This window comes from Barbus barbus, assembly GCF_936440315.1.
Source record: "Barbus barbus genome assembly, chromosome: 4".
NCBI lineage: Eukaryota > Metazoa > Chordata > Actinopteri > Cypriniformes > Cyprinidae > Barbus > Barbus barbus.
Window position 1 is genome coordinate 39,327,993 of NC_136732.1, and position 137,537 is coordinate 39,465,529.

At 39.4% G+C, this 137,537-nt stretch overlaps 2 protein-coding genes and 1 pseudogene across 3 annotated transcripts; all 3 read right to left on the reverse strand.

Moving 5' to 3' along the window:
• Nucleotides 1–14,209: 14,209 nt before the first annotated feature.
• On the reverse strand, nucleotides 14,210–40,923 carry LOC306863150 (uncharacterized protein). Its single transcript, XM_079406362.1, has 5 exons — nucleotides 40,669–40,923; nucleotides 24,992–25,664; nucleotides 24,642–24,735; nucleotides 19,520–19,734; nucleotides 14,210–19,266 (listed from the first exon to the last, which is right to left on the reverse strand). The coding sequence occupies exons 2-5, from the start codon at nucleotides 25,560–25,562 to the stop codon at nucleotides 15,320–15,322; spliced, it is 4,827 nt and encodes a 1,608-aa protein (XP_079262488.1). The 5' UTR covers nucleotides 25,563–25,664; nucleotides 40,669–40,923; the 3' UTR covers nucleotides 14,210–15,319.
• Nucleotides 40,924–56,517: 15,594 nt separating this feature from the next.
• Nucleotides 56,518–94,140, reverse strand: LOC306863379 (mucolipin-1-like). The gene is made up of 13 exons (XM_079406684.1): nucleotides 93,955–94,140; nucleotides 69,473–69,723; nucleotides 68,704–68,871; nucleotides 66,676–66,832; nucleotides 65,120–65,201; nucleotides 64,222–64,318; nucleotides 63,663–63,762; nucleotides 63,480–63,586; nucleotides 62,345–62,494; nucleotides 62,148–62,249; nucleotides 61,520–61,642; nucleotides 61,223–61,429; nucleotides 56,518–58,552 (listed from the first exon to the last, which is right to left on the reverse strand). Exons 1-13 carry the CDS (start codon nucleotides 93,995–93,997, stop codon nucleotides 58,421–58,423), a joined length of 1,719 nt encoding a protein of 572 aa, XP_079262810.1. The 5' UTR covers nucleotides 93,998–94,140; the 3' UTR covers nucleotides 56,518–58,420.
• A 13,307-nt stretch (nucleotides 94,141–107,447) lies between these two features.
• Nucleotides 107,448–117,433, reverse strand: LOC306863154 (interferon-induced very large GTPase 1-like; annotated as a pseudogene). Its single transcript, XR_013785811.1, has 4 exons — nucleotides 117,057–117,433; nucleotides 115,558–115,669; nucleotides 114,381–114,469; nucleotides 107,448–111,976 (listed from the first exon to the last, which is right to left on the reverse strand). The product of XR_013785811.1 is annotated as an interferon-induced very large GTPase 1-like (transcript).
• Nucleotides 117,434–137,537: the final 20,104 nt, after the last annotated feature.

Here is a 137,537-nt window from a genome sequence, read left to right on the forward strand (position 1 = left end):
AAGCAGGTGCGATGAACTGCGTCCTGTTGCGCTGCTTTGCTCGGTCATAGAGATCAAATCCATGGGGCCATTTCTGCGAACAAGCGTGTCGTGAACTCTGATAAAGCAGAGTAGGCAAGGCTAATTAGTTTTATTTGTCGCCCAGTTTAGGCTGGATCGCATTCATGTAGCATAATGCATAAAGGGAAAGTGTTTTTCTTGCGTCTGGGACAGATATGCATCCCCGGTACACTGAAGTCCAAAATCAGACACTAAAATGCATCTCCGGACGGTCAAATCCAAATCGACTGAACGATCCCGGTCCGGTTCACTGCTCAAGAGAGGTTCATCAGGAGCGTCCTGCCGCCGTCATTCTGTGATCAGACTAAAGCACGCGCAGTACCGTCACCCGCTGATCTGAGGAGCGTCTCGCTGCAGCCCACAAGATCCAGGCGGTGTGGTTGGATCCAGATCCAACTCCTCCCACCTTACATATACCTAAACCTACCCATCTCCACCCCCTGATCCATAAACCCACCCCTAAACCCACCTATCTCCACCCCCTGATCCCTAAACCCACCCCATCTCCACCCCTAAACCTACCAATCTCCACCCCCTAGATGTGGATCCAACCACGCCCCCTGGATCTTGTGGACTGCAGTGAGCCCTACTTGGGGGATCTGGAGGCCCGGTGGCACGCGCCCTGGCTCTCGACCAGCCGCCTGCGCGCAAAGGAGCGCGGTCATGTGATGGACGTTTGTGTCCGCCGTTGAACACTGCGCTTTCGTTTTCACTATAATCGTCTTAAAACACGAGTTGAGCTTATGAAAAGTGAAATTCACATTGATGCTCTAGGAATATAAATCCCCGATAATTAATTAAATAGCAACAGTTAAACAGAACTTAAATCGCATTGCAATTACCCTGAAATCACACGTACATCACGGAGAGGTCTATTTTTTATTTTTTATTTTTTATTACTATCAGCAAGAACAACTTACATGTATATAACAAAGGGGCTGTATTTACATATTTATACAAAAAATTTAAAGCGTTTACAAACTTTCACCGTTTTAATTTCCTTTTGTTTCATAGAAAATTGTATTGTAGCTGTCAATATAATGCTCCATTTCGGAGAGGTCTATTTGACTTCTGCATTTGCATCTGCAATTATCTTACGCTATTTGGTTAATTATCCCGGCAAACACATATGTCCCCTTAACGTTAGCTAATGGTAACATGGGGAGTCACGTGACGTGCTCATGAGCCTAGTCAGTAGCCCCTCACTGCAGATCAAAGATCCAGGGGGCGGGGTAAGATCCACATCTATATCATTCATATATATGAAGATTCATTATTTTCGCACCTGAATTAAACGTTGTCAAAAGTTATCATTATGCACTTTTAAAAAATGTCTTGAAACAGATTTCTTCATTAGGGCCTTTCCTTGATTTTTTTATTGTTGCATTTTTGTTTTAACACACTGGTTATTGTAGGCTATTTTGTTATACTTTATATCTGTTATGTTTGTATTTTGTTCTTTTCTGTGAAATATTTTGACAATCAAAGAAGGATCTTTCATTTCTTTCCAGTTTAATAATATTTAGCAATGTTAATCAAATATATATTTGAAATGGCTAGAAATAGGTACATATAAATTAGCTCTGTCCAACGGTTGGTCAAACCCCTCGATTTATCTAAAAACAGCCCATGGCTCTAAAGACTTCATATAAAAGCTCAATGTTATGTCAGATATCTCATCTGAATTTAAAATCATTGCAATCAATACTCAGTAGTTGGCAATAATAAGTAACAATTCCTATCAAACAACATCAAACACAAAAATAGTTGTAAACAATGATATCATAACACTCTAAATGCTCTGTTTGGACATTTATTGGGAGTTTTTTTTTTTTTTTTAATCTATTTATTTTTTAAATCCAGTGTTTGTTTTCAGTTCTGATTTCAGTTAGATTTTCTTTTCATGAAAACTCACTTCATATTAGCAACACATTCAATGGCACTCTCCTCTAAAACAGTGAATATACAGTTATAGGTATGACACTGTCTGCAAATGCATTAAACCCATAGAATATGATGCAGTGATGTTATCACAAATATGATAAAGTCATTATAGAGTTATATTTGGTCTCCATATCTTAAGTTGATTATTTAGGGAATAGTGTATCTGACCCTAGTTCTGGCTTAAATCAGAAGATCATATACTTTTTTGTTTGTTTGTTTGTTTAGATAAATCGCTCAGAGGGGTTTGACCAAACAATTAGACAAACTATTTTTTTATTTTTTTATAAATCATCCAAGCACCCGATTCCTAGCCATTTCTAATATACGTTTGATATGACTAAATATTATTAAATTGTAGAGAAATTTAATATTAAACAGTTAATTAATCAAATTAATTAATGAAAATAATTAATGTCTAGCGCAAGAGCATGTGCGCGTGCACAGGACAAAGTTTGAGCGCGCACACGCACACTTGAGCGAGAGGAGAGACAAGTTTTAAGTGCGTGCACTCTCTCTGCGCGAGAGCAGCATATATCCGAGAGCGCGCGTCCGGTTTTGTGCGAGAGCAAAGGAAATCCGGGAGCGAGCGGGGAGGTTCGCGCTCGCGCATTATATTAATCTACTTTCGCGCTACAAAAATGCGCTCTCGACATTTGGCAGTAAAATAACGCTTTAGTATATTTGGTGGTGCTTTACCTGATGGAGTTGTCTCCGTCGGCTTCTCTGATTAAGAAGAAATCCACCGACCGCGAGCGATACGATGGACAAGATGGCGAACACTGACTACGTTTACATTGACATCAGTAATCTAATTATTTACCTTATTCTGAATAAAACAATATTATGATTAAGGTTTTTACATGAGTTGCTTTTAGAATAATCCTTTCATGTTCCCGTTTTACATGTTAAAGTACATAGATTGATTATTGGCATGCGTCATTACGTCATCACACGACGCAATCCGACGTCCCTCCAGAATTTCACTTATAAACATAGGCTGTGTCCAAATTCAGGGTCTGCATCCTTCGGAGTACTCATTTGAAGGATGTTACGTCACAGCGCCGCGACGAAGGCTGTCCAAATTCGTAGGATCCTTCAAATGCGGCCCACAAATACGTCCTCCTTTTCCCCGAATTGGAAGGATGGGTGTGGTGGATCCTTTCCCGTCCTACCTATCCCATAATTCTTTTCGGCAGAGCGTAATGGCGGACGAAGCGAGCGGTAGCGGAGTGGGAGAGGAGTTTCTCTGACAAAACAAGCTAAAGTTTATGCTTCGGCTCAATGAATTTGTAGGAGAAATTAGTAGAATACTTAAAAACAAATAAAAATAGGCTATAATGGCTTACCTGGATGTGACTGTCTTGTAGTCTGATATAAAAAACTCTCCGACAACGAGCAAAGAAAGTATTTAATTTATTTAATTGCTTTATTTCTTCCAAAAGAATTAAAATGAGGAGAATAACTCTTTGTTTGTCCATTTTCCCGCTTCTTGCTTGGCGCTGTCACGGTTGCTAGGCGACAGGATATGAGCAACGGGTAAGGGAGGGAACTGAAAGAAGGGTAGGCTGTCCAAATTCACAAACACCGACTTCCGGGTTTTGCGGACGTCGGAGGATCCCTCCTCCTTCAACCGGGTAGGAAGGATCCTAAGGAGGATGCAGACCCTGAATTTGGACACAGCCATAGTTCGTCTTCGTGATGATGCCATATACAGTTTTGGTGTTTCATTTTTAATATTATGAAAGCTTCAAGTGCAGTTAATTATTTGAACGTGCACACAGAAGACGACGGCGTTGAAGCTCTTTTATTTGCCGTTAAACGGTTGATCACTGCCGTGTGTGGATCCTGTCACAAAATGCAGCGAAAAGTCCTACACGACGGTAATAGTTTGATTAAGGCGTGTACATGTCTGTACTGCACTTCAATAATGCGACTAAAATAAGAATACTCCACAGGTCTTAATTCAATTTGTGTTTAATTCGATTATGACTTTAGCCAGATTAAGGTAATCAAAAATCTCTGTTTACATGGTAGACTCTTAATCAGATTATTGTCTTAATCGTATTAAAATCGGAGTATTGATGTCCATGTGAACGTAGTCACTGTTACACACTTTGAGGACATTCTAAGAACCGAGTTGATGGCGATGCGGAACGAGTTCACTTCTCATGTCAGTTGTTCAGTCGCTATGATCTAAACTGGATCTTCTTACAGGGGAGATGAGAGAACAAAAGAAAGTTGTCGCTGATCACATTAGACGGGCTCGAGCAACAGGTTGTGGACTTACAGGATCGCAATAGGTGCAGCAATCTGCGTCTGGTCGGATTGCCTGAAGGTTCGAAAAGGACGACCCTATGGGCTTTTTGAAAAGATCACTACCGAAGTGGCTCCCGTCTCTGGTGGGCAAAGAGATTGAAGTGTAGCGAGCGCATCGCGTGTACACAAGGCTCTCCTCAGATTGCGCTAAACCACGGGTTTTCATCTTTAATCTGCTGCGGTACACGGACAGGGAGCTCATTCTGCGGCCGCCAGACTTCTTGCCCCGGTGAAAACTTCCGACGGAGCAACGCTGTCTTTCTTTCCAGATTTTTCTCCGGTCACCGCAAAAAGAAGAAGTGCAGTTGCGCCAATTAGGAAGGAAATGAGAGAAGCTGGCATCCAGAATTTTCTTCTTTATCCTGCAACGCTGAAGGTCATTCTCAATCAAGGTGAACCTAAAATGCTACACTCCCCAGAAGAAGCAAGAGTTTTTCTCAGATCCCTTTCATCCACCAACTCTCAGTGAACTCCAGCTGGACATTTGCTGTCTAATCGGAGAAGAGATGCTCTAAATGATTAGGTGACTGTGTCTTTCACTGTTCACTTTAATGTTCACTTCTTAATTCATAGTTCATTGTATACTTAGCATACAGTATCGCTTACTGCTTATGATATTTTATTTGTTTTAGTTGTATTCTGTATCTCTCTTTTCTTTCTATCTTTATTTTTTTGTTTTTATTTTTATATTTTTATTTTTTTTTATATAAATTGTCAAGTCAGTATTATTTGTATAGCGCTTTTAACAATGCAAATTGTGTCAAAGCAGCTTTACATCGGCTTGATATAAAACTGGGTGGCTTTATATCAGCTTTACAGTATTTAGACGGGGAAATAGTGTGTCAAAATAGTGTCATTCTCCTCTGGCCAGAATCAGATTGTGCACAGGACTCATCTGGTTCCTGTGGTCTTGTCCTGATGGCCGTCTTGGAGACAGAGTCTTCACTGGGGATCAGTCTCTGGGGCTCATCTAGGTGTCCTAGTCAATATGTGACTATGGGGCCAAATGTTGGTGCTACAGTAATGTGCAGGTTTTTGTTGACGCCACGGACCATATTAAGGGGTGCTGGCAGATCAAGGTTTGTTCTTGGTTTGATCTGCCATAGTTCATGTGAATGTGTTTGTTTTTTTGAATGGTAACGGGGAGGGTGGGGGGTGGTTTAATGGTAGACTCAACTGGTTTTATTTCCAAACTTGTATTTTGTCTTATTATGCAGTAATTCTGTTTGACACCTATGACTGACCTTAATATTCTGAGTTGTAATATTAATGGCCTAAATGGCCCTCACAAACATACAGGTTTTCTGGATTTTTTATTATCTCTAGATGCGATGAAAGCTTTCGATCAGCTAGAATGGAACTATTTATGGGCGGTTCTACAGCATCTGGGTCTGGGATCGAGTTTCATAAATATGATAAAAGTTCTGTATGCCAATCCAGCAGCCACTGTTCTCACAGGTGCTGCTCGCTCTAACCCATTCTTTATACATTGAGGTACTCGTCAGGGTTGCCCGCTGTCTCCTCTGTTATATGCCCTATCCTTGGAACCCTTAGCTCAAGCAGTCCGACAATCTGAAACTATTTCTCCCATAAATATACGGAATACTCTTCATCATATTTCTTTGTTTGCTGATGATATCTTATCGTTTTTGGAGAAGCAGTCATATTCTATTCCTCATGTGTTGAATTTATTTGACCATTTTGGATCTCGCTCTGGGTTTAAAATGAATTGGAGTAAGTCATGTTTACTTCCCCTCAGTTCTAAAATTGATTCCATGTCCCTTCTATATCTATTCCATTGGTTCAAAACTTTAATTACTTGGGGATAGATGTTTTTCCTTCCCTGCAGGAAATCGTCTCAAAAAACTATAATGGTATTCTAGCCAAAGTATCCTCAGATTTTGAAAATGGGTCTCGTCTTCCTACTTCTCTTCAGGCCTGTATATCGGTGATTAAAATTAATGTTCTCCCACGAATCAATTTCTTTTCTTCCATGATTCCTCTCGCTCCACCGGTTGGCTACTGGAATAAACTAGATGCATGTGTTTCACGGTATATATGGGATGGGAAACGTCCTCGTATTAAACTGACTACCTTACAACGATATAGATTACATGGAGGTCTTTCCCTAATTTTAGACTGTATGCTCAAGCCTTTTCCCTCCGCCCTTTAGCAGTTTGGTTTGATCCTGGCGCTTCTATGTCTTGGAGAGCAATTGAGGAATCTATTGTTTATCCGTAGAAATTGAAGCATCTTGTTTTTTCGGGAGTTCCGCTTAGGCAGTGTAAATCTCGGTTTGGTCCCATCTCCTCTCCACATGGAGGGATGTTGAAAGACGTTCACATCTAGTTACAAAATGGCATAGGCATTCGCCTGTTTTCCACAATAATAACCTTTTGTCAGGCAGTACTCCATTTCATTAAAGTAAACACTCTGGGATTTATCTATGATGATAGTGGTTTAAAATCCTTCCAGAATCTTAAAACTCAATATAATCTGCCAGGCACCTCCTTCTTTCTGTATTTGCGCATTAGATCAGCCTGTAGGGTATATGGGGTGCCTTGGAAGTCTCTGCCTGTTCACCCTTTGCGCAAACGAATCCTTCCTTCTGAGGAATCCCCCTCCTCTGCTTCAGTCATCAATCTCTTTCTTCTTGAGCATTCATACAAACCTTTATCTATTACAACTGTTTGGGCTAAGGATCTTAATGAGGATGTGCATGCTTTATTTTCCGATCACGTATGGGGTAGGTTTAAATTGTCTTCTAAAACCCTAATCACCAAATGATTCATTGGAAATTGCTGCATAGGGTTTACTTGACTCCAATGAAACGTTTTTATATGAATCTGTCGTCTTCTCCGAAGTGTAATCTCTGCTCCAAAGGAGTTTTAGGCACGTTTTTGCATATTTTTTGGGAGTGCCCCTCTCTCTCACCTTTTTGGACTCTATCATATTTGTTGGGTACTGAGATATGTTTGACTCCGTGCCATTTTTTCATGAATGACTTTTGGGACTTCACCTTGTCCGTCCAACAAAGATCTTTACTGTTATCTGCTCTTACAGCAGCAACAAAATAGCTAGTCAACCGCTGGAATCCTCCTCACTCAATGGACAGAAGAACCTGGACGGTGTATTTGTTGGACATTATCTCGATGGTACTCTCTACTTCTCGTATACATGGATCTAAAGTGAGCGATTCATGGCATTCAGCTTTTAATGTTGTCTTCTTTTCTAAAATCTTTGTAAAAATTATTTTATTGTTATTTATCTATTAATATTAATTAATATGTGTTTATTATTATTATTTATTTTATTTATTTTTTAAGTCTACCAAGGGGTGGGATGGGTTGGGGTGGGTTTTAAATTTGTACAGCTGCTTTTTGTTTTGTACTACTGTTCCACAAAATAAAACTCAATGAACAGTTGTTAACAAAAGCTAATGTAACATGGGGAGAGTTGTAACAGCACCATTTCCTCCTATCAGGGATAAGCTAGGAGTCCTATGATAATTTCAATTATTTACCCACTTCCTTCCTGATCTTATATTAATTTTTTACCTCGGTACACTGGATCTGAGTATTCAGTAAACATAAATACTATTAAGGAGGTTTGTTCTAGTCTAATTTACACACACACACGCCCACACTCCTCGAACATCGAACAGAAAGTGAAACTTGAAACTTCCAGGCAGGTGTGTTGATGCAAGTTGGAGCTAAACTCTGCAGGACACCGGCCCTCCAGGATCAAGTTTGATGACCCCTGACTTATGGGTTCTAGTTGGAAAATGCGCCCCCTTGTGGATCATATTGACACTGTTGTAAGATTTTTTAAAAAAAAAGGAGGATTAATATACCCCTACCAGTAAATGTGACTTTTGTTTCTTTCACAGACACATTAATCACATCTTCAAAATACAGAAAACATAACACTTTAATCCCTAAAATTTATGATTAATTCCCTGCTGAAAAAATAAAAAAACAATAGACAACATCACAAAATTTGTAATGGTTTACTGGTTATAATGGGGCATTGGTTTCAATGGAAACTGTAATGGATCCTATAGGTTTCTACTGGTAAAGGTGGCTTGGTAAAACCACCAAAAATACAATATGTACCAAAACACACTACAGAAAACCATTTTTTAATGGTCTTGATGGTTAAAACTTGGTGGTTTGAAATGTTTGTAATCATATTTGTAGTGGAAACCATTACAATTTCTTTGATGGTTACTAGTGTTTTGTTAGTTTTTTTCCTACAGGGTTGCACGCATGAATTATATTTATTAACACATACAGTCATCATAAGCATTATTTGAAAAATGTCAAATGAAAAATCTGCAGCTCAAACTGAAACTCAAATGTAGCTATAATTCTAATAAGAATAACTAAGCATAAATGTTAATACATCTGTTTAAAACATTAAATAGGATATATATAAAATACATCAAACAAGACAGTGATTGGTTAACAGTTTCAGTGGTGCTTGGCGCGCGCGGGAAGGACACGGTAAAGGAGAACTGTGACGTACTGAAAGTAGGATTTTATTTCTTTCCCCAAATGGGGTATTTATGTCCATAGTAAAGTTCGTTCATACTGTAGCATTGTAAGCATCACACCAGCCAGCAACGAGACGTTCGAGAAAGGTAGGCTAATTATAGCTTAGCTGCGGCACAAACTACAGGCTAGAGTTAGTGTAAAGCTCTTATGATTGTTAAAATGTTTTGTTATAGGAAGTATCATACACAGCCTTGATAGTGAAGAGTCCAAGACGGGGAAAAACCCTAAAACCTTTAAGAATGATAGGCTAGTTATTACAGAACGAGTGGTTTCACTATGGCTACTTTTGAGTAGTATGTTTGATGAATGACTACTGTAAAGTTACTCGCTTGCTATCAGGACACAGATAGATGGAGCTGGAGGACAAAAAGAGAGCACAATACGAAAAGATGGCATGGAGGTGAGTGAAATACTATAATAATGTAGAGTACTCTTCCAAACGTTCAACCTTCATCAGTAATGCCAAACGTATCAAACATCAAATCTCATAAATTCCTGAAATATGTTTTTTTTTATAAATAAATACAATTTATATTTTAATATATATTTCTTGAAATAATGAAGTTTTATTCTGTCTTATAAAGTAATCAACTCCGCAGCTAATTACTTGACAATAAATTATGTATGTATAGGTGTACATTGTTCCTCTGACCTCCATTTTTAATCCTTAATTAAATGTTTAAAATACTACAATAAATATGTTAAGGAAATAAATCTTAAATATGTTGTTGTATCTAATTCATCTATCATCATTGCACTTATGATTTTAATAGAGAAAAAAGGAAACTACAACCATTTCCTATAATCAACATTTAACACACCATTACAACACGATAGGATCGTCTCCGGTAATTGTTTACATCTTCATTCATAAATAAATAAATCAAATAAATATTAAGAAGAAAAAAAAAAGAAGAAGTTTACCTCAGAAAACGGTTACCTCAGAAAGTACATTTAACTGGTGGCGACATAATATATTCCTAAATATAATATCAAATTGGTTTATCTTAAGAAACCAAATCCATGTCATTTTTTATGATGCATCATCTGTAGTTGGCGCTACTGCAACAGGTCTAGTCAATACCCAAAAGATTAAGCGTTTCTAAAAGTGAAGACAATATACATTAACAAAAAAGATCAAAAGCTAAGAAATTAGAAAACGAAAAACAGAAAGTGCGGTAGAAAATATAACAGAAATATTAATTATTTTAATACTAATAGTAATTCTTGTCAACAGGCACACACACCAACCCCTCCATCAGACACTGTATGTCTAACTCTGTATAAAAATACACCCTCCACAGCATTTCAAGAAAATCAGATTGATGGCATTGACAACAAAAAGCTCATTTACTAAAGCTTTAGTAGAGTAGAGAACATACTCTCCCTCGTACACTTCCAACCCTCCTTTTCCTCCTCGTGTCTTTTACACACCTCCTTTTTTTCTAGTTGCCATGACATCATCAGTAACCCAGGAAACCCATTGAAACAAGAAGGACCCAGGAAATGAGGTAATGATTCAGGAATGTCGGGAGCAAAAAGTTTCCCCCATAGCTGAAAGAGAATGGCAAACAGAGCAGTTCTGTCTGAAGCCATGCATGAGGTCAACAGTTTTTAGACAACAAAGCATTACCCTTAACCCAACAGAATGAATTATCTATATCTATCTATATTTATGCACCTATATCTATGTAAAAGTCTCTATTAACCTGATAATATATAATTGCCATTAAAACAGAGACAAACATAAAGTTAAGTCTGAATATGACCATTTGACAAATGCAGTCATATAGGTTATCCAGGACCAAAAAAGCTGTTTGGCAATAAGAACTTCAATAGGTTGTGAGGGTAACCTGTCGGGCCTTCAATCAATAGTTAAAACCAACATAATTGATTAGATTGAGAAAAGTGTCGATTTCCTACAAAATTGGAGCCAGACCTGGATGTAAGTATGGAGTTAGTCATGAGGAAATAACCAATAACCACTGTTAAATTACTGTGTTATGAGAGGCAATATTACTTACAATAGTTGCTCAAAACCATTTTCAAACCTATTCTTTGAGGCTCCCCAACACTAAACATTTTAAACGTTTTCCTCAACAAGCACACCCAATTCAACTAATCAGCACATTAGCAAAAACTGCAAGACTTGAAAGATAAGGTAGATGTCCAAAATGTATACTCTTGGGGAACAGGGTTGGAAAAAACTGACCTAAAACAATACCTAATTAGCTATTTGCCTGTTGTTAAACTAATGAACTAATAACCCACATCAGCTAAAATGTAATTTCAAATGTGTAGCAGATTCTTACATTTTGATGAAAGACTAAATCAACATTTTCTCTTTCACAGTTACCTACAATATGACCAAGAACAAAGTAAATGTATTTTTGGTATTGACAAAGTCGTCAGAATTCTACAGGAAGTCGTTAATAAAATAATATTAATCCATAAATATGTGTAGATTTTAAATGTTAAAATATGTTTGAGGAAGAGAAATTATAGGTAGGAGTTTATGCTACAAAGAAGCCCAAGCATCTTCAGGAAGGTGTTTTCGTAATAAAGACTCACAACGACTGCATTCTGAATGGATGAGTACACATGAAGCCCTATTAGAAGGCTTATGGGATACATTGGCAAAATGTAGATGTGGCTTTTGGATATTTTAGTGTTTCAATAATAGTTTGGGATAGAGGATTGATATTGTAATGTTAGTGCATATGCTGGGTTTAATGGTGCTCAGACACTCAGTGATGTGTCTCCAGTTCCACCACAGTCCAGTCGCCCTGTGGGGAACTGGCCTGGCTGCTGGGGGAGTAGCTACTGACAGAGGCCACTGTTGCTGTGGAGCAGTCGAAGTGGGACATGATATGTGGCCACAGGCTGCTCTCTAGGGGGCTGAGGATGCCCCCTCCCTGCCCAGGTAGGTACAGGAGCGGAGGACAGCCATTCTCCCCAGTCAGAATCATAGCCTGGTTAATCAGCTGCTGGACCATGTCCAGTTTTGTGTTCCAGTCCAGCTCCTGCGGAGGCAGTCGCCGAAGGTTTCCGTTGGCCATTCTAAGCGGTAGGTCTGTCGGGATGGAATGGCCTATCTGGTTGGGGGAACCTTGGTTGCCGGTGGATTGGATCTCTGCATCCTCCTCTTCCTCCTCGTTGGTTTCCATGGCCTCATAGATGGTGCACAGTCCAGATGAGGGTGACAGGAGACGTGGTTGCCCTTTCACCTGTGACTGCTGTTTGAGTCTCTGTTGCTGCTCTATCTCAAGCTGCCGCTGCTGGAGCTGTCGGCGGAGTCGGTGTTCCTGCTGCTGTTGTTGCAGCTGCAACTGCAGCAACTCTCGGCGTTGCATCTCCAGTGCCCTGTGCTGCTCCCACCGCTGCCTTTCTTCCTCCAGACACAGCCGTTGTAGCCGTTCCTGTTCCTGGCTTTGCCGAGTGTGCCGCAACTGCAACTGGTGCTGCTCTAGCCGTCGCAGCTGCACATTAGGCATCAATGGAGTCGGCGGGACCCTTGGAGGAGCATCAACATGCTGAACATTGATGCGAGGCAGTGGCTGCTGTAGATGCCTGTGGGTGTTCGGCAGGGGGGCAAGGTAGTTATTGTCATTCAGCTCTTGGGTTAGCCTTGGATAGTTAACATTCTCTTGTTGGCTCAGCGAAAGCTGGTGCTCGCCAGTCAGTATAGTGCTCCCGGGTTTCCCTGTGGACAGTCAAGAGCACTTGCAATATGTGTTTACTGGCAGAGGCATTCATTATGAAGAAGGGTGTGACCGAACAGGAACAGAGGAAAAGCACAGACAGAAAGAGGAACATGCAGACAATAAAAGAAAACTTAAACCAAAGAACAAATTAGACAAAACTCTTAATGAATTCAGGAATCGGGGTTTCCCACACATCTTTCCAGTAAAAAACAGATCAGGGTATATTTCAAAACTGGCAAACCGTTGCGTAAGGAATATTCTGGGTTTAACAGATGTTAATCTCTACCTACTGTCTGTGGTGTGCTGTTGATTATGAAAAATAAATAAATCTACTGGCATTTAAAAACAAAAATGTAAATTGGACAAGCAAGAGAAGCTGTGGACAGAGCTCATATTTAACTTTGAATATTCCTTTCAAGCAATATTCGGTCTACAATGTTAAAACTGAAAATGGCACCAGTGAGATTTACCAGAATAGTTCAGCACTTCTGACTGAAAATATTTTAAATGTGCAAAAAAAAAAAAAAATCAGCAAATCTTTTAGAGTTTGTGTGTAATTCGGGGCCCTACATGTATGTCATCCAATTAATGAGACTTCATATTTGAACCAATCCAAGAATGTGAGTGGGTTGGAGAGGGCCTGATTTGTGTAAGCAGTAACTGGGCTAAAAATATAATAAAAGCATGCAATTGACTTGTTTACTGTACAAATTAATTAAATGCATGTATAGACTACCTGGATAGTGTTTTTTTAAAAAGTAATTTGATAATATATATAAAAAGTCAAATATAGTAATAGAATAAATAAAACAATACAAATGTTATGGGAATGAAATAACGCTTGATTTCCATTAATAAAGGACATTTTTAAATGATACATAAATACATACCTCCAAAAAACTATTGTGAATGTAATTAAAATAAGGTATTTGTTAGAATTTGAAGAGAACAATAAATTGTTTTCTTAATGTATCTCATCTGCCACATACGGTTTTACATAACTGCATAGAGTTCAGACAAATGACCTGAAACAGATATGTTTCAAAGCAAGGACAAGGAGATAAACTGATAGACATTCTTCACATAAAGGATAAGTTGTACTTTGGCTAACCTCCACCTCCAGATATTTTTGATGTAAAATTACTATTTTTGATCGCAGGTGGGTGAAAAAAGGTAGGAAGTGAAAAGGAGATGAGATTCCATACTGAGAAGAGAGAGAGAGAGAGAGAAAAAAGAAGATTCCCTGACACACCCGCATAAAACCAAATTGACATTCAGGGAGGATTTGGAATTTTTGTGTTGCATTTGTGTTTATACTTTAATGTATATTGATGAAAACAGGCATTTATTGAAACCAATTAACCAATTCCTTGCAACCTTGTTGTGCTGGGCTTTCAGGGTGGGGTCCTGTTGTTGAGTTTAGAGGGCATGGCATGCTTTAGTAGAGGAGGATCATAGCCCATGAGCACTGGCTGTCATTTCATCAAAAATACATCTGGAATAAACACCATTTCAGCAGATATCCATTTCTTACACAAAATCAAATACCATAGGAACACTCAGATGAAATAGACCATCATGCTACTCAAAATAAAAAAAATAAAAATAAAAAAAACAGGTACAGACAGTATTGCAATGATGTTTAATGGAATTTTGGGAAAAACCTTTTAGTTATTGAGAATCAGTAATGTCCAAACATCCTTTGATCATGTCTGGATTCATAGCAAGATTATAACAATTTCTTAATTACTTTAACATGCACTTCCAATTCTTGTAGAAATGTCCCGGTACTCACAGTAAACTGACCTGCGAGCATCATTTTAAGATTTACAAATGCAGGAAAACACTTCAATTTCCATAAACAGAAATAGTTAGTTTGTTCCGAAGTACAACTGTTTAACAACTGTAAATGAAAGAATCCATGTCAATCTGAGCCCAGTACTTTAAAACACTTAATTTACGTGCCAATTAGAATCTCTTAACCGTCACAAAAATGTGCAGCAGTAGCTCAAAACTAATAAAAGACAACCAAAAATGAAGTATGACCTGCCATCTAACACTCATTCACCTCCCTATGTCAAACACTGTGAGCGTGAAAAGCTTCTGAAGAATATCTAACCAGTATTTAATGCTAAAACAGTTAGTGCTGGAACACATTTTAAAAGAGAAAGCTGAAATAAGTTTCAAAAGACAGTGAAGCTACTTTTACAGTGCAGGAAAACTGATGTGTGTACAAACATTAAGGTAAGACAGGGATCTTAACAAATCAAATAAAAAGAAGAAAAAAAAAGTATAAAAAAATTGACATTTGATTGGTAAAAACAGTAGGATAAATACAAAGGTAGTTGGAGTCCACAAAGTGTTTATTTTATTATTATTTTTTTTTTTTTGCATTTTTGTCCTTTCATTAAAGGACATCACCTTAACTTAGTCTAACATTGCAGGTTCAGGGGTGCCATGAAACGCAGTGTTATTTAAAAAGTACATTCTAATAGAAAATGAGAATAGCTACTGTACATAAAGAAGTTTAAGCCATACAATCATAACCATCACCGTGGTAATAGAAGAACAGAGAGCAGCTCAGACAAAGCTATAATCCCTCACCTAATGGCTCCCCTTTTCTTTCCCCCTTCTATCACATATTTCTATTCATTTCAACCCCACATTTGGAAGAAATGAAGGACACAGGGTAGGAGCGTGGGGTTTGGGGTGGACTAGGTGCATTCCAAAAGAGGGACTTTATACGTTACCTGCCAGAAAGTTATCAGTCTTATCACATATAGCAGAGTAGTATGGTGCCTGGCCGTCAGAATCGTCCCCATGCTGGGGTGAGAGGTGCATGGGGGACTCAGGATCCATTTCCATAGCGCCTGGGTCTGTCTTACTGCACAGCATATAGTGCTCGTCAAACCCAGCATCCCTCTCTGTGGGCTCGCTGATAGGCAGCAAATCCACTGGACAGCCCAACAAATCATCACTGTAGGCGGTAGCTGCTGGCAGGGTGAGCTCCTTGATGAAAGAGGGAACCTTGGCCTCTTCTGGAAGCTGCTCTTCATTTTCCAGGCTAAAGATGCCTGGACTCTTTCCACAGCTCTCAGCCATAGAGTGGGCATTGGAGATGGACGCGGAACAGTCGAAACCGAAGGAGGCCACAGAGTTGGCTGACTGAGGAGTCTCAACATCTTCCTCTCCAATGTGTTCAGGAGCCTCCTCATCTTCCTCCAGGGCAGCGAGGTTGTGAGGATCTGTGGCATTGTCATCAATCACAACATCAGGATCATTGATTTGCATCTCACCCTCTGTATCACTGGCCTCATCACCAGAGGTTGATGGTGATGATAGTACAGAGGCTGGTGCTGTAGCGGCATCACCCAGTACTTCATCGGCCAGCAGCGTTTCTGCCTCTTCCTCCTCCCCATCACCTCGCTCTAGGTGAATACCTAGGTCCTGCTCTATGTCTGTTTGCATGGCAGGGACTGGTGTCTGCTGCTTGTCTGATCGGGACTCTACTCCTGAGCTGCTGTCATAATCTCGAAGCTCTTCAGGTGTGCTGGTCTCACTGCTGCTATGAGCAGCCAGGGCTGCTCCACTGAGAGTGCTGGACTGGGACATTCCAATGGCAGGAGGAGCCAAGATACCTGACTCCACTGGGACTGAGCTCCCGGTCTCCTCTTGGAGGTCAGGTTGAGGTTCTGAGGCCTGAATCAGGGGTGGACTCGTGTCCAGAAAAGCCTCAGCTGGGTTTTTGGGGGGTGTATCTGTTTCAGCTGAGAATGTGGTGGTTGTGTCTGGATCGGCTGGGAATTTGGTGAGTGTGTCTAGATCTTGAACTCTTGAAGCTGACAGGTTTGATTCAGACAGGACGGAAGAAGGCTGGGCCCAGGGATCAGAGAATGGATTAGAATTACTCCATGCTGCTGTCAAAGGCATAGATGTTGCTGGAGCAGTGTGACCCATGCTGTTGAGATCTAGATGACTCTCCTCTCTGTAATCACTGTCATCTTCATCATCATCTTCATCTTCGTTACCATCCTTTCTACAAACCCCAAGTGCACTCTCATCCATGCCCCTGCGGACCATCTCTACATCTTTGTCTTCTTCCTCCAAGTCTTTATGTTGTTTGTAATGTTCATCATCATGCTGTAATGCTAGATCCATGTCTTCCTTCAGATGATCTTCTTCATCCTCTTCCTCATCTTCACTTCCAAATGACTGGATTCCAGGAGGCCCTGTGAATGGCTGTTCCCTGTCTGCCTCGGTCATGATGAAGTCACCTGTCTCTTTAGCACTGCAGCTGTCTTGAGCATTAGAAGGAGATGTCACTTCTGAGTCATGTTTAGTACTGCTGTACATGTCATCTGATTGCATCATACCCCAATCAGAGCTGGCAAAATCTTCCACCCCCTTTTTAAGGTCAACTTCTTTCTCGGTTTGGGGTACCGATTCCTTTATGCCAATTTCTTTTACCTCTTCCTCCTCCTCCTCCTCTTCCTCTTTCTCGTCCTCCTCCTCATCATCATTGTCTTCATTAATCTCTTCTTCAGCTTTCTCCACCGCCTCTTCTCGTTCTTGCAAGGGGGAGACAGGAACTGCATTTTTTATGTGATCCCCACCAGTGGAGCCCATCAGATCAAAGTCTTCGATCACATTCTCAGCCGCAGAGGGCATCTGTATGTCATCCTGATCCTTTTCATCATCCTGCTCACTTTCGTCATCGTGTTGTCTTTCCTCATCCTGCTCCTCATTCTCTATGGTCACAGTACTGGGGTACAGTGAAGAGCTCTGTGCCCATGGTTCAGCTGGACCCTGCAAGACCAGGAAGGGAGCTGGGCTTGGGAGCTCGACTGGCATGGATGGTGGGCCAGTGGGAGAGGATGGTGGGGACAGTACTATGGTTCCCAGGGGAGAAACAGCAGGCACTGGCTCCTCCAGACTGACCGAGTCTATTTCAGCAGCCAGCTGAGACATGACATTGTCATCTTTATAAGTGTCCATGATCTGGGAGACATCAAGGGGATAGACAAGCTCCACCTCATCAGAAGTAGGAGAAATAACAGGTGTAACGGTGTCTTCAGGTTCCTCTTCAAAAGCTGGAGAAATGACTGCTGAAGCATTTTCTACAGGTGCCTCATAAGAGATAGAGGGAATTACAGATGCAGTTGTTTCTTCAGGTATTTCATCAGAGGCAGGAGGAATGACAGGTGAAATGGATTCTTCAGGTGCCTCATAAGAGGTAGCGGGAATGACAGCTGTAGTTACATCTTCAGGTGTTTCTTCAAAAGCAGCAGAAATTACAGGTGAAACAGTTTCTTCTCGTGCCTCATAAGAGGTAGGAGGAATGACAGCTGTAGTTACATCTTCAGGTGTTTCTTCAAAAGCAGCAGAAATTACAGGTGAAACAGCTTCTTCTCGTAAGTCATAAGAGTTAGGAGGAATGACAGATGTAGTTTCGTCTTCAGGTGTTTCTTCAGAAGGAATGACAGGTGAAACAGTTTCTTCTCGTGCCTCATAAGAGGTAGGAGGAATGACAGATGTAGTTACGTCTTCAGGTGTTTCTTCAGAAGGAATGACAGGTGAAACAGTTTCTTCTCGTGCCTCATAAGAGGTAGGAGGAATGACAGCTGTAGATACATCTTCAGGTATTCCTTCAAAAGCAGCAGAACTTACAGTTGAAACAGTTTCTTCTCGTGCCTCATAAGAGTTAGGAGGAATGACAGATGTAGTTCCGTCTTCAGGTGTTTCTTCAGAAGGAATGACAGGTGAAACAGTTTCTTCTCGTGCCTCATAAGAGGTAGGAGGAATGACAGATGTAGTTACGTCTTCAGGTGTTTCTTCAGAAGGAATGACAGGTGAAACAGTTTCTTCTCGTGCCTCATAAGAGGTAGGAGGAATGACAGGTGTAGTTACTTCTTCAGGTGTTCCTTCAGAAGAAATTACTGATGAAACCGTTTCCTCTTTTACCTCATCAGAGGTCTGGGGAATGACAGACACAGTTGAGTCTTCAGGTGTTTCCTCAGTGACATGAGGAATGACAGGTGTTACTTTGTCTTCAGGTGCTTCCATATTGGTAGGAGCAGTGACATGTGAGGCCTTTACTTTAGTATCCTCAGAGGAAGCAGGAATTAGAGTTGTAAATGAGTCTTCTAATTTCACCTCAGAGGCAGCAGGATTGACCTGGGCAAACAAGTACTCAGGTGCCTCTTCAGTGGCAGCAGGAGCACAAGCTGTAGCTGAGTCTTCAGGTGCTCCCTCAGAGGTCACCACAGAAACAACAGCAGCAGCTACAGTAGTGGCTGCAACCACAGCGGGTACCACATCCTTTTTCTCAGCCTCTGTGGCTGCTGCGTCTACAGGCTGGGAGGCTTTTGGGCCACCCTTCAATGACATTGGAGTGCTACTGCCAACTGACTTCTTTGGGCTGCTTGTCTTAGTGCTGGGCTTGCTGCCTGTGGTCTTGGGGCTTCCGGTAACCTCCTTGGAAGGTGTTGCTTTGCTCTCCTTAGGTTTACTAGTCTTAGCGTCTGCCGCCTTGCCAGGGGTGGTGGTTTTTTTTGAGGCTGATTCTGCCTTGATAGTGGAAGCTGATTTAGGGGTGTCAGACTTGATGGTCTTGGTTGGTGCTGGCCTGGTAAGCGGAGAAGAAGTGGGCTTCTTGGCCACTGGAGTAGATGGCTGCTTACTGACATCTAAAGAAAAGAGAACATATAATTTCAACTCAGTGCCACAGCTTAAAATAGAAATGAATCTAAGCATTAATAAGCAACTAAAGACTAAAAATTGAATGTAAGTATTTCATGAAAATACAGCACTAAAATAGAAGATTTAAATATTTACCATATGTAAAATATCAGAATTCTCATATTACAAAACAATATTACTGTTACAATAGTTACAAGTGAACTACATGCATGCATTTATTGAATTCCATGAGGTGCCCACCTTTCTTGACAGGTGTTGTGGTCTTAGGAGTGGGAGTGCGGCCAGCAGAGGGCCCTGTGGTTTTAGCAGGAGAAGGTTTAGCAGTAGTAGATGGTGTCTTGGGTGTAGCAGTAGTTGGCCTGGATGCGGCTGCAGATGTCTTGCTGGCAGTTGTCGGTGTCCCAGGCTTAGAGGCAGCAGGGGAAGAACGGGCAGCAGAAGCAGAGCCAGCAGACCTACACATTGTAGATGTGACAAGAAATAGAGAAATCATAACAGAGGTGAGTCATTAGGGCATTTTTTAGGTGTGGCTGATCCTAGCTTGCACAACTCTGTGGTATGAGACTTCCGTTGAGCTTTTAAGTCCAGCTAGGACAAGGACCTTCTGCAATTAATAAGCAGAAGAATGCCAGAAGGGAAAAAAAAAAAAAATCACAGAAATGTTGTAATATTAGTTAAAACTCCACTGCCTACATTTCAGTCATTGGTGATGGATAATATATCCCATTTAAAGCAGTGACTCATGAGACAAAGCTTTGATTAGTCACAGCACAGAAGGCCTGAGGGACAGACAGGTAGCTCAAGAGCACAACATGGGGTTATGTTAATACTAGCAAAAACATTATTTGCAAGAAATCCTCTCCCCCCAGTTATCTACCCATAATGCCTCTGTTCTATCCTGGGGTGCCTGACTCAGTGGTAATACACATGATCTGCCCTGATGGGGTGTATTATCTGTCTACTCTGGTCTAGTATGAGCTTAGCTTAGCACACGGTAGTGACTCAGTACATGTCCAGGTCAAGTCTGAGTAAGCTAACCTAGATCCTGTGGGCCTGGCAGGAGCTTCTGATTTCTTCAGTCTACGCTCCACTGCATGTGTCTCTCCTGTTCTAAATAAAGAGCTGGAGAGCACGAGGCAGTGTGCGTATCAGTGCAGAAGACACAGTGAGCACCGTGTAGATCTTTCATTCTGTTGAGTAAAAATAACCATTCAAATCCCACTTGGGCAAATAGCATGGATCTTGCTAAAACACATGCTCCATAAGTTCCAGATTTCGTCTAGGCAAAGTTTATGCAAGATGGGTGGGGATGAGATTCTACAAAACTGCGGTGTCCTACATATAGAGTATCAGGTGAGAAAGCAAGCAACCACAAGAGAGAGCGAACGAGAGAGAGAGAGAGAGAGAGAGAGAGAGAGAGAGATCCAGCAGTGGAGGTTCTGGAACAAAGAGGACAAGTCTATAAACAGATAAAACTGACAGAGAAAACCACACATGAATTAATGCAGTGGTGTGTTGTAGCTCCTCGACCTAGTTTCACTTTACAAAAACACCTACTTAAGCACACAACCTGGATTAGGACATTAGTCTTTGAGCCAACTTGATAATTAAACCTGTGTACAGTTCATGAAGAAGCTGTCTGACTGAAGTCTTTGCACTTCTTTTTTTTAAACCACATCTCCAGATCAAAGGATTAGCACACAGAGATTAGCACAAGCATTGTTCTCCTGGAACACAAGAGAAGGAGAGCTAGAGAGTGTGAGAGAGAAAGAGAAACAAAAACCTCTTTGAATTAAGTCATACAGTGACCAGGTGCCATCAAGCTCCAAAAAAGGGCACAATAAAGAAACAATATGACTTGTGCACTATATTATTTAGGTATTTTATAGTACATTAATAGAAAACCGGTGGTACATTAATTGTCATTTCAAAAATGTAACAGCCTTTGTCAAATAACTTTTGCAGAATAAAGAAAGTGATATGGACTAAGTCATTAATTTTTGAGTGAACTATTCCTCTAATAGAAAAACAAAAACAAACAAATCATCAACAACAAGCCAAGCATTTTTCTGTCAGATCTGTGCCAGGGTTGGGGGCAAATATAATGCACATTAGAACCCAAAAATGCACTGAAGCTTAAAAGCAATCCAAGCACATTTAGACATGTGCATTTGCTTTAAGTGCTTCAAGCAAACGGCACGCCATTGAACCATTTTATAGATAGCTCTTTGATGTTTTGTGAGCAATGGAGAAGCCTGCGGCCTGATTGGCTAATAAACACTGTTTAACTTGCCGTTACATTTGTGAGTGGCAAAACTTCCCCTGAAGCCACAGCAGCAATGAGGAAGACGACCTCCTCCTGAGCCAGCGACTGGCAGACTATGGCTGATGAGATTTTAATAAGGCACTCTGGCCTGAAGGGAATCTTTAACCTCAATAACGAGGTTCATGTCCCTTCAGGATGAATCCTAATGCATTGGTAAAGCTGTAATTCAGCAGCGTTTGATGAAATAGCATCTACTTGCTGGCACTCACCTGCATGTAAATTTGCTGTGTTAGCTTAATATGGGCCAATAGCCATTCATGAAGATTTTGAATTATGTACTTTACCTCAACAAAAATTTTAATGTGCAGTGATTTCTTGGCTTGCAGTGGCAAATCTGGGTCAAATCAAATATGCAAGTTTTCAACTCTGTTTACTAATTGGACAATGCATGGATCTGCACCCATTTTTTGTTTTTTATATTGTGCCCTGTGGAAAAGACCAAAAATCATAAATACCTAGAGATGATTCCTATATTATAAACAAATTTAAATAGACAGTGTCATCTTTTGTGCTTTTATGAAATAAAGTCATATACGAATTTGGAATTACATGAACTGAAGTGAATGATCACAGTATAGAGAAATTTTCATTTTGGGAAACTATATATATTCTTTAAGACTTTCAAGAGTCATGAAAATAAACTATTCTACTAAAATAAAATAAAAAACAGGAACAGGCCACAGTCAGAGTGGATAGTGAAGACAAATGAGCATGTCCAAAGTACAGCCATGTCAAACTTGAGGAGCAGGACACTAGTGAACATACACAGCCTATAAAAATGCAGAAATCTGACAAGCGAGAAACACGTGAAGCACTGCAGCAAAATCAGAATTACTAAAGTGTTATAAACCATCAATCAAGTTGGCTGTTGGGAAACACACATGCTCCATTTGGATATTAGATGCAGTGGCTGCAATAAAACATCTCTCTGGAGGACTGAACTCTACCATGAACTAATGAAGGAGAGAAAACGGGACATTGAGATACAGAAAGCAATTCATTTATGAGAAATGACTCGGATGGTTTAGTGTTGGCTGCTGGGCGCACCCTTTACTGACCAACCCATAGTTCTTACATCAGTATGACATAATCATAGACAGGAAGAAGCTCATTCATTAAGGTTGCGCTAAGAATTCGATCAATCAAAATGATTCATATTTTTGGCCAGTTCTGTCATGCTAGCACCCAACGCAGGACTTGCATCTTGCACTGCTTTTATACTTTTTGCAATTCTGCAGATTTTATTTAAAGCTTTGGGTTGCAAACATGCACCATTAATGCCTAAGGCATGTTTTATTTATTTAAAATCCAGTAGGTTCAGTAGACACAGAATTCCCTGCAGTACAATGTCTACTGCTGAAGGCAGGATGCACATTATGGTTGGATGTGTATATGCACATTACACAAAGACTCTTCACACGCACACAAATGTGAAGAAAAAAAATGTGCCACACCCAAAACTGAGTCATATATCACTGCAGTGTGAAGCAAATGTTAAATTAATGCATTGATATTAATATTAAGATAACAGTTTTGCTATGCTGCTCAACTGTGCAAATCTTGACCAGAGTAGCATTAAATATTTGTCAGATCGAAGATGCCTACCGGGTCAAAATAACAACAAACACAAACTCCTGCACTAATTGGATGACAAGTGGCCTTTTCGCTGCCGTTTAGTGTTTGAGCTTTAAATCATAATGAGGCAGAAACAGAAAGCAAAGGCTCAGGGTGGATTCCGCAGATTATCTTTTCTAAACCCAGTGCTTGAATATACTGCAGTGTTAATAGTGTTGAATGTGTTTCTTTTTCAAGCAGTGTGTGATGTCGTCTGTGTGCGGGACATCAGCTTTCCTACTCTAAATACCATTAATCATGAAATAAACTTCTTGTTCAGCTGTATGAGGTGGGAGGAGAGATGCTGCATGTTATGGCAGAGCTCTGTTTGAATTTTTCTAACATGGATTAAATAACTTAGATCAAATTCTTTTTTTTTTTTTTCTTATGTTGTCTTTGCCAGGTTATTCTTAAAGTCTTTTTTATTGCTACTAACTAGGCAGCACTTAATTACAGAGCTTCTTGGAACAAGAGCCTAAAGATCTTTGATAGACCAACTTTTGTCCATTTTACTTCCTTTAGGAGCACTGGAAGAAACATACGGCATTTTAAAAAGAAGCTCAAGTAAAGAAGGTAATCAATGTCTGTCAAAATCTAAAGAGATCAGCAAAACTGTATGCACTGTAAAAAAATAAAAAGTTGAGCCAACTTAAAATTTTAAGGCAACTAGCTTCAGCAGATTTCTCAAAACTCAAAAATCTGCTGAAGCTGGTTGCCTTAAAATTTTAAGTACCTTTTTTTTTTTTTTTTTACAGTGTGGTTGTAGGACCAAATATCACATTAAAAATGTTGACAAACTCATACAAACATCTCCCCCACCCTCACATAACTTCATGAGTCTGAGCTCATTTACAGGCCTCAGGATGTCCCTCAACTTCTCTATAAACAAGTAACAAAAAACTTCACTGTTCATGGTTGACTGCAGACATCTCAAATCGGCTCTTGTGAGCTCTACGTTGTGAGTCTCAGCGTGACTCAGATTGTCTCCCTGCACGATAACCATCCTAACATCTCTCTGAATCTGTCCTGGATATCCAGAAATCTGCATTGTATCAGCATGTCGCTGTGTGAAAATAATGCAGAGGCTGTTGAGACTTGTGGAGACTTTCTAAACTCTCTCCCACTGGGAAGAGAGCTCCCTTCACTTTTTTTGTAATTAGGAATTTTAGGACTGTGCCAGTTCATTTCCCAGCAAATGAAACTCTTTCCCTTTCGGACTTAGAATTGATGCCTAATGCTTTAAGTATTTAGTAAATGAGGAGTAGTGATTGTCTCCGAGAGATGTGGACTGCAACGTGAGGGTGCAATGCCTGAATACTGGAAAAGAATGAGCTACTGAAATGGCCCACATTGCAGAATTCTAATTACTATACCCAGTCTGGGAGCTCAGTTTGTGACATTCCTAACCAATGAGATGCTCACCTGTTTGTCTTGGCGACCGGTGGCCTATCATGTTTGGGAGAGCCAGTGGTGCTGGTCTTAGTGGTGGACACAGTGGCGGGTCTTGGAGCTGGAGCTGTAGTGAAGGATGGTGGGAAGAGTGTTTGAGAGCATTAAAACAAGAAGACAAATACAGACAGTTCATTTGAAATTTTGATAATATGCTACTTCAGAATTTCTCTCATGGAAGTCTAAAGGAGTTGGAGACCCCTGTACTACATTGAACTAATACTGTAATGCAGTTCCCAACCACTCTTCTGAAGACATGCAAAAAGTGTTGGGGTGGGAACCACTGCTGTATTTAATAAGCTCAGATGATGCTTTTGTCTGACCTGTAGTTTTTGGTTTAGACTTCAGACCATTGGCTGGTGCAGCGGGGGCTTTCTTGATGGGCTGTGCTGCCCCTATTGTTTTCACGCCATTGGCTGGAGCACTGGCTGGTCTCACCGTCCCCACTGGCTTTTTCTCAGCCACCTTGGTTGGGGTCTTGGTTATGGGTGCAGAAGTAGTGCTAACTGTTTTTTTAGTGGCAGCAGTGGTTGAGGTTTTCTTCTCCAGGCCTGCTGTGGTGGTCTTTTTGGTGACGCCATTAGCTTGTGACTTCTGTGCCCGGTTTGTCAGGCGGCTTTGGCCAGTGGTGGGATGGGAGCTGGTTGTAGATGCCTTGGTTCCAGCGGTGGTTGTCTTTGTTTTGGCAGGAGCCTTCATCTTAGCTTTGGGATCCACAGGCTTGTCCTTTCCGGTCTTGTTGGTTGCCTCTGTTTGCTGCGGTTCACCTTCTGTTTGCGTTGCAGGCAAAGCCTGGTACTGGTCTTCGCCCACTGGCGCCACCTCGACCGCAGGATCTGCGTTTAATGCTTCCATTGGCTCCATTGCTGCCGTGTCAACACCATCCGGTTTCATCTTGTCTTAGTCCTGGAGGTCCGTCTCAGCAGAAGAGGAATCAGGAACCCAGGACTCAGTCCACTAGTTGGAGTCTACTGCTATCAGATGGTTATGGCCGATCTGAAAACAAGAGCAACAAGAGTTGTAGTCTGATCAGAGACCTCAGACAATAAATAAACAACAAGTCTTAACAAGAGAGAAGGCTGTACCCCCTCTCACTGGCAGACAGACCTAAGAGAACAATCAGATAAAGAAGCAGGTCTTAGAGAAACTGGCTAAAAAAGAGAGTAAGAATGAAGTAAAGAGTGTGTTGTGCCGAGGGAAAACAACAGCTGATTCAGAGCTCAGAGCTTGTGGATTTAATTCAACTGTAACCAAACAGAATTAAAGCCACACAAGAAGTAGTTGCCAGCTATTAGGAGTGATGGTTGGTGTAAGATTATAGTTGTCATTAATACAATTTTTACAGATTAAAGTTTTTCACTTGGCAAAACATCTATCATAAGATTATTTTGGTGCTGTTACATGTGGAAAAAATCTCTTGGTTTTCATAACCCTTTGGGGGAATTTCTAATTGCTAACTACTAGCAAAGCAGTAATGCCAGATGCATTACCCACAATGCCTTACTTGAAGCAGATGTTGTTTGCATGATTTAAGAGAAGCGGCTTCACAGCAAAGTTCATACAGTGGAAGAGGCCAACGAGGGGAAGTGGCTTGGCTCAAGGGAGCATGGGAAAAAAACAAAAAACAGAGTCAATCAACAAACAATGTAAAAAAAGCGCACTCATAAAGCGGACGTCAGTGTCACTGGACACCTCATCCACATTATATTCCAGAGCTGCAAAATCTCCCTGATTCTTTCTGAGGTCGACATTCATTCTTCCACCCCTCGGATTCTGCCCATTACAAAATCGCCTCAGTTAGTCCTCACACAGATGGTCCAGGCAGCTGAGCATCCCAAATTAGAGAAACTGGGGGGAGGGGGACAGAGAGAGTGATGGAAAAGAGAGAGAAAGCCCGGGACGAAAGAACCCATTCCATATATGCTGCCAGATATGAACAAAAAAGATATGAGAAGATATATTATCTTGGACAGAGATCTAGCTATCTATGGCCATCAGTTACTGATAGGAATTGTGCACTTGAGAACATTAACAATGACCACATTGACATGCAAACAACTGTTCCCATGGCAAATTAACAATAGTATTTGTGTCAAATGGGGGAACTCTGGACACTTAGGGTGTTTTCAGACCTGCTGATCATTTGCTCCATATCGAAACACTCCTCTTATGATCAGTGGGACCCCTGTGGAGAGGGTGAGTAACTTCAAGTACCTCGGTGTAAACATCTCAGAGAACCTGACTTGGACTACACACATCCAAACACAGGTTAAGAAAGCCAGGCAAAGACTGTACCATCTGCGACAGCTGAGGAAATTCAGGGTCTCACCAGCAATCCTGAAAACTTTCTATTCAGGGACCATAGAAAGTGTATTGACTCAGTGCATCTCAGTGTGGTATGGAAACAGCTCCAATCAGGACTGCAAAGCACTACAGAGAGTTGTGCGCTTAGCTGAGTGCACCTCAGGGTCTGCTCTCCCCTCTCTGCAGGACATCTACCTCAAACGCTGCAAAAATAGAGCTGTTAAAATCTTCAAGGACTCAAATCACCCTGATAACCATCTATTCACTTTGCTTCTATCTGGTAAGCGCTTCCGTAGCCTGATGGCAAAAACTGAGAGACTTAGGAGGAGCTTCTTCCCCCAGGCCATCAGGCTCCTAAACTCTAAATCTGTGTCATAACATCACTTGACTCCATGTAATATCACCATATCAATAAGTTATTCATAATTTTTTCTGCCTCATATGCTGCTATTTAAATACCCCGGACAACTTTGCACATTTCTGTTATATTACTATTTATGTCAACAACATACTGACCTGCACATTTATATTTATATTTTTTTCTCTTTTTATTTTTTCTACTTTTACTTTTTCTTAATATTTGTATACTTTATAATTGCACTGTCCTTGGAGCGGACCTGACCTACATTTCACTGCTGGTTATACTCTGTATAATTGTGTATGTGACAAATAAAAATCTTGAATCTTGAGTCTTTAATCTTGAAACAGGCACAAATTGTTACAATTTCTTCTTGGTTCAGTTTGGTTTTCAACCATGATAACTAATGTGCTCAGAATCAGATACTGCTTGATTTTTATGTCACACATTCCCATTATGAATTACGATAGAGATTGGTTCGTTGGTTTGGATTGCTTTTATTGAGTTTATCTTCAATCAGGCTGAGTTACCTCATACAGGTGACCTTGGACCATTTATTTTGATGTGGATTCAAGTGCAATTGCCACGTTTATGCCTAAATGAACCAAACTAAGGGAGAAAGTGTGCCAATATCTGAAACAGACAAGCCAGATGTGAAAAGTTATGGTACACAATACCTGCTTAGTTTTAAATTATGAAGTCACAAAAATGAACTCTACGGTCAGATTAAATAACGCATTAGTTAGTAATGAAGAATATCAAAGATTTTAGTCTTTTAGACAAACACAGCCACATGCAACATCACTTCCACTTCATAGACCTAAAGGGCTGTTTTCTCTTGTGAAAAACAACTCCTCTAGATCACATCTCTCTATTTTAATATTGCTTGTAACAGGTGCATCTCAGAAAATTAGAATATGGTGAAAAAGTAATTTTTTTTCTTGTAACATTTCAAAAAGTGAAACTTTCATATATTTTAGATTCATTACATGTAAAGTAAAAACATTCAAACAATTTTTGTTTTAATTTTGATGATTAGAGCTTACAGCTCATGAAAGTCAAAACAGTATCTCAAAATATTAGAATATTTACATTTGAGTTTCAATTAATGACCATCTCTACAGTATAAATTCTGGGTATCTCTTGTTCTTTGAAACCACAATAATGGGGAAGACTGCTGACTTGGCAATGATCCAGAAGACAAACATTGACGCCCTCCACAAAGAGGGTAAGTCACAGAGGATCATTACTGAAAGCTGTGGCTGTTTACAGAGTGCTGTATCAAAGCATATTAAATGCAAAGTTGACTGGAAGGAAGAAATTGGGTAGGAAAATGTGTACAAGCAACAGGGATGACCGCAAGCTTGAGAATACTGTCAAGCAAAGCTGATTCAAACACTTCACAAGGAGTGGACTGAAGCTGGAGTCAGTGCATCAAGAGTCTCCACGCTCAGACGCCTTCAGGAAAAGGGCTACCAAGCCACTTCTGAACCAGAGACAACGTCAGAAGCATCTTACCTGGGCTGTGGAGTAAAAGAACTGCACTGTTGCTCAGTGGTCCAAAGTCCTCTTTTCAGATAAAAGTACATTTTGCTTTTCATTTGGAAATCAAGGTCCCAGAGTCTGGAGGAAGAGTGGAAAGGCACAGAATCCAAGCTGCTTGAAGTCCAGTGTAAAGTTTCCGAAACCAGTGATGATTTGGGGTGCCGTGACGTCTGCTGGTGTTGGTCCACTGCGTTTTATCAAGTCCAAAGTCAATGTAGCCATCCATCATGAGATTTTAGAGCACTTTAGTCTCAGGTCCGGCAGGGATTGTAGGTGGGGGAGTGAATAACCAGCACTCTCTCCACCCTCAATACCACGACTGAGGTGAGACCCTTGAGCAAGGCACCGAACCTCCAACTGCTCCCCGGGCGCCGCAGCGTTGGCTGCCCACTGCTCCGGGTGTATGTTCACTACTGAGTGTACACTTGGATGGGTTAAATGCAGAGCACACATTTCACTGCTGGTTATACTCTGTATAATTGTGTATGTGACAAATAAAAAAAACAAACAAACAACTTTATGCTTCCATCTGCTGACAAGCTTTATTACTGACCATAATATTACTGTGCTTGATTGGCCAGCCAACATGCCTGACCTGAACCCCAAATGGAATTTAAGGGATATTTTCAAGAGAAAGATGAGAAACAGTCAGTCCAACAATCCAGACGAGCTGAAGGCTCAGCAGAGCCACAGGCTGATCGCTTCCATGCCACACCTCACTGATGCTGGAGTTTGTGCTAAAGGAGCCTCAACCAAGTATTGAGTGCATAAATGAACATACTTTAAAGAACTTGAACTTTTCTTTTTTTTTGATTCATCTTAGGAAATATTCTAATATTTTGAGATGCTGATTTTTGACTTTCATGAGCTGTAAGCTCTATCAAAAAAAAAAAAATATATATATATATATTTTGAAGTGTTTTACTTTACATGTAATGAATCTAAAATATATGAAAGTTTCACTTTTTGAAATGTTACAAGAAAAACTTTTTCACCATATTCTAATTTTCTGTAAATACAGGCTTTGTTGCATCTGCTCTACCCCTCCAGGCTTTTTTGTCTTGCTATTGATGCTGTTTAGAATGATAGATGAGAATCGGCCTGTGAGAATGTCAGGTGACGGAGATCTGAGGAGATTAGAGGGGTAAAACAGCCTTGTTCTGAGAGGAAAACACACACACCATCACACGGCCTTACGACCTTAATGATCCTGCTGAGGGATATAGACTGCTTCCTCTGCATGTAAACAACAGTCACACTGGGGGAGTCAGAGGCCTATGGTGTCCATCTAATTCTGGAGGGAGGATCTGACCTTTGCTGACTTCAGATGACCTCTATTCTACAGAGTGGCTGATGATGACAGGCATATGTGAAAAAAGCATATGCAAATTAAATAAAGTTTGAAGAAAATGGACAGGGGGAAATGCATTTACATGAATCTAAAAATATTTGAATTAGAAATATTTCTAGAGCCCTAGCTTTAATTTTTATGATATAAATTAACCTTATTTTATGTTAACTTAAATCATATTTCTTTTTATTATCCCTCATTAACTCTTTTTTTATTGAGAAACATACAGTTTCTGCAACCTCTGGATCACAAAATCAACCGTAGCTAATCAAGATAATTTAATATAATATGTCAGTATTCCCAGTTTGTGTTTGAAAACCACCCGTTTTGTTATATTTATAGCAATAGCGCATATTTGAATGTAGTGTTTGACAACAGTGAGCCCTTGAGTCAAAAAGATTTGAGAGCTACTGGTTTAGGAAACCTAATGGCCAAATCAAAAGTGCAACAAAATAATGGTGATATTCAGAATGTAACCTAATATTTTACACGTACAAATACATATAAATACATGTCTATAGCCTTAGCGAGCACAAGGTGGAGAAAACCAGAAATGGTAAGTGTAGAGGCTTTGTGACCTTACAAACATAAGACCTATAGTACATACAAACCTTCTTACTCACAAACCTTCTTACTGGCACGCCGTCACTCTCAGGGACGAACCTGCACACGCCTAATGCTTAATGCCTCATCCAATTATTGCAACCAATCCTGGTGCAGGAGCCTAATGTTCCTGAAGGGATGACTCTGCGAAGTGCTCATCCTCCAAAGACCCACATATGATGTAAACAAACACATTGAGACGCGTTGCATACCTTCTAGAAGCAGTATTTTTGGCAGGTCTCCAGGGACGGTGCATCAGAGTCTTTAAATTGTCCCGAAACAAAACCGCTGATCACCCCCATGCTATTGGGGTCATTATAGCGGCAAAATGCACGTTGGCCTCTTTCTCCGACGAGCAAGCACAACACGGCCTTGTGCATGCATAAATGCATATCTAAGTGCTGCATTGTGCCATAAAAAGTCCCCTGTGTGCAAAGCTTGCTTCTCACAGTCAGCTAACCACTGCACCACAGTAGGGGTGTGCGATATATATCGCCTGCGATAATATCGTAATTGTTGGAGCTAAACTCAGCAGGACAGTGGCCCTCCAGGACTGAAGTTGCCCATCCCTGGCATACGTGGTGATGAAGCGTGTTAAACAGTGCACGTGCGCATTTAGACTGCATGATTCAGTCTATTAAAATGCATTAAGAATGAACGCAAAATTCAAGATATGGGGGCAGAAAATGTATATATTTACGTTTCATGCCGTTTTTTTTGCAAAAATAAGCATGATTAAAAATGTGATATTGACAATAGTTCAATAAACAATAAGTTAATATTAAGAGACTTACGTTTTAGACACCTTATTGCCTGTTTTTACTCCATTTCACCGACAAAAAAATAATTCCAAACAGCTATAGCAACTGTTTTGCGTCTCTGAACAACATGACAGTGCTTCGTTCCTGAATGAATCAAAATGATTTGTTCAGTCGCAATAACTCACTTATTAACAGTGATTTTCTGCCACCAATTGGTGGTTATAATATCATATTTAAAATCTATTTTCATTTTTTAAATAATTATAAATATCAGTATTCAATGTTTTGTTTAAAATGTCAAAAAATTATGCATTTGTAACTGGTTAAAGCACTCCATGTCCCTCTGAGCTGCATTAAACAGTGTGTAAATACATCTAAATGCCACTTCAGATGCAACTTCTGCAAAGATTCATTTTGATGATACTGGTTTCATTTGTTTGGTAACAGCCTAAATGTGTATTATCTTAATTGACTGATTAAATGTAACAATTTGACTCAAAAGATGTACAATTTTAGAAAAAAAATGCTTTATTAAAGGTAAAAATCTATTTAAACTTAAATTAAAAGATTAATTAATCACTGATGTGAACTGACCGCACACAATATGAATATAAAAAAAGCAGCTGTCCATGGTAGTCAGATATCAGCACAATAACACACTCTGCAAAATATCGTCTAATTATCGTTATTGAAAAAATACTAAAAAATATTGAGATATCATTTTTTTCAATATCGCACACCCCTACGGCACAGCAGGTGCTACTAATAGGGTAATGCCATCTTAGCTTTATCCGGTCGGGGCCAAACCGACATGTCTATTAACTGGAGAACAAGAAAACAAACAAACTGCACAATCTCAGTGGCTCACTATAGGAAATCGTTTTTTCCCTCTAAATTGCAATCAATAGAGAGATTGTGCTGGGAGGAAGCACAAATTTGCACACCACAGAGATGCTGCATAAACCGCATGGCTTCTTCCGGGCCGTTTGCATGCTACCGTCGTTGGCCTCTGATTTGGCGTTTGGTCAGAGGACTGACTAATTAGCGTTAATTTGTCACAGTTTAAGATTTCACATATTAAGTCTGTCTGGCCAATCAATAATTGTGCCTCCGCAGAGATGATGCACACTCAAAAAATATGTATTCAGTATTTTTGTTTATACATGTCTGATTTGCATCACATTAATCTTTTATTACACATTAATCTGTAATCTAAATTCAAAAATTTTAATTCTAAACTCAGGCCTAAATACATTGAGCTACAAAAGCCTGAGGCGCATTGAAATGAAACATCTTTATGCACCCTTCCACAACCCCCTTTTGCTTGTACCCTCCGGAGGCTGCAGAAGTTTCCCTCCACCCCCGTCTCTCCCTCTAAAACAAGTGAACACTGGATCTATTCAGCGACGACCACCACCACAAAGAGAGGGCCACCGGGGCTCACAGTTTGCTGGTTAAGGAAGAAACACGCTGCTCTGCTGCTCTGCAGCTCTGCAGGGGAAAAGGTCAACGAGTTTGAGGCACCTGATTCCCAACCCTCAGAATAAAACAAGAATAAACCTCACCTCAGGTCCATAAACTAATAAAATCCATTATAAACCACATCAGTGAGGAACCGAATACAACTATAAATTGATTTGCAGGGCACATTAGTGGTGAATATCAAATGTATTTCAACGATAAAAGCTATTTAAATTGATAGCTTTGCTAACTCTCAGTTATTTAAGAGTCTTTTGTTTCCTTTTTCAAATGCTAGCACGTCTTTTTATCAAAAGGCTCATTTGAATCTTTACTAACAATCTTTCTCCATTAAAAAAAAAAAAGTATTTATTATGTAGCCTAGGCTTAATTTAAGAATGATTAAATGCTTTTACCTGTAGTGTCTTGCCTTAAAAAAGGCACTACTTGCCTTTGTTTGTAAGAATATCAGTAACAGTAACAATGCAGTCTACAGTACGAAAATGAATTACAAAAATGTACTTCAAACCCCCTATTCATCATATAATGCTAGCCTTCTCAACAGCATCGCAAGCAAAAGACTGACTGAAGGTGTGACTGGGGCCTGCGTCACAGAACCGCTTTCATGAGTCCATGAATAGCCCATTGGCCGCTGGTGTCCATAACACAAACACAATTACATAATAGCACTCAAGAGCGGACGGCGTCTTAGACACATCTGTGTGGAGATACTGGTCCACTCTCTATCTGCCGATCACATGACTCTCTGAACGGCCCATTATACAGAACACACCGAGATGAAGTCGACCGGCCCGAGGCGCATTGCAATGAAACAAGTCACCAAAGAAGGGATTGTTGGGGTGGCGGCCCTCGCAGAGGAGTGAAAAGAGGATAGACACACATGGAGGCAAATGACAGGACCGCTGTTGTCCAAGCTGACAAAAGCCACTTTAGTGCCCCCACTGTCGAGATTGCGATCATGGCCAGCTCATTCCCAAAACACCCTTGGCCAAAGGTCGGGAAGCCGCTCTGTCCAACTCACAAAAACAAACCGGCCCATTCTACAGAACAATCCGTAGAGGACACAAGCAGAGCGGGGAAAGGAAGGTAGTGACGTCAGGCTATAAAAAACCGCTCAGGGCGATGATGAAACAAATCCAGTGGTAAACTGAGAATACACTAGCTGTGATTGAAGAAGTTTATTTCTGCCCAAGGCACCAACAGCTTGTGTGGCAGATACCTGGGCATCGTCCAGGTGATGAAGAAGTAATCCTTGTACTGTAAGGAAGATTTACATAAGTTTTCTAGAACATATGCTACTCCAGGCCATGAGACACTCAACAACTGTCTGGGATGCAACAGACAAGAATGCTTAGGGGCCATTTGCACTGGATGCATACTTGTGGTGATGGAAAAATCTATTGAGCTTTCATGCAGAATGTTTGCCTTCCCCCAAGAAAATTTGCATTCGCTCACAAAAATTTTGCCTTCCCCAAAAAAACGTTGAGTTCTTTTGCTATACTTTTGCTTTCCCTCAAGAAACTTTGAGCTCTTTTGCAAAATGTTTGCCCTAAAAAGTTAAAATAAAATTTTGCATGTGCTTGCTAATCTTTTGACTTCCCCCAAGAAACTTTGTTCGCGCTCACAAAACTTTTGCACTCACTTCCAAAACATTTGCCTTCCCCCAATAAGACTTGAGTTTGCTCAGAAAATTTGTACCTTTCCCAAGAAACTTGTAATTGTATTCATTGCAAGGAACACAATACAAAATCAATATTTTTTATTTATTTTTGAATTTGTGCATAATTTGCCATATAGACACAAAATTAAAAGTGCAGTACTAAAAATCATTGACATGTCAATGTGATAAAGAAACATGCATGCATGACCAAATAAAGTAACAATCTTTCTGCCGTTTTTTGTCTGTAATGTATAACTATTGTATATCTAGTTTCATACATAATATCATTGTTTCCACGGCGTCTTAAAAAAGTCTTAAATTTAGTTAAAAAAAATTTAAATTTGGAGAAGGAAAGACCAGAATTGAGATATGGCTGAATGTGACGATTAAACTTCAAAAGGCTATGATTTCATTAAATAAACATGAGTGCTGAAAGTTCAAAGTCTGATGCTGCACTGCTTTGTGTTCTGTCTTTACCGGGAAAACCGCTATATTTCTGCCAAACGCAGCACCTGCTGGCAGAGAATGAATCAGTTAACAGAGCTTAAACTACGAGTGCCTTCTTTCACTGCACGATTCAGTCAATAGTTTATCAAAACATTATTTATGCATTTGTAACTCCAGGCTAGCATTCTATGTCCCTCTGAGCTGCATTAAACAGTGGCTAAATACATCTAAATGCCACTTCAGATGCATTGCAAAGATGCATTTTGTTGATACTGATTTCATCTTGGTAACAGCCCAAATGCAAGAATTTGACTCAAAAGATGATGCACACTTTTAGAAAAAATGGCTTAAAGGTAAAAATGCCCATAAGACTTACTGCTGTGAACTGACCACACAGAATATGAAGAATATCAAAAAAAAAAAAACCTTCAGGAGTCAGCTGTCCACGGTAATATTTAAGATACCAGCACAATAACACACTCAGCAAACTATCGTCTAATTATCGTTCTTGATATCCAGAAAATATCAAGATATTTTTTTGTCAATATCGCACACCCCTAATTTATGTTATTTAATTTATATAATAATTTGTTGATAATAATTGTTTAAATCAATATAATAATTCATACTTTTGACTTTTTCTTAAAAATGGTTTAAAGGCTGAAATGTAAAGTTTATCATTTTATAAAACTTTGTTTTTGTGAAAACTTGTATCTGAATTGTAAATTATGCTTTTTGCAGTCATTTTACAGGTTAATATGGTACTATAGACATTTCCCTACCCCACTCATATGGTATTCATTTTATTTGTGCAGGTCTTAAAAAGTCTTAAATTTGAACTTAAAAATCCTGCAGAAACCCTGAATATGGCAAATGTGTTTTTTTTTTTTATGCAAATTTTCCACAAAATTATGGAAATTACCATCACCACAAAATCTGAATTAAATTCACACTTTCTGTTTCATCTTGCTGCTGTTCATCTAGTGTAGGGGTGCCCAATCCTGATCTTGAAGATCTACCTATTTGCAGAGTTCAGTTCGGTTTGATCATGGCTAGATCTGAACTGCAGGAAGGTAGATCAGGATCGGGCACCCCTGGTCTAGTGGTTTGTGAACACAAAACAACACCATAATTTGCTTAAATGCAATAAAGCAGTGTCAGAGCAGGGTTGCACGACTGAAGGAACTGGTACTCAGTGAACAGCAGCAGGACACATCACAACCAGCGGCAGACCAACACGGTCCCCTGGGGACAGGGAGATTAACGCATGACAGAGCTCGTTAACTCGGGACAAAGCATGATGCTAATACTGTGCGATCCTCCGATGGACACCCGCAGAACGGGATGCACACAGGACACGGGCTAGATTCAGCATGCCATGCCACCTGGCCAAGAGAGTAAGAGGAGAAATGGTGAGACGAGATGAGATGAGACGGATATTGATCATCGAGAGAAAGTGCAGGGGGTCGCAGCACAGATGGGAGAGTAGAGCAGTGCATTAGCAGAACATGTGGGCACACTGAAAGTGGGAGGTTTTGGGCGTAAAGGGGCCTTTTAACTAATTTGTAATTCGAGGAGCTGCTTGATTCTGTTATCTACTGGGAGCACAAAAAAAGATAAAGAGCCAAATTACATAACCACTGATAAAAACCAGATGGTGGGGTTTGATCAATGACATCTGATAGTGTGTGTCTGTTTGTGACAGCATGGCCACACACGTCATCTGCAGCAGACAATAAACATGCCCTTCAGCGAACAGGAGGAAGTGACATACACACACATTCCACAGGAAATGACTGTACCTATAAGAGGATTATCCTTCTGCTCACAGCTGACCAGCACCTTCCAGATGGACTCTGAGCCTCTGTTCTGACTCAACAGAAAACTTCATAATGAACTTGGCGAAGAGCAAATCTACATGACGCCATTGAACTTATATACAACCAAATATTTGTATTAGACGGTTATGGTTGGGGATCTAGACTGGAAATCCAAAGGTTGTAGGTTCAAACTCCTGCAGAAGTGATTGTCCTTCCACTGCTGTGACTCTGAGCAAAAGTATTCAACCCCAGGATGCACAAAAGAGACAGTTTCTGTGCTGCTGTTCAGCTACTTTAGATGAAGAATCTGCTAAATAATAATGTCTCAGATAAAATGTATATTTCTCAGAGGTTGTTCTTTCAAAGTGTTAAGTGTCTGAAATTTCTCTCCAACAAATTTTGAAGCGAAATTATGAAGGCTATTTCTGGAGTACAGTAAGAATTGTAGAGGCAAAAAACATGGACAGTTTTGATAAATTGATCTTGAAATATGAGAATTCATGGCAAATGAATGAATGAATGAGCAAATCTGAGCAAAGCTTGAGACATTGAGATCCTTTGTGAAATGAGAGACAAGTGAGATTACTGTTATTTTCCTCTAAAATCTGCTATTTTAGTTTTTTAAGTCCCATTGACTTTGAAGGCAGGACCTAGGCCAAGTCCAAAATGATACAGAGACTTTGGACGGATAGTAAGCAACCATTGAAAACCACTCAGAACACTTCAGCATCTGCATAGCAACACAAGTTTTTCTTCAGGAAATGTAAGAATCTTGTTTTCTTTTACTTCCATTGGGAGTTTGGATGCATCTTAAGCTGCTGACAAACTGCAGATTTTATAACACCTTGAGGTTGATACTGAGAGAAAATTTGTCTCATGTCTTTGTAAAGTAGGTTGGTATTTTTCACTGCATGGAGGCCTGCGGCAGTAAGACACCTAGTTTTCAGGACAGATTATTTTAATATAGATTCAGACACTGCAGGGATTCTTACAGCATGTGAACTTTAACCTTTTTTAAAAACAGCAGGTCAATACATCCATCAGTAAACTGCAGTACCATTCACTGAGTGACATCTGCCAAGACTGGAACAAAGGATACTGAACCAAAATACACCAAGATAGGACTGCATGTCTGCTCTGATATAATGTTGCTCCAGACGGAGATTAACACGGCAAGAGTGCTACAACTGCACAGCAGACGTGTTTACAGAAAGCTGAAGTCTAACCACAAAACACTCCCCCAAAAAAGAACTCCGAAGCCCTTCAAATGACCACAGCTGCAACACAATATCCCATCCTAACTGAGCCAACTGTCCACTGCAACAACTGCTCAGCCCCCAGGGTGCTATCTTTACCAGAGAAGTGAGTGCTTCAATATGAGAGAATTATCAGAAAACGACAGATGACACAGGAAAACCACTGCAACTGCATCTGGGGACAACAACGTTCTCTGCACTTTTAAAAATGAAGGTTCCAAATGGGGGGGGGGGGGGGGGGGGTTGGGGGGGTATAGCAATACAACAGAAGAACCACTTTTCTCCTCAAACAAACTTTCATTAAAAATTTCTTAAAGAACCTTTTTTTTTCTTAGTGTAAAGAACATTTTAAAAATACAAAGAACCTTTTTTTTTCACTATACAGAACTTTTGTCCAACAAAATGTTTCCATGGATGATAAAAGTTCTTCATGGAACCCACAATGCCAGTATATCTAAATAAATAAATAGAAAGGTGTTACTTTTATGATCGTACAGTGAGCAAGCTAATATTGGTGGGCCAAATATTGCATAGTTATTGCACATTCTCTTATGTCTCTTCAGATAATCATAAACAAGAACTTGCTGTAATTTTTTCTCAAGCGAGTCCCACCCCCATTCCTCATACAGTCACTACCCATCATGCCATGACACATTTGTAATTGCTGGCAATGCCTCCCTCCAAGAGCCACATCCCTGTAGGCTGGAGTCAGACAGCTACAGCATTGTATCGGGATCATAATATGAGAGAACAATGACAGTCAAACAAAAATAGATCTGAAATTATTAAGAGATTTGTTCACTGTGACCTTTTGCAGTGACTCGCATATTACAACAGATTAAAATAGTCTGTTTTACTATATATATATATATATATATATAAAATATTTAATTTGTTCCATTATTATACACAATATACCAGGCAAAAGCAGAAGAGAGAGATCTGATGAAGCCTCACTGGAGCGGTGAGATGCCGACCACAGGGGGTTGAGGCATCCGTCTTAAACCTTTTGTTTGCCGCAAAGAGAGAAGGCAACTATTAAGCAAGACAATAGGATGAACTGACTTACAAAGCCAAGATTTAGCAGCAGGAGAAGCCAAACCAAGCCGCACCTGCTGCGAAACGCATCATTTTGACTCCAGTTGCACAGGGAGCAAAGCCAAGAAACCACCCTGTTGATTTTCATTGTCCCTAAACCACGAGAAGAAGAAAATACCAACATAAAACTAATCAAAATGACCCCACAGGCCCTTTGAATAGAGTTCACCCAGGATCCTCTCTAAACTCAAAGTACATTTCTAAAAAACCCAGTCAGATTAATCACCCGTGTTGCTTTTATATGGAGGAACATCAATACTATACAGTAGACAACTGAATGATATCGAGCTGTAAACTGGTCTGTATCTCTTAGAAATGGACAGGGTTTTGGACAGATAAACTGCACCAGAGGTGGGTCGTTTAATTAATTCCTAAATAATTAATCATTATGAGGTCTGATACACTGCCAGGTCTAAATCAGCCTTAATAACGCTTCTAATGCGGTAAGAAAAACAGATAGGCTACTCGTATATTTAAATTATATATATATATATACTTGAGTAGGGGGCCAACGATCCAGTACAATAGTCTCATATACCAGCTAATTCAGTCACTGTAATACAGTCTATTAGGACCGCGGCGGGGTTATATATTAGAGACCGAGCAATAGACCGGGTCAATATTGTAGGCTATGGATCGAAAGGGTGAATATATTATACGAACCTCGCGGGTGATTGAATGTGAAGCGGGCGGGTGATGTATTGAATGTGAAGCGGGCGGGTGATGTATTGAATGTGAAGCGGGCGGCGGGTGGAGGAGGCGCAGAACAAAAGACTCAAGCGAACAGACGAGCGGAAAGTTTCTCTGCCGGGAAACACACAAAACACACCATATGCAGAAAAACTGCATTATAATTTCTTGTCCTTCATCTGTCAGCGCAATATGTGTTTTCTGAACGAGTGGGTTTGCCGTCACCGCCCAGGCATCCTCCATTGAAACGGGCTCCAAGATGAACAAGCAACACGGAATAAAAGAGGCATGCCGCTTAACAAGCAGTAAAAACGATAAAATAACCAAACCGGTGTAGATTAGAGCCTATGAATCAAACCGGTGTGAAACCTGATCGCTTCAGTGGCGTTTTCTTCTGGTGATCTCTTTTATTCCGCCGGTACTTCTATTGTAATGACCGATGTGAACAAGAACTCATACATATTCATTTACATATTAATGCATGCAGTCCTGAATCACGCTGTTGAATGAAAAGCATTTCTTAAACTGACACTGGCGTTAATTATTTAGTTTAATTAGTTGTGACACGGTGAAAAGCGCTTTAATGAATCTCCGGTTGTTTCAGGGATCGGCACACAGTGAATCTTACCGAGTCTATATCCAGCAACGCCTAGTCGGTGCTCGCGTCTCCTCCCGGTTTTCTCCAAGCGGAACCACTGCGAGTCGAGAAAAACCGGCAACAAATGTTGAGAGAAAAACCAGTATTTCTGACGGAGGCCGTTTGTAGCTGACTGACTGTCTACCGGCGATAAAAGAGATGCGCGTCTGCTGGCAGCAGAGAATGAAACGGCGCTGGGCGATCCGCGCACGCACGCGCACACACTATGCGGACGCGAGAGGGAGTATTGAATAGGATGAGAAGCGCGAGCGCTTCGGTCTCTCCCGCCCGCGACCAATCAGCTTTCAGACTGAGATTTATGCAAACGAGGGATGATGTCATCGCACAGGCCACCCCGCGTCCTTTCTTTACGCGCCGTCCCTCTTTTCTGTCGCCTCGGACCCCGGTGCAGCCCCTGCCCCCATGAGCCCACCCACGCGAGCCTTCCCGCCGTTTCTTTTCACTTTCACTAAAGCCCTCAGGAGAGCAAGAGAAACAGGGGCAGACCTAACTAAAACTGCAACAGTTTACATGTTTCTTGACATAAAATAAATGTTTACAGAAACGATTAATATATTATATAAAAAAGGGGATTTAATTTAGTTGCCAGGCAACATTTAAAATTTTCTTTTAGTTTATAAAAAAATTATATGAAAACAAATACATATTGAATACATTTAAAATATTACTACATATATATATATATATATATATTACAGTTATAAAAACTATACCACTAAAATAGTAGACAAGTTAGGTTTTACTCCAGTCGATTACACTTTGACCAATTCAAAATTTGGCCCAAATTTATTCAAAATTATTTAAAAGACATAAGCTGAATAGAAAAAAACTGACCCCTGATGCATTTTGGCAGCATTTTCTCTGTTTAAAAGTTGACACACCTATTTACTTTGCTTTCATGAATCTGAATGATAATATCGTTTTATTATTTACACTTAGGATAATCTTTTTCTGCTCTTTGTGCACAGCATTTTTGATTTGCAGCTCACCAGTTGAGCACCACATGCCTATCAGATTTCAGACAGATTTATTTGGTCTACTGCTTAAAGACACCTGTGTGAGCACATTAAACTCTGCTCCTCTATAGTGGACGGTTGAATGCATGTTCATATTTACAAAATACATATTTTTCCTATTATCTGAATGTGGTTTGGTAGCGTTTGCTTTTAAGCCTGTTTTGCCAGACACTCTGGGGAAGCCTCTAGACTGCTGCTCCTCTCATACAAGTCTTTGTCTTCCTTTCTCTCTGGCGCTGTTGAGACGGTGGGACACAGGGTGGGCTTTCGGCATGTCTGTCTGCCTCTCTGTCTCGTGAGCGCTCTCCTTTTCTGACAAACAAAGCTCTTCTGGCAGAAGCCGATGCATTTCTGATAGGCAAAGCATGCAAAAAAAACTCCTGTTGTGTTTATTCTCTGCAGTTTTTACTGGGTCCTATGAGCACAGTCTTACAGACCTGTCAGTGTGAATTGCATCGGCAACAATATCATTGCAAAATTGAATAAAGATGTTATTAGCTCATGTTTTTTTGTTTAATTTCCAACCTCATCATTTGAATACAGTCATATGTCAATCTCAACAGGCTTCTGTACACACCCACATAGAAATATTACGGAATATTTATTGCGCAAACAGGTGCCAAAAACCAGGCTGGATTTATTGCATATCGATAGAACCTTCGCTTTGACTCAACCATGACATCATAGAGCTTTTGGAGGGGCGCGATGACCTCATGCTTAGCAACAGCAGAGTATCCAGACAAAATAAAGGGTGACATTTTAGAGAGTCCAGACCTCCGAGTGCTCAAACGCAAGTGTGTTGGCTGACGGACGTTTTGGCCTCCTTCAGGAGCGCACACAAAGGGAGGAAATATCCTGACCCTTGCAGTAAGGGACGGTGCCGAACTGGCAGGAAGGGGCGGGGCATTTTAGCTGCCACTCACTTCCTATGCTATTTATCTGATAGTTTTTTTCCCCCAATGCCAGCGATCAGCCCTGCAGCTGGGCAACACGGCTCGACAACACTGGCACTCGCACAGAAACACAAGCCTGAGCTAGAAACAGGACAGGAACAAACACTCCCTATAACAAAAACAGCCCAATTCAGAAACCTCAGAGCAGAAGCGAAGAAGTGAAATCCTATTTGTTTTCTACACAGATGGCGTACTACTAACTTTGACTACTAACTTTGGCATATAGATAGCGTATTAACACGCATATTTCCTTCTGAAGTCACAGTTAGTGTTTAATAGCCGAATCCTCATCAGAGTCACAGCAAATTAAAATCGTATTACTTTAAATCAATGACTAAATGCCTGTTCACACCAAGAATGATAACTATAACGATAATGTAACGGAATAGTCAACACAGAGGTAAGTAAAACAATCAGTGCTTTATTCAGGTGCTCAGTCACACAACCACGGTGATAGCTGCTCCAATCCAGGTGAGTTACACTTCGTGCAAATAGTGGTGATAGGTGATCGGTGAATCTGATAATGTCTCTCTTGTCTTGGCAGGTCTCTGGAGATCGGTGTGCCAGGACTACGGGAGGTAGCGGATAGCCACAACAGCCAAACAGGATCTGATGAAGGAGAGGGAACGGAGAAGGACAAGGCAGAAGGTAAGTAGCAGGTACGTAATGATAAGGGAGGTATACTCAGCACTAGGGCTTCGTAGGGCGTCGGTCCTTGTCGCAGGTACAAGATCGGACCCTGAGTGAACTGGTGAAGGTGCTTATATGTGGCTGGTGATGATGGTGACGATGATCAGGTGAGCATGATGATTAATGAGGACCAGGTGAAAGTGATCAGTGAAGGTGAGACTGGCCATTCTGTGACATTACCTCCCCCTCCCGGACGGCGCGTCCCGCGACGTAACAATAATACCGGGGAGGGGGGGTGGGCGTCCTGGAGGCTGGAGCCGAACAGGGAAGCCTCCAGGGCGGATCTGGAGCCTTGGGAGGCCATGGCGGATCAGGAGTCTTGGGAGACCATGGCGGATCGGGGTCCTTGGGCGGCCTTGGCGGATCGGGGTCCTTGGGCGGCCTTGGCGGATCGGGGTCCTTGGGCGGCCTTGGCGGATCGGGGTCCTTGGGCGGCCTTGGCGGATCGGGGTCCTTGGGCGGCCTTGGCGGATCGGGGTCCTTGGGCGGCCTTGGCGGATCGGGGTCCTTGGGCGGAGGAGTGGGCTCTGTGGGGCGCTCTGGAGGAGCGGGCGCTTGGGGGCGCTCTGGAGGAGCGGGGTCCTTGGGCGGAGGAGTGGGCTCTGTGGGGCGCTCTGGAGGAGCGGGCGCTTGGGGGCGCTCTGGAGGAGCGGGCGCTTGGGGGCGCTCTGGAGGAGCGGACTCTTGGGGGCGCTCTGGAGGAGCGGACTCTTGGGGGCGCTCTGGAGGAGCGGACTCTTGGGGGCGCTCTGGAGGAGCGGACTCTTGGGGGCGCTCTGGAGGCGCGGAGCTGGACGGAACCAGCGGAGACGAAGGAGAGCTGGACGAAGGAGAGCTGGACGGGACCAGTGTAGATACAGGAGGGCGCTCTTGCAGCGCGGACTCTTGAGGGCGCTCTTGCAACGCGGACTCTTGAGGGCGCTCTTGCAGCGCGGACTCTTGAGGGCGCTCTTGCAGCGCGGACTCTTGAGGGCGCTCTTGCAGCGCGGACTCTTGAGGGCGCTCTTGCAGCGCGGACTCTTGAGGGCGCTCTTGCAGCGCGGACTCTTGAGGGCGCTCTTGCAGCGCGGACTCTTGAGGGCGCTCTTGCAGCGCGGACTCTTGAGGGCGCTCTTGCAGCGCGGACTCTTGAGGGCGCTCTTGCAGCGCGGACATTAGAGGGCGCGCTTGCAGCGCGGACATTAGAGGGCGCGCTTGCAGCGCGGACATTGGATGGCGCACGGGAGGCGCGGAGCTGGACGGGACCTGCGGAGACGAAGGAGAGCTGGACGGGACCAGCGGGAACTCAGGTGGGCTGGACGGGACCAGCGGGAACTCAGGTGGGCTGGACGGGACCAGCGGGAACTCAGGTGGGCTGGACGGGACCAGCGGGAACTCAGGTGGGCTGGCGATACTGGTCGTTTGGAGTGGAAGATCTTGGGTCTGAGGTGATTGTGGTTTGGGTAAATGTGGGAAGCAACGAGGGAAGCAATTAGTACCCCATCTTAGGACCTCTCCCGAGGTCCAGGATAAAATGGGGTTATGTTTCACCAGCCAGGGTCGACCTAAAACAATATCGACGGTGGATTCTTCTAAAAGGAGCAAATGGATGGATTCGTGATGTAACAATCCAAGACGAAGTGACAGGGGACCTACACTATCTTTAACTAGACGGCGGGTGAGGGGCGTACCTGTTATGGCTTGGATTTGGTAAGAGGTCTCGGTCGCAACGGGAGTGAGGTTGAGCTGACGGCAGAGCCTTCCCGAGATGAAGTTCCCCGCTGAACCGGAGTCAAGGAGGACTGTGACAGGTATGAGGTGATTATCAAGGACAATATTAGCACAGGTAGATAAGGGATTCATCTTGTCGACTTGGGTTTGAACGCCACTCACCAGAAGTCTAGGTGGTCGAAGGGTGCAGGACTGGATATCATGCTCGGAGCTTCCACAGTATAGGCACAACCTATTGTTGATGCGACGTTGTCGTTCAGTAGGGGACAGATGGAAGGAGTCTGTCTGCATGGGTTCCGGTCGAGCCTCTGGCTGGCGAGGGGGAGGAGTGTCAACGGTAGATGTGGACTCCATGGAGACAGCCTTCATACGGTTGGAACATCGGATTGCGAGTTGAACGAATTTCTCTAGCCCATAAGTGTCGTCATAAGCGGCCAGCTGATACTTGAGACGAGAATTCAAACCTTGACGAAAGGCTGTGATGAGCGATGGTTCATTCCAGCCGCTCGCGGCTGCGAGGGTGCGAAACTTCAGGGAATACTGGCGAATATCCATGGTTCCCTGTCTAAGTTTGTATAACTGCTCACCAACCGTAGAATAACCCGGGGAGTTGCTGAAGACTTCTTTAAAGTGGGCGAGGAATTGAAGATATGACTGTGTAGCGGGTCCAGCCTGACTAAGGATCGTCTCAGCCCATCTCAGCGCCGGGCCCGTGAGGGAAGTGATTATAAAGGTTATTTTAGCTTGATCAGTTGAGAACATCTGCGGGTGTAAATCAATGGTTAATGAGCATTGAAGCAGGAAACCGTTGCACTCCTCCGGATCACCTGAGTAGGGCGCTGGTCGGGCCATGGGACTGGCGAACATTATAGGTGAAGAAGAGGTTGTTGCGGAAGTGACTGAGGTAGGTGCAGAGACCGGTCGTGAAGGTGAGGAAGGACGGATAAGTATCCTCTTGAGTGTGTCAACCAATTCCTGAAATGGGTCGCTCGTACTCATCCTTTAAGCCTTCTTGGTCCGATCTTCTGTAACGGAATAGTCAACACAGAGGTAAGTAAAACAATCAGTGCTTTATTCAGGTGCTCAGTCACACAACCACGGTGATAGCTGCTCCAATCCAGGTGAGTTACACCGTGCAAATAGTGGTGATAGGTGATCGGTGAATCTGATAATGTCTCTCTTGTCTTGGCAGGTCTCTGGAGATCGGTGTGCCAGGACTACGGGAGGTAGCGGATAGCCACAACAGCCAAACAGGATCTGATGAAGGAGAGGGAACGGAGAAGGACAAGGCAGAAGGTAAGTAGCAGGTACGTAATGATAAGGGAGGTATACTCAGCACTAGGGCTTCGTAGGGCGTCGGTCCTTGTCGCAGGTACAAGATCGGACCCTGAGTGAACTGGTGAAGGTGCTTATATGTGGCTGGTGATGATGGTGACGATGATCAGGTGAGCATGATGATTAATGAGGACCAGGTGAAAGTGATCAGTGAAGGTGAGACTGGCCATTCTGTGACAGATAACTACAACTAAAAAATTTAATTAGCCTAATTGTTCTAATTCTAAAGCGGCCTTTGACCATGAGGTGACAATTACCAGTATTTGACCACTTTAATGTTATTCTGTAAACATTAATTATGAATAATTATGACAGAAACAATTATTAGATATTTATTATGTATGTTGATTAGCCCAATGAGAAAGTTCTGTGCAACTATCATTAGGGGGTGAAATGCAACAATCATATTCAAATGTCGAAAATATTGTCCACTATCTTCAGAGATTGTCTACTGTCTTTGGCCCGGTTTCACAGACAGGGTTTAGACTAAACCAGGATTAGATCATAGTTCAATTAGGACATTAAAGTAACTTTTATAAACATTACTGGTGTGCATCTTGTGACAAAACAAAGGCACTGGTGTATTTTTAAATCAAGTTTCTTTCAGTTGAAACAGCTCAGACTTACATTTTAGTCTAGGATTAGACTTAAGCCTTGTATGTGAAACTGGCGGTATGACTATTAACAGACCGCAAGTTATTCATTTTCAATGTAGAGTATTACCAGAGCAGTGTGGAGTTACGACCATAATGTGTATGTGGAAATTTGGGATCTGATCTGAGATTTGAATGCAGTTAAATATTTGACGTCCTGCTGCTAGATGATATGTGATCATCTAGCCAGTTTTCATGTAGGGCCCCCTGAAGGCTAGGATCGGCACTGCATCCGTATGTGACCAGATGCAAGTACTCCAGAGTGCAATCTAGACGATTGGGGCGGGGCGATACGTGTCGCTCCACCCACCCCCAATTCCATTGGTTTATAACACGGCAAATCTGTAGACGCGAGCATGCGCATTCCTTTGTGTACGATTTTGTAATTGATTTGGCCATATTACAGAAATATTACGTGCTAACTCTCATCATTGAATCATAGGCCTATCTTAATTATTATCTGATTAGTAACCATGGTAATTTTAGTCAGATGAAGTCATTGTTTACAACTCTTAATGACAGCACCTCCGGGTTCTTAAGGCTGAATACCGCTTCATTCATATTTCCTTGAGGATCGGCAGGCCACGGATCAGCACTAAATTGGGATTTTATACGCAAATTACGATAATTTAGAATAATTTAGATGTATTTTAGAGATAGACAAACACGAACATAAGCGTTGCTCAATGCGTCACAAACTTGTAAGTGCTAATAAAATGTTTTCGTGGCAAACTCAATGTTTCCTTGTTTATATCTTAATAAAATATTTGAGCCTATATTGATTCTCTTACCATTTTTAAAGGTCCCTATATTATAGTAGGCTAAATAAGTGTCCATGTAACATCAGATATTAAAAATCCAATTATTTCTGTATCCACACCCTCTTTGTGTGCCTGTTCTAATCTGGGTTGAATTTAGATTCATTATTAACACTCGATCATTGTAGACATATAGACCTGCATAACTGTCGAATATTAAATCACTCAGAGATGTAAATCTGTGCAATATACGTGAGCACTTTTAATGACTAAAAGAGACAATCTCCATGATTAATATTTTTTATTTATTTATTAAAGATATAATAATTATAATAACTAGCCTACTAAAAATCTAAAATCAGTAGGTCTAATATAGTACAGTGATTCCTGGTTCTTTTTAAAGGATTGAGCCACAAAACCAGTCATTTAATTTGTGCATAGCCTATATATAAAAGTATAACATTTATTGCTTAAATACGCACTAAAACACATTAATAATATTTGATTCGATTTGATTGGTCAGATTTAATAACGGCTGTTTTAGTCAACAAAAACATTTAAAATAGACCTATATGCAAAATAATAATAAAATACTGTTAATTTTAAGGTTTATACAGGTGCATCTCAGAAAATTAGAATATTGTGAAAAAGTTCATTTTTTCTTGTAACTTATTTCGAAAAGTGAAACTTTCACATATTTTAGATTCATTACATGTAAAGTAAAACACTTCAAAAGTGTTTTTATTTTATTTTGATGATTAGAGCTTACAGCTCATGAAAGTCAAAAATCAGTATCTCAAAATATTTGAATATTTAAGATGAATCAAAAAAAGGATTTGCAAAACAGAAAAGTTCAAGTTGTTTAAAGTATGTTCATTTATGCACTCAATACTTGGTCGAGGCTCCTTTAGCACAAACTCCAGCATCAGTGAGGAAAATTTACTTTCATCTGAAAAGAGGACTTTGGACCACTGAGCAACAGTTCAGTTCTTTTTCTCCACAGTCCAGGTAAGACACTTCTGATGTTGTTTCTGGTTCAGAAGTGGCTTGGTAGCCCTTTTCCTGAAGACGTCTGAGCGTGGAGACTCTTGATGCACTGACTCCAGCTTCAGTCCACTCCTTGTGAAGCTCTCACAAGTGGGCGTCAATGTTCGTCTTCTGGATCATTGCCAAGTCAGCAGTCTTCTCCATTATTGTGGTTTCAAAGAACAAGAGATATCCAGAATTTATACTGTAGGGATGGTCATTAATTGAAACTCAAATGTAAATAATATTTTGAGATACTGATTTTTGACTTTCATAAGCTGTAAGCTCTAATCATCAAAATAAAAAAAATAAAAAAAACTTTAAGTGTTTTACTTTACATGTAATGAATCTAAAATATATGAAAGTATCACTTTTTGAAATGTTACAAGAAAAAATGAACTTTTTCACCATATTCTAATTTTCTGAGATGCACCTGTACATTAAGGTTTTCATTCCCATTATCCACACATATGTAACAGACATACCAAGTAAGTGCTGGTGCGTGTAAAACCTCACTCCCCTGATCTCAAAAAGAGGCGCTGTGGCGACTGACGCTAGAGGTCGTGGCCTTTACCCTCCTTGCTAGAGCGCCCACCTCCTGCGCCGGAGACCGCGGGTGGAGTAGAACTGGTTACATTTAAACCCCAGGTCATGCTGATGGGCTATTGGGTATTATTGTCTTATTTGTCACCACAGTTGTTCTTTAAAATAAAACTATTTGCGGGTTTGTCCTATGTTTTACTGAAATACAGTGAATGATCATCATTTCCTAAGTTTGTGCTTTTCCACCGATCCTAAAATAATGAATATGGGCAAAGAATAATATACAAATAGGCCTATACAAAATAGCAAAAAACACAATATATAACAGACAATTATGTATGTACAGTTATGCACATATAAGTTTACATACATAATTGTCTACATTATATAGTGTGTTTTTCTATTTTGTATATTATTCTTTTATTATCTGTGTCCTGTTGCTGTCTTTCTGTTTCTCTGTGGAGCTTCTGTCACTAAAACAGATTCCTCGTATGTGTAAACATGCCTGGCAATTAAGCTCATTCTGATTCTGATTACAAAACAGCTAAATCTCAAATAGTGGATCATTTTTATCAACATCGCCCAGCTAAAACTGCTCAATGACTACTTCGTGTAGCCTACTGTGAAAAGTGCAATAATATCTGACTTCATTTAACGTGCTATAGCACAGGTAGGACTATATCATGGCCACGAATTAAGAATTTGTTCCCCAGACTTAATTTGTGAGCTGCTCATATCGCACAGCTCTGTTCTACCCAATGTACTCGGAGATGCCGCCACCAAGCATTTGACAGGAACTTAATCTTAATTAGTCATAAAAAATAAAAAAAAACACATTTGCTAATTGACTCTAACTGAATTCGCTGTTGTTAGCACTTAATATTTAGCCAAACAGCTAGATCATTCTTAAAAACGTATATAAAATAATGCTTATGCACAAACGTCTACATCAATAACTCTGCTGTATTATAAACCAATGAAATTGGGGGTGGGCGGAGCGACACGTGTCGCCCCACCTTAATGTGTAGCCCCGCCCCATCGCCCAGGGTGCACTCTGGGGCTACTCACTCACCAGATGTGATGTTTTCTCATCAAAACTATGAGCGTGAGTTAAGTATTACCAGCATTTTTTCACTAAAGCATTATTTTTTAAACACTATCATTGTAAAATGGTGGTTGCGAATAATTTAGGCAGAAATAATCATTGTATAATTATTTAGTCATTTACTCAGCCTCAAGCCATCCAAGGTGTATATGACTTTCTTCTTTCAGATGAATACAATGAGCATCTCTAACATCCGCTAACTGTCGTATGCATTCATACGAGAGTGGCGTTCCAGCGGATGGCGTAGGCATAGCGTAAGCTCTGGTGAGAAGTGTTTATGTTTTGATGAAAGCCAAGAGGAGACTGGTTTTCCTTTGCTGTAAACAAAACTTGGTTCTTGCGAGACTAGCATGTTCTCACCAGAGCTTATGTTACACCTACATCATCTGCAGAAACGCCACTCTCTCATGAAAGCAGGACAGTTAGCGGAAGCTAGAGATTACTGTTTATGAAGTTTCAGATACGGACATTTTTCTTACACAAATGCATTGATTCGCTTCAGAAGGCCTTTATTAACCCCTGGAGCACTTTTATGATGGGCAAATGCACTCAACAGCCATCATAAAGCTTGGAAGAGCCAGCATATTTTTGTAATATAACTTCGTCAGAAAAAAAAGAGTCATTTACACAGGATGGCTTGAGGGTGAGTAAATAATGAGGTAACTTTCATTTTTTAGTGAACTATCCCTTTATTTGAAAATAGTTTTGTATTGTACCATATTTCAGTTACACCATTAGTAATGTTCATAAAAAGTACACACTTTGTCTGAGTTTTAAATACCTTGCACAATGATTATAAGCTGGTTGGTTTGGTCATGACTCAGAACTCTTTGTTGATGTTTTTTTCACATGCTTAAAGTGAAAAAGACTAGAAGATACTTCTTGTGTGTGTCACTTCTCATTATGATAATACTGAAAATATCTCAATGTATAACACAGGGAAAAGCCCTAACAGCATTGTATAGCCTACCGTCCTACAAGGAAGAGCGTCTGAGAGACTAAAATAATAATAAAAAAAAATGCAACGCACTGAGAAAAACCCCCAAAAACAAACAAAAAAACAGAAACACGCTAAAAAGCGAACACACAGATGGACTGGGAGCGTGTCGGTGTAATTACATTGTCTCAGTACATTAGCCTTTAGATAACATTAACTTGATTTATGAGAAAGTTTATGTAGCCTACTGTACAAACACAGGGAACTTTAAATGATCCTTCACTGTGCTCTCATGGTTACTTCTGCTTCCTGTCCAAGCGAGCAACAGCATTTGAGCAGTTTTAACTTGTGTACAAGTCTATTTATTATTTATTTATTTTTAAACGAAACATCAGCAGCAAAGGATATTTAAACAAATACAAATAGTATAATACAAAATGTATATTAATTAAATTTCTGAATAAAAAACACTGCCTAATATGATTTAAAGATATACATTAGACTATAAAACATTATTTATTGCAAAAAAATACCTATTGTTAATTCCTCACCTCATAAATGGTTGAATTTCATTAATTAATGTATGTCCCATATGAAACAACTAGAGATTCTGTGCAGTTATCTTTCATGGACTGGAATGATGTGTGACATTGAAAGACATTTATATCTGGCATTTTCTCTTGTAATCACTCTTGTGCTCACAGGCTCAACTGCTGGAAGTACACAAAAAAAAATTCAAAGTTATTAATGCACTTTAAATCATTTCACTTTGACTCATTTTAGGACCGAGGACAGTATGAATGCTGAGAAAACTGGGTTGGTTTTCACTTGCCTTTGTTAAGGTCCTTCACCTGCTTTTAAAAGCCTCTTCAACATCGCTCTACATGAGCACAGTAAAACGCCTGGAACAAACGGCGTATACATTAAATATTCAGGCCTCAGGTGACAGATTGACAGGCAACAGGCCACCTTTAATGCAGGACATGGAGGATCTGCGCTCTCTTCTCTCCCTTGGGCTCGAGTCTTCAGTCTATCAGTCCATCTGATGGTGGATTGTGCTTGCTGTGGTTCCATCCTGCACTGAATAATGCATGCGAGCGTTAAGAGAACCGGACGACACTTGTGTCCCACTGACACATCTGATTACACCACGCATCCACAGCATCTTAAGTGTCATTTCTCCCACCATGATCTTCTCAAATGCCAGATAATGACGTTCTTGTGTTTGTGTTGTGAAGGTTTGGTTTTGCCTTTTGATAATAAAAGTGTCTGTATTTGAAATGAAGATCTGTGTTCTTGGCGCTCGTGTTGTGATTGAAGCGCAGAGGCATTTGAATGGTTTGCCAGCTTTCATTTATCAATGTCATTTTTATTGTGTCTGTTTTCGTCAGTAGTCTGGCTCTTGATTCACAGCCCCTCCTCCATCTGTAGTCTCCTTTCTCTCTCCAGACGTTTAGTAAATGAAGCACAGCAGAGCCACATCTCATGATGTTCACTGCTCCATCTATTGGACCATCCGTGTCAGTGCACTCACTTAATGTACAAAGTAGATCAGTAAATCTCAACAAGGGGTATGGAAGCTTATCTCTGCCACAGTTGAAACATTAAAAAGGCAATCTCACAATTCTGACCTTTTTTTCAGAATTGCCTGTTTAAATCTTGGAATTTCACGTTTTTTCTCAGAATACGAAGAACAAATAGTCAGAACTATAAGATGAAAAATCTTAATTCTAAGGAATTCTAAGGGAAAAAACAACATCAGAAACGAAAACTCAGAGTAACGGGAAAAAAAGTTAGAATAAACTCTAAATAAATTTTCTAAATAAATTGCGGGGGGGGGGGGGGGGGGGTATCTACTGTTTGGGGATTCAAGATTCAAGAGTTTTATTTGTCACATACACAATTATACAGGGTATAACCAGCAGTGAAATGTAGGTCAGGTCCGCTCCAAGGACAGTGCAATTATAAAGTATACAAATATTAAGAAAAAGAAAAGTAGAAAAGAATAAAAGAATAAAATAAAATAAAAGATAAAAATATAAATATAAATGTGCAGGTCTGTATGCTGTTGACTTAGTAATATGAGGAATGTGCAAAAAGTTGTACAGGGTATTTAAATGGCTGCAATATGAGGTAGAAAAAAATATGAATAGCTTATTGATATAGTGATATTTACATGGAGTCAAGTGATGTTATGACACAGAGTTAGAGTTTAGGAGCCTGATGGCCTGGGGGAAGAAGCTCCTCCTAAGTCTCTCAGTTTTTGCCATCAGGCTACGGAAGCGTTTACCAGATGGAAGCAAAGTGAATAGTCGGTTAGCAGGGTGATTTGAGTCCTTGATGATTTTAACAGCTCTATTTTTGCAGCGTTTGAGGTAGATGTCCTGCAGAGAGGGGAGAGCAGACCCTGAGATGCGCTCAGCTAAGCGCACAACTCTCTGTAGTGCTTTGCAGTCCTGATTGGAGCTGTTTCCATACCACACTGAGATGCACTGAGTCAAAAATAATAATAATAATAATAAACTTTATTTTATAAAGCGCCTTTAAAAGCAGCTTCTCAAAAGTTCTGCGCAATACACTTTCTATGGTCCCTGAATAGAAAGTTTTCAGGATTGCTGGTGAGACCCTGAATTTCCTCAGCTGTCACAGATGGTACAGTCTTTGCCTGGCTTTCTTAACCTGTGATTGGATGTGTGTAGTCCAAGTCAGGTTCTCTGAGATGTTTACACCGAGGTACTTGAAGTTACTCACCCTCTCCACAGGGGTCCCACTGATCATAAGAGGAGTGTAGGGCTGGTGCTGTCTCTTCCTAAAGTCCATGATCAGTCATGCGTGTAGAGAGAGTAGAGCAGGGGACTCAGGACACAGCCCTGTGGGGCTCCTACACTCAGGTTGATGGAGTTTGAGGTGAACTGGCCAACTTTCACCACTTGAGGTCTGCCGGTGAGGACGTCTTGAATCCAGTCACAGAGTGAGGAGTTTAGGCCGAGGTCTGTGAGTATAGATGCCAGCTTGATGGGGACTATAGTGTTGAAAGCTGAGCTATAGTCAATGAATAGCAGCAGCCTTACATAATTCCCATTGTTGCTGTCCATGTGTGTGAGGGAAGAGTGGAGGACGTGAGCGATGGCATCGTCCGTAGATCTGTTTGGGCGAACTGAAGAGGGTCCAAAGTATCAGGGATAGAGGAGCAGATGTGGCTCTTTACAAGTCTCTCAAAAACCTTCATGACTATAGATGTGAGGGCAACAGGGCGATAGTCATTCAGGCAAGAGGGTTTATTGTTCTTAGGCACAGGGATAATGACAGATTTTTTTAAATGCGGTGGGAACCACGGAGGTAGCAAGGGATTAAAGATAGACGTGAACAAACCAGCGAGCTGATCGGCGCAGGACCTCAGAACACGGCCGGTTATCCCATCAGGTCTGGCTGCTTTCCTTAGCGCCCTCCGAACTTCATCCTCCGACACGGTGATTACAGGATCATCGCTGCTCTGCCTGCTGCTTCCTGACGCGCTGGACGGCAGAAACGCGCCGCCGCCGTTGCCATCGAAGCGGCCGTAGAAGATGTTTAACTCGTCGGCCAGCAACGGATCTGCTCTCAGCTCCGCGGAGGATTTGTTTCCGAAGTCACAGATGGTCCTCAGTCCCTGCCACATCCGTCGAGAGTCGTTGAGCTGGAAATGAGACTCAATTCTCTCTCTGTATCTGTGTTTAGCGGCTCTTACTGCGCGTCGGAGAGCATAGCACGATGCTTTGTACTCGCTCATATTCCTGGTCAGAAGAGCCTCATTGTAAGCGGCAGTGCGTGTGTTAACCGCGGCACAGATTGTTCTGTCCACCCACGGTTTCTGGTTGGAGAATGTCCTTATAGTTATTGTTTCTGTAGCTTGCTCGGTTAGCGTGTTTACAAAGCTTAATGCTACATCCGTGAACTCGCTGACGTCAGAAGAACTCGCCCGGAACATGTCCCAGTCGACGTCATCAAGAGCCGCCTGCAGCATAGTCTCTGAGTGGGAGGACCAGCGCGTCACTACTCTCTGCACCGGAGGATCCTGAACGAGCCTTTGTTTGTATTCCGGTGTGAGGAAAATGGCGGCATAGTCCGATTTGCCAAAAGCCGGTAGTGAGCCGGCTTTGTAGGCATTCTTGAACTGAGTGTAGCAATGATCCAGTGTGTTTGGTCCTCTAGTTGGACAGGATACATGTTGATGAAAGTTCGGCATGACCTGCTTGAGATTGGCTTTGTTAAAGTCTCCCGCGATGATAAAGGCAGCGTCAGGATGTTTGTTGATGTAGCCGCTGAGCACATCGTGAAGTTTAGACAAAGCCAAGCCGGTGTCTGCCTGTGGTGGAATGTACACAGCAGTAACAATGATCGATGAAAACTCCCGGGGCAGATAAAATGGGCGGCAGATAATGGAAAGATGTTCCAGATGAGGCGAGCAGGAACGCGACAGAATGGAGATATTCCTGGGATCACACCATTTCTTGTTAATCATGAAACACACTCCTCCACCCCTGGATTTACCGGCCTCTGCTGTTCTGTCCATCCGAAAAACAGAGTTATCACTCGGCATTACAGCAGTGTCCGGGATCAAGGACGAAAGCCACGTTTCTGACAAACAAAGGATGTTGCAGTCCCTAATGTCCCGTTGGAAACTAATCCTGGCTCTAAGACCGTCCATCTTATTCTCCAAGGATTGGACATTTGCGAGCAGAATGCTCAGGAGAGGAGGACTGTGAGCCCTTTTCCGGAGTCTATCTCGAATCCTAGCGCATTTCCTGCGGTGTTTCTTCATCCGTCGCCTCGGGGGGTTATTGTTCATCTACGTGTTCCGAAGAATCTCCAGAGGCCATGAAGGATTCCTGGATAAAGTGTCCTGGAACAGGTTAGTGTAGCGGTTTTTAATGCCCAAAAGTGTTTCTATGTTATATATTATATTATGTTGGTATAGGTTAATGCCGTATATTATCATTATATTGTTATATTTCAGGAAATTAAAAAAAATTGAAGAATAAAGGACTCTTGTTGACACATGGGCAGAACAAGCTTCAGTTATTCAGTCCACAAAACAAAAAGACAAAATGTTTGATGTTGACATTCACAGATGTATTTTATTTGTGACTTTAAGAGCTGATATTTGTGTTCAAATGTGTCTATATTTATGATCATAATGAAGAGCATTCATATGAACCATTTTAACGGAGAGTAACTCATACACAAAACCACAAACACACATTCAGAATAATCTCTCCAAACAAATTACCAACTTAAAAAAAGTGCAAAATTGTGCAATGTAAAAAACAAATATTCCCTTTGTTAAAAAAAAAAAGAATGCCACTAATGACAAACATACAAACCAAATGCATCTCAGCTTACAGTTAGACACAATAAATTAAAATATTAAAATAAAACGTCATTTCAAGTACTTTAAATCGCACATCTCATTAAAACATCCCCCAAATAACAGCGGTAAACTCAATGCATGTCATGAAACTATGCCAAAAAGGGATTCTGGGTAAGAAACAATTAACCACAAAAACAACAAATCTAATCAGATTCTCTCTTTCAGAGCACTAGATGAAATCACGCATTATGGATGTGATATTAAACTGCCACAAGCTGAAAGTCCATGACTAACATCATAAATATAATACACTGAGAGCTCATAAATAACACACAGTAATCAGACTGATGCATTGGAAACGTTCCCCTTCAGTCCTGCATTCAGCTGGTGTTCGGTCCCTCGTGTTTGTGGCTTCTAGTAATTAATCGAGCTAAGCATTACAGAAATTAGCTTGCCATCGACCAAAAACACAGAAAGCAATCAAAGCATCTCTGTGTCAGTCGAGTAACTCCCTGATGGACTGACCCGTGTGTCAATGCAGAGAAAAGCTCTCAAGATGCCCAAGGCTTCTCAAACATCAGTGTACGTGTGTGTGTGTGTGTGTGTGTGTGTGAGACGGCTTTGAAAGAAGTAAATGCACCAGGGACAGGTACGATACACCGTCCACATTAATATTAATGACTAAATAAACCTGCAAGCTATGCTTCCTGTTAAACACACACACACATTCGGTCGTGTGGCGAAACATCTCAAACAAAGCACTGACTAGAGAAGAAAGAGTGACATTATCATCCATATGACGCTCCTCTGCCAACAAAGCACTAATATCATAACATGCATATGAAACATAAGGAATGTAATATATACACAGTAAATGTATTAAAAAGATTCTCTAAAAATGACAAAAAAGCCTAAAATCATAAAATACACAGCTGCGAACGGAATAAAAATAATCAGGCGAATTAAAAAAAAAAACAGTCAAGAAAAAGTGCAGGTCACCTTTCCAAAAAAATAATTCATTAATCTCAAAAAGCAAAAATATCATAATTCTCCTAAAACAGGATTCAGCAAAATTAATACATTTCTTATAAATTTAATAAATTTGCTTTCAATTTTAGGGTGAAACCTGGACATTTTGTTGTGAGATTCAGCAAAGGACCTGCAATATGATTTTGGAAAAGTGTGTTTTCATTTGTTTTTGTGTGTTGTAACTCACTAAAATGTGCAGGTCATATTTCAACCATAATGGTCTTAAAAAGGCTTTGTTTTCTTTCAGCAAAATATCATTTCTTATTGTTCGCTTTCCATTTTAGGGTGAAATGTGACCTGGGCAGTTGGTCTTGAGATTCACCTGAAATATTATGTTGTTTATCTGTTTCGGTTTGTGTGTTATTTTGTGTGCTGTAACTCCTCCCTTTAGCTGGTCTATTGCATCAAGTCCTGATCACAGAAGCCGAGATGATCATAAATACGCAAAACATATTCAGCTCATTAATTATAACGCATTTAAAAGCTGCGTGCTGAGATGCTCTATTAGTGAAGCTACCACCTGTAAACAAACAAGCAAAGAAGTGTGTGTTCCCTCCTTTCCTGTGTGCAAGAGTAATGAGGTGTTACCCAGAATCCCCTTCACAAGCACAGTCTCTCTAGTTGAAACAGCAGAAGAGCGAGCATGTGGACGGCTCTGGGCTGTGGAAGTTTCCGGAGGTCGGCGTGTCGGTGCATTCGGCGATGAACCGGTGCAGTTCGGACACCTGCGGCACGTCCTGGGTTTGTTGCTAAACACAAAACACACATACAGAGAGAAAAACAATCAAAAACTGCGACATGTCTGTCAGGCGATTTTAAACTTTTAATTGTTTTAAGTATATTTGCTGTCTTAAAAAGCACATGGAAGCCATTTCCACCACAGAATAAAAATAAATTAAAACAGTAATTGCGATTTTTTTTTAATCTCTCACCATTAAAACTTCTCACAATTGCAAGATATAAACTATTCAGAGTTTACAATCTCGCAAATTACATTTTTTCCCGCCATGGAATAAAAAATTAAAAAGGGAATTGCAACATTGTCTCACAATTCAGACTTTTCTTCTCAGAAAGTTTGCATCTCGAAATTCTGACGAAAAAAAGTAATTCTGACTTTGTTTCTTGCAATTCAGAGAAAAAAAAGTTAAAACTGCAAAATATAGACAATTCCAAGTTTACATTTCGCAGTTTATATTTCAACTTTTTCTTAGAATTTTGTTTACATCTCACAATTTTGACTTGTTTGCTTAAAATTTTCGTTTATGTCTTATAATTCCAATTTTTAAATCTCACAATTCTGATGTTTTTCACTGAATCAAAGTTTTATGGAAGTTCTAAGCGGCCATACATTATTATAATTTTTTTTTCTTTCTTGTTTTCTCGTGATCACGGCATAACAAGTTTTTTTTCTCATTATCACAACTTAATTTTCTAGTGATTTCGACATTACTATTGCTAGTAATGAACACAACCTTGACAGGAACATTCTAAAATACTTAACCTGGCTTAATGTATTAATTGAGAGTGTTTTTAAAAGACAAAACTCAGAATATACACATTGTAATGTCACATAGTAATGTCAAGATCGCGATAAAATTAAATCGTGATAACGAGAAAACAACTTTTGTTATGTCGAGATCGCGATAAAATTAAATCGTGATAACGAGAAAACAAGTTTTGTTATGTCGAGATCGCGATAAAATTAAATCGTGATAATGAGAAAACAAGTTTTGTTATGTCGAGATCACGATAAAATTAAATCGTGATAACGAGAAAACAAGTTTTGTTATGTCGAGATCACGATAAAATTAAATCGTGATAACGAGAAAACAAGTTTTGTTATGTCGAGATCGCGATAAAATTAAGTCGTGATAACGAGAAAACAACTTTTGTTATGTCGAGATCGCGATAAAATTAAGTCGTGATAACGAGAAAACAACTTTTGTTATGTCGAGATCGCGATAAAATTAAGTCGTGATAACGAGAAAACAAGTTTTGTTATGTCGAGATCGCGATAAAATTAAGTCGTGATAATGAGAAAACAAGTTTTGTTATGTCGAGATCGCGATAAAATTAAGTCGTGATAACGAGAAAACAACTTTTGTAATGTCGAGATCGCGATAAAATTAAGTCGTGATAACGAGAAAACAACTTTTGTTATGTCGAGATCGCGATAAAATTAAATCGTGATAACGAGAAAACAAGTTTTATGTCATGTCGAGATCGCGATAAAATTAAATCGTGATAACGAGAAAACAAGTTTTGTTATGTCGAGATCGCGATAAAATTAAATCGTGATAACGAGAAAACAAGATTTGTTATGTCGAGATCGCGATAAAATTAAATCGTGATAACGAGAAAACAAGTTGTTATGTCGAGATCACGATAAAATTAAGTCGTGATAACGAGAAAACAAGTTTTGTTATGTCGAGATCGCGATAAAATTAAATCGTGATAACGAGAAAACAAGTTTTGTTATGTCGAGATCGCGATAAAATTAAATCGTGATAACGAGAAAACAAGTTTTGTTATGTCGAGATCGTGATAAAATTAAGTCGTGATAACGAGAAAACAAGTTTTGTTATGTCGAGATCACGATAAAATTAAGTCGTGATAACGAGAAAACAAGTTTTGTTATGTCGAGATCGCGATAAAATTAAATCGTGATAACGAGAAAACAAGTTTTGTTATGTCGAGATCGTGATAAAATTAAGTCGTGATAACGAGAAAACAAGTTTTGTTATGTCGAGATCGCGATAAAATTAAATCGTGATAACGAGAAAACAAGTTTTGTTATGTCGAGATCGCGATAAAATTAAATCGTGATAACGAGAAAACAAGTTTTGTTATGTCGAGATCGCGATAAAATTAAATCGTGATAACGAGAAAACAAGTTTTGTTATGTCGAGATCGCGATAAAATTAAATCGTGATAACGAGAAAACAAGTTTTGTTATGTCGAGATCGCGATAAAATTAAATCGTGATAACGAGAAAACAAGTTTTGTTATGTCGAGATCACGATAAAATTAAGTCGTGATAACGAGAAAACAACTTTTGTTATGTCGAGATCGCGATAAAACAAGGAAAAAAATAATAATGCATGGCTGCTTAAAACTTCTGTAGAGTTTACATCTTACAGTTAAATAAAAGATTGTGATTTTATCTCACAATTCAGAATTTTTTCCTTGCAATATTGAGATTATATCTTGTATATTCTAAGTCCTTCTCTAAGACCTGTGAGAAAAGTCAAAAGTTTAAGTTAATTTAATATTTACATTAATATATATATTTTTTTCAAATACATTTTTAAATGAACAAACTAAATGAAAATTACAAATACTTCCTAACATTTAACATTTATTTTATTTCCATCAATGTAAATGTTTTTCATTAGTTTAGTTTAGTTAGGTGGACTCACGGTGATGGTGTCGTAGGCTCCGGTGATGAGTGCGATGAAGAGCGACAGCACCATGTAGATGAAGAGCGAGATGAAGGTGTAGAGATAGAGCTGACTGAACACCCACACCAGCGTCCCGCTCTGCTCCAGCTCCGAGAACGTGGCAAACATGTCGTCTCCGTTAATGAGAGAAAACAGACACTCGGACACCGTAGAGAGAGAGCGGAACTGAGCGACAGAGATCAGAAGACATGGACATGTTAGTAAAGAAATATAGCATACTTTAGCGTGGTAAAATAATATTGAAATTTAACAAACCTTAGCGTGGTAGGGTCCCAGGACGATCCAGCCGCAGAAGCAGTAGCCCATGTAAATGGCAGCAACACAGCAGCAGAACCGGATCACGTTTGGAAACGCAGCTCTTAGCGTCACGATCAGAATCTGACGACAGGTCAGACAATTCACATCATCTGAACATTTGCCATGTTAATATCTTGGTAATATTTGCAATATTTCCAGAGATCCATAGTTATTAGGAAACAGAAAAGCAAAGAAAGAGGAAATGTGAATCTCACAAAGCCTGTCAAAAATGTCATGCTGTATTTCAAGACAAAATCAGGAAAAAACAACAATCAATGCTTGAAATTAAATAAACTTTAATTGAAATAAATTATTAAAATAATATATTTTATTTTAGCTAGTTGTCAAGGCAACATTTCTCATTTTTGTTTATTAACTTGATGTACTAAAATAACTAAAACTAAAATAAAAATGAATAAAACTGTATCGGCATATAAAAAAGCTAATAAATGACAAAAACAACAAAATTGCTATCACTTTCACTAAAATTAAAATGAAAACAAAAAACACAAATAAATAAATAATTCAAAACATTAATAAAAACTATAATCGTATCTATAATCGAGGAATAAACGTATAAACTCACATTGTATTTCTGAAAGAAGCTGAAGTATCGTATCACGCCGACCCACACCAGCAGGGTGGAGGTTCCCATCAAAATGCTGCAGACGTCATACGACGACAGGTTCTGCAGCACAAACACAAGCACCAATCGGCTCACAGCGTTCCTCAGACACAGCGGGATCTCTAGCACTCGAGGGTAAGCGTGTGTGTGTGTGTCACCTTGGTCTCGATGGCGATCTTGATGAAGGAGGCGATGATGGTGAGGATGTCGCTGATGATGAGCAGCAGATACCAGCCGTTGATGAACTCCAGACGGTCGCCCCAACTCACCGACCGGCCGAGAGACTGACGGAAATAACACACTAACTCCTGCCAACACAACCGATACATCAATTATAGACTGTGATACATTTGACATCACTATGATATATTTATTAATTAGATTAGATTTTATTTTTACCAAATTGTTTGTAAAACTGTGTTTAATGGTGTAATTAAGTTTTTTATAATCAACAAGCATGTCTAATCAATTTAATTTATAAAAACTTTTTTTTTTTAACAATAGGTTTTATTTGTTCGGAAATTTTGTGTTATGAATTTAAACTTTCTGGTAATCAAATGAAGGCATGAAACTAACAATTTAATTAATATTTTAGTCAATATTTTAATATTAAAACATGGAAGATAAATTGTGTGATTATTCATTAAAAATAAAATTTACATTGAGAGGTACGTTCTAGTGTAAAAAATTAAATTAAAAATAATATATATATATATATATATATATATATATATATATATATATATATATGTGTGTATTTATGTATGTATGTATGTATATATATATATATATATATATATATATATATATATATATATATATATATACAGTGCCCTCCAAAAGTATTGGAACAGTAAGGCCAATTCCTTTATTTTTGCTGTAGGCTGAAAACAAAGGGTTCAAACAAAGGGTGCTATTTTCTAAGTTGTGTATCATATCCAGATGAAAATACCTGTAAATAAAAGCTGAAATGTTAATCTCTCATCTCATATTCATCTTTTGATGTCAAACCCAAATGTTTTCAGCCTACAGCAAAAATAAAGGAATTGGCCTTACTGTTCCAATACTTTTGGAGGGCACTGTATATATATATATTTCTGTCACAATTTAAATTTAACCCAAACTTTTATTTTGACAGGTTGCTGTGAAGTTTCTGTGCGTATAGGACATGAGACATGAAATACTCTTGATTTTCAGAGCAGCTCTGGAGATGAAGTTGATGACAACAGGCTAAAGGTCACGTGACATGCAGAACATACTGGATTCATGTTTTGTGGTTTAAAAGGGCCCTACTTGCTGCAGGATGATTCCTCTGAGGATGGAGCGTCCGCACAACACCAGAGACAGACCGCAGACCACCGCCACCAACACATCGAATGCCACGCGCGCGTAACTGTCCGCTGGACACAGAAACAGAGACACGTTCAGCTTCAGCAGGATCACAGAGAGACAAATGAGCGCTCACCGTCGTCTCACCGTGTCCCGACACATTGGTGTCTCTGCACTCTGTAATGGACGCCTCGTTCAGCAAACTCAGCTTCACTTTACCACTGTGAGCCTTATTATCAAACAGGATCTGAAACACAGGTGCCTTAAATATGACAATCCTATTCCATAATATAACACCCTGTTCAAACGTTTCCTGCTCACCACTGCTACACACAGCTGTTCTCAACATTGACAATAATCAGAAATGTGTTTTTGAGCAGCAGATCAGCATATTAGACTGATTTCTGAAGGATCATGTGACACTGAAGGATGGAGCAACGATGCTGAATTTTCAGCTTTGATCACAAGAATAAGTGTCTTTTTACAATATAGTCAGATAGAAACAGTTATTTTAAAATATAATCATTTTTCAGTTATTACTTTATTTTTGAACAAATAAATGCAGATTTGTTGAGCAGAAGACAGACTTCTTTCAAAAAACATTAAAAATCATAAAGATGCCAAACTTTAGAATGATAATATAATTTGATGAACCGTTATTTGATTTAGTAAATTGAGTTTAGTGTGCTGTGAAATCTGCGCGTACGGTGATGGAGAAGGTGTAGCAGTCAGGAATCTCATTATTGATAATCGTCTGGATGTTTATCGCCTTCAGCTGAAACTGGATCGTCACATTAATCAACCTGAGGAGAGACAGAAAGACGCTCAGAGAGGAACTTGAGCAACGATTATGCAAAAAATGGCACATTTACACAGATCAGCGATCGGTGTGTGTGTATGTATGTGTGTGTGTGTGTGTGTGTTCTACTGAGCTACAGTTACTCCTGCAAAAAAACTGGCCCTGAAATTGAGCTAAACCACCTTTTTTGGAGATGATTCGTGACCCTGGAGCACAAAACCTTAAGTACCTTAAATCTAAAGTAGCACAGGGATATTTGTAGCAATAGCCAAAAATACACTGTATGGGTCAAAATTATCCATTTTTCTTTTATGCCAAAAATCATTAGGATATTACATAAAGATCGCGTTCCATGAAAATATTTTGTAAATTTCCTACCGTAAATATATGAAAACTTCATTTTTGAGTAGTGATATGCATTGCTATGAACTTCATTTGGACAACTTTAAAGGAGATTTTCTCAGTATTTTGATTTTTTTGCGAAAGTTGTATCTCAGCCAAATATTGTCCTATCCTAACAAACCATACATCAATGAAAAGCTTACTTCTTCAGTAAAATAAGATGAAATAAAGATGAAATAAATCTCATTTTCAAAAAAATTACCCTTATGACTGTTTTTGTGGTCCAGGGTCACATTTGAAGTTAAAAACAACTGATAAATCAGTAAATTATGTTCTATTTGTGTTGGTGTGTGATTATTGTGTTTCATATATACCCAATAAAAGTGTTTAGTATGCCCTCATAGATTTGTTATATTCTACACGTGACGTTATTAACGTGTGTGTGTGTGTGTGTGAATCTCACTTTTGAAAATTGAGGGTGATGTTCTTGTAGTGGTTTTGCGGTGGATTCTCGGGGTCTGGTGGTGGATTCACTCCGATACAGTCTAAACCAACACAAAAAAAACAGAAACAGAGAACAAAAGCACTCTGATTGAAAATGCCTCAATTATAATCACTGATGATTCAAACGGACAGCGGCTTTGTGTTGCCAGGCAACAGTGGAATCAGAACACAGATGCTGTAGAATTTAGAACTGTTTGAGTTTGTAGAACAGAAAGCATCTGCAGGAATCACTGCTAATGTTGAACACTATTCCAGCATATTTATTCTGCGCTCTCAGATAGATTGGTTTGATTATAGTAATTATAGATGATTATAAGGCAGCATCATGCGTATCCTTTGTAGAGAAGACAATCCCAGAATCCATTTAAAATGAAGTCAGTTTAATTTAACCAAGATGGTGCACAAGTCTAGAGAAATGGAAAAAGTTGGCATGAAATGGAAGTTGCAATCAAATTTACAACCATATTGTGGCATATTTCATAGTGAAATGACTGTTGAACATTTTCTCCATCGTTTAGTGAATGCATTGAAAAAAATAGCACTGTAAACAGGAATGGAGCACTGCAAAAAATACTCTTCTTACTTGGCACTTCTGTCTTGTTTTCCATTACAAATATCTCAAAAGATTTTTAAAAAGACATTTACTTGAGAAGCCAAATTACTTACATTTTTCAGAAAACATAGACTTTACATCTAATCAAAAATGTGTTTGTTTAAAACAATAAAATGTATTGGGAAGAAAAATATTATAAATAATAATAATAATAATAATAAACAAAATTATTATTTTGAAATAAAATCATTAAATAATTTAAAATGATTAAGAATGTAAAATATTTGATTCTTTATTTAAGCACATACATTGTTTTTTTCAGAAAACAAAACTTAATATTTTACAAATGATAATAAGTAAAATAATTATTATTTTAAATAATAAAAATAAAAGGAAAAAGAGATATTTTCCACTTTGATTAAGTTTCATATTTCATACTCCAATAGCAGATGCTTTTTCTTGCTTTAAGCATAAACTCACTTAATTTTTATAAATCTTTTCAGAAAATACTGAAATAAATCGTGATATAAGAATCATTTTTAGATGTTGGTGCTGGAAATCAACACAAAAATGCTGATCATGTTTTGCAGTGATACAGATCTGAATGCAATATTGCATTTTAATTTAAGACTGCAAGATTACAAAACACTAAATCAATAAAAGAATAACGCACAGATGAATCGCTCACAATATAAACAGTAACATGCATCAGGAAAACAAGTGGTGTCAATTCCGATTTCAAGCTGGCTTTAATAAATAAATCTATATTCCACCCAATAATGAAAAACATCAACTAAACTAGTTCAATATAATTGATAATGCCTCTCTTCTCTCTAATATTTGTGTGTCTTGCATATTTATGTGCTTGCTAACTTCAAACTAAAAAAGCGTAAGCAGCAGACAGAGTGACGTCTCTCTGTTTTAAAATCAGAGTTATATACAAAAATGGATTTTCTGCCCACCAGTGACGACATGAGGGTCGATGTCAAACGTGTCGTTAACCGGGTCGATGGTGCCCTTCCTGTAGTAGCGCTGGCACAGATAGAGGGCGCTGTCATTCAGAGTCAAACCTTGAACATACGCGTACCTGCCCACCGACGTCTGCGGCAGAGCCAGATACTGACAGACAGACAGAGAGAGAGAGAGACAGGTGAACTACTGCTAGCATACTGACTCTGCAGAACACACAGAGCTGGCGAGATTATTGGTAACACTTTATATTGATAGTCCACTTTAGACATTCTACTAACAGTGAGTAAATTTGCAACTACATGTCAACTAGCAGTCATTAGAGTATTAGTAGACTGTCAGCTTAATATCTTCTAACACTTTATTTTGATGGGTCCACAACATACTGAATATGAGATACTTTGCAAGTTTTCTACTAACCCTAAACCTACCCTATCAGTCTACTCTGAGAGTTAGTAGACATGTACTTGCGAATTAATGAGAATTAGTTGACATGTAGTTCCAAAGTTACTTATAGTTAGTAAGTCTAAAGTGGACTATCAAAATAAAGTGTGAGCAGAATATTTACTGACTGTAGTCCAGTACTGATTACAAAATACATGACGGAAAAATTGTAGTTTGAAATGTAATCTATTGGATTACACATATTAGGTAATGTATTCGGACTACTTTTTGATTACTTTTGACCCAACTCATAAGAAACCTATTCCATTCTTTACCAACATCATGAAGTGTATTAAACATTACATTACTCCAGCGTTTCCCAATCTGGGGTTCGTGAATGAACTGCAAGTGGTTAGCGAGTTTATGAAATCATACAAATGTCAAATGAAATTAACTCATTTTGAATTGAAAACAATTCAAATAAAACACCTGAATAGTAAAAATGTTAATATTTTTCATTTTAAGGGAAAAAAATAAGCATTTTTAATAATTTGCTGCTATTGTGTAAATAACATTTAATTACACAATCAATAAAAATACGTAATTTGATCATAAGCATTTTAATCTAATTACAAGTACATTTTTAGAATCTGATCACGTAATACAGATTACAAGTAATCAGTTACTACCCAGTACTGGATGTATTCTAGTATATATTCATAGCATGTGAATTTACTGTATGCATGAGTTCAGACGATCTGCATTTGATAAAATGTGCAATATAAAACAGAACAAACTGTCTGAGATACTATACTGCATACTGCTTGGTGAAATCTTTGTTTAAAACTGTAGGCAGTATTTACTGTACAGTATGCGGTAAGCCTTACGCTAACACTTGATTTGAGACAATAATCCTAAAATAAACAGATAAAGCCGCATAAATAATCACTTTCTTTATTGCTGCTCAGAGTTTTGACACGAATGTCAGCGTTTCAACAATCATCTGATGTGCTAATGTTGCTCACATCCTCGGTTTAGCAACAATTATTGAAACAACACTGACTGTAGCAATCAATATAATGTCTTTAGTGAGTTCAAATTATTTAATTTAATTATTTATTAGGCTACACTAGCTTTCAACAGTTAAGAGTGTTAATAGAGTTTAATATTTTTGAGAAAAGCCTCCTCTGCTCACCAAGGCTGCATTTATTTGATTAAAAAAATACTGTAAAAAAATTATGAAATATTATTACAATTTAATGTAATTGTTTTCTATGTGAACTTATATTAAAATGTAATTTATTCCTCTGATCAAAGCTGTATTTTCAGCATCATTGCTCCAGTCTTCAGTGTCACATGATCTTCAGAAATAAGTCTAATATACTGATTTGTTGCTCAAGAAACATTTCTGATTGTTATCAATGTTGAAAACAGTTGCTGCTTCATATATGTGTGGAAACTGTGATACATTTCATTTTTCAGGATTCTCTGATGAATAGAAAGTTCACAAGAGCAGCATTTATTTGAAATAGAAATCTTTTACAACATTATTAATGTCTTACTGTCACTTCTGACTGATTTAATGCATCCGTGAAGAATAAAAGTATAAATATATATATAAATCTGCGGGTCAGTACCTGCTCTATGGCATACTTAATGTGATCGTAGACATCTCTCTGCGTGTGGATACACAGCGGCTCCTCCGAATCATCCACATAGTCTCTGAGGAACAGATGCCTGAAGGAGTCTGTGTTCTCCTCCTTAAACGCCACCACCATCTGATTACTGAGACCAAACAGCACCAGCTGACACAGACAGAGACAGACAGAGCCATTAATACATGCAGAAGCTTAATCCATTCAAATATATTGAAAAATATGAATTATATGCATTTAAAGGTGTTTTTATTAGTGCTGTCAAATGATTAATCGCGATTAATCGCATCCAAAATAAACGTTTTTGTTTACATAACATATGTATGCGTATTTAGTTTATTTATTATGTATATATAAATACACACACATGCATTATATATTTATAAACAAAATTACATGTATATACATTTATGATTATATTTTATATTATATATAAATATATTTAATATAACATATTTTTCTTAAATATGCACATGCATGAGTTTGTATTTATATATACATAATAAATATACATAGTACACACTCATACATTATGTAAACAAAAACTGTATTTTGGATGTGATTAATCGCGATTAATCGTTTGACAGCACTAGTTTTTATATGTTACATGATGCTGCATGATTTCACAACAGTTAAACAGTAACAGAGTGTTAAAAATGACTCTGAAAGCAATCAAGTATTAATGAGTGGCTTATGTCACTTTGGATATGAGGAATAATGTATGGTGGTGTGGGTGGGTGTTTTTATGGACCTGTACAGTGACTATGATGATCTTGAGCAGCTGAAGGGCCAGTTTGAAGGGTTTGCGGCCTTTGGCGTGGTATTTATCACACGGGCTCATGAAGAAGTACTTCAGCTTCCTCCTCAGGGCCTCCTCCTCTTCCTCGGCCCGCAGCCGTGACCCCGGCTTGTTCACGTCCAGGGCGGGAGGGCTGCGATGACACCCGCCGTTCAGGTCGCCGGAGCCGTATCCCGTGACGGGGGCCAGCAGACGCTCCGTCTCTGAGGAGACACACACAGATGAACGAGGAGGATGAATTAGTGCACTGATTCTCAAAGTGTGGTACGCAGAGGAATCACTGAATTAAATATAAATTAATGTTAAGACACTTTTAAAAAGTTTGCAAGGTGGCTAAATGATGCCTGTGTTATTTATTTTTTGATTTTTTTGATCAAGTACTGCACATTTTTTAACTTTACATTTTTTTTTTTACTTTTTAAGTACAAAACAGTTTTTATTTAACTTTTAGATACAGTACATTTTAATTTATTCATTTAAGATTTAATTTACCTGTATGTAAGCACAGTGCAGTGTTAATGTTTAAACTGTATTTACAATGTTTAAAGTGACCTACAATAATAAATATCATTATTAGGAGTAAAAACTGCCTCGTTTTGAGCTGTAGCTGAATAATTAGGCCTACTGCGTTACTATATTTTAATGTTACTCATTATGGTGGTACTTGGAGAGCCAAATATCGTTTTTTTGTTGATTTTGATTGCTTTCATTGTCCTCATTTGTAACTTGCTTTGGTTAAAAGCGTCTGCTAAATAACTAAATATAAATGTAAATATTTTCTGAGGTGGCACTTGGTGTAAAAAGTTTGAGAAACACTGAATGAAGGTTTGAAATTGTGCAAATTACAATGGAAACCTTTATTTCTGCCTCATTAGCATAGCTACTATTATATAGTTTTATAAGCGGGGTTAAGTTGGTTTTGTTTTCGATATTCGTGACACATTCGGCGATAAACTCCAATAACTTCAAAACGACTTGCTCTAAAAAAATCTAAACGGTATGACCGCCAAAAGGACAAAACTGATCATGTTTCACAGCCTTCGTTTTCAGTATTTTCGCTCTATATAGTGAGCACTGCCCCGCACAAGCCGTCGCAATGTGCATTAAGCCGGGAGAGATCGTTCTGAGCGCAGTTTTCAGTAAGGGACCGTGGGGAAAGTACTAGTTTTCTTCGTTTTTTTTGCTATAGCTCAGTGGGTGGTGTTTTTGTAATAGCTTCTCAGTTAAAGGGCCTATAGACATGAGACCAGTGCCATTCAATAGAGGGGGGCAGTGGACATTTTTCACAACCTTCCATTTTACCCCTACTGGTAGAAAAGGGAATTGCATGTCCAAAATTAATAAACTTTTTATAATAACTTTCGTCAGCAGGAAGATAGAGACATGAGACCAGTGTCCATCAATAGAGGGGGGTAGTGGACATCTTTCACAACCTTCCATTTTACCCCTACTGGTAGAAAAGGGAATTGCATGTCTAAAATTAACGTTCTTTTTGTAATAACTTTCGTCATCAGGAAGATATAGACATGAGACCAGTGTCCATCAATAGAGGGGGGCAGTGGACATCTTTCACAACCTTCCATTTTACCCCTACTGGTAGAAAAGGGAATTGCATGTCCAAAATTAATAAACTTTTTGTAATAACTTTCGTCATCAGGAAGATAGAGACATGAGACTAATGTCAATCAATAGAGGGGGGCAGTGGACATCTTTCACAACCTTCCATTTTACCCCTACTGGTAGAAAAGGGAATTGCATGTCTAAAATTAACGTTCTTTTTGTAATAACTTTCGTCATCAGGAAGATATAGACATGAGACCAGTGTCCATCAATAGAGGGGGGCAGTGGACATCTTTCACAACCTTCCATTTTACCCCTACTGGTAGAAAAGGGAATTGCATGTCCAAAATTAATATTCTTTTTGTAATAACTTTCATCAGCAGAAAGATAGAGACATGAGACCAGTGTCCATCAATAGAGGGGGACAGTGGACATCTTTCACAACCTTCCATTTTACCCCTACTGGTAGAAAAGGGAATTGCATGTCCAAAATTAACTTTCTTTTTGTAATAACTTTCGTCATCAGGAAGATAGAAACATGAGACCAGTGTCAATCAATAGAGGGGGGCAGTGGACATCTTTCACAACCTTCCATTTTACCCCTACTGGTAGAAAAGGGAATTGCATGTCTAAAATTAACGGTCTTTTTGTAATAACTTTCGTCATCAGGAAGATAGAAACATGAGACTAATGTCAATCAATAGAGGGGGGCAGTGGACATTTTTCACAACCTTCGATTTTACCCCTACTGGTAGAAAAGGGAATTGCATGTCCAAAATTAACTTTCTTTTTGTAATAACTTTCGTCATCAGGAAGATAGAGACATGAGACCAGTGTCCATCAATAGAGGGGGACAGTGGACATTTTTCACAACCTTTCTTCTTACCCCTACTGGTAGAAAAGGGAATTGCATGTCCAAAATTAACTTTCTTTTTGTAATAACTTTCGTCATCAGGAAGATAGAGACATGAGACTAATGTCAATCAATAGAGGGGGGCAGTGGACATCTTTCACAACCTTCCATTTTACCCCTACTGGTAGAAAAGGGAATTGCATGTCCAAAATTAATAAACTTTTTATAATAACTTTCGTCAGCAGGAAGATAGAGACATGAGACCAGTGTCCATCAATAGAGGGGGGTAGTGGACATCTTTCACAACCTTCCATTTTACCCCTACTGGTAGAAAAGGGAATTGCATGTCCAAAATTAACTTTCTTTTTGTAATAACTTTCGTCATCAGGAAGATAGAGACATGAGACCTGTGTCCATCAATAGAGGGGGGTAGTGGACATCTTTCACAACCTTCCATTTTACCCCTACTGGTAGAAAAGGGAATTGCATGTCTAAAATTAACGTTCTTTTTGTAATAACTTTCGTCATCAGGAAGATATAGACATGAGACCAGTGTCCATCAATAGAGGGGGGCAGTGGACATCTTTCACAACCTTCCATTTTACCCCTACTGGTAGAAAAGGGAATTGCATGTCCAAAATTAATAAACTTTTTGTAATAACTTTCGTCATCAGGAAGATAGAGACATGAGACTAATGTCAATCAATAGAGGGGGGCAGTGGACATCTTTCACAACCTTCCATTTTACCCCTACTGGTAGAAAAGGGAATTGCATGTCTAAAATTAACGTTCTTTTTGTAATAACTTTCGTCATCAGGAAGATATAGACATGAGACCAGTGTCCATCAATAGAGGGGGGCAGTGGACATCTTTCACAACCTTCCATTTTACCCCTACTGGTAGAAAAGGGAATTGCATGTCCAAAATTAATATTCTTTTTGTAATAACTTTCATCAGCAGAAAGATAGAGACATGAGACCAGTGTCCATCAATAGAGGGGGACAGTGGACATCTTTCACAACCTTCCATTTTACCCCTACTGGTAGAAAAGGGAATTGCATGTCCAAAATTAACTTTCTTTTTGTAATAACTTTCGTCATCAGGAAGATAGAAACATGAGACCAGTGTCAATCAATAGAGGGGGGCAGTGGACATCTTTCACAACCTTCCATTTTACCCCTACTGGTAGAAAAGGGAATTGCATGTCTAAAATTAACGGTCTTTTTGTAATAACTTTCGTCATCAGGAAGATAGAAACATGAGACTAATGTCAATCAATAGAGGGGGGCAGTGGACATTTTTCACAACCTTCGATTTTACCCCTACTGGTAGAAAAGGGAATTGCATGTCCAAAATTAACTTTCTTTTTGTAATAACTTTCGTCATCAGGAAGATAGAGACATGAGACCAGTGTCCATCAATAGAGGGGGACAGTGGACATTTTTCACAACCTTTCTTCTTACCCCTACTGGTAGAAAAGGGAATTGCATGTCCAAAATTAACTTTCTTTTTGTAATAACTTTCGTCATCAGGAAGATAGAGACATGAGACTAATGTCAATCAATAGAGGGGGGCAGTGGACATCTTTCACAACCTTCCATTTTACCCCTACTGGTAGAAAAGGGAATTGCATGTCCAAAATTAATAAACTTTTTATAATAACTTTCGTCAGCAGGAAGATAGAGACATGAGACCAGTGTCCATCAATAGAGGGGGGTAGTGGACATCTTTCACAACCTTCCATTTTACCCCTACTGGTAGAAAAGGGAATTGCATGTCCAAAATTAACTTTCTTTTTGTAATAACTTTCGTCATCAGGAAGATAGAGACATGAGACCTGTGTCCATCAATAGAGGGGGGTAGTGGACATCTTTCACAACCTTCCATTTTACCCCTACTGGTAGAAAAGGGAATTGCATGTCCAAAATTAATATTCTTTTTGTAATAACTTTCATCAGCAGAAAGATAGAGACATGAGACCAGTGTCCATCAATAGAGGGGGACAGTGGACATCTTTCACAACCTTCCATTTTACCCCTACTGGTAGAAAAGGGAATTGCATGTCCAAAATTAATAAACTTTTTGTAATAACTTTCGTCATCAGGAAGATAGAGACATGAGACCAGTGTCCATCAATAGAGGGGGGTAGTGGACATCTTTCACAACCTTCCATTTTACCCCTACTGGTAGAAAAGGGAATTGCATGTCCAAAATTAACTTTCTTTTTGTAATAACTTTCGTCATCAGGAAGATAGAAACATGAGACTAATGTCAATCAATAGAGGGGGGCAGTGGACATCTTTCACAACCTTCCATTTTACCCCTACTGGTAGAAAAGGGAATTGCATGTCTAAAATTAACGTTCTTTTTGTAATAACTTTCGTCATCAGGAAGATATAGACATGAGACCAGTGTCCATCAATAGAGGGGGGCAGTGGACATCTTTCACAACCTTCCATTTTACCCCTACTGGTAGAAAAGGGAATTGCATGTCCAAAATTAATATTCTTTTTGTAATAACTTTCATCAGCAGAAAGATAGAGACATGAGACCAGTGTCCATCAATACAGGGGGACAGTGGACATCTTTCACAACCTTCCATTTTACCCCTACTGGTAGAAAAGGGAATTGCATGTCCAAAATTAACTTTCTTTTTGTAATAACTTTCGTCATCAGGAAGATAGAAACATGAGACTAATGTCAATCAATAGAGGGGGGCAGTGGACATCTTTCACAACCTTCCATTTTACCCCTACTGGTAGAAAAGGGAATTGCATGTCTAAAATTAACGGTCTTTTTGTAATAACTTTCGTCATCAGGAAGATAGAAACATGAGACTAATGTCAATCAATAGAGGGGGGCAGTGGACATTTTTCACAACCTTCCATTTTACCCCTACTGGTAGAAAAGGGAATTGCATGTCCAAAATTAATAAACTTTTTGTAATAACTTTCGTCATCAGGAAGATAGAGACATGAGACTAATGTCAATCAATAGAGGGGGGCAGTGGACATCTTTCACAACCTTCCATTTTACCCCTACTGGTAGAAAAGGGAATTGCATGTCCAAAATTAATATTCTTTTTGTAATAACTTTCATCAGCAGAAAGATAGAGACATGAGACCAGTGTCCATCAATAGAGGGGGACAGTGGACATCTTTCAAAACCTTCCATTTTACCCCTACTGGTAGAAAAGGGAATTACATTTCCAAAATTATCCTTCTTTTTGTAATAACTTTCGTCATCAGGAAGATAGAGACATGAGACCAGTGTCCATCAATAGAGGGGGGCAGTGGACATTTTTCACAACCTTCCATTTTACCACTACTGGTAGAAAAGGGAATTGCATGTCCAAAATTAACTTTCTTTTTGTAATAACTTTCGTCAATCATATGCTTGTTTACTCATAGGGACAAAAAAAATCCCAACCAAGTCAAAGTTGTAATACCGGTGTTGACATTTGGACCCCATGACTTAGGGAATACCAGTATAATACATAACACACACACACACACACACACACACAAAATGATTGTAATAATAATAATACTAATACAATAAATAAAAACATGAGTTGACTTGACCCGAGGGCACTTGAATAAAAATTATTTAAAAAGAAAACTTAAGGTAGGCCCTATTGTCAAAAACTGCCTCCCTCCAAATCATGTCATTTTTAACCCTGCCACACGTTAACCTTGTTGAATTACAGGATTGTTTTTTTTTTTCTGGTAAAGATTTAAGACCCTTCATGCTAGTAAGCAAATTTACCACAGAATATGGCAGCACAGCCCAGTACTCCACACTTCTTTAAAATATTTTAATACATTTCCTGTTAAGCTGCTTTGAAATAATATGTATTGTCAAAAGAGCTATGAAAATAGATGTGAATTAATCCACACAGAGCCGGGAGTGGTAACGTTTCTATTTAGAACCTAAGCATCCCAAGGAACACTTTTATGTTGAAATCGTTCTTTGTGTAACTGTCAAAACACCTCATTACTGATTTTCTGGCGCTCAGCAATCCAACTACACAGAGTGTCAACACACTCCCAACAGGTAAATGATTTTAAATTGAAGAATTAAATAATTTAAAAATTATATTTTTTGTTTTTTGATCACATTTACAGTTGGGCAAAAAAGTATTTAGTCAGCCACCAATTGTGCAAGTTCTCCCACTTAAAAAGATGAGAGAGGCCTGTAATTTTCATCATAGGTACACTTCAACTATGAGAGACAGAATGGGGGAAAATAATCCATGAAATCACATTGTATGATTTTTAATTAATTAATTTGTAAATTCCTCGGTAAAATAAGTATTTGGTCACCTACAAACAAGCAAGATTTCTGGCTCTCACAGACCTGTAACTTCTTCTTTAAGAGGCTCCTCTGTCCTCCACTCGTTACCTGTATTAATGGCACCTGTTTGAACTCGTTATCAGTATAAAAGACACCTGTCCACAACCTCAAACAGTCACACTCCAAACTCCACTATGGCCAAGACCAAAGAGCTGTCGAAGGACACCAGAAACAAAATTGTAGACCTGCACCAGGCTGGGAAGACTGAATCTGCAATAGGCAAGCAGCTTGGTGTGAAGAAATCAACTATGGGAGCAATTATTAGAAAATGGAAGACATACAAGAACACTGATAATCTCCCTCGATCTGGGGCTCCACGCAAGATCTCACCCCGTGGGGTCAAAATGATCACAAGAACGGTGAGCAAGAACTGCTTAAGCCAGTACATGTCCGGGCCCATCTGAAGTTTGCTAGAGAGCATTTGGATGATCCAGAAGAGGATTGGGAGAATGTCATATGGTCAGATGAAACCAAAATATAACTTTTTGGTAAAAACTCAACTCGTCGTGTTTGGAGGAGAAATAATGCTGAGTTGCATCCAAAGAACACCATACCTACTGTGAAGCATGGGGGTGGAAACATCATGCTTTGGGGCTGTTTTTCTGCAAAGGGACCAGGACGACTGATCCGTGTAAAGGAAAGAATGAATGGGGCCATGTATCGTGAGATTTTGAGTGAAAACCTCCTTCCATCAGCTAGGGCATTGAAGATGAAACGTGGCTGGGTCTTTCAGCATGACAATGATCCCAAACACACCGCCCGGGCAACGAAGGAACGGCTTCGTAAGAAGCATTTCAAGGTCCTGCAGTGGCCTAGCCAGTCTCCAGATCTCAACCCCATAGAAAATCTTTGGAGGGAGTTGAAAGTCCGTGTTGCCCAGCGACAGCCCCAAAACATCACTGCTCTAGAGGAGATCTGCATGGAGGAATGGGCCAAAATACCAGCAACAGTGTGTGAAAACCTTGTGAAGACTTGCAGAAAACGTTTGACCTCTGTCAATGCCAACAAAGGGTATATAACAAAGTATTGAGATTAACTTTTGTTATTGACCAAATACTTATTTTTCCACCATAATTTGCAAATAAATTCTTTAAAAATCAGACAATGTGATTTCCTGGATTCTTTCCCCCCATTCTGTCTCTCATAGTTGAAGTGTACCTTTGATGCAAATTACAGGCCTCTCATCTTTTTAAGTGGGAGAACTTGCACAATTGGTGGCTGACTAAATACTTTTTTGCCCAACTGTAAGTGTGAGTAGCTCTGACAAGCTGAGGATACTTCTCTCCTCTTCTCCATTAAGTAAGTAATAAATATACTGAATTTATATGTCACAGAATCACCAGCCATGCCAGCCACGTATACTTTTAATTAGCACCACCTGCAATCACTTAACTGCACTGCTTAGAAGGATATTCAGCTCATTCACTCAGCAGGTTTCGAGGTTGCAAGCTCCTCTGTGGCTCCTTACTTACCCACTGAATCCTGATCTTTATGTCCTGCACTTACCTGTTATTCTGACCTGCTGGTTTGCCTGCTGGATTTACCTGCTTGGACTTTTAAGTTTCGTTTAGACTATTCTGGAGGAGATACTGAATTAAGAGTTGTTGACTTCAGTTAAGTGAGCTTCCAGTGACTGTTAATGTTCTGGCTAATTCTGCCTATCACAATAAAAGAAACTCCAATTGCCTTGCACTCGACTTGTCCGTCTCATTTATATTGTGACACCATACTGTTATTCTTTTAAATAGACTAGAAAATTATGTTGGCATTACAGGAAGTGCACTGACATGGTTCAAATCCTACTTATCTGACTGCCATCAATTCGCGGCAGTAAATGAAGAGGTATCATACCAATCACAAGTGCATTATGGAGTACCTCAAGGCTCAGTACTAGGCCCCTTACTTTTCACGCTTTACATGTTACCCTTGGGAGATATCATTAGAAAAGACGGTGTTAGCTTTCACTGTTATGCTGATGATACTCAGCTCTATATTTCTTCGCGACCCGATGAAACTTACCCATTTGCAAAACTAACGGAATGTATAGTTGATATCAAAAACTGAATGACTAGCAATTTCTTACTGCTAAATTCAGAAAAAAAACAGAGGTGTTAATATTTAGACAAAAAACTTTTGCATGTAATAACCTAGATCACTGTCTAATACTTGATGGCTGCTCTGTAAATTCTTCGTCATCAGCTAGGAACCTAGGCGTACTTTTTGATAGCAATCTTTCCTTCGAAAAACATGTTTCTAGCATTTGTAAAACTGCATTTTTCCATCTGAAAAAAATATATATATTACATTTAAATGGAAGGAGACATATTGTAACTATAAACTTGTTGTGCATTTCATATGCTGTCACATCCTACAACGTCATCATTTGCAGAGAGAAACTGCCACTCACTCACACACACAAAAACACATGTTGATGGACCTGCACAACATGCTGTTGTTTTTATTATGTAAAACCCTAATATAATGCCAGACACTATAAGTCCAGGCAGATATATCAATAATACATAGAAATATTATTAATAGTACTATTATGAATTATATAAATATACTAATATACTAATAGTAATGAAAATTAACAATGATTAAAAAGGTTATAAGGTTATAACATTATTAAGGTCCTTTTTTGCAGGATTTATTTTTGTTGTACATATTTATACATGGATTAATTAATTGATTGATTTCAACATGCCAACATTTTAAATCAACATTCCTCTTCTCACTCTAAAACAATTCTGTCTTGTAAAATTTTGAGAAAAAAATAAATAGTTTTTTACTTTTTCATTAAAAACAGAAACACTTCAGTATGGAACACATATTCACGATTACCATTGACTTTTTATGCTTATTAATAGTAAGACAGTTGTTGTGGTGTTTAAGTTTAGGTATTTGATAGCATTAAGGGATGCAGAATTGGATCACGCTGAAGGCAGCATTAATATGTTATTTATTAGTACCAGTAAACAGCCAATAATCTTGTAATATGCAAAGCTAATCAGCAACTAGTTAACAATGACTTCTACAAATCCCAGTTCTACAAATTTTACTGTACTATTTTACAGTAAAATTATGTTTTCATCTCCCTCTGGCCCTCTTCGGTCATTTTTGACCGAAAAATTTTATATTTTGACATTTTAAAAATCTTAGCATCATCAGAATGGGATGACACTTGGTGACTTTGGTCACATTAGCAATATGAACACACAAAAAAATCATGGACATGAGGCGAGGCACCAGAGCCTGCAGACCATCCCTCACCTGTGGTGCTGACAGACAGTGATGGAGAGCGCGGCGTGGCACCAGAGCCTTCGGACCATCCCTCACCTGTGGACCAGACAGACAGTGATGGAGAGCGCGGCGTGGCACCAGAGCCTGCAGACCATCCCTCACCTGTGGTGCTGACAGACAGTGATGGAGAGCGCGGCGTGGCACCAGAGCCTTCGGACCATCCCTCACCTGTGGACCAGACAGACAGTGATGGAGAGTGCGGCGTGGCACCAGAGCCTGCGGACCATTCCTCACCTGTGGGGCTGACAGACGGTGATGGAGAGTGCGGCATGGCATCAAAGTCTAAGGACCAACAGCAACATCAAAAGAAGCCATACAGAAAGCACAAGGCCAGGACCCAAGTGTTTTACACTTTACATTTCCACATGGAAATGGAAAAAGATAAGGCCTTTACCAGGTAGCAGAAAACTGAAGACATCATGGACACATTTCATTTATGAAAAATTCAGGAAACAAAATCCTTGCTACACACTTGTTTTCACATACCAGCATTTAAAGGTTGCTCGCAGTAGAAAGTATCGGTGTCCATTTATGACAGTTAAGGAATCATGTTCCTTTAAATCTTGCAATGCGCATTATATTTTCCGGATTAGACAAAAACCATTGAGCAGTGACAAACAAATTCCAATTCAGGTGACAAGAATTGGTAAGGTAACTCACTTGAAAGGGGAGGTAGGGTCCCGCCCTGCAAGTTATCAGAAGAGAGGCAAGATTGCCAAAGAAGTGTTAAAAGGAGTAAGTAATGTCTACTACAAAAATATCAGAAAAACACCCATTCCTGAGTTGATGGCTGGAAACATCACTAGGAGTTTAAGTAAAAACATACTCAAAGTAATTTCCAGTGAAGTTCAGAAAAGCTTAAGACTGCATGATGACGTGATCCTGGAGCTGATGTTGACACAGAAAATCATGAAAGACACAGATCAGTCATACAGATTTTGCCCAGGATATGTCCAGCATCTGCAGGTGGATCCATTTGGAGTTCATCTATACACTGAGACAGGATTGGTCATTCTTGTACAACACCTCAGAAAAGGACATCCTATTACCTTGCATTTAGATGCAACTGGAGGGGTTGTGATTCGAATTCCAAGTCAGACAAAGAGGGTGTTGTACTACAGCATCAATCTACCAGGGCATGGACAAGACAAGCCTCCTCTTCCTGTCTCTGAAATGATAACAAATGACCACACCATCCCGAATGTGTCTTTCTGGTTGCATCAGACTGTAACCAAGATACAGAAACTCACTCTCTACAACATACACCAGGTTAAAACCGACCAGTTGGGCACTCATCCAGAGTGTCCTGTTGTCGTTCAACAAGCAAGACATACATGTGTATCTGATGAAAAGCTACAAATTAGTCAAAGGAAATGACACCATGACAGACTTCAGTAGACAAACTATTCTTCACCTATGTTCTGCCCATATAATTAAGGCAGTCCAAGGAGCTATTGGCAGAAGAACAACTGACAAGGGCTTGAAAGAATTTGCTACTCACCGTGTGGCACAACTAATAAACACCACAAGTCTTAAGAGGGCAGTAGACATTTTCAAGTGCATGTGCCATGTCTTTTACACCAAAGCAAACACACAGTGTGTAAATCAGTGTCTTCAACAACTTCATGACCACATTCGTGGAATAAAAATTCCAGAAGACACACTGGATGAGAAGCAGGCAGTGGGTGACTACATCCCTCCAGAGGCTAAAACAATACTGGCCAGGTCACCATTTACCAAAGAATTTGCTGGTGTACTTGACGCTGTCACGTCTTTTGAAGATCCAGAAGACAAAACAGAAATGGGCAACAACAAATACTATTGTCCAGGGATACTGGATATTCTCATGAAAGAATATATGCCAATTTTTCCACTCTGGTCAGGGATAATGCTTGGTGATTTAAAAAGATACAACGACAGGGAGTCTATCAGAGATAGAGATATCAGCGATGACCTACAGAAAACCCATGAGACGAATGACATGTCATTCTGAAAACTGGTTCTGTATTATCAAAGACAAAATCTTACAGAGGAAACTGCACCATCGGCCAGCAAAATTCATACAAAAAATGTATGCATGATTGCAAGGCCGGTACAGGGAGCACATTTTGCAACACGACCTTCCAGACAGAATGTTACAGAAGTGTTTAAATGTGAAAAAAGGAAGATTGGAGGACTCTGAAGAAAAATAGGCCAAGAAGAGCATGTGTGACTGAAAAGGAAAGAAAACAAAATACTTTCATACCCCAGACGTTATACCTTCTCCAAAAGCAAAAGTGAGTATTATGGCCATTAATAAAATCTTAAAACCCAATATATTTTTTATAATTACATAGATGACCATAGAAAGGTGACATTATATAATAAGTATTTCTAAGATTAACACAAAAGATAATTGTTACACACTGCATCATGTCCTTCATTTCGCAGTCCGGAAAGACAAAAACAGACCATGTCAAAGTAGCATCTAAAACTTTACAGGTAAGACTAATTCAAGGGCATGATGACATGTTTCAATGCACATACATCCTTTAACTATTTTTTTTTTTTTTGGTTTCACAACTACAAATAAATGGTGATTCTCTTCTGTTTGTTCTCATAGGCATCAAAAGCAGTCCAAATCCAAAAACAAAGAAACAGAGCTAAGTCAACTTTTGGCATTTTCAAGGGCATGACGACATGTTATATTACACATAGTCTATAATATTATCAGTGTATTTCACAACAACATGCAAATGTTAATTCTCTTATGTTTGTTTTCATAGGCATCAAAAGCTTCTGTCGCAAAGCACAAAGGCAAAAAGAAAGAAACGGACAGTGTCACTGAGGCCTCAACTCATGTCCGTAATGATGACATTGTACAGGTAAAAAAAATTATAATACAAAATGTACCTGTTATATTGTGTGTGTATCTGTGATAATGTGCCTCTGTTAAGGGTTAATTCCACTAACTTTAAAATGTAGTTGATTTTAAGTTGGGTTGTCACAGACAATCCTGCCCTAGGGTCCCTGTAACTATGTTGTACCGTTACCTCCGTCCAACACCTGTAATGTGTTGCTTAAAACATTCAAACATCCTGCTCGGGAAAACAAAACAACTTGATTACATATCTGCATAAAAATACCAAATATGGATACATTTTCATGCATTTAATATATACGAAGATATTTTATTTAGCATTGTACTTGTAGACAACAATAAATAAATAATTTGACCTTGTGGAACTTATCAGAAAGAAAAACTAAAAGTCTTTATGGAAGAGTACTGCCTATAAATTATGTTCATGAAAATGTACACAAAGTGTCAACGCTATGGTCAAATATATGCTAGGTCTTTAGTCATTTCTTGTTGTGCAGTGATTGTGTAATATGTATTAAAATGATTGATTCTTTTTCCTCCAATCTAATGTTTTTTTTAGGCTTTTTGGAATTCAAAGGACAGTGAAGTAGTAGTTGCAGTGATTCAGTCATTTCACATGGATGTGACATATACATTGCGCCTAACAGATTTCAAAAGCCTCAAGCCACACAACTGGTTGAATGGGGCAGTAATCATGTCTACATTTGTTTAGCAAGCATTGATGTACAGTTATAAAAGTAAAGATTTAAATTAGCCACTGCTGTAAATGCTACATGAGATTTCAAACCTACATTTCAGGATGTATTGTCGTATTTGTAGCGCTAGAGTTTTATGTGAAAGCATTTTTGGACTTGAAAGGTAAATATATACACAAAATGTACATTGTCTTTTTATAACAACAACGACAAATGATCATTGTATACAATTTATTTATACATACAAGTTTACAAAATGTTAAACAGTCCTTACTGTGCATGGAGGTTCACTGTCACTACTGGTAGTCTAATAAGTAAATATACATTTTAGAAATACTTACATATTTATTGTAATGAATTTTAAGGGCATTAATTTAATTTCCTTTGTTTTTTTCAGATGATTGAATACTTCCAAACACTGTTGAATTCAAATAAATAATTGTATCCAACCACTACTCTGCCGGTGTTGTTGTATTTGGGGAGAGGTCTACATTGTCAAATCACAGTTTCAAAAAGGTTAGACTTTACAGTTATTATTTAAGGCAAAATAAAAAGGTCAGAAGGTCAAGTACAATTAATGTGTTATATTTCATCTTCTTTGCAGGTCGACAGTAACCACTGGACATTTCTGGTGTGTAAAACCATTGTCAAACTACAGTTTTTTATTTATGGACATGGAAAACTAAACTAAACTACATGTTTTTAATAGTATCTCAATAGGAAATTGCTGAAAGTGTTTGTGGTGGATCCCCAAGATGTAGATGAAGAAAAAGATTCTGAACTTGCTGCCACGAGATTCAGGTATTGTATTATTTATTTTTTCTTAATTATCATACAGTACAATATGAAGTAGGATTATTAAAAACTTGGGGGACAGTTTAGTGACATATTAACCAATTGTAAATGCAATAATATACTGTACAATTCTCACATACGTTTAGACAATACTTCAAGATGCGGCAGATAATTCATAGTAAGACAGACTGGGTGGATGTGAAATGGACACATGGTGTCTTGAACCACAGCATACAGAAAGATGGTTGCAGCTGTGGCGTTTATGTCATGCAGGTAACAATACAATTTTATGTAGCCTTGGAACAACACAAATTTTTGCATAACCTCAATAGTGTAATATTTAAATTTCTTATTCTGCTATGTATAATTTATTTGGCAAGTTTATTTAATTATATTTATGTTACCCAACAGATGGCTAAGGAGACAGTGGAGGCTTTTCCAGTGACACCATCTGAAATCGTGATACCTTCCAATAAGCGCCTCCTGTCAGAGCTGCGTAAGGAGATGGCTGTAACAATCCTAGAATCATCAGGTATGTATTGTAAGCACACAATCAAGGATAATCTTGCACTGATCCTTTAGTGGGAGTGTTCTTTTAGTACATATATGGGCGTTAAAAGCCAAGCCTCCTTCAAAGTGATGAATAGTGATTTTAATGTGTGTAGAGTGTAATTTTCATTATTATGTAGGCTTTACAAAGGTACTAAGAACATACTATTCATATATGTATGCTTATTATTATGAGTCAAAGCATCAAACAGGCTGGGACCATATCATATTTGCAGAGATCCTTTGTCTAGAGTCTAGACATCAGAGACCAAAGCCATAAATACTTTCCCAATGTTGATGAAAAGGATCCAAATGAACCCCATTGCTCAGGCACCCAATCAGACACTAGGCAGAACTGTAGTAGATATATTTGCTTTTTAGTTTATAACTCTGTAATCATAATGGCTTGAATCAAAATTATTTTCAAATGAATCCTTCATTCAAGCACAAATACCATTTTATTTTATTTACCCCTGGGAATTCTGTTACAAAAACCTACACAATATGGACAAAAGTATTAAGACACCCCCTTCTAATGAACAGGTCTAATGATTCAGTAATTTCCATGACTACAAATGTTTATGTTAAAGCATATAATGATATTTTAGGGAATTGTGTTTTTTTTTTTTTTTTACTAATTTTATAGCAACAGTTTGGACAGGCAAGGTTAAAAAAAATAAAATGATTGATTCAGTCAGTGCGGAAGAACTTAACTGGCCTGCAGAAAACCAAGTCATAAATCCAGCTGAACACCTCTTGTTTGACTCTAAATGCAGACCTTGAACCGAACTCATCACCAAACACCAATGACTTGTACATACACTGTATGGACAAAAGTATTGTGACACCCCCTTCTTTAGAACAGAAATTTCAAAAACTGTGGCAACAAAGAGGGAAATGAAATTTAAATAAATTTTGCATTAAAAGTCACACCAGGCATGTTCAGCTGGGATTAGGACTTTTTCTGCAGGCTAGTCAAGTTCTTCCACATTGACTGAATCAATCGTTTCTTTTTGAACTTTGTCTTATACACAGACATTGTCATGTTAGAATAGAAAAGGGTCCTGTCCAAACTATTGCTATAAAATTTGAAAAACACAATTCCCTAGGATAAAAAATTATACTGTATGTTTTAACATTAACATTTGTACTACATTTGAACATAAACATGTTCATTAGAATACTTTTGTCCAAATAGTGTATCAAATTCTTCTGAAGACCATTTAAATTACGTATATTTCTTTTTTGTTGCGTAACAAAAAATTCCAAAAGATGACAGTTTAGTTTGATTATTTATTTATTTTTATCCATGTTGTCCACTACAGTGAGACAAACAATGCTAAATCATTTAACATCTATGTAACATTCAATAAGTGTGAATGTCAGATTAACTTAACTTGTCATGCACATAAATGCATTTGTAGGATCATAGTGATCCAAAGTGATGCAAATACAGTCCAACATGCTTGTAGTTCACGAATTATTAGCTTCTTTTCGATGTTATAATATAACGTAGAACATGGTAAAATGGCATACGCATGCAGTAATACAGCACAAACAAATCATTCGCACATTATAGGTAATTCATGATTTTTATTTTTCGTCATGTACACTGTTAATATATTAAGAAGAGCGTTTATACAAATAGTCATCATTCCATGTCACTGTAATTATAAAAATTATTTGAATTACCTTTATTTAATTAGCGCATTTCGAGAGTTCAATAATGTTTTTTATGCTTTGTAACTACTTATTAGTTATACAGTGTTTTCACTTTCAAATTTGGTGATGGTAGGTCTTAAAATCTGAAACATTTAAAGAACATTGTCGACACTACTTGACTTCATCCTAAACTTAAAAAAAAAAAATTAAAAACACTATATCTTTCTTTTATTTACTCCTCCCTTGCGAGCTTGTACTTATTTGAATAATGACTGAGACTTGGTGTTACGAGCACTTCTTCTGTCTGATTGCCTCTTCAAGATTAATCGCTTTGTATTCCCCAATTGTAAGTCGCTTTGGATAAAACATCTGCAAAATGACTAAATGTAAATGTAAATAAAAGAATTAAAAAAAAAAATTTAGCTGCTGAAAATAGTTTTCAAAAAATATTGGTCACCGCTGTTTGACTGTCTGTCCATCCGTCCATCTATCTATACATCTGTCTGTCTGCCCATCCATTTGCTCATCTATATGTCTGTCTGTCTGTCCATCCATTCGTCCTTACACTGGTCTGTCTGTCTGTCTGACCTAACAATTAAAATAAAACACTGATTTGTGATAATGTATTTTCAGTATTCAACCCCAAAGCTCATTGCTCCCTGTGTGGAAAAGAGTCTCCTGTTGGAGGTGTGGGTCTGAACACATGGGTTTGTGTCCTTTTCAATGAGAAATTTCTAATTAGATTAGCTATTAGACATACTGTAGATCTCAAGTGTTCAATTATTTAAACTATATAGATAATTAGTATGCAGATAATTAGTATGCAGGTAATCTAGAAATGACATTACATCAAATGTTCTGTAGTATTTTGTATTAAGTAAATAACGATCAAATAGTTTCATTATTTTAATGTATGTTAGGTTTTGTACATTTTAGTTAAAGTTTTTAAGTTGACATTAATATTAGTTTTTTATTAATGGAGTATTAAAAGTATGTAGTACATTTTATTTGTAACTTAATGTGTTCAATAAAATTGAAAATTAAATAAAGTTTAATTGTGACAATTTTCTTTCGCCAGATTCAGTGCACCAACTGTGAAAGATACCACTCTGTCTGTGTCAACATGACGAAAAAAGAGATACACAAATGTAAGAGAAGAATGTGGTTGTGTGTTTTCTGTAAGTAAAAAGTCCTTTAAAATTGTAGCTGTAAAAATATATGGTTTACTCTTGTATGTTTTTTTTTTGTTTTTTTAATTATATTTTTGTTTTATTGTTTTGATCAGTTTGATCAATTTCCTCCTATGTCTTTGTATAAATACCAGTTCTGTCAAAATGGCTGTTGTACTGTTGCCTGTTGTTATTTCAAATTAGTTTGCAGTATTAATAGGAAAATTCAGGATTATATAAATTTTGTCATTGTAAGGATGTAAATAAGGTACGAATTGTAAATGCAACTACCTTGTGCACCAGAAAGGATTAAATGTGAGGTTGTATAAATTGACCACTGCCCCCCTCTATTAACTGACACAGGTTTCATATCTCTGTCTCCCTGGTGGAAAAAGACATTAGAAGGAAAAAGTTACAAATAGCTTCAAGCTCCAATGACGAGCTGTCACCAGTGCAACAGCTACCCTGGTGGCATCGGGAAAAAGGTGCACAGAGGGCACATGCATTAATATTAACCCTCTGGCAGTCTGGTTTTAAGGGTTACAGTAATAAAATGGTTAAACTACACACACACAGAGAACAAAATATAAAACTTTGGTAACACTTTACAATAAGGTTGTATTTGTTAACAGTACTTAACTGTGCTTGTTAACATGAACAATAATTAAATTTTATAATAATAATTCTAAAATGACATACTACAAATACATTAATATAAATAAAAAATGTTGTATCCGTTAACATCAGTTAATGTACTGTGAATTAACATGAAAAAACATTAATCAAATAACATTAAAAAAGATTAATAAATGCTGGAAAAAATATATATTGTTCATTTTTAGTTAGTGTTTTTTAATGCATTAAGTAGTGTTAACAAATTAAACCTATTGTAAAGTATTACCAAAACTTTTAATAATCTATAAGCATTTTTTTTTAATAATTTTGATCATCTAGTGGTAGTAATTACTTGTGAAATAATCATATAAAATTATATTTCCAGTATAGTACATATTAACTTATTTGATGTAGCTGTTGGTCATTGTATCTTCTTGAACTTAGCAGGACCATGCTCTGACCATGCATATATATATATATATATATATATATATATATATAATGTAATTCCCTTTTCTACCAGTAGGACCAGTAAAATGGAAGGCTGTGAAAGATGTCCACTGTCCCCCTCTATTGACTGACACTGGTCTCATGTCTCTATCTTCCTGCTGACGAAAGTTATTACAAAAAGTTTATTAATTTTGGACATGCAATTCCTTTTTCTACCAGTAGGGGTAAAATGGAAGGTTGTGAAAGATGTCCACTGTCCCCCTCTATTGATGGACACTGGTCTCATGTCTCTATCTTCCTGCTGACGAAAGTTATTACAAAAAGAATATTAATTTTGGACATGTAATTCCCTTTTCTACCAGTAGGGGTAAAATGGAAGGTTGTGAAAATTGTCCACTGTCCCCCTCTATTGACTGACATTGGTCTCATGTCTCTGTCTTCCTGCTGACAAAAGTTATTACAAAAAGTTTATTAATTTTGGACATGCAATTCCCTTTTCTACCAGTAGGGGTAAAATGGAAGGTTGTGAAAATTGTCCACTGTCCCCCTCTATTGACTGACATTGGTCTCATGTCTCTGTCTTCCTGCTGACAAAAGTTATTACAAAAAGTTTATTAATTTTGGATATGTAATTCCCTTTTCTACCAATAGGGGTAAAATGGAAGGTTGTGAAAATTGTCCACTGTCCCCCTCTATTGATGCACACTGGTCTCATGTCTCTATCTTCCTGCTGACGAAAGTTATTACAAAAAGTTTATTAATTTTGGACATGCAATTCCTTTTTCTACCAGTAGGGGTAAAATGGAAGGTTGTGAAAGATGTCCACTGTCCCCCTCTATTGATGGACACTGGTCTCATGTCTCTATCTTCCTGCTGACGAAAGTTATTACAAAAAGAATATTAATTTTGGACATGTAATTCCCTTTTCTACCAGTAGGGGTAAAATGGAAGGTTGTGAAAATTGTCCACTACCCCCCTCTATTGATGGACACTGGTCTCATGTCTCTATCTTCCTGCTGATAAAAGTTATTACAAAAGAAGGATAATTTTGGAAATATAATTCCCTTTTCTACCAGTAGGGGTAAAATGGAAGGTTGTGAAAATTGTCCACTGTCCCCCTCTATTGACTGACATTGGTCTCATGTCTCTGTCTTCCTGCTGACAAAAGTTATTACAAAAAGTTTATTAATTTTGGACATGCAATTCCCTTTTCTACCAGTAGGGGTAAAATGGAAGGTTGTGAAAATTGTCCACTGTCCCCCTCTATTGACTGACATTGGTCTCATGTCTCTGTCTTCCTGCTGACAAAAGTTATTACAAAAAGTTTATTAATTTTGGACATGCAATTCCCTTTTCTACCAGTAGGGGTAAAATGGAAGGTTGTGAAAGATGTCCACTACCCCCCTCTATTGATGGACACTGGTCTCATGTCTCTATCTTCCTGCTGATAAAAGTTATTACAAAAGAAGGATAATTTTGGAAATATAATTCCCTTTTCTACCAGTAGGGGTAAAATGGAAGGTTGTGAAAATTGTCCACTACCCCCCTCTATTGATGGACACTGGTCTCATGTCTCTATCTTCCTGCTGATAAAAGTTATTACAAAAGAAGGATAATTTTGGAAATATAATTCCCTTTTCTACCAGTAGGGGTAAAATGGAAGGTTGTGAAAATTGTCCACTGTCCCCCTCTATTGACTGACATTGGTCTCATGTCTCTGTCTTCCTGCTGACAAAAGTTATTACAAAAAGTTTATTAATTTTGGACATGCAATTCCCTTTTCTACCAGTAGGGGTAAAATGGAAGGTTGTGAAAATTGTCCACTGTCCCCCTCTATTGACTGACATTGGTCTCATGTCTCTGTCTTCCTGCTGACAAAAGTTATTACAAAAAGTTTATTAATTTTGGACATGCAATTCCCTTTTCTACCAGTAGGGGTAAAATGGAAGGTTGTGAAAATTGTCCACTGTCCCCCTCTATTGACTGACATTGGTCTCATGTCTCTGTCTTCCTGCTGACAAAAGTTATTACAAAAAGTTTATTAATTTTGGATATGTAATTCCCTTTTCTACCAATAGGGGTAAAATGGAAGGTTGTGAAAATTGTCCACTGTCCCCCTCTATTGATGCACACTGGTCTCATGTCTCTATCTTCCTGCTGACGAAAGTTATTACAAAAAGTTTATTAATTTTGGACATGCAATTCCTTTTTCTACCAGTAGGGGTAAAATGGAAGGTTGTGAAAGATGTCCACTGTCCCCCTCTATTGATGGACACTGGTCTCATGTCTCTATCTTCCTGCTGACGAAAGTTATTACAAAAAGAATATTAATTTTGGACATGTAATTCCCTTTTCTACCAGTAGGGGTAAAATGGAAGGTTGTGAAAATTGTCCACTACCCCCCTCTATTGATGGACACTGGTCTCATGTCTCTATCTTCCTGCTGATAAAAGTTATTACAAAAGAAGGATAATTTTGGAAATATAATTCCCTTTTCTACCAGTAGGGGTAAAATGGAAGGTTGTGAAAATTGTCCACTGTCCCCCTCTATTGACTGACATTGGTCTCATGTCTCTGTCTTCCTGCTGACAAAAGTTATTACAAAAAGTTTATTAATTTTGGACATGCAATTCCCTTTTCTACCAGTAGGGGTAAAATGGAAGGTTGTGAAAATTGTCCACTGTCCCCCTCTATTGATGCACACTGGTCTCATGTCTCTATCTTCCTGCTGACGAAAGTTATTACAAAAAGTTTATTAATTTTGGACATGCAATTCCTTTTTCTACCAGTAGGGGTAAAATGGAAGGTTGTGAAAGATGTCCACTGTCCCCCTCTATTGATGCACACTGGTCTCATGTCTCTATCTTCCTGCTGATAAAAGTTATTACAAAAGAAGGATAATTTTGGAAATATAATTCCCTTTTCTACCAGTAGGGGTAAAATGGAAGGTTGTGAAAATTGTCCACTGTCCCCCTCTATTAACTGACAGTGGTCTCATGTCTGTGTCTTCCTGCTGATGAAAGTTATTACAAAAAGAAAGTTAATTTTGGACATGTAATTCCCTTTTCTACCAGTAGGGGTAAAATGGAAGGTTGTGAAAATTATCCACTGTCCCCCTCTATTAACTGACAGTGGTCTCATGTCTGTGTCTTCCTGCTGATGAAAGTTATTACAAAAAGAAAGTTAATTTTGGACATGCAATTCCCTTTTCTACCAGTAGGGGTAAAATGGAAGGGTGTGAAAATTGTCCACTGTCCCCCTCTATTGACTGACATTGGTGTCATGTCTCTGTCTTCTTGCTGAGGAAAGTTATTACAAAAAGAAAGTTAATTTTGGACATGCAATTCCCTTTTATAGTAGTAGGGGTAAAATGGAAGGCTGTGAAAGATGTCCACTGTCCCCCTCTATTGATGGACACTGGTCTCATGTCTCTATCTTCCTGCTGACGAAAGTTATTACAAAAAGAATATTAATTTTGGAAATGTAATTCCCTTTTCTACCAGTAGGGGTAAAATGGAAGGTTGTGAAAATTGTCCACTGTCCCCCTCTATTGATTGACACTGGTCTCATGTCTCTATCTTCCTGCTGATAAAAGTTATTACAAAAGAAGGATAATTTTGGAAATATAATTCCCTTTTCTACCAGTAGGGGTAAAATGGAAGGTTGTGAAAATTGTCCACTGTCCCCCTCTATTAACTGACAGTGGTCTCATGTCTGTGTCTTCCTGCTGATGAAAGTTATTACAAAAAGAAAGTTAATTTTGGACATGCAATTCCCTTTTCTACCAGTAGGGGTAAAATGGAAGGTTGTGAAAGATGTCCACTGTCCCCCTCTATTGATGGACACTGGTCTCATGTCTCTATCTTCCTGATGACGAAAGTTATTACAAAAAGTTTATTAATTTTGGATATGTAATTCCCTTTTCTACCAATAGGGGTAAAATGGAAGGTTGTGAAAATTGTCCACTGTCCCCCTCTATTGATGGACACTGGTCTCATGTCTCTATCTTCCTGATGACGAAAGTTATTACAAAAGAAGGATAATTTTGGACATGCAATTCCCTTTTCTACCAGTAGGGGTAAATTGGAAGGTTGTGAAAGATGTCCACTGTCCCCCTCTATTGATGGACACTGGTCTCATGTCTCTATCTTCCTGCTGATAAAAGTTATTACAAAAGAAGGATAATTTTGGAAATATAATTCCCTTTTCTACCAGTAGGGGTAAAATGGAAGGTTGTGAAAATTGTCCACTGTCCCCCTCTATTAACTGACAGTGGTCTCATGTCTGTGTCTTCCTGCTGATGAAAGTTATTACAAAAAGAAAGTTAATTTTGGACATGCAATTCCCTTTTCTACCAGTAGGGGTAAAATGGAAGGTTGTGAAAGATGTCCACTGTCCCCCTCTATTGATGGACACTGGTCTCATGTCTCTATCTTCCTGCTGACGAAAGTTATTACAAAAAGTTTATTAATTTTGGACATGCAATTCCTTTTTCTACCAGTAGGGGTAAAATGGAAGGTTGTGAAAATTGTCCACTGTCCCCCTCTATTGATGGACACTGGTCTCATGTCTCTATCTTCCTGCTGACGAAAGTTATTACAAAAAGAAAGTTAATTTTGGACATGCAATTCCCTTTTCTACCAGTAGGGGTAAAATGGAAGGTTGTGAAAGATGTCCACTGTCCCCCTCTATTGATGGATACTGGTCTCATGTCTCTATCTTCCTGCTGATAAAAGTTATTACAAAAGAAGGATAATTTTGGAAATATAATTCCCTTTTCTACCAGTAGGGGTAAAATGGAAGGTTGTGAAAATTGTCCACTGTCCCCCTCTATTGATGGACACTGGTCTCATGTCTCTAGGTCCTTTAACTAAAAAGCTATTACAAAAACACTGCCCACTTGAGCTATAGCAAAAAACGAAGAAAACTTGCACTTTCCCCTCGGTCCCTTACTGAAAGCACCGCGGAGAGTGAGCTCTCCCGGTTTAATGCACATTGCGACTGCTTGTGCGGGGCAGTGCTTATTACATCGACCGAAAATTATGAAAAAGAAGGCTGTGAAACATGATCAGCTTTGCTCTTTTGGTGGTCACACTGTTTAGATTGTTTTATGGCAAGTCGATTTGGAGTTATTGCCGTTTATCTCTGAATGTGTCACGAATATCGAAAACAAAACCAACTTAACCCCGCTGTTTTATAACGGTATTTTGTCGAAACTCCTGTTACCATGGAGATACAATTAAAAATATGTATAGGATGTGTGTTAAATGTAGATTCATGAAATATATATTTATAATTAGGGGATTTACATGGATATTTATTGTCTAGCATTATTAAATATCTTATTATTAAGCATTATAGCCATGTGGCACTGAATAGTTTGACAGCCTTAAATGTTTGGATTATAAATGAACCTGCTGCTCAGTCAGGCAAGTTATATAAGATAGACCTGATAATGTAACCTCACACACATTAATATCTAAAAAAACACACATCTGTCATCATAATGTCAGTCATTTCAGTGAGATATAAACAAAACAACGCAGATTGATAATATAATATCAAACCTGTTCCTCCTTGAGCTGAAGGTCTGGAGAAAGAGCTCGCCATTTTACGACCATCGATGAGCAAAAACAGATATTGCTGGATAAATCACGATAATATTGTGATCGATGGGTTTATGAAACAGAAACAGCCTCTGATGACGCGCATCGCTGCAGAAAACAACACAAACTTCTGACCGCAAGCGCGCTGTCAAAATAAAAGTCCCGCAGCAACATGAGCCAAGTCTCTGCAAACACGCAGCATGCATGATGCTGTATGCATATGAAAATTGCACATTAAAATGACCATGTATCTTTATTACAATAGAAAGGTAATATAAAATCGTTACATTTTATTTTGAAAACATTCACAAGGAGCTTGTGTTAAAATGGTTTCAATGGTTGATTTTCAACGCAGATTCCTCATTTTATTTATTTTTTAATGTTTGATTTATTGTATACAATTACACAGACGAATGTAACCATATAGTCAAGATTGAATAAAAACAAAACACATGTAATATTATAATATTTTAAGAGTCTATGGAAGTCTATCCCAGATTTTAAAAAATAATAATAAAGTGAAAAGTTCTGAAATATTTGAAGATTTGCTAATGTTCTGTAAACGTTCAAAATGTCCAGTTTTTAAATGTTTTCCTTCGTTATGCAAACATTAAGGGCACATTCAATTTGACATCTTTCAAGCATTAAACAAGGGGGAAATGAGTGATACATGCTTTTGTGCTGAAGTTTTGAGACCTTTATGAAAGACCATAGAAACATTCTAATAAAGTTAATGACATATATCTTTTTTTTACAGGAATGTATTTTCTGTTTTTTTTTTTTTTTTTTTTTTTTTAATAATACAAATTTTAAATGCATTCTAGAACCTAATTTTAAAAATTCAGTATTTTAGTGAAAAGTTTAATAAAAAAAATGTGCATGATTTTAAGGGTGTCTAATTATTTAGCTTGACTCCTTTGCTTTAATGACAGCAGCACGAGAGATACTGATGATCATATGCTCTCCGGCATCAATTGAGAATACAATCTTCAGCTTCAGAGTATACAGTATCTTTCTGTAACTACTGAATCAAGTAAAGTCCTGAATTATTGACTTTTTCTTTTTTTTCTTTTTTTTAGAAGTGAACACATTATTTTAGCCAGACCTAAAGAGAAGATCCTTGTTGAAGACTCTGAAGCAGTCACTCTGTTGCATCAAGATGAATTTTTTTGACCCTAGGACAGAGGTCTTCAACCCTGTTCCTGGGGACCCACTCTCCTGGAAAGTTTATTTCCAACCAGCTTCAGCACACCTGCCTGCAATTTTCAAGCAGTCTTGAGGAACTTGATTGGCCACTTCAGGTGTTTGATTAGGGTTGTAGGTAAACTCTTCAGGATAGTGGGTCCCCAGGAACAGGGTTGAAGACCTCTGCCCTAGGATGTTAACATGCCGTGGGTCTTCTGGAAATGTTGAGGAAGGGGGAAGAAACCCACCTAATGTCACTTTAGATCACATAGTTAATGATCTGTTATAATTTTTAAATCAGACTGAGAGCTTGAATAGAGCTAAAAATGAGATTGAAGAGAAATATGACATTAAAAAGGAGTTTGCTGGTCAGCTGATGATATCAAACGAGCTTGGGACAAACACAAAGAATGGATGGAAAATCAAGCAGAAGAAAACACTGGGCTCATGTTATATTGTTGCAGGTGATAAAAAGTAGGTTGTATTATGAGGAGTGTAAAAGAAAAGAGTCTGATCTGAATAAGGGTGGAAATTCAGCCCAGAGCTGCTCAGAGTTGAGTTTGAATGATGTGCCTGAACAAATGAAAGCTGATTTAGAGAATGTAAGCTGGGAAGCAGAAGGTGATTGCTGGTTAACAGATGATAATAAGAAAACTTGTGGAACAGAAGAAAGCATAACAGAAAACAGAGAAGACAGATCAAATCCAAGAGATGCTGGACTAAAGATGATGAGACCTCCAGAGTCACAAAAAAGAGGAAATCTGAACAGACAAAAAAGCAGCGTTTTGAAGCAGGTTTTAGTGCATTAAATCGAAGACAGATGGTCAGTTCAGCATTACACACAGTCAACCTTCTAAGGAAAAGAAGGCTCTAAAAAAACAACCGTTTACATACAGATCCCATTCACACACATACCTAGTGAGATATTACCCTCTAAGCAAAAACTTCCAAATGTCAGATCTCACTATAAACTAATTGACGGACTCCCTGATAATTCTACTGCAGTAAGTAAAAGAAAATTTTATGTAATGTCATACAACACAGAAACCAATAATGCTCAATGGGTGTATGAGATACTGAACAAGAGTACTTTACAGAACAAATGTAAAGAGCACACGAGCTTTGGAAGGAAGGAATTTAAGAACAAAAGCTATGATCAAGGTCATCTTGCTGCAGCTGCCAATCATAAGTGGCGTCAGGAAGCCTATCATGACACTTATTTGCTCAGCAATATGACACCACGGCTTTCTCTGTTAAACAAGGGCATGTGGAAAGAGTTGGAGGAATATTGTCGAGACATTGTTAAGGATGACTGTCCGTAATGTCCATGTGTACACTGGACCACTTTACCGGAGTAAAGAAAAGCAATCAAAGAATTATATGTGTGTGCGTGACCCAAGTCAAATGAAGTTTTTAGATTTGAAAACAATCCCAACTCACTTCTTCTAGTTCCCATGCTTTGCATAAATTCCATTGAATTAAGGCTTATTTGATGAGTATTTTAGTGAAGGTAAAGACATTAGTTACGTTGAAGTTTTTGTTCTTATACCACTGTGTAGAAGAGTAGAGCTCTTGGTTCGGTTGTTGGAGGCAAAGGTAAATGCTGTGCTGACTCTATGAGCATTGACTGTGCAACTTTACACTAAGCAAGATGCATGTAGCATGTTGTGTGATAGCTGTTGATTTTAATTGAAATATGCAAATGTAATTGGTTCCAGGACCACAACACTGTCAACTTAATCTTCCCTTATGAGTGGGTTTGGATGAACTGACCATAGATAAAAAGAGAGAAATTTTGTTGACTCGCTATTGATTAAAAGAAACGATGACTAGACGACTTCCCACTACTAACTGACTGTTATTACTGCTCCTAACCTGAATCCAGATCTGCCCACCCTGCTGATAAAAACAAACAAACAAAAACAATAGAAACCATCACAGAAATTCTAATGGCTTCCACTACAAATACCATTACAAACAATCAACTTTTAACCATTAAAATCATAAAAAAATGATTCTTTGTAGTGTGTAATTTAGTGGTTTTAACAAGCCACCAATACAAGGCAACCAATTACCCAACAAACACACAACGTTCCCCTAATGTTCCCATGTAGTTCCCATTTGTTTTTGTTTTTTTGTGTGTGAACCAAATAAGAACCTTTCCAGAACATTCCCTGCAGGTTATTTTTATAAATCAGGAGATTGACTTGGCTATTGCAGAATGTTACACTTTTTTACCTTCAAAAGCTCTTGGGTTACTTTTGCTGTATGTTTTGGTTTATCATCCACAGCTTTGCTCCATTTGACTGAATCTGGGCAGAGAGTATATACCTATACACTTCAGAATTCATCCGGCTGCTTCTGTCTTCTGTCATCACTAAACACCAGTAACCCAGAGCCACTGGAAGCCATGCCCATGCATCACACTGCTCCGTGTTTCACAGATGATGTTGTATGCTTTGGATCATGAGCTGTTCCAAGCCTTCTCCATACTTTTTTCTTCCCATCATTCTGGTACAGGTTGATCTTAGTTTCATCCATCCAAAAAATGCTTTACCAGAAGTGTTCTGGCTTTTTTATATGTTTTTTTTTTGGCAAAGTCTAATCTGGCCTTTCTATTCTTGAGACTTATGAAAGTCTTCTCTTGATTGTAGACTTTGACAGTGACACATCTACCTCATGGATATTGTGTTCTTCTCTTGGCTGGATGTTGTGAAAGAGTTTTTCTTTACCACGGAGAGGATTCTCCAATCATCCACCACTGTTGATTTGTTTTGTTCATTTGTAGCCATTCAGAGCATCTTTGGATGGTCGGTGCGGGTCAAGTCGCCATGTCTAGTGTTTCTGATGCATAAAAACAGTTAAATGAAAACACGCTGGTCTCAGAGAGTATGTGTCGCAAAACACCTTCAGTGCTTCAGGGACATTGGGGTGCTACACTAAAGAATGGTCACAGTGTTTGCTGCTTATTTGGTAACACTTTACAATGTGAAAGAATTGTTAATGTAAATTTAATAGCATTTATAGAATCCTTAATACTTCCTTATTTAATTGGAAGGACGTGTATCAGACTGAATTAGAAAGCTGGTAAAAAGATCCTGAATCCTGGAGGACTAAAAAAGTAGCTTAAAGTAGCTTGTGTTAAACTCGTGTTAAAATGAGTTTAGAAGCTGTGACCTACACTCTTAAAAATAAAGGTGCTTCAAAAGGTAAATGAGTTTAGAAGTGACCTAGAGAAATGCAGAACACACTCTGAGTTAACCCTATCATCTCTGTTATCACGAAACCCACAACACGAAACAAAAACCGCTTCAAACACAGCGTCCTCCATTCACTGGTTTTTGACATTTGTAAATGAATGTAAATGTAAATGAATAAAAACGTCGCTGAAACCGCTGTCACAGTTTCCGCTGCCGGTGCAAATGCAACCAGGAAAATGGCCCAAGGGAGAAATTGGTTCTCTAGGAACGACCCTGCTGGCTTCCTAGAACTAAGTTCCTAGAACTTGGTGCAAAAGCACCTATTGCTGTAGAAGAACTTTTGATTCCCTTTCAGTGAAAGGCTTATTAAACTTTTTTTTTTTTTTTTTTTACCAACTTCATGATGAATGATGGCAGGATTAACCATCTGACCTAAAACCAAAGTCTTATAGTAAATCAAATCTTTATAAAACAAAATGTATTGTAAATTTCTAAACTTAAGCTACAATATGAAAACACACAGAAAAGGGGTGAAATTTGCACTGCGCTGTCAGTCCATTAAAGTGGAATAAAGAGGTTGGCTAAAGAAAATACGGTTTGTGAAAAGGGCTGCATTGTGGTTTTGTCTTGGTGTAGGTGCAGATGCAGGCCCACCATCTAATCTGGATACGGCCCAGATTTGGCTGACTGTGGCAAACGTGTGATAAGAGACAGACTAATATTAGCATAGGTGCCATTCTTCTAACAATACTTGACATTGAATGTGGGAAATGTTCACAGTTCGTTTGACCTACTTTATGCAGCCTAACAATCCTTTAACTGATTTAAATTTATAGAAATGTGATAGTGTGTATGCCAGGTCAAAGAGATGAGATGAGAGTTTTGGCGCTAGATAGGAAAAGGATCAACAGCCCACAGTTCACATTTCATTTTATAGTGCTTATCACAGTACACAATTTCAAAGAAGCTTTGCATAAAAGTATTACCTTTGGTTAACGTTGGATACCGTTGGTTTTGATATTGTACATTTTATCAAGTGGCCAGAATTTTGAGACCACAATAGATGTGAAGGACTATAAAGATATGCTATGTGCTGTGTTTTTTCCCAATAATTAAATCTTCTATTATTTCAGAATTTAGTTGTATGAAATTACTAGTCATCCATTTTTTATATCAACTATTTCATTCCGTTAGTCATTGGAATTTGTATGTTTCATCAGGAAGCAAAGAAATATAGAACTAAATATAGATGTTTCCTAATGATGTCCCCTAATACAGGGTGAAAAGCAACGGTCCTAGTACTGAGCCTTGCAGTACTCCATACTGAAATTGATAATCAGATAAATATGTTTTGAACCATGTCAATGTCTACATAATTTACAACTTTAACACCGTTAAGAACCTTTTGCACAGTAGGAAAGTTCTTCACCCTACACTCTAATGAAGAACCTTTATTTTTAAGAGTTTTAGAGTTCACTGGAGTTCTATGTCTGTGTGAGGTACCAATAAGAGCTGATTGTAATGTGTGTCCTATAACAGCGCTCTGCACAGACAGCAGTGGAGGACAGTGAGAGGATCTTCACTGAGCTCATTCGCTCCATTGAGAAATGTCGTACTGAGGTGAAGCAGCTGATCAGAGATCAGGAACAAGCTGCAGTGAAACAAGCTGAACAAAGACTGGCGCGAGTGGAGCTGGAGCTTGATGATCTGAGGTGGAAAGAGACTGAACTGAAACAGCTTTCAAACACAGATGATCATATTAATTTCCTCCAGGTAACAGAGATCTTCTTAAACATAGGACTGAAGACTACAGGTTTCCGTAATTGCACAGAGTTAATATTTTTGTCTGCATGTCTATAGAGTTGCCCATCTGTCTCTCTCTCTGGATCTACAGACAGCTTCACTGTCAGTTCTCGCCCCAATTTTGATGAGGTAGTGAAGTCTGTCTCTCAGCTCAGAGACAAGCTGCAGCAGTTCTGCACAGATCAAATAGAAAGGTTATCTAAAACTGGTAATACTGTTTTACTCTCAGAAAAGCGTTGAGCACTGTACATTGAATATAAAATGGTAGTACCTTAATTCTTGACTTGGGAAATAAAGGGCTTGCTCTGATGCACAGGTGTTCTTTGGTGTTCATAGTGAAAACCGTCCAGTTCATTGTCCCGAGTCATCAGTTTACGACTAGGAAGGAGTTCCTAAAATGTGAGTTACAATGAAAATACACAAGCACTTCACTGGGAGAATTTCTTTGCTAATTAACTTGAGACCGTGTGTGACGTATTCCATAAAAGTACCGCAAAAGTGATGCAAGGTGTTTATTCCAATCCGATCTCATGGGAAGGTGGCTAATTCATATGAATTCTTGATTTGCGTATCATATGCACCACTCTCATCAGTGTGGCGTTTGCTAACAATACAGTTATATTTGTTTTATAATAAAGATGAATAACGTGTTTTCATGTAAAATAAGGAAATACATTGGCTTTATTTGACTAATCAGTTACTTCGGGCAGAGAGACATGCCCAGTTATAATCATTATGAAATGATGATACTAATGAAGAGACCCAATAATATGTTATATTATTGATGTAAAGTCATGAGTTATGTGTTTTTCTCCATCAGATTCCCGTCTGTTGACTCTGGATCTGAACTCAGTGAATTATTGTCTCCGTCTCTTTTAAGAAAACACAGTGATCACTTACTCTGACACACGTCTGCCATATCCCGATCATCCAGACAGATTTGATTCTTGGACCATGGCACGGTGTAGAGAGAGTGTGACTGGATGTTGTTACTGGGAGGTGGAGTGGGCTGGTGATGGGGGATCAGGAGTAGATATAGGAGTGACATATAAGAGCATCAGCAGGAAGGGAAATGGTCCTGAGTGCGCAGTTGGACGGTGGTGTTTGTTCTGCTCTCCTGACTATTGCTCATTCTGGCACAATAACATTGAGACTGTCCTTCCTGTAGTCAATATCTCCAGTACAGTAGGAGTGTATGTGGATCACAGCGCAGGGATTGTGTCCTTCTACAGCGTTTCTGACACAATGAGTCTCATCCACAGAGTCCAGACCACATTCACTCAGCCGCTCTATGCTGTGTTTGGATTTGATAGACAGACAGCAGTGAAACTGTCTAGACGGTTAAACAATCCAGATGTTTTACATATTCTTAATCCAGATATTCTCCAGGCGTATTGTATTTTCCTGCATGTTTATAATACGCAAGTCTGTCATTTCTCTTTTGCTGACTCAAGTTTGTTTAAAAGAAATAGTTTCTGCATTAGCCTAGTGGAACATTGTGTGCGTAGTTTTTTCCTGACACACCTCCACATTTAAAGACATCTCTAACATCTCGTCCAACAAGATCTGTCATTTTCTGAAAGCTCAATGCTACTTTCAGAAAAAAAAAATGCTACTTCTGCTACTTCTAGATCATCAGATTTTTCAGGCCGTTTTTAGTGCACCATTATCTCTCATATACTGTAAAAAATGTACGCATTTAAAATGGTATCTTCTGATAGGATTTATTGTAATATAGTATTGTTGTTGTTTTTTTTATGATGCATCAACTATTAAATGATTAATTTTTATCCTTCAGCTCTGCTGACTCTGTACACATTACACAACGAATCGGCGACAGGGGGCTCACACATTACACAACTTTTCAACAGGAAGAATCACTTACAACACTGCATTGTCCACAAATGATGTTTTATTAAAGGTGCCATAGAATGCATTGATACAGTATTTTAAATTGTTCTCTGATATCTACACAGAAGGTATGTGGCTTAAGTAAGGGCAAAAAATCTCCAGAAACGATTTTACATGTCCATTTACAACCCTAGGATTTCTCCCTAGAATGAAACGGTCTGTTATTGGCTTATTTGGCAGGGTCATGAATAATAATGAGCTCTGCTCTGATTGGCTGTTTCACAGTACGGCTCATCAGCAAGAAGGAAGCACAGGGAGGAAAATATATATTTAAATACTTTCTCTCGCAGTTATATCGTCGGGTAATTATACTGTATAATTAAAACGCGGGCATCAGGGAGCCGTTATTAATATGCGAGGCATTGAAACTGCTTTTGAACGATCCATCGATCGCGTTATAGTTTCACTTTCAAGAGACGCGATCACACAAACTATGTTTACATTATGGAGCAACAGTACTTACCACACATTTCACAAGATCAGATGCTTGTCAGTGGTGCTCAGGATCTGTAAGTCATTCGCCATCATCCTCATCTCTCCTTACTGAGAGTGAAATCTTATGTACTGTAACAGGCTACCGCTAGCAAGGAGCTAACCATGTCCCTTTAGTGGCTCGCGTTATTTGCTTTCTGAATACAGACACCAACCCATCCCTGCACTTCACACCCCCTGCACGGCCTGGAACATAACATTAATTGTGTTATTTCCGCTGTTGTCCGCGCTTGTTTATTTACAATACCTGCAGAGCTTCTGATGGTTCGGCCGGCTTAGAACAAGGGCGGGTTTATGCAAATGTTGGGGGCGTAGTGATCGCGACTGTTGCGTCACAGTCGGTGTTATGTTCTGATTCGCCTGTTTTTCAGTGCTCTTTTTTAATCACGAGATTTACATATGAAGGAGGAAACTATGGTGTTTGAGGCTCACTGTATGTCATTTCCATGTACAGAACTGTTATTATTTAAATATGCCAGGGTAAAGACAGTTTTTCATTCTATGGCACCTTTAACAAAGTAACATACCTTTGTCCCATGACAGATTTTCCAGCATCCCTCATCCACTCCAAATCATCACTCCTAACTATTCCTATCCCAGCTTGGGGATTTGGGGGAGTCCTCTGGGTTCGGCCTAAATTTGGAGCTCGGAGTCCTCCCCTTGGGCATATATGCTTACTATTTGGTCAGTCTGATTATATGCAAGTGCAAATTCTTGAAACTATATTATAACAACTACAGCTCTTTACAAAAGGGTTTAATTATTATCATAGGGAGAGCTTGATTAAATTGTTCTCTTTTACTTGTTTCTTAGACAGTAATACCAAACACAACCAAAACTGTTAATACTTAAAGATTCAAACAAAATAGTCCCAAGCAAGAAAGTTCATAAATAGGCTCATTGGCTCCAACACACCAGTCCGATAGTCTATAGGAATGGAAAAAGAAAAATAATGATAGTACTTATCAGTCTGCCGTCTCAGTCCTTTTCTACTTTAGGGTGGACAGCAAACTGAAAATCCAGATGAGAAAGAAAAATCTAATGTCCCCAAAAAATGAAAAAAATATAATCCACTGGTTCAAGGCCCCACAAAAACAGGTTAGCCTCCAGCTGCAAAAAGGTCCTTAGAGTATAGCCCGAATCTGTATATCCTAGACCAGAGCGTGCACTTAAAAAACAGCTCATAAGTCTAATATACCATGTCTTTTTTATAAGAGATCATTTTGGACCATTGCTCTGGAGTTAAGGTAACAAAAGCATGCCACCTCACCACACATACCTTCTTTACAAAATGGCCGCCCTTCCTTCCTTATAGGCAGGCCCATCATAATAAGAGTCCTTAGCAGCCAATAAAAATCCCCATAATTCCCACTCACACAAAATGCATATGAGAATTTTCAAAATCAACATCTCTTGCACATGAAAAAATAAACAAACATTTAGGCATGGTAGTCAGTCATATATATATTATGACCTTTTTACATATTTACCCCTAGTGAGTAACTATCATACAGGCACAGTATTTCACAACCAAACACACACGGATATGATGTGGGAAATAACATGCGTGAGAATGGATTTATTCCAGTCAAAAACAGCAGCCCACAAAACGCTTGAAATAAAAGTTGTTTGTACACCGATTTGTAAAATAAAAAATGAACAAAGAAGAATATGAAGGAGAGAATGGCTGCTTGCTGATGTTCTGTTGCAGGTCTATTATGACTCCTCCCCCTCAATCTTGCTCTCTCATTGGCTGTAGGTCGTTGCCGATGCCATTTCCAGTCAAAACACATTACACACTGCAGGGCTGTGAATCCCGACAAGTCCAGATATTTAGCATGCCAAATATCTCTTGGCTTTCTGCGATGCATGGGTGCTTCTCTCAGATCACGTCTTTGATAACACAACCTGTGCAATTGTCACTCATGTAACAATTGACGCTGATGGCCTTGCGGTTAGTGTAATGCATGTAATGCAACTGCGCCTCTGGCGACCCGAGTTCAATTCCTGACTTGTGGTCCTTAGCTGTTCCTGCCTCCCACTCTCTGTCATGTGCTTTTCTGTCATATCTCCACTGTCATACAAACAATAAAGGCATAAAAGCTCTGAAAATCTAACTTTAAAAAAAAAAAAAAAACAACAACACAGATTTGCCTCCAATTTCAGCCATTTGCCTGCGATTTCCACAAAACTGTCTGTGAGTGAAAATCGGGTCTAAAATCGTGCTGTGTGAACCTGGCATTAATGTCATAAATTTTAATGTCATTAATGTCAGCAATAGACATTAATAAATGAAGACATGACTCGTGCTGTTGTCTCTGCAGCATCACGAACAGCTGAAGATATTCTCCACTATTGTTTTTATATGTGTTATTCTACCATCTATAAATATTACTATTCTAGATAAAGCTTGTGATAAAGTCCTCCGCACCAATATTAGGACACCCTTGGTTTTAGTATCCGAAGATGAGTGAGATACCACTTCATAAAACTTATTACACATGTGTAACTAACACTATATCAATCTTTCTTCTTCACAAAAAATCCTGAAAAACTGTATGTTTGTGAGGGCCATTTAGGCCATTAATATTACAACTCAGAATATTAAGGTCAGTCATAGGTGTCAAACAGAATTACTTTAATCATTACCAGGCCAATAACGGCTTTTTTTTAAATTAATCTATACAGCATTTGTAATGAAAAAACAACAGCCTGCACATTAAAATAACTACAACATGCCACAGTTGTAATATAAATCTAGGAAAAAATCCATCGCCTTAACAGATTTTCTATAAATTCTACAAGTTAGACAAAATTTACCACAATAAATAAAAGGCTAAAATAAAACATGAACAATTCTAGTAAAGGTGGTCATGAGTAGTTTAAAAAAATATTATAATATATGTTTGTGCTGTCTTTTTAGTTTATGTGCATTTTTTAGATATTGTTTGACTTCCTCGACAGCATTTTAAAGTGGCAATTTCTCAACAGAATTAAAATAGTTCCCATATTTTACCATCAGCTTTGTGATAGGAATGATTCACCACTCGGTTGAATTTGGTAGTTTTGGTTATTGGGGAGTTATTTATACCTGATTATGATAGCTTAGCATATCTGTTTATGGTGATGCTGAGCATGAAACTTTTTGAATGCTTTCATTCATATTTAGCTGTACTATGTTTTTATTAATAATTTGGGTGTATTTTACTGTTGGTGTGTTTTTCAAAATAAATGAACTGAATTAATTTTGAGTCTGTATTCATCATTCACAGCTGTTGGAACAGCCTTCACATTAGCCTTCATATGAGGACATAAATTAGGTTAAACTACTGTATGTCCGCCCCTAAGAAAATAAATAATTATAAAAAATTACCAACTGATTACCAGCACACAACTATTGATCCACGATGTCGCAGTTACTTACTGGCAACGTCACAAAATTCTGTTGTGGCAATGTAACTGGGACTTTTCCTGTTACCACCACAAAACTTTAGTAACCAGATTACATTGCAGTTACGTAACAGTTACGTATTTTTGTTAGCTGGGATAGCAACCACCCCTTTAAAAGCGCGGTAACACTTTAGAATACTGTTCCATCATTAATGAATAACTACACAAGAACACATGAGTAACGCAATATTAGCACTCTAGTAACTACTAGTAACTAACAAGAAACTCTGATTAAGGAACTAGAAAGTAATAGTGCTTAGTCGAATGTGGTAGTTCATTATTAACTAATCAATAACTATTATTTTTTCATACCTTCCTAAACTCTACTAAGAACTACTGTATACAGATTCAGAATTAATATGAATAATACATAATGTATAATTAATTCTAAAGTAAAGGTCATGGTAACCCACTAGTAATGACTCAAGTATTACCGAATTCTTCAGAAGAAATTATTAATTATTTGGATCAGTATTCTAAAGTGAAGATCATGATAACTCCCTAGTAACGACTGAAATCATTGTAAACTTTTGAGAATGTTGTGAAGCATTGGATAGTAATTATTCAGGTGTTACTACATCCTTCTAAAGCAATTACTAATTATTTGGATCAGTATTCTAAAGTGAAGATCATGATAACTCTCTAGTAATTACTGAAGTCATTGTAAACTTTTAAGGTTTTGGTTAGTAATTAATTTTGCTAGATTTGGTAACACTTAAATCATTACTAGTGGGTTACCATGATCTTCATTTTAGAACTAATTATAAAAAAATAGCAGTTATTGATTAGCTAATAGTGAACTACCAGTTTCAACTGAACGCTATTACTTACTAAATCAATAATCATAGTTTCTTGTTAGGTAATAGTAGTTATTACAATGTTAATAGTGCATTAGTGACTTGCTCCTGTGTAGTTATTCATTAACAAAGGATCAGTATTCTAAAGTGTTACCAAAAGCGCATTATGAATAAAGGTGTCTTGACTTGACTTGGTATGCAGTATGTGTCCAGGACTTCAATAAGACTGTAACATGTCAGTTTCGGTTTAGTTTCCTTTCAGTTCTGTTTTGACCTTATTTGGTAGTTCCTATTCTAGTTTCCTGTCATTAGTTAATCATCGTTCATTTTCATCACCTGTGTGTAATCAATTATCTTGTTTCCTTGTTTGGTTGGTTCCTTTACAAGTCTTCTGTTTCTCTCTAGTCCTTGTCCAGTCACCCTTACGCTACCTTAATTGGAGAGTGAAGATTCTTTGTTTGATGAAGTTTATACTTGTTTTCAGTTTGTGTCTTTATTAAAAGAACCTTTTAGTTACTCCTGGCTTCCTGCATTTCCTTTAAGGAGAGAACCGTTACAAAGACAAGAGGACAGACTTTTAAAAAATATAATGGTGTATCATTCTATATCTGCTCCATTAGATGTATCGATCCAAACTCTCTATAGCTTCCTGTTTTGAGTATTTTCTCCATTCGTCTGGGATCTCATTACTCAAAAGTTTTATTGTAGTATTTTTCCAGATCTTTTTTTAAACGACACACAAACCACTTCCAGTACGGTAGATCAGAGAGGTCAGGGGTGATGTTCCAGTCTGCCAAAACTCCTCCTGCTTTTCTGTATTCTGTTAAGGGGAGCAAATCATCTGAGGCATTTGGATAAAAAAACAGATTTCTGTTTGCTACTGCTGATGTGCAGATTTTAACAGCTAAGTCCCTTGTTCCTCTGTAAAACAACCCTGAAATTCCAGGTACCCTGTGTAAAGGAACACTGTGATCCTCATCGTGGTTTTCTATGGTGTTGGTGCAGGTGGCTCCACAGAACAGACACTGAACCCAACAGCACTGACAGAAGTGATCAATCAGAAGCTCATCTGGCCTGAACTTACAGTCCAGATTTACTGTAAATGTCTCTGTGTTGGATCTACAGCTGATCTCAGACATTATAACAGTAATTTCCTCTCTTATGACATCTTCTAGGAGATTGAAATCAACATCAATGTGTTTGACTCCACAGAGGTCTTTTTCAGAGATGATCAGCTCATCTGAGAGCTGCTGTGTGAAACTCTTCAACCACAAACCAGCATCTCCTCTGTTCTCTTGAACATGTTCAGTAGAGTCACGTGCTGCTTTCATGATCTTCTTCTGAAGGAGTTCAATGTTCTCCTTCATCTTGGGTAAAACACTGACACTGAACTTATCAGTGATGTATATACTGACTTCATCTCTGATGAAACTCTTGAAGTGATCTCTGGGAGTTTTAACATAGATCATGTATTTGTCAAAATCCTCCTCTTCTGCCAGTGTCTTCAGGATGTGCTTCTCCAGATTTGATCTGTTTCCATTCAGCGATTCACAGTTTGATCTCATTTCATCTGTCAGATCTCTGGCAGTCTTCTTGTAGAGACTCTGCTCAATGGGCTCTTTCAGTTTCTGACAGATGATTTCACCAAAAATGGCAGCTGATGTTGCTCCATGACTGTATTTCTGGAAAATACTATAGTACTGTTCTCTCTTCTTCTCAGCATATATGACAGGATCATTGGCTTCTCTAAACATCCTGTGTTGGTCAGTAATAATCTCATTCGCTCTCTTGCAGATAGAATAAACCAAATCAATGAAGAATTGTTTCTTGAACACACATTTCACATATCCTTCCTCGTGTTTTGTTATTTTTTTCTTAATATAATCTGTGAGTTGTTGAATGTAACTGATGTTGTAGCCCATCTTTGAAATGTTAAATGACTGAATCATGTTGTCTGTCTGCTGAACAACATCTAAGACTAATGCTCTTATTTGGATGTCCTCTTTTGATAGAACATTACCAAGCCTCTCTGTAGCTTTTGTTAAAAATCCACTGGGTTTTTTTATCTTTACATAATCATAATAACTCATTACTAAGAAAACATCCTTTCTTATCTTCCAGTGATCTGCAGGCGTTCCATAGATGTCACTGAGGATCTCTCTCACATCTTTCATTATGTCAGTGTCTTTGATTGCAGGAGTGTCTTTGATGATCTTTTTCACACTCTGTTTCCAAATCAGATCAAATTTTTTCTTCAGTCTTTCTTCATCATTTGTTTTGTTTTTCAGTTTTAAGGCAAGGTCTTTACTCTTTTCATAAAGACTGTTTTCATGATGTGTCCTCTGAGCATCAATCTTTTTCTTCAGGTTTCATTTTCTATTTTGTTGTGTAGTATGTTCTCCGTTTCCATCATGGCACTGCGAAGACTCCAGGACCACTAGCTGTATTCGGTCTCAAGTTTCCTGTAGGCTGAAATCTCCAGAGCGTTTCTGAATTTAAAGACAAATCATTCATTCAGTAAAGCTTCCCAAAGATCTTTAATGCAACTTTTAAGTCTATCAGCCTCATTCCATGTAATTTTGCGACATGAGAAAGAATAGATTTCTTAAGCTCTTGAATGTTCTCGCAATAGTTTGGGTTTGGTGGTGCCATTGGTGGGCTTCCCTCCCAAAATTGAGCAAAATACTTCACATCTTTCTGAACATCAAATCTAATGATATCATAGACTTCATCTTTAGCAGCGAGTTTTGTCATCTCATCCAGTTTCTCCTGCAGTCGTCTCCTTCCCTCCTTATTTTTCTCTCCAGCTGTGACGTCTGAAATGTTCTGATGCACAAACACACAGCTGGGATTCAGTCTGACCTTCTTCATCCTCTTGAAGGCCTGAACAACAATCTGAAGAATGTCCTGCATCTCAGCAGGATTTTCTCCAAAAATGTTGATCAAGGTTAGATTTCCAAGACTAGCAACAAATGTGGCCAGTTCATTGTCACGATATCTTGTAGATCTTCCAGCCAGTTCTAGAGCTCCAACACCCTCAGTTTCAACAACCAGAATATAGTCTGTCTTCATCTGTGGTTTCATCTCATCTGACACTTTGACCAGCTGCATGAAAGCTCCTCTGGTGCATCTGCCAGCACTGACAGCAAACTGGAGTCCAAACATGGCATTCAGCATAGTGGATTTCCCAGTGCTCTGAAGCCCTAAAACTGACAGCACAAAGACTCGCTGGTCTCCCAGTTTCTGGATGAGTTGATCTAGAACAGCAGAGATCCAGATCACAGGAACATGAGCAGCATCTCCATCCATCAGCTCCAGTGGAAATCCAGAGATCATCATCTCTGCTGCAAGACTCGGGAGAGATGAGAAGTCAATCTGCAGGTCTTTCTTGTTCTTCTTCACAGATGAACATGATTCATAAATCTGACCGATCTCCCTCATGATGTGCTCCAAACCAAAGGTTGCAGCTTGAAGTTCCTCAGATATTCTCTCAAGGTCTGTTTGTTCAGCTTTGAGTTGCTCAGATTCACCATGTTTCTTATTCAGTTTTACAGCTGTTGACCATGTTTCATCATATTTATGATATAAAGCAGAAAGATCAGCTGAGATAAATTCATCCAGAAGGATTCTGAGCCGTTTAAGGAAAAACATCTTCTCATTTTCAGCATGCGAGTTCATTTTTTAAATAAAAATCTTCATAAACTCACTCATTTTAAATTCATGCTGCTGTTGTCTGATATTCATCATTTCTGTTTGTTTTCTACTGATGTCTATTTCTATCTCATCTGCTTGAGGTCGATGTAGTTCTTTGTTCTTCTGACTCCACTGATGCCACAGTTTCCCCTGATGAGGCAGAAATGATTCTTTGATTTCTCTCAGATCTTTCTTCTCCAGTAAACTCATCATCTGCTGTGCTGCTTCTCTTCCTCTCTTGCAGTCATCATCATCTTCCTCATCTACTCTGATGTCTGAGTGTTTGGACACATCTTCAAGTCTGAAAGTGGAAGATGATTCTGAGAGACAATCATTTATAAATCATTTATAACTCATTTATAACTCTTCTGAGTTCTTCAGATACATCAGCCTGACTTCTGTCTTTCAAACCAATTTTAAACTTTCCTTCCTTCATCTCAATTGCAGTACATTCATCCTCCGTAAAAAGACAAATGAGTGGCTTTCTGTTTGTGTACAGGTTTTGGATTATTGTTGCACATCTGTCATTCCTGTCCAGTTGTGGTAGAAGAACAACATTGACTGAGGCCGTTTCAGTGAGGATCTGCAGCTGTTTCTCATGGTCTCCTGCATCACCGTGTAGATTACAGAACGCAACACAGTCAGTGAATTTATCCGTGTTTAGGGGCAGAACCAGGTGATCTCCACCACTCCATCCATCTGGACTCTGGTTCTGCTGCTGCCTGGGCAGTTCCTGTGGAAAAATGTGTTGTGTTTCTCATTGATCAGACTGTTCATCAGCTGAGACTTGGATGAAGACACAGAGCCAAACCTGGAAAAAGACACCATTGGAGTTTCTGCCTTGTAGACTGGCTGGGTTTGACTGATGATTTCATTGTTTTTGTTTCTCATCTTCCAGCTCTTGTTGATTTGTCTGAATGTCCAGAGAGGAAACTCAATCTGTTGTGTGAATGGATCAGGAACAAGCAGAGGCAGAGAGTACTGACACTGGGACAGTTTAGTCACCATCAGCTGCTTCAGGAATCCATCAGCACAATGAAACATGGCCATCTGAACATCCATTGGGTGGATTCGCTCAGACTGACTGCTTCCTTTGTTTGACAAGGACACTGCTTTGAATATATCCCCACTGTCTTCCGATAAGTCGGTATGTCTGTGATGTGTGTGATCCTGTCGACTGGCCTTATCAACATAAATGTATCTTGCTCTGTAGTCCATCATGAGTAGTTTTTGGATACAATTCTGAGTCAGCTCCCCCTCAGCACAAGACTCATGGGATTGTAATGAATGTTCAGTTATCTGAAGAATACCTGCAGCTCTCAGTTTACTGTGACAGTTGCCTTCAAGATGAAGTTTGCGAAACAGATGCTTTATTTTTTCTCTTCCAATCTTTTCCTGCTGTAGGTGTTGAACTGGTCTGATTCCTGTGGTTCCAATATCCTTGTTTTCTCCCTGTTATATAGTCAAAACAGATTTTTGTAGTTAAATGCATTTTTGTAGTTTAATAGAATTTGGAAACAATTTGCAAAGCATTGTAAATTCTCATGGAATTATATCCAATACTGATAATGAGAAAGCCAAAGTTACACATGTCAAAATGTTAAACACGTTAAAGATGGTGATGTTGTTTGTAATGAATTTCATGCATGTTACCATAAGCTACTGAATATAAAATGAGTCTAAAAACTGCAGTTCTTAAAGGATTTTCAGTGAATACCTGTTACGGTGCTGTGCGGAGTAAGGAGCGCACGACGAGGATAAACAATTAACTTCTCTTTTAATCAGAGATCCAGGAGCAGATACAGACACAGGAGTGCACACACACATCATAACAGAAACAATAACCGACAGTGAGACTGACAAACACAGGAACTTATAAAGGGGCAGGTAATTGGGAAGGACAGGTGTACACAATGACTAATTAAACTGAACTAGGACACAGGGGAAAACAGAAAACCCGACATGGAACAGTCACAGAAAACCCAACATATAACATATCGCCCCCTCCCGGCAAGGCGTGGCCTCACGCCGTAACGTAACAACTGAGGAGGGCGGGTGGGGGATCTGGAGGAGGATGTGGAACCGGAGGGTGGCAGGGAATAAACATAAGAGAGTCCAAACAATAAGTCCATGGGGGAGTGGAGGGTGGGAGGAGCCAAGGGGGAGCCAGGAACAGGGGGAGCCAGATGACGACCCAGGCCACAGTCCAGATGGTGGCCCACGGGGGAGCCGACGGAGGGAGGAGCCATGGTGGAGGAGGGACCGCCGACTCCATGGGGCCGACCAACGGCGGCGGAGCAGGTGGTGGTGGAGCCCGAGGTGGAGACGGAGAGCCGAAGAGCCAGGGTGACGCCGAAGATCCGGAGGTCCAAGGCGGAGCAGATGTCTTCGGCGACCTCGGCGCAGACGGAGATCCGGATGGCCGCGGCGGAGCCGGAGCGACAGAGGACATAGGTGGAGCAGGAGGGAAGGAGGAGCCCAACGGAGCCGGAGGGACGAAGGGACGGGGCGCAGCCCAAGGAGAGTAGTCCTGAGGTGCAGGTAGGGGGACGACTGACCAATGCGGAGCCGGAAGGACGAGGGAGCCCGGTGGAGCTGGTGGACAGACGGGATCCGGTGGAGCCGAGGGAGCTTGAAGGCATGGTGGAGCCGCAGGGTCGCCGGACTGAGGCGGAGTCTGGGTCTCGGAGGCTGAGGGCGGAGACGAGGGATCCTCCAGACTCAACGCCAACAGAGCTGGAGGTCGGCAGACCCGCGGCGAGCCCACGCCACAGATGGTGTGCTGAGGGTGAGCAGAGGGGCTGACGAACTCCAGTGATGAGGGTGTTGGAGTAGGGACCAGGTCAATGAGAGGCGGTGGGAGAGGGAGGTTGGGTGGGATAACTTCCCAGAAATCTAACATAGGAGCTGGCTTAAGGATGATTGTGTCAGTGTGAAAGTCAATGAGGTTACCCAGGTCCAGTTCATGCTCACCCTCAGCGGTGGCGCCGTGGGCGGGGCGCTCCATAGCCCCCGCGATCTCCACAACTTTCTCCACCGTCGGATGCACTGCCGGCTCTCGCACTTGGTCAGACGTTTGGGGCTCGGGCTCCGGGACGATCGGCAGCTCTGTCGCTCCTGATGGCGATGGCTCAACGACCGCGGCAGGCTCTGGCTCTCTGTCTGCGGTGGGCTCGGGCAGCTCCGCGCTGCGGGGTGGTAGTGGACTGGGCGCTGGGTCCCGAGTGGGGCTGGTGTCATTCTCTGCGAAGTCCACGGTGAGTTGCGATTTGCAAGACACCAGCACCCACTCGATAAAGGCGGCGAGGCTCTCTCGAGGGCCGTCCCCGGACAACTGCCGCCGTGTGGTGATGTTAAGTCCAGCTTTGTAGAACGTGCAGAGGCAGTAGTCCGGGAAGTGTGTTAAGTTGGCCAGGAACAAAAAATCCTCGGTGTGGTCCTCGAGAGAGCGGTCCCCCTGCTCCAGCAGGATGACGAGGGCAGCGGGATCCATAATAAAAAATAAAAAACTTGGTAAAAACCGGGAAAATAAAACGGGGGAAAAACGCCGCAAACTTGCTGTTTTGGTCGGTTATTATGTTACGGTGCTGTGCGGAGTAAGGAGCGCACGACGAGGATAAACAATTAACTTCTCTTTTAATCAGAGATCCAGGAGCAGATACAGACACAGGAGTGCACACACATCATAACAGAAACAATAACCGACAGTGAGACTGACAAACACAGGAACTTATAAAGGGGCAGGTAATTGGGAAGGACAGGTGTACACAATGACTAATTAAACTGAACTAGGACACAGGGGAAAACAGAAAACCCGACATGGAACAGTCACAGAAAACCCAACATGTAACAATACCTTTATTGAGTCATTCGATATAGAGTCTTCAGTCATTTGCTTAGGGATTCTGCTTCCTGTTACACACATCTCTGCATTTTCAGACGAATCTGACAGAGATAAAACAGCATTGATCTTGCACTCTTGCATTTATCAGAAGTAGCACATTCATTAAAGACGGTCACTTTCAGCTGTAGTTATGACATACAAAGACATCTGCAATTTTCCACAAAAAAGACCTGATTTTTCATTAAACATGAAGACAGATACAGTATCTTGATTTAAACGATGAAACTGAGGGTCAAAGTATGGAAGCTGCAGGTTGTGCATTCACAATGATAAAGTAAACAAAGTCATTTGCAACCAGATAAACAGCAGTATATGAGACTTTACTATTGATGCGTTGCTTGACACCTTGCTCTTAGCAGTTTTCTTTTCAACATTTTCAACCATGAAATGTGCTGTTCTCTGGATGAGTCGACTGAAAGTAGATATCGAGCACCTGTCTTTGCGCATGTTATCAAAAGGAGTATACTTTGAAAGACTGTTCGGCTGTTTATGTACATGTCAAAATTGAAATATGTGCCACAGCTTGCAATCTGCAAAAAACATGCTCAGATAATATCATCTATTCTTGCTTGCTCGCTCACTCAATCTCTTTCTTTTGCTATTTTGATAAGTTGCTCTCATCTGAAGATTGACTGCTTTTTCCGCTATAATACAATCAAATTACAATGAGCATCATGGATTAAGCAAAACTGTATTACTTGCTTTCTTTTCTGGAACATAAAATAATATATTGTCTGTCTGAGTTTTTATTGGTTTTCCTATCTATTTCTATCTCTGAAATTAAAACCTTCAAGCCTCAAGCTTTTAAAATTATTTTATACTTTCAGGCTAGGCTTTGTCAAGCTAGTATCAAAGTTTGACATCAAACTACTTAAGGTCTGTTATTTATTTATTTATGTAGAATATTCTATTTTAAAGCACTATTTCAGAGGTCAAACATCTAAAAAGGGTTAGACAAATGATATACAGCCTGACAATGGAAGAAACAACACTTCAGATAAATCTAAATTATTAGAAATGTTTGTTTGTTTGCTTGAAATAAAATAAAATATACATAATGATAACTGTACAATGTGATGAATACTGATAACTCAAATTATTAGTATATATATATTTATTTATTTTCTAACTGGCATTAAAAGAGGTTGCTCTTTTTCTATTGTCTTCTCGGCCCATGACCTGTCTGTCTGTGGAGATTTGTCTCTCTGGGAAGATTCATGGATGATGGTGTGAGTTGCAAGCTACATGTGAAAATAAAAATCAGTGCAAAATACAGAAAAAATAGAGAATCACAATATGAATTAATATTATTATATGAATAAATGAGCAATATTTTAACTGCTTTGTGATTATTAACCCACTGAAATTATGATGTTATTTAGGATACTTGTCAGTGTTCTTGTGGGTGGAGTTGATGTGCTTGTTCACAGTGAGCTTAAATGTATGCTGAATTATGATTTTGGTGTGTCTAAAATACAGATAATTCCATATTCATTAATCATTTATTATCAATATGTATTCTTTCTGATATATTCATCTTTTCAATGATTTTATTCTGTATCAATTTAGAATTTAATGCTACTTAACACAGTTATTCATAGATTTATTGCACAGGTATCCTGCATTTATTCTCCATATAGATCTGTTTTAATGCTTAATTTTATATATGCTCATGTTCCACTGACGTATTGCTCTTATGTCTTTCTTTCCTTCGTCTGACATATAAAAGTACACTTTGTTATGTTCCATTTGTGCTAGACAGGATGTCTGAAACTTATTCTTTATGCATAATGTTTTTATATGCACGAAAGAGTTTGATTTGTATCCATCTCTTCATAGAGCATATGAATATTCTGGGCCTAGCGATATTTGAAGATTGGCAGAGCTTGCTGTTTCTGCTCAAAGGGTGTAAAAACCACAACAACCTCCTCCGACAAGTCAAGTTGACCTTGCTCTGACATTATCTAAGTAAGGGGGAGGGAAAGTAAAATAGTTTGTAAATAATTTTAACATTTTGCTGATCAGACATTCTTGATCATACGAGAATATTCCATGAAGACGTAGGTATCTAAGCCTATATAATACTCCTTTATCTTAGTTTTAGCAGAATCTGTTCAGCTTGGAATCTCTTTCTTTAATTTTCATATCATCTGTTATCAGTATCACTTATACTTATGATAATTGATTTTTAATAAACTACACTTCTACGGAAAGACTTCGTCTGCCTGGATCTCTTCTCAGTGCATCAGATTTATAAATATGGCATTCAGTATGTTAATTCTATCAAGTTTTTGTGAAAGAAAATTACAGTAAATTACAGTATGCACTTCTTTGCATTTTTAATGTTAACCAGCTCCTTTATGTTAACAAATAATTGTAATGGAATGATTAAAACTATTGTAAAATTAAAACTATTGTAAAATTAAAAATTAAACAATTGTAAAATTAAGTAAACACATTAGAATTTTACAATAGACTAATAGAGTGATAATTATTTTGATAGTTTGTTTTAGTTAAGTCCAATTTAAGTCCAATCAGAAAGGATGTAGCATGGTAAGTCAGAACAGTCTGAAGGTCTGACCCAGGTTGAGTGTATGCAAGTTGTCAAGCCAACATAATAAAACTTACCATGCCTACTCCTTCTGTCTGTAATTGACTGCGCCTATGTGATCCAAAAATAGCAGATTTTGCTCCTTGCACAAGTCCTAATCGTCCCAGTAATCCTTTTATTAATCCAGTTGCTCCTGCTGATGCTGCTGATACCCCCAGTGATGCTCCTCCTGATGCTGCTGATACTGCCTGTGATGCTTCTGCTGATGCTGCTGATACCCCCAGTGATGCTCCTGCTGATGCTGCTGATACTCCCAGTGATGCTCCTGCTGATGCTGCTGATACCCCCAGTGATGCTCCTGCTGATGCTGCTGATACCCCCAGTGATCCTCCTCCTGATGCTGCTGATACTGCCTGTGATGCTCCTGCTGATGCTGCTGATACTGCCTGTGATGCTTCTGCTGATGCTGCTGATACTGCCTGTGATGCTCCTGCTGATGCTGCTGATACCCCCAGTGATGCTCCTGCTGATGCTGCTGATACTGCCTGTGATGCTTCTGCTGATGCTGCTGATACCCCCAGTGATGCTCCTGCTGATGCTGCTGATACCCCCAGTGATGCTCCTGCTGATGCTGCTGATACCCCCAGTGATGCTCCTCCTGATGCTGCTGATACTGCCTGTGATGCTTCTGCTGATGCTGCTAATACCCCCAGTGATGCTCCTGCTGATGCTGCTGATACCCCCAGTGATGCTCCTCCTGATGCTGCTGATACTGCCTGTGATGCTCCTGCTGATGCTGCTGATACTGCCTGTGATGCTTCTGCTGATGCTGCTGATACTGCCTGTGATGCTCCTGCTGATGCTGCTGATACCCCCAGTGATGCTCCTGCTGATGCTGCTGATACTGCCTGTGATGCTTCTGCTGATGCTGCTGATACCCCCAGTGATGCTCCTGCTGATGCTGCTGATACCCCCAGTGATGCTCCTGCTGATGCTGCTGATACCCCCAGTGATGCTCCTGCTGATGCTGCTGATACTCCCAGTGATGCTCCTCCTGATGCTGCTGATACTGCCTGTGATGCTTCTGCTGATGCTGCTGATACTCCCAGTGATGTTCCTGCTGATGCTGCTGATACCCCCAGTGATGCTCCTGCTGATGCTGCTGATACTGCCTGTGATGCTCCTGCTGATGCTGCTGATACCCCCAGTGATGCTCCTGCTGATGCTGCTGATACCGCCTGTGATGCTTCTGCTGATGCTGCTGATACTCCCAGTGATGTTCCTGCTGATGCTGCTGATACCGCCTGTGATGCTTCTGCTGATGCTGCTGATACTGCCTGTGATGCTCCTGCTGATGCTGCTGATACTCCCAGTGATGTTCCTGCTGATGCTGCTGATACTGCCTGTGATGCTTCTGCTGATGCTGCTGATACTGCCTGTGATGCTCCTCTTGACGCCACTGATACTGCTTGTGATGCTGCTGATACTGCCTTTGATGCTACTCTTGATGCTGCTAATACTGCTTGTGATGCTGCTAATTCTGTATGTGATGCTCCTCTTGATGCTGCTGATTCTGCTTGATATGCTGCTGATTCTGGCTGTGATGCTCCTCCTGTTGCTGCTGGTTCTGCTTGTGATGCTGCTGATTCTGCTTGTGATGCTCCTTCTGATGCTGCTGATTCTGTTTGCAATGCTCCCTCTGATGCTGCTGATTCTGCTTGTGATGTTCCTCCTGTTGCTGCTGATTCTGCTTGTGATGCTGCTGATTCTGTTTGTGAAGTTCCTTCTGATGCTGCTGATTCTGCTTGTGATGTTCCTCCTGATGCTGTTGATTCCGCTTGTAATGTTCCTGATGCTGCTGACTCTGCTTGTGATACTCCTCTTAATGCTGTTGTTTCTGCTTGTGATGCTGCTGCTGCTATTGCTGCAGATCCTGATCCTGCAATTAGTGTTGCAGTGGGTAACACCTTTCTACACCATTTTACTGCTGCTTTTACTCTTTTTACCAATGCTAAAACCCGCTTTAACTTATTCATTAACCTCTGTATTTTATTTACCACCCATCGTAATTGTGTTCTTTTTGTTGCTACTATTGCAGCTCCTGCCATTGCTCCAGATACCGCTGATGCTGTTATTGACTGTGCTCCTACCAGTGATCGCAATATTGCTGCTGTTGTTCCTGCTAGGCCTCCTGCTACTGCTATTACTGCTACTGCTCCTGTTCTTACTTCTGCTACCCATAATGATTGTAAAATGCCTACTCCAGCGGCTGCTCCTGCTGCTGCTCCTACTACTGCTTCAGCGAATATTGTCCCTGCCATTGCTACTACTGCAACTACTGCGACTGTCAGTGCTATTGTTATTGTTAGTGGTGGTTTTTTCCATGTTGTGGGCAGTGTGTATTGTAGAGTTGCCCTTTTTTCTCCTGCAACTTCTTCTCCTGGCCCTGCAACAATTAAAGGAATATATATATATATATATATATATATATATATATATATATATATATATATATATAAAAAAAATCATCATCACATGTCGTCATCACAGAAATACAAACATCTTAAAATTTGCCCTTTTTTCTCCTGCAACTTCTTCTCCTGGCCCTGCAACAATTAAAGGAATATATATATATATATATATATATATATATATATATATATATATATATAAAATCATCATCACATGTCGTCATCACAGAAATACAAACATCTTAAAATTTGCCCAGAATACACATAGAATAATGATGTTATCCAATCAAATAAATTACATTTCTTACCCATGCTGTCTGATTTCAAATCACCAGGATATGACGACTCACATCTCAGATCTAATCACTCTTGTCAAGTTCATACAGGGTCTGCCTGTGGTTTGTGGAACCCTATAGGCAAGATCAGGACATAATATTGACATAATATTAAAATGTAACAACTACAATCATGACAGCTGCAATGAAAAATAAATGACTAAAACAAGCACACTATACATAGGTTGTTGACAAATAACATGTCCGTTTTTTTAACATAAAGTTAAAATATGGAAATGTGTAAGAACAGTGTATATTTTAGATGCTATGTCACCATTAATTTTTAAGTGTTTCAGTATTTTACTACTAAAGGCGGTTAAGAAGTTATGCACCAATAATGTTGTAGCCATTGCTCCATATACACCTATTAAACTATATTCTAAACTATTTGATGAATCCAAAATCTTTTGATAACGTAAATCTTATCATTCAGTGCCAATCATCCAATAACACATTCAGCAAGTGTTAAATCAGAAACATCTTCGATTTCTCCATAAATCATGCAATCTGAGCAATGTTATATGTTGTAAATTATATACGATTTTAAACTCAAAACAAAACGAGTCCGCCACCAGTTTATTTATTTGAAAACAGAAGTATTTCCAAAATCCAAACAGTGCAGTCTGAGTTTGTGAGATGTCGAGAGTATTTGAGCGTATCCTCTGCGGCTGCGGTCAGGGGAGGAGTGAAAGAAACCTTGTCGAGACAGTAAGAGAGCCATGTGCAGCGGCAGGAAATAAACAACAGACAATTTTAAAAACTAACAAACACAACTACCGTGTCAACCTTACAGGCTTTCATGAAATCATTATTCGAATCAATGCGTTCAGAAAGAAGCATGTTGCTCAGAGATATGCTGGCGCTTGGAATCAAACTTTCCGCATTAAGGCGTCCGTAAATGGACATTATGAAATGGACAATATGCGAGGGTCTAGGAGGGCCAGGGTTTCCCAAAGTGGGGTTCACGAACCCCTGGCAGTTCATGAGGGAATTGCAGGGGGCTCGTGAGTTCGTACAGGGTGTGCTTAATAGGACTTTCTGAGGGGGCAAGTTTGTACCTGGAACATTATTTAGATCCTGGTTCCTGCGGTGGAACACACCAAGTACACTGTAAAAAGTAATACCTAGATCTAACTTATAAAAAGCGAGGCAAGTGGCTGCATTGGATGTTTTAAGTTGAGTCAACTTGCAGCCTTTTTTAAGTATAATAAACACTGTAACATTACTTAATACAAACGCAACAAAATCAAGTTGAGTTAACTAATAGTGCTAGTATTACTCAGATAAACCTACTTTTCTTGGTACTGCAAAACCCAACAAGTTAGGGTAACTCAACCCGTTTGAGTAAACAAATTCCCCTTGGTTATAACCATGTAATGGTTGGACCACTTCTCTTTTCTGTCTACATGGCATCACTAGGTTCTGTCATTCAGAAACATGGCTTTTCATATCACTGCTATGCTGATGACACTCAACTCTACCTCTCATTCCATCCTGATGATCCGACGATAGCTGCTCGCATCTCAGCGTGTCTATCAGACATTTCTTGCTGGATGATGGACCATCACCTTCAACTCAACCTAGCTAAGACAGAACTGCTTGTAATTTCAGCTAACCCATCGCTTCATCACAATCTCAGCTTCCAGTTAGGCTCATCTACCATAACTCCTTCAAAAACAGCCAGAAACCTTGGAGTTGTGATTGATGATAAGCTGAATTTCTCAGACCACATTGTTAAAACTGCCCGGTCCTGCAGATTTGCATTATATAATATTAAGAAGATCAGGCCCTTTCTCTCGGAACATGCAACGCAACTCCTTGTTCAGGCTCTTGTTCTGTCCAGACTTGACTATTGCAATGCTCTCTTGGCAGGTCTTCCAGCCAATTCTATTAAACCTCTACAATTAATCCAAAATGCCGCTGCAAGATTAATCTTTAATGAGCCGAAAAGAACGCACGTCACGCCTCTGTTCATCAATTTGCACTGGCTACCAATAGCTGCTCGCATTAAATTCAAGGCATTAATGTTTGCCTACAGAAACACCACTGGCTCTGCACCCCTTTACCTAAATTCTTTACTTCAGACTTATGTGCCTCTAGAAGCTTGCGTTCTTCAAGTGAACAACGAATTATTGTACCATCCCAAAAACACAGAAAAACACTTTCAAGGACTTTTTCATTAACTGTTCCCATCTGGTGGAATGACCTGCCCAACTCGATCCGAGCAGCCGAATCCTTACCCATCTTCAAGAAACGGCTAAAAACTCATCTGTTCCATCTTTACTTGACCCTCTAACTCTAGCACTATCTATTCTAATTGTATTTTATCTATGTCTTTTTATTAAAAAATAACAATAATAATAATAATTATCTGTACTGTGTTAGGCTAACCAAGACTTGTAATAGCACTTGCACGTTGTTGCTCTTTTGTTGGTTTTGATTGCTTCTTATGTCCTCATTTGTAAGTCGCTTTGGATAAAAGCGTCTGCTAAATGACTAAATAAATAAATAAATAAATAAATGTAAGTTTTAAAACTTGCAGTTAAGTAATGAAGTGATTAACTAAGTGCTGTTTGAGCATTAGTGATGAACACCTGCTGTTAACAACCAGAATCACTGAAGAAAAGAGAAACACCATCACCTTAGATGAAATAAAATGCATTAAAACTCTCAAAATCTGATTAAACAACCCCACAAACCGCATCACCAGCTCCACTTATTAATAACCAGACTGAGGCATCTACAGAAGATCTTATTGAGAATTAACTAAGGTTTAGATGTTGATTTATTGTTTCATTTGAAGTAACCACGTTAGAGATCAGTGTCTGCTTTAGTTGTGCTCTTGACATTTGTGTTAGGTTTGTTGGATGTTGTAACCATGTGTTCCTCAAACATATTTGTTACAGCTCAGGAGCCCAGAGAAAATGATCAGTAATTGATTGTTGTATATTTATAATGATAATCATCTCTTAGTGAACTGATCTTATTGAGAGCGAACGTAGACTCATTGTGTGTCTAATCTCTGATTAAATGGATGTTGTATTGATTTTAGTAAACGAGATTCTTAGAGCCAGTGGTTCTGTGACAGTCAGTTAATATAAAAGATTTTCCAAACAGATTGTCCACATCTGTTTTTCTCTATAGTAGTAATTAGACTCACATAGACATCAAGAATCAACTCGTGAACCTCAACAATGGTGAGACTTTTGTAAACATTTGTAAACTTAAAACGCTGTTTTGCGTTTATATTGTTTTACTACTTACACAATTATTTTTAATATATGTCCATTGTTTTATTTACAATTCACAGAGTGCTTTGTAATGATATTTTTAGGGGTAATGTGAAAAACGCTCTGATGTGAAAAGCTGAATATTTCAGTTTGCCCATACAGGAAATAATCAAAATGTGTTTTGAGTTCAAAGTTGCAGATTAATAGTTACACATGTGTAAAATGACATTCACATAAACAAAATGACAGGCACAAATGTGCACAACCTGTCAACATTTGAGTACCAAAATCTGGGAGACCTCTGAGCGTTTGGGGGGTAGGGCTACGGGGTCTGCAGGATTTTTAACATCAAATTTAAGACTTGTTTAAATACCTCAAGTAAAACACCATATGAGCAGGGTAAGGCAATGTTTATGTAACTAAACCTTAAAAATGACGTGTAAAAAACATGATTTATAGTTCAGATACAGGTTTTCACAAAAACAAAACATTTTTATAAACCACATTTCAGCCTTTAAACCATGTTTAAGAAAAGTATCTATATATTAAACAATTATTATCAAACAATTATATTAATTTAGTAACTTATTAATATATCTATAATGTGTCTTTTTTTGTAATGCATTAGATTTTTGTCGATCCACCAGTACACATTTACAACTGCGTGTTTTCTATGTAAAAATATGGGTCAAATGTCAATTTGGTCTGAACAAAAATAGCAGAAGGGCTTACTGAAAAGGCACATTCACTCTCTGCCAGCAGGTGGAGTGTACAGAATAGAAGAAATATAAAGCAGTAGAAATAGCTGACACAAAGCAGCAGCACCTGACTTTGAAACGCACAGCACTCATATTTATTCAATGAAATCTTAGCATTTTTAAAGGGTTAGTTCACCCAAAAAATTCAATTCTGTCATTAATTACTCACCCTCATGTCGTTCCAAACCTGTAAGACCTTCGTTCATCTTCGGAACACAAATTAGGATATTTTTGATGGAATCTGAGAGCTTTCTGACCCTCCATAGAAAGGATATTACTACGCTCAACGCATAGAAACGTAGCAAGGACATCGGTCAAATAGTACACGTGACATCAGGAGTTCAACCATAATTTTACGAAGCTACAAGAATACTTTTTGTGAAAACAATAATAACATAATTTATTCAGCAATTCTTCTCCCTGAGTTACCATCTTCTGGCATTTTGGAGAGTACCCCAGAACGTAACGTAATCAACGTAATCAGCATTGTTTACGCTCAGCATCTGCACGCAGTCTACTGAATGTAAACAACGCTTCACTATGCAGGTTATTAAAAAAAAAAAAACAATACACATTTTATTATCCTTTATTAAAACATGTACAAACAATAGATTTTTACATCAATGGCACCTTTTTCTAATTCGCTGAAGTCTCCAGTGCTCACTGGTGCTCTGAGTGATGATTTTACAGGTTTTTTTACGATTGTTTGCAACCTAAAATAAAAATTTCCACACAATTTGCAAAATTCTACTCCAATGAGCAAAACACCTCCACAGATTTGCACAACATTACACACAATGTCTGCTTCACCCTTTTTGCAAAACATTACACACAGTGATTTGTAAAACTCTACACACATTTTCACACCTTAGACACAGATAAGGATTGTGAGGTTACTTACTTGTCATTACAAAGCCCCGGATTGCCAATGACCACACTAATGAACGAACTGGATAATCACATCCACCAGGTGTGGAAGCACACATGTGCTAATTTGAAAACGCAGCACTCAGGTGTGCTATAAAAGGCAGCAGGTGAGTTCACCTGTCTACACCTTCAACAAAAATGGAAGGAGCTAGAAGAAGAAGAAGAAGAAGAAGAAGAAGAAGAAGAAGAAGAAGAAGAGGAGGAGGAGGAGGAGGAGGAGGAGGAGGAGGAGTGAGAAGAATGAGAATGAGAGGGGGAGCTCGAAAAGGAGATAGAGGTATAGGAAGAGGAAGAGGAAGAGGAGGTAGAGGAAGAGGGAGGAGAAGAAGGAGGTAGAGGAAAAGGAGAAGGAGATATAGGAAGAGGCCTAGGTAGAGGAAGAGGTAGAGAAGGACTTGAAGAGTTGATAGAACCTGAACAAAGAAGACGAGGACCAAATTTGACTCAATAAATCCGTGCAACACTTATTGACCATGTTATCAACGACTGACACTGATGGAAGCTGGACAAAGAGTTCAACCAAATCTCAGCAGAAATACTGTTGCGTCAGTAATTCAGACATTTCATTGAGAAAACGGGTAAGCTAACCACACAGTACATTGAAACTGAAGCTTTCTGTACTTATCATCGATATTGTTTACTCTGACATTTGACAGTCGGCTGCATGTGTATTTTTTTTTTTACATAGGATTGAGGGTCGAGGACACCAAGGTGGAAGGGGCCCTATGTTCACTCGTGCACAAGAGGCCGCCATTGTGAACATGGTTTTGACCAATAATTGTATCAGGCTGCGAGAAATCCAAACTAATATCATCAATGATGACCATATTTTCAATAACATCCAACGAGTCTCTGTCAACATTAGGTCGAATCCTCAAGAAAAATCAAATATACATGAAGCAACTGTATCGGGTACCATTTGACAGAAATTCAGAGAGAGTGAAACCTCTGCGCAATGAGTATGTGGAGGTATGTATTGTTCATCTTACTATGGTGTGGTATTGTGCACTGCTCATAATGTTCTGGCACAAAAAAATACTGTGCGATAGATATTGAATAGCATCGTATTGTCTTTTACTGTGTTTCAGACAGTCTTTCAAATGGATGCTGCAGAAATTCAACATGAATTTTATATATGTGGATGAGGCTGGATTTAACCTTGCGAAAACAAGAAGAGGGAGAAATGTAATTGGACACGGGGCAATCACCAATGTGCCAGGGCAGCGAGGGGGTAACATCACCCTTTGCGCTGCTATTACACAAAATGGGGTCCTCCACCACCATGCAAATCTGGGACCCTATAATGCAAATCTAATACTTGCATTTCTTGACAGATTGCACGAGATTGTCACAGCATTAAACCAAGTGGACCAGATGCGGTACATTGTCGTTTGGGACAATGTCTCATTCCATCGGGCTGCTCTGGTCCAGAATTGGTTCCATGAGCACCCTGAATTTGAAGTCTTATACCTTCCCCCATACTCCCCCCTTCCTGAATCCAATAGAGTTTTTATCAGCATGGCGGTGGAAGGTATATGACCTGCGGCCCTATGACCGCTTGCCCCTCATTCAGGCCATGGAGCAGGCCTGTGATCATATCGAAGCAGCTTCTTCTGTGCAGGGGTGGATTCGTCACACGAGGCGATTCTTCCAACGGTGCCTTGCCAATGAAGACACAGCCTGTGATGTGGATGAAATCTTATGGCCTGATCCAGCCAGACGGAGAGATGATGAATAGTTACAGTATTCTTGTTGCTTTTACAGTAGTTTTCTTCAGAGTCAAAGTGTATGTACTTCATGCAGTCCTGTTTATTTGTCTACAGATTTTATTTGTTTCATTGATTTCATTGTTGGTTGATTACTGTAACTGATTATGGTAAGAAATACTGTAAGTATTGAAATAAATACTTGAAATATTCAGTCTGCAGCATCAGTGTTGTGCAGTGCTTGGTAAGTTTATAGTAGGCCTATTTGTGTACATTCTCCCTATATCTCAAACTAATCATGAAGAATGTTGTGGGTTTGTCACTATTTTTCATCTAAATTATCCCTTGCATAACAATGTCTGGCCAAAAATCTAGCACATGCTATTTCCTAAAATTAGTTTTTTTACAAATGTGTTTTTTATTTATCACAGCAGTGTGAAACTGGCTGCAATAGTGTCTGATCATTGAGGACTGTGTTGGTTAAATGAAAACTAATAGCATATATACACATTTGTGAAAGTTTTGACTAAAGTGTGTCATTTTGCAAACAATCTAGGAATTATGCAAATTGCGTGTGGTGTTTGGATAATTGTGATTATATTTTGAAAAAATGAACCCGGTTTTCAAAATTGCATGTGAACAATTGAAAAAACCTGTAAATATGCAAGTTCAGCATTTTCTGTTGCAGAAATGTATTCATTGATCACAATTACTTTAGAGTCATTTGTATTTCTGTTATATCTACAAATAAATGACTGGGTTTTCACTTTTTGGCCAACGAATTTCTTAGCTTTTACTTATTTCCAAAGAAATCATCCTTTCCTTTTGATATTGGCACATGAATCACAAAATTGTGTGTGTGTGTGTGTGTGTGTGTGTGTGTGCACTTGTACAGATATCTATGCGAGGACAGTTTGAGTTTAGAGCATCGGAGTGAGGACAGTTTTGTAAAGTGAGGACATTTTGGCTGGTCCTCATTTTCAGAGACGCTTTAAAGGCCTGTTTGAGGGTCAAGACTTGGTTTTAGGGATCAGGCTATAATTGGGTAAATGTTAAGTTTAGGGTAAGCACGAGAGATTGCATTGTGTCCATGTCCTCACAAAGATAGCTATACAGAGTTGAGAGTGTGTGTGTGTGTGTGTGTGTGTGTGTGTGTGCAAACAGCTGTATCAAGTATTTGTATACTAATTTTAAATGTACTTTTCATGCATCATTTTATGGATTAGAAATCGATTGTTTGTACAATAGTACAATGTTTTAATAAATGATACTAAAATATGTAAGGTCATACGCTTGGGGTCAGGGTCTTTTTGACCCAAATGACGTTTGCTAAAATAATAGAAAAACATGTTCCCTTTACCTAAATGCCATGAGACTTAGTACTGCTGTCAACACTTGGTAACTCTACAAATAAAAAAATAAACTGGATTGATATCTGGTTGTATGTTAGTGTGAAACAAAAAGTCACACTCAATGTCCCAATCCCATGGCACTTCTCGTAAAGAGTAGGGGTGTAATCCCGGTGTCCTGGCCAAATTCCCTCCACTGGCCCTTATCAATCATGGCCTCCTAGTAATCCCCATACACTTGATTGGCTCTATCACTCTCTCCTCTCCACCTGTAGCTGGTGTGTGGTGAGCGCTCTGGCGCCGTTGTCCTGTGGCTGCCGTCGCACCATCCAAGTGGATGCTGCACACTGGTGGTGGTTGAGGAGAGACCCCCACATGATTGTAAAGCGCTTTGGGTGTACGGCAATACACAATAAATGCGCTATATAAATGCATCATTCATTCATTCATTCAATGTGGGGAGGCCTCACATTGAAATGAATATGGGAAGTGATAAAATCGATACTTTTTAATTTGTCAAATAAAAAGACTAAATCCACCACAATGCAGACCACAGAGTACACGACAATGAACTGGCAACCCTTCCACAAAATGCAGAACAATTACGCTTACACCCCCGCCCCAAAAAAAAAAATTTAAATACAAATTCCCCATAGAAATCAGTAGGAGACTTAAAAAAAAATGTCAGTTATAATGCAGATAACACACAAAAACTGAAGGGTGACACCACAGCACATCCACAATGTAGGAAAAACCCACACAACCACCACCCAACTTCCCCCAAACCCATAAAACTCACTCATTATTAGAATTGAAATAGTGAAAAAAAAGCGCCATGAATGATGGGACTTTCATCTTCAACCCGAGCACAAGCTTCGCTCTACACCACAGTGGTCACACCTAAAACCTCTGACACAACACAAACTCTGAATCACCACAAAACTTCTTTTTCAACAATTGCAATAATGTTTTGATACTACATTTTACTGCTCTTTTGTTGGTTTTGATTGCTTCTATTGTCCTCATTTGTAAGTCGCTTTGGATTTTTTAATTTTCAACTGGGCTTTGGGACAAACTGGGCTTGTTTTGGCATTCAGTGTGGACAGCAAAGAAAGAATTTCGTTGTACAGGGAAACTTGCCCTTCCTCACGGATTTTGCTGTTGCCCTGTATACATCAGTTTATTTATTATTAAAATTAAAAACAAAATGTTTTAATTTTTCTTGAAAAAAGCTGGCAGAAAATATAGTTTTGATATATTGAATCTCTTGAATTTGGTAAAAACTATTTTCTTAATTTAAAATGTTTCATGTCTTATTCCTTTTCTTTTTTTATACTGGGATAAATAATATCGGGATGTATGGTAAAATGTTTGGATGTGGTGCCCCACCTAGAAAATTTGCCACCAGCCGCCACTGATTTTGACGACTAAAAAAATAAAAAACTCATCTTCCACAACAATCTTGCCATCATTAGCGGTGTAAATCTCAGACTCTCCACCTGTCTGCTTCTCTTGTCAGTCCGTCATGGCCCAAATAATATCAAATTAAACAGTTTATCCTCTTTTATTTTTGAATAACCTGTGAAAGCAAGCAACACACATTCCCACAACAACTATATAGATGTGTCAAGAACTGAACTGACCTCTCAGTGTGAATAAACAGCTTTGGGGAAGTGGTAATGGAGACGCCCAAAACTTGATAAAGAGGATGTGAAGTTTCACAATATCACAGCTGGAAAACGCCTCAGTGTGCATCCTTTACAGGACAACAACAGACATGAATAACTCTCATTAGTCTTTCCCCCCTGCAACCCCCCTTACTCCCTCCTCCACCGCTCTACCTGCGTTTAAAGTCTGTGTAGAGGATGTGAACCGGGTCTTCAGAAAACAGAAATCTAGGAAAGCTTCAGGACCAGACGGTATTTCACCTGCCTGTCTAAAAGTCTGTGCTGACCAATTGGCCCCCATCTTTACACAAATCTTCAACAGATCTCTGGAGCTGTGTGAAGTTCCCTGGTGCTTCAAACGCTCCACCATCATTCCCGTCCCCAAAAAGCCTAAAATCACTGGACTTAATGACTACAGACCTGTCGCACTCACGTCTGTGGTCATGAAGTCACTTGAGAGACTGGTCCTGGCCTACCTGAAGGACATCACTAGACCCTTGCTGGATCCTCTTCAGTTTGCCTATAGAGCAAACAGGTCTGTGGATGACGCTGTCAATATGGGACTGCATTACATCCTGCAACACCTCGACAAACCTGGGAATTATGCAAGGATCTTATTTGTGGACGGCTCGGCCTTCAATACCATCATACCTGACCTTCTCTCAGACAAACTGAGACAGCTCTCTGTGCCCTCCTCCATCTGATCACCAGCTTCCTGACAGACAGGCAGCAGCTAGTGAGGCTGGGCAAATTCACATCCAGGACTCTCACCATCAGCACTGGCGCCCCTCAGGGTTGCGTTCTCTCCCCACTGCTCTTCTCCCTCTACACGAATGACTGCACTTCAAAGGACCCCTCTGTCAAGCTCCTGAAGTTTGCGGACGACACTACAGTCATAGGCCTCATCAAGGACGGTGACGAGTCTGCTTACAGACAGGAAGTTGAGCAGCTGGCTGTCTGGTGCAGTCTTAACAACCTGGAGCTGAACACGCTCAAAACTGTGGAGATGATAGTGGACTTCAGGAGAAACCCCCTGCTCTCCCCCCACTCACCATCATGAACAGCACTGTGACTTCAGTAGAGTCATTCAGATTCCTGGGAACCACCATCTCTCAGGACCTGAAGTGGGACAATCTCATTGACTCTACTGAAAAAACCAAGATGGCGCCGCTGTGTTCGGACGCCGTGCGGGTCGCTCCACTGAGACTTTGCTTAAACCTACTTTTTTCCCTACTTTTACTTTCTCTTTTTACACATTTCACGTCGGCACTGATCACCTACAACATAGAAACACTTTTGGACATTGGAAACCGCTACACCAACCTGCTTCAGGACACTTTATCCACGAATCCTGCGTGGCCTCTGGAGATTCTTCGGAACACGGAGACGAACAATAACCCCCCGAGGCGACGGACCAAGAAACACCGCGGGAAGCGCGCTGGAATTCGAGTCAGACTCAGGAAAAGGGCTCACAGTCCTCCTCTTCCAAGCATTCTCCTTGCTAATGTCCAATCCTTGGAGAATAAGATGGACGATCTTAGAGCCAGGATTAGTTTCCAACGGGACATAAGGGACTGCAACATCCTTTGTTTGTCAGAAACGTGGCTTTCGTCCTCGGTCCCGGACACTGCTGTAATGCCGAGTGATAACTTCTCTGTCTTTCGGACGGACAGAACAGCAGAGGCCGGTAAATCCAGGGGTGGAGGAGTATGTTTCATGATCAACAAGAAATGGTGTGACCCCAGGAATATCTCCATTCTGTCGCGTTCCTGCTCGCCTCATCTGGAACATCTTTCCATTATTTGCCGCCCATTTTATCTGCCCCGGGAGTTTTCATCGATCATTGTTACTGCTGTGTACATTCCACCACAGGCGGACACCGGCTTGGCTTTGTCTAAGCTTCACGATGTGCTCAGCGGCTACATCAACAAACATCCTGACGCTGCCTTTATCATCGCGGGGGACTTTAACAAAGCCAACCTCAAGCAGGTCATGCCGAACTTTTATCAACATGTATCCTGTCCAACTAGAGGACCAAACACACTGGATCATTGCTACACTCAATTCAAGGATGCCTACAAAGCCCGCTCACTACCGGCTTTTGGCAAATCGGACCATGCCACAATTTTTCTAACACCGGGATACAAACAAAGGCTCGTTCAGGAACCTCCGGTGCAGAGAGTAGTGACGCGCTGGTCCTCCCACTCAGAGGCTATGCTGCAGGCGGCGCTTGATGACGTCGACTGGGACATGTTCCGGGCGAGTTCTTCTGACGTCAGCGAGTTCACGGATGTAGCATTAAGCTTCGTAAACACGCTAACCGAGCAAGCTACAGAAACAATAACGATAAGGACATTCTCCAATCAGAAACCGTGGGTGGACAGAACAATCCGTGCCGCGGTTAACACACGCACCGCCGCTTACAATGAGGCTCTTCTGTCTGGGAATACGAGCGAGTACAAAGCATCGTGCTATGCTCTCCGACGCGCAGTAAGAGCCGCTAAACACAGATACAGAGAGAGAATTGAGTCTCATTTCCAGCTCAACGACTCTCGACGGATGTGGCAGGGACTGAGGACCATCTGTGACTTCGGAAACAAATCCTCCGCGGAGGTGAGAGCAGATCCGTTGCTGGCCGACGAGTTAAACATCTTCTACAGCCGCTTCGATGGCAACGGCGGCGGCGCGTCAGGAAGCAGCAGGCAGAGCAGCGATGATCCTGTAATCACCGTGTCGGAGGATGAGGTTCGGAGGGCGCTAAAGAGAGTGAACGTCAGGACAGCAGCCGGTCCTGATGGGATAACCGGCCGAGTTCTGAGGTCCTGCGCCGATCAGCTCGCTGGTTTGTTCACTTCCATTTTTAATGAGTCCCTTGCTACCTCCGTGGTTCCCACCTCATTCAAAAAATCCATCATTATCCCTGTGCCAAAGAACAATAAACCCTCTTGCCTGAATGACTATCGCCCAGTTGCCCTCACATCTATAGTCATGAAGGTTTTTGAGAGACTTGTAAAGAGCCACATCTGCTCCTCCATCCCTGATACTCTGGACCCTCTTCAGTTTGCCTATCGCCCAAACAGATCCACGGACGATGCCATTTCTCACGTTCTCCACTCTTCCCTCACACACTTGGACAGCAACAATGGGAATTATGTAAGGCTGCTATTCATTGACTATAGCTCAGCTTTCAACACTATAGTCCCCATCAAGCTGGCATCTAAACTCACTGACCTCGGCCTAAACTCCTCACTCTGTGACTGGATTCAAGACTTCCTCACCGGCAGACCTCAAGTGGTGAAAGTTGGCCAGTTCACCTCAAACTCCATCACTCTGAACATAGGAGCCCCACAGGGCTGTGTCCTGAGTCCCCTGCTCTACTCTCTCTACACGCATGACTGCGTGTCCTCTCACAGCTCCACATCCATTGTTAAATTCGCTGATGATACTGTGGTTCTGGGCCTCATCTCCAACAACGATGAGACCGCATACTTGGATGAGGTAGAGAGACTCACATCATGGTGCCAGGACAACTGTCTCTCACTGAATGTGGGGAAAACTAAAGAACTGATCATGGACTTTAGGAAGAGACAGCAGCAGCCCTACTCTCCTCTCAGGATCAGTGGGACCCCTGTGGAGAGGGTGAGTAGCTTCAAGTACCTCGGCGTAAACATCTCCGAGAACCTGACTTGGACTACACACATCCAATCACAGGTTAAGAAAGCCAGGCAAAGACTGTACCATCTGCGACAGCTGAGGAAATTCAGGGTCTCACCAGCAATCCTGAAAACTTTCTATTCAGGGACCATAGAAAGTGTATTGACTCAGTGCATCTCAGTGTGGTATGGAAACAGCTCCAATCAGGACTGCAAAGCACTACAGAGAGTTGTGCGCTTAGCTGAGCGCATCTCAGGGTCTGCTCTCCCCTCTCTGCAGGACATCTACCTCAAACGCTGCAAAAGTAGAGCTGTTAAAATCTTCAAGGACTCTAATCACCCTGGTAACTGTCTATTCACTTTGCTTCCATCTGGTAAGCGCTTCCGTAGCCTGATGGCAAAAACTGAGAGACTTAGGAGGAGCTTCTTCCCCCAGGCCATCAGGCTCCTAAACTCTAACTCTGTGTCATAATATCACTTGACTCCATGTAATATCACCATATCAACAAGTTATTCATTCATAATTTTTTCTCCATGTAAATATCATATATCAATAAGCTATTCATAATTTTTCTCTACCTCATATTGCTGCTATTCAAATACCCTGTACAAATTTTTGCACATTATTTTTTGCACATTCCTCTCATTACTATTTGTCAACAACATACTGACCTGCACATTTATATTTATATTTTTTATCCTATCTTATCTTATTTTATCTTATCTTTTATTTTATGTTTGTACTTCTTCTTAATATTTGTATACTTTATAATTGCACTGTCCTTGGAGCGGACCTGACCTACATTTCACTGCTGGTTATACTCTGTATAATTGTGTATGTGACAAATAAAACTCTTGAATCTTGAATCTTGAATCTTGACTCTATTGCGAAAAAGGCCCAGCAGAGGCTGTATTTCCTCCGCCAGCTAAGGAAGTTCAACCTGCCTCAGGAGCTGCTGAAACAGTTCTACTCTGCAATCATCGAGTCTGTCCTATGTTCTTCTATAACTGTTTGGTTTGGTTCAGCTACCAAAACAGACATCAGAAGACTACAACGGACAGTTAGGACTGCTGAGAGGATTATCTGTGCCCCTCTGCCCAGCCTCCAAGAACTTTACACCTCCAGAGTGAGGAAAAGGGCTAAGAAAGTCACTCTGGACCCCTCACACCCAGCTCACTCTCTCTTTGTACTGTGCCCTCTGGCCGGCGCTACAGATCACTGAGCACCAGAACAGCCAGACACAAGAACAGTTTTTTCCCCCAGGCCGTATCCCACCTGAACAACACATAACACACCCCGGTACTGTACATCTGTAAATAACTCATCAAACCTTCATCTGTACATAGGACACATGCACATTCACAGTTCTGTCTATGGTCATGTCTCTTTCTGTATATTTTTATTCTATATTACTATTGTTATTCTTAATTATTGTCTATTCTCGTCATTATTAGGGATCTTTATCACCTTAATTATATGCTGTGTGCACTATGTTTGTACTTTCTGTACTGGAAGCTCCTAACACCAAGACAAATTCCTTCCACTTGGCAATAAAGCTCTTTCTGATTCTGATTCTGAAGTGCAGACACTGTTTGTGACAGTGATAGTCAGTAATAATGTCCTCTGTGTCTGTCCTGGAGAAGCTCTATCTGTTCTGATCTCAGTGTGTCACAGTGGTTCATATATTATGCAGGATAGTTCACTACACACTATTGATGATTATAAAAGCTCATAGAGAGGGACATTTCACACAAACTCTTCAGTCGGGTCAGAAACAAGATGTCAGTTAGAAGCAGATCAACTTTTTAAAGTTGAATGTATTTACTACCTGTTTAAGCTGTTTATTCAAATGGGTTTCCTGTACTACCATGTTTTGTAGCACATCTTTCTGCTTTGTGCTTTAGATTCAAAAAGGAGTCTTTGCTAACTCTCACAACGTCTTCATGCTCCCTTTCACTTTCTTCTCCATCCTATTGACTTTAGTGTCCACAAGGTTTGTAACCACTGTACATTAAAAGTATATTTGAACTCTGTAACATTAGACCTAACTCCAATAACACTGCCCTGGACAGTGCTAAATACAGTCTCATCAGCATTTTATTATAGTCTGGATGGAGCTTCTTGAATATCATCTCCAGTGGTAAAGGTTGTGGTAAAGATACAGTGGCTTAGACATGTAAATATGAAAATATCTTGGCTCTATTCATTTCTGCAACAACTTCCTCAAGCTGTTTGAGATGCTGGCTCATCATATTTAAAAGACAGCCATTGATCGCCATCTACTGGCCTAATTATGTCTTATAAAGAAAGAATACTTTTCTACATTTTCAATATCTTTCTTCCTGTTTTTCCCCCTTTTTAGGTTTTAAATGACTTTCAATTTTATTGTTTACATGCAATATTTCCAAATCACCAATACACACAATAAAACTAGTCATAAGAATAAAGATTAGTAGTATTGTAAAAATGCACAAGATATGTGATCATGTGGTGCATGTAACATTTAAATTTCGATAAATTGCCAGTCATCGCATGTCATAAGTCAATTTCAAGTGTGAAGTTATTATTTGCAGCTGAGCTTTTGTAAGAGCATTAGTTTTCAGTGGTGCTTGAAAATTTGTGAACTCTTTAGAATTGTATATTTCTACATAAATATAACAAAAGATAATCAGGTTTTCACACAAGTCCTGCAATTAGAAAAAGAGAATGCAATCAAACGAATGAGACAAAAATATTTTCTTTGTCATTTATTTATTGTGAAAATTGATCCAGCAAATCTGAAAATATGTGAGTCCTTGGTTTCAGTATCTGTGACCCCCTTTTTGCAGCAATAACTAAAAATAAAAGTTTCTTGTAGCTGCTGATCAGTCCTGCTCAACATCTTGTAGGACTTTCAGCCCATTCCTCAGTACAGAACCACTTCAACTCTGTGATGTTGGTGGGTTTCCTCCCATGAACTGCTTGTATCAGCTGCTTCAGCAACATTTCAGTTGGATTAAGGTTCAGACTTTGACTCGGGCCATTTCAAAACAATATTGTCTTTCTTTAACCAGTCGAATGACTTGTTTGCTTGGAGTCATTGTCTTGCTGTATGGCCCACTTTCTCTTGAGATTCAGTTGTTGGACAGATGTCCTGATATTTTCCTTTAGAATTTGCTGGTATAATTCATTGTTCCATCAATGATGGCCTGGGCCCAGATGCAGCAAAACAGGCCCAAGCTATGATACTACCACCAGCATCTTTCACAGATGGGATAAGGGTCTTATGCTGGAATGCAGTGTGTTATTTTCTCCAAGCATAATGCGTCTATGTATGACTGTGGATTTGGGAAATCCAAACTCTTTAGAGATTGGTTTGTAACTTTTTCCAGCCTGATGAGCAACACAACTCTTTTTCTGAGGTCCTCAGAGATCTCCTTTATTTCTGCCATGATTCACTTCCACAAACATGATCAGACTCCCACAAGATCCAGGTTCTTTAAATAAAACAGGGCACACACTGGCACCTTCCAATCTTCATTTTACATCATTCACATAATTTTGCCACTCACACATATGTAATATTGGATCACTTTCCAGAAAAAAAGACAAAATATATATCTCAGTTGTTTGACTGGGTTCTCTTTGACAATTTTCAGCATTTGCATGAAAATATGATGGTCTTTTGTGACATATTTTTGCACAAATGTATCAAATTCTAAAGGGTTGGCAAAATTTCAAGCACCACTGTATATGTGTGCCTTTTTATTTATTTCTACAATACATAATTGTGGTTTATAACCTTTAAAATGATGCATTTGTGTGAAATTATGTGTTTGAATGCTAATTTGAAATGTTTTGTATACCTGACACTACAACACTTCATTTAGTATTATTAATACTTAATGTTCCTGAAGTAAACACTTTAATAAATATATCATCAGCCCAAAATGGTGCACAGCTTTTGTGTTTTTTGTACATTGAAAGGTCTGAGTCTCAAGATTCCATATTTGGTGTTTATCTTGTTATAGATGTAATATTGAGAGAGAAATGGATTTTAAATGGATTTTGAATGGCACCCGGTGGCTGTTTTTGGTATAACGCCTAAATAAAATTGCATATGAACCTCAATTTTTTTTATATCAACTTCAAATTTGGAACACAACTTATGTACACATATGGCTTAAATTGTATAGCAATTTTAGATTTTTAAGGGCAGTCGTGGCCTAATGGTTAGAGAGTCGGACTCGTAATCCAAAGGTTGCGGGTTCGAGTCTCGGGCCGGCAGGGATTGTAGGTGGGGGGAGTGAATGTCCAGCGCTCTCTCCACCCTCAATACCACGACTGAGGTGCCCTTGAGCAAGGCACTGAACCCCCAACTGCTCCACGGGCGCCGCAGCATTGGCTGCCCACTGCTCCGGGTGTGTGTTCACGGTGTGTGTGTGTGTGTGTGTTTGTTCAATACTCACTGCTGTGTGTGTG

Coding starts and splice junctions, on each gene's coding strand:
- LOC306863150 (XM_079406362.1), bottom strand. CDS start 25,562: ATGAAACCGGATGGTGTTGACACGGCAGCAATGGAGCCAATGGAAGCA. Junction 24,736..24,991: donor GTCTAAACCAAAAACTACAG/GTCAGACAAAAG, acceptor CCTTCACTACAG/CTCCAGCTCCAAGACCCGCC. Junction 19,267..19,519: donor CACAACACCTGTCAAGAAAG/GTGGGCACCTCA, acceptor TCTTTTCTTTAG/ATGTCAGTAAGCAGCCATCT.
- LOC306863379 (XM_079406684.1), bottom strand. CDS start 93,997: ATGGCGAGCTCTTTCTCCAGACCTTCAGCTCAAGGAGGAACAG. Junction 69,724..93,954: donor TTCAGCTCAAGGAGGAACAG/GTTTGATATTAT, acceptor GTGTCTCCTCAG/AGACGGAGCGTCTGCTGGCC. Junction 66,833..68,703: donor TTAAGTATGCCATAGAGCAG/GTACTGACCCGC, acceptor TCTGTCTGTCAG/TATCTGGCTCTGCCGCAGAC.